Source organism: Carcharodon carcharias, chromosome 4, assembly GCF_017639515.1.
Source record: "Carcharodon carcharias isolate sCarCar2 chromosome 4, sCarCar2.pri, whole genome shotgun sequence".
In the NCBI taxonomy this organism is placed as follows: Eukaryota; Metazoa; Chordata; class Chondrichthyes; order Lamniformes; family Lamnidae; genus Carcharodon; species Carcharodon carcharias.
In genome coordinates, this window is record NC_054470.1 from 17,901,070 (window position 1) to 18,045,248 (window position 144,179).

The 144,179-nt window shown below is 43.2% G+C and overlaps 1 protein-coding gene and 1 long non-coding RNA gene across 7 annotated transcripts; one reads left to right on the top strand and one right to left on the bottom strand.

Moving 5' to 3' along the window:
• The first annotated feature begins 3,571 nt into the window (after positions 1-3,571).
• On the top strand, positions 3,572-103,840 carry znf608 (zinc finger protein 608). Of its 6 annotated transcripts, none has more exons than XM_041186128.1 (10): positions 3,572-3,797; positions 6,139-7,447; positions 33,927-34,179; positions 85,506-85,593; positions 87,374-89,870; positions 94,125-94,542; positions 95,489-95,661; positions 96,411-96,570; positions 97,921-98,002; positions 102,906-103,840. In XM_041186128.1, the coding sequence occupies exons 2-10, from the start codon at positions 6,335-6,337 to the stop codon at positions 102,910-102,912; spliced, it is 4,791 nt and encodes a 1,596-aa protein (XP_041042062.1). In that variant the 5' UTR covers positions 3,572-3,797; positions 6,139-6,334; the 3' UTR covers positions 102,913-103,840. The 6 variants fall into 6 exon arrangements, with proteins under 6 accessions (XP_041042062.1, XP_041042063.1, XP_041042061.1 ...); XM_041186129.1 differs by lacking the exon at positions 3,572-3,797 and adding an exon at positions 5,484-5,542; XM_041186127.1 differs by lacking the exon at positions 3,572-3,797 and having other exon boundaries at positions 6,062-7,447.
• LOC121277110 lies at positions 51,556-86,876 on the bottom strand. The gene is made up of 3 exons (XR_005942810.1): positions 86,791-86,876; positions 77,894-77,965; positions 51,556-51,661 (listed from the first exon to the last, which is right to left on the bottom strand). It is a non-coding gene; the product is annotated as an uncharacterized LOC121277110 (long non-coding RNA).
• Positions 103,841-144,179: the final 40,339 nt, after the last annotated feature.

Below are 144,179 nucleotides of genomic sequence, written 5' to 3' on the forward strand. Positions count from 1 at the left end.
AGCAGACAGGCAAATGGGAGCTGATAACGTGATGTACTACAAGGAAGATTAGAAACTAAATTCTTTGCACAGCGGGTGGTTAGAATGTGGAATTGTCTGGCACAAACTATTGTGGAAACAATATTCACAAATTAAACTGCTTGAGAAGGGAAATAATATTAAATGAAGTGGGGAATGAGTAAATCAGAATTGACATTAGACCTGGTGACTCATATAGAGTAAAATACTGGTGTGGATTTGATGGATGGAATGGCATGTATTACACTACACTATTACCCTCTATGATTCTATTATTTCATAATATTGAAATATACCTTTACATCATATTTCATTTAAGTACATACAGCTACTGAAGTAAAACCACAAAACAACATTTGTGGCGCATAAATTATCCTGCAAAGACATAAAGTAAAGGTCAAATGGAAAACTATTACCTTCCAAGAATCAATACTATTAAGACTCCGTGTGAAAAGTTAAACAAAAAAATCAGTCGTATGTTCCTGTACTTGTATAAAATCGTATTATTTTAAAAGCTATCTATAGACATAATATTTGAAAAATATTGTAATGGCTGATTGGCAAATATCATAGCAAACTGTATCTGTTTTTATTTTGAGGAGAAAATTAAGCTGTGTTGATAAGAATGTTACAAATTCTGATTTATTGTTTTATTTTTGTGTTACAAAGCAGGTCAACGAAAGGGATTTGTGTCTAATTAAACCGTGAGCCTAAACCTTTCCCTTACATCGTTATTGTCTGTTTATAATCTGATAGAAAATAAAGATTTACTACGTATGATAACGTGCCTCCTCAGCATGCTCACGATGTACATCATAGATTGCTATTCATTGGCTAGCCGAATATTAAACTTTCATTTTTATCATTTTTAGAGGGTGAAACCTCTGGAAAGGATTTTGTTGTAGCAAGCAAGGTATATAAACAAATCAGTGCAAACGGGAACGGTTCACTAGCAGAACACTGCCGTGGCCCGGTGTTAAAACATATTTTGGACGTGGCTTTCCAGACGCCAGTGAGGTTATTGTGAGAGCTTTTGCTGTTCCCCATCCCCCACTCAGTCGCCTTTGTCGAAACACTCAGTGGAAGGATGAGGAACTGATCGCTGCTTAATGCATTGCCACGGGCTCAAAATAAAACACGCTCAACATGTCCAAACAGAAACATTGTTATCAACCACACACACACACACACAGACACACAACGAAAAGAAGCTATTGCAAAACAGCGACTACGACCTCTGCAGAATGTGTTTATAGTACAATGTGAGTGAGGCATGAAGGTTGCACTTCAGCTAAACTGGTGTTCGGCTGCAAACATCCAGGGTGATCGCTGCGAATAACGACATCATATTTTAACATCCTGCCCCTGTATATATATATATATAGATAGATAGAGAGAGAGAGAGAGAGAGGACATTGATTGTCGGGCATTCGGATTGAGCAGCTTCTTATTGCATGTTCTGTACTCGAGCAAACGTTTGCTCTGCAAATATTGTCTCTTGATATGTTATCTAACAAATCGAGTGGGGGAGGGCGCACTCAGGGCAAGGGCAAATAGCGAAGAGGAATAAATACACAGGCAGTCAGTCGTCAGAGAAACACCGTTCGCCCATATGCTTCGCTTGCCACACACATTCATGCACACACCGATTCCACAAGGCAGAGGAAGCGTACAACACAAACTGCACAAAACCAGGCACACACACACACAACGCATGGCTCAGCTGATCAAAACTGGGAGTTGCCGAGGCGTACAAACCAGGATAATTCCACATTTGATTTGACTTGATTCCCGGCTTGGCGGAATTCAGTCGGACTGGCCTTTATGCCGTTGAAGAGAGACAGAGAGAGAAAGAAACGCTTAGGCGTGGTATCGAAAGGCGATACATGGATGTGCCCAATGGCAGAAATAAATGGGAAAAATATATATTAAAAAATGAGAAACCGACTTGCATACATCAACAAACGCGTTCACAACAGACACACGTCGATATGAGCGCAAACACCGTGTAGAATAGCAAAGGCTTACAAAGTCACTGTCGAGACCAACGCACATAAACAATGCAAGTCACCCACCAGAGAAAAACAGCAGACACCACATACTACAGTCAAACCATACACCACAGAAACATATGCACCAAGACAATATACACATAGTAATCTAATGCATATATACAACATGCACAGATATAAACGCTGCAAGCACAAGAATAAACACTACACACAGCTCATATATATCACTCAAGAGATAACAGACAGTCATTCTCTGGACATACGAATACACAAGGGACACGTGCAGGAACCTCACCAATGTAAACAGGCATACTCGCTGTGCTTACTTTGGACATAAATACTTGCGCACAAGAAGAAATTAGATATTGAAAAGAGATAGGGGAAAACTTTATTTTAAGAAGTGCTACAAATTGTTTCTAACATTTTTTTTCTCAGCACTGCGGAATATCCACCTCGTTTGGCCTGTGGTAATGAAACAAGAGTCCGTGTACCTTAAACATGGCAATGTTTTCAACCTGTTTTTAATTCAATGTCTCTCCGCTCTTCAATGGTTGGCTAAAAGGACACAGATCAAGGATACTTCCCCGCCCCCCGTAGTTCCCTTGTAATTGTTGCCTTCTCCCAACTAACTGAACAGTTAAAATACATTGGAAGAGTAAAAATTCTTACATATCTAATTTAGGAGCAACACATGCATATAGAGGGAAATGATTCCTTTACAGAGCAAAGTGAATGTTTCCAGTTGTCATGCATTTAAAAATGTTCTGGATAACATCTTTTTCGAAATGTGTTTAGTTATTTACGTGGAATAGTAATCCCCTTTCCGATTTGAATGCTCAATGTAAAATTGTGTGGAGGTATCGTTTTGGTCGAGGTGTTAAACAAAAGGACGGTTAATCTAAATATTGTCTGCAATCAGTATTTCCTGGATGAGCAGGAAAGTAATTTGTGGGTGAAGGATAGGTTACTTTAACTGTAAATAGGCACGATATAAATTATCTGGATGGTGGATGCACTTTATTGTAAATCCAAATCCCATGACCTAAGCGTTCTGGATGAGGGCTGAAGAAAATCTAAATGTGTGCTTTCCGTAGTAAAATGTTCTGGATGAAGTAGAAAGTCAATGGAACCATTTGTTTTAGGCACTGGGTGCTGCGAGCTAAACACTTGGAGCTGGTTCAGTTAGCTGGGTGCTTGGTTCAGGCTGCGACGAGACAAGGGTGAAAGTAGCTGAATTTGCTGGCTATGCTAGCTAAACGCTCCACTGCTGGGAATTGAATGCTCCAGTGCTGGCTCTGCTGGAAGCTCCTTTGACACACAGGAACTGACTTGACTCTTGCGCTGGAAGCTCAGCTCTTCTCTCTCTCTCTCACACACACACACACACACACAGATGGGAAAACGCGCAGCCAATGGTTGGACTGAGTTTCATAAAAGCTGCGTTCTGAGTGGCTGCGGGGCGAATGGCTGTGAAACAAAGGAGAAGAGCCGGGTCTGGAGCAGAGAGAGAGAGAGAGAGAGACAGAGAGAAATGTGCACCCAGCAAAAAACACACACACAACAGTGAGTGAAGACAAGCCAATACAACCAGCAAAACACATCGACACTGAGAACAAGCTAATGCACCCAGCAAAACACACCGATACGTAGGCAGAGAGGTAAAGGACAGGTAGTCACGCTAGCACAAGGTCTGATTTTAAAACAAAGCAAAAAAAAATGCATTTCATATCACAAGAAGACCAGGGCAAAACCGAGCCAGTACTGATCGTAAGTATATTGTGCAATAATCTGAGTGTAAAGTTTTATCAATCACACCAGAGATGGTATCTTTTGGCAAGACAAGTGAGCGCTTTACAAAGTTCCTTTTTTTAAAAAAAAAACTCTACTGCCCGTCCCGAGTTTTGGATAAAATCGGGCTATTATTGAATATGATATAGTTTTGATTCATCTTTCTGATTTGAAAATTGTATCCGGTGCCGTTTCCTTATTTATTTTACTTCCACGAGGTTTTTTTTTAAAAGGAGGCAACAAATTTGGCGATTAGTCCCTCGTGACACTTAGCGTGCTAACTTAAGCTTGTAAATAGCTGCAAGTTTTCGCTGAAGTTGACTTTAATAAGCATTTACCACTGTCGATCACGAACGCTTCCCCTCCCCTGCTTTTACTGCTGATGTGAGAAGGACAAGCAGCGTGTTCTGAAGATTTGCGTGTAAATCTCACCCAGGCGATAGCGGCTCCCTGAGAGATTTCCCTACATTGAAATTGCAGATTTCAAGTTCTTCCCCCCACCCCCCCCCCAACCTATTTTTTTCCCCTCCCTCTCACTGAGGAAAGATCGGTTTTCTGATACGCTTGTCACCGATTTTTTTTTTTGTTCTCACGTCAAGCTACAGGGAATCTTGGATTCACGTGATTGAAGCTCGAAATGTAACAAAATAGCTGCTTTTCGGTGGTTGGTTGTTGCAACCTTCCCCCCCCACCCCCCCCCCCTTCAAATCCATCAACAATTCATTACAGCTTTTAGCTCTAAACGCCAGCTAATTAAACTGTGTAGCTCCTAATCCGAGTACAAGATGACAGGAAAATGGTAAGCAGACAATCGTCAACGTTTGCAACAAACCGGTCCTGGTTGTATAAGATTTCCACCCCTTTCCTCCAACCTCCTCCCCCACACCACCACCCACCCCCCTCCCCCCCCTACTCCTCCCTGCTTCCCCCCCACCCCCCCTTGTCCTTGTCTTGTATTTGAAACTGTCGATTATGAAATTACCACATGATTGACTGGCGTCGTTTCCTCGCTTAATTTGTATGTTTGACACTGTTTTTTGAGAGACGATGGTGCCACGTCCGGACAAAATGTGTAATCCAAGTCCAGGTTTCTGCTGTTATTTATTTATTTTTTTCTTCTTTCCCTTTTTTACTAATTTATCCCAGGGTTAGCACGTTTCTGTCTCCTTTCCACCGGACGCTTGCAGATTTTCTTTCTGTGTCTTTTAACCTCCCCCCTCTCCTCCTCTGGCATAATCATTTACTGATCACGATTTTTTTTTCCAAAAGTGTGCGGTTAAGGCGAAGAACGTGAAGTTTTAAAAACTTTAAATGATTTTTTAAAAAAAAATTTTTTTTGGACCCGTTGTAACAGTTTAAATCCATATATGTTCCCATGCATTTTTTTTGCTGTTGTTGTTGTCGCGAGTGTGGACTTTAAATTATTTTTCGTTTGCTGGGAAAAGGGAAAGAATCCGGTCTGTGTGCCAGGAGCAGCAGCAGGAGGAGGAGGAGGAGGAGGGAGGGAGGGGGATAGAAGTGAAACATTGACTTGAGGTTTAGAATGTTTCTTCCATTCTGTATTACATTGATATTTAGCGCAAGTTGTGCAGGATGCATGATGTGTGGGGGAAGTGTGGCAGGTTTTTATATATATATATATAATATATATATTTGTGTGTGTGTGTGTGGGGTTGTGATGCAGGGAGTGGGGGGGAAGAAGAGATGTTTTGAATGATTTCAAGGTAAGAGTTGCAGCTACCCATGATGCATGCTTTTCAGACTTTGAATGGTTACACTGATCTTTGTCAAACAAACCCTCATCTGCGGTCACTGAGGCCACCTTGGTGCAGAGCTCATGGAGCGCGAACGAGTGCTGGCTGATCCGTTTCCAGCAATGTGTTATTTTTTTAAACGCTTCTCTTTTGTACTGCGATAACTTTTTTCAGATGTTAGTGTCTCCGCAAAACAACAAAAACAAAAAAAAAATCAAGTCCGAGTCGTTTTTTTAAAATATATATTTATATATATATATTTTTTTCATTTCTGTTTTGTGGCTGTTGTTAATCGCCTCTCATTCGGTGTGAAATTACAAAGGTCATCAATGAAAAGGGCGACTGGAAAGACCTATTTTTAAAACCATGTAATCGGATTGCATTTTAATATTGGGAAGTTCACACCAGATCTACATGCAAAAGAAAAAGGGGGAGGAGGTGGTTGTTGGGGGGGGGGGGGGGGGGGGGTGGTGGTGGTGGGAGGGAGGAGGAACGAAAGGAAAGGAAGAAGAAACATGTTGGTCTTAACCCAACAACCGACTTTATTAGTTTTATCTTTTTTGCAGGGAGTAATTTATTCGCGTGTGTGGATCGTGTGATTCGAAAATAAGGGCAATATCTCTCCCTCTCTCCATCTCCCTTGTCTGCCCAAAAAAATAAACACATGAGAGGGTTGAAACACGTGGCGGAGAAGCGAATGTCCTCCCCGATCCAGAGCGGTGAAGTTCATCCAATTTTTATCCGAGCGGTCCCGTCTTCAGGATGTCAGTGAACAGTTGTGTTGCTACGAGTAAAGGTGTCGAGTCGAACGCGGTTGATACTTACGACAGTGGCGATGACTGGGAAATTGGAGTGGGGAATCTGATCATCGATTTGGACGCGGATTTGGAGAAGGACAGGCAGAAACTGGAAATGAATAACTCGAGTGCCAGCAGCAGTACCAGCATTGCGGCCAGTGGCAGCAGCAGCGGCAACAGTAACATTAACAACGGCGGCAACAGTAACAACAACAGCAGCGGCGGCGGCGGCGGCGGCAACAGTAACAACAACAGCGGCAGCGGCAGCGGCAAAGACTGCGGGGCCAATGTAGCAGCGGCTTCAGCCCTCACCGAGAGCCTCAAGTTTACCTCCTCTTCCGTCCAGCCTCCCCCCCCGGGCCATCCCCACAAGGAGACGGGCAAATCCAAAGTGAAAAGAAGCAAAACTTGCAAGGATGCTAATAAATCTCTCTCCTCCTCCTCCTCCTCCTCCTCCTGCTGCTCCTCTGCCTCGCTGTATGGGATGCCTGAAATTAGCAGTGCTGGCAAGAGGCAGGAAGTTCAAGGGCGCCCTGGAGAGGTTTCTGGCATGAATTCAGCCCTGGGTCAAACAGTTAGCAGCAGCAGCAGCGGCGGCGGCAGCAGCAGCAGCAGCAGCAGCGGTGGTTGCAATAATAACAATAATAATAATAATAACAACAATAACAGCAGCGGCAGCGTGATTGGTAACCCCACCATTGGCAATTGCACTAAGGGCAAGGAGGAGAAGGCGGGCAAGGGCTCGGGCAGAGGGGGCTCGAAACGGGATAAGGAGGCTGGCAGGTCCCGCAAGGATGGCCACAAGCAGGAGGTGGGGGTGCCCCCGATGCCGGCGCCCGGGGCGGCCGCCGCTCACCTCTTTGGCTACGGCCCCAAAGGCGGCAGCGGCAGCGGCAGCATCAGCGGCGCCCCGCAGTGCTGCGGGGAGCCCGCCGCCCGCATCCAGGACATTAAAAACGCTCTGGAGTCAGGGATACTAAGCCACCCCGTCGCGCTGAGAAAAGACGAGGAGGGGCAGGACGAGGAGAGTCCCCGGCCCGTCAAGAAATTGAAAACTGAAAAGGTAAACTCCTCCAAGGTGCTGTGTCCTTTTTTTGTTGTTGTTGTTTAAAAATTGTTTGCTGGTTCCTTTCTGTGTGTGTGTGTGTGTGTGTGTGTGTGTTTGTGTTTTTTTTAAAAAAAATGTTTTATTTCATGCAAGACTTATGACTTGAATGGTGCACCTGGAGCTTGAGCAATGTTAACAGGAATGATGATGATGCCCAGCTTAAAGTGACTTTTGCTACATCAGAGGCTGTAGTTTTTGTTGCTTCCATTGCAGCATCCGTCAGTCCTAATCTGGTTGAGGGTAGTGAAAGAATTTGTGGTTGTATTTCTTAACTGCTGACAACTGTCACTAACAACCCAAAATTATAGTTCATTCATTTGTGCAATAATAGATGTGATCTGGCCCTTTTTTTAAATTTATTTATATATATATATAGAGGGTTTGAATCAGTGAGAAAAGTCAACATTTTCACTTTAGTTTTGTTAAGTAACAGGCTGGTGTTATGGTCATACACACAAACAATGGAAACAAACCCCACAGCTGGAGAGAAATTAGGTTATTGTAATCACTACTGTTTGCCTGAAGGGTGGGGGGGGGTGGGGTGGTGGGGGGGGAGGTGCTTTGTAATCAAATACAACACTAAGCGCCTTCATAAAAGCTGCACTGGCCTTGCCTTCTTGGAGTGCAGAGATGGTCGATATGGTGCCTGGCATTTTATTAACATCAGTATGGGCACGATGATCGCTGTTTTGGAGATCCAATGTGAAAAGGAAGTTTGCCCTTGCCTTCCATTGTTAGTGTGCAACAGAGCTTTTTGTATGTTGGTAATTATCCAAAGACTATGGAGTTTCTCAGGAGGCTCTGATCCATTGTTTGCTGGATAATTATGGGGGTCAGTGGAATTGTGCCATTTTACAAAACTTGCCAACTACTGTGGGTGATAGTTTCACAAGCTATGCCCTTACCATTCCGAAAAAAGATCCTGCAAGTATCTTATTTCAAGTGAGAATGTTCAGATCAGTGCTCAGTATTAAAAATTGCTTTGTGTTGAAATGTACAGTGAAAGTTTTGTGATGTACGTTGATTTTAAGTGAAGAAAACTTAAATAAAATTAGTCCTTTCAGAGTAATTACATCCTTTTAATAATAGTTTGTCGGGCACCTTATAATTCACTTTTCAACCTTTCCGTACCCATTCAACTCAATAAATTGATTCCCTGCAATGGAATTGGTCAGTTGAGTCAGAGAGGATTTTGTTCCAGTGCATAATAAAGTGAATTCCCAGCTTGTTGAGGTGGTGACCTTTGCATTTCTGCTGATACTACTGTTGGAAACTTTAGACAGCAGCAAGATTGGTTGGCTTGGAAAACGGTATTTTATTTGATTAATTTTATTGCTGGAGAAACAGTTTCAAGGAGACATTGAGATGTTAATAAAGATTTAAACAGTAAGGTGCAGAGGCTAATGTTCCATAGTCTATTAGTCATGAGAAGGGTAACTAAACAGATTTGGAATGAAGAGGAGATCGGCAAACTGTTTGACATGCTTGACAACTCCCCAATCAAACCATTTTACTTTGGTCTCCAGCAGACTGCAAATTGGGAACCGTTTTAATCTGCTTTAAATATCAAGATAACTTGCTCTAATCTGTTCTTTACAATGGCTGTGGTTAAAGTTTCAAGACCATTTGATTGAATTTGCTGGCTGTGCAGAATGCAGAAAGCATTGCTCACTGCACCCCCGAGCTTTTTTAATCTTTCAGCCAAATGTTCAGATTCAACAGTTTTGTTTAGCAGGCAATCTGTACATTTTCAAATCCTAGAGGCAGGTGTCATGGCAACAGAGATTAGAGTGGTGTGGTTTCACTACTCCTATTTCTTCCTTATTTATACCTCAAATAGTCTCCTGGGGAAAATGTTTTAGTGTGTCTATTCCTCAAAACAATCAAGACTGTGTGTACAAAACCAGTGCTTGCTGATATTCAGTCAGTGAGTCATACAGAAAAATGTCCAGTATCGTACTGCTGCTTGCTTGTCTTGATTCTTCCAAGATATAATTGACAAGCACATTCTATTCATTCTAGCACAGCCCGTTTTCCTTTTGACTGCTCCAGAGATCATTCAGATTTAAACCTGCAGCATTCACAGCATATGGCTTGAAGGAAATGACATGGTATTGATATGGAACCCATGGTCTTAATATATACACTTGTGTATTATACTTGTTATTTATTTGAAAGGTGAAGGCACATTTTGTTAAACCATGTTGTAACAAGCTGTGAAGTATTTATACAGTCGTCTGGTTTAAATGAGGTTGAAGACAAATATGTCCAACTATACTTGTTTGAGTAGCAGGTTGCCAAAGGTACGAGGTAAATCCTTAGGAGTTGTAGTTATTGTTTAATCTCTGCAGTGTGTTTGCAAGTCTGTTCTTGGCCTGTTTATTCTATTTGTTTGCTGCAGTTAGTCATGTAAAACATGATAAATTGGTGCCTATTAAAACTAATTATTTTTGTGACTCTGTTTCTGCCTGCCTTTTATGCAGAAAACCACAAGTATGTTGTAAAATCTGCCACTCCCTACAAGTATTGCTCAAGTAAAAAGCAGCCTATAATTTGAGTTGTTTGAGCTATTTCTATATAGCCCATTTTGTGGTTTAGCTGTTGCTAACATGTCTGACTTAAGAAGACTTGGCAAGACCAGTAACCACTCCTAGGAGTTTGCAAAATCCTTCCAATATAGGATTACCTAATAAAGGCTTGTCAGCACCCAGTCCTTCACCAACTTCATGTATGCAGTCCATGGAATAGAATTATGCATTTGATTGGCTCGAGGTAGGGCCTTAATGACATTTGCAATCATCAACTGGATTAATTGATCTAATTGATAAAGTACAGTACTGGAATATAGAGCATAACTGGCCAAAGCCAGTCCAGTTTTATACACCAAGCTGTAGATTTCTAAGTAGCACAGAGAGTTGACTGTAGAAAGCCTATGCAAGTGCAGGCTTGAGAGTCCTCTTAAGCCCTGCTAATATCTCAGGGAGGAATTTGTCACCTTTTTGAAAGTGGTGCAGTGATACATTTCACAGCTGAGAATTGTGTTCACAAATGACTTGACGTACCATTAATGCTAGCAACTATTTTCCTGTCACATTAGACCAATAAGTAGAAAGGAATAATACTGAAAATAAGTTGCAGCCAGAAACACATTTTTCTGCTGGGTCTTTTGTGCTTGTTTTTGTTCCTGCTGATTAATTGAATGGAAACATACATATACCTTCCTGTTCTTTGTATCCTGCTATTACATGTCTGTTACAGTCTGTAGCAAAGGACTGTAAGTGGCAAGCAGTCATTAATGAAGAAAACAAAGGACAGATTTGTTTGAATGTGAGCGGTTTAAAAAGCTGACTCAAAACTCTGCAAGAAGAGATTTGGCTGGTGAATGGTACCACAACCTAGCACGAGTCCCTGTAGAACAAAAAACTCTTCAGTCTACTTAATGCTTTGTAACTTTGAATAGTGTGACCAGAGCTCTTTCAGAGAGGGTGAATGAGCTGGTGGCCTTTGACTGCTGAGAACTTTCTGGACGAACTTGTAGTGACCTCCCAAGGTCTGTGAGACCAGAGTTGCTATTGAATTTTTTTCCTGTTAATGAGCTGGATTTCTAATTTCCTTTGTAAAATGGTATGTTTGTAAAGGCCACTAAAATTCTTTTTTTTAAATCACATTAATGAACATAACTTCAAAAGGAGACCAGACTAGAACATGTTATTATCAAAATTTATTGCAGTTTCATTTTGTGAGTTTAATATTTGTGCCTTAATATTTATTTCCCTACATTACAGCAGTATCTACACTTCAAATGTACTTAATTGGCTGTGAAATGTTTTGGATCTCCTGAGATCATGAAAGACCCTATACAAATGCAAACTCTTTCATCAACCAATATTGGAGCTACAAATTTTTAGTAACAAATTTCAGAGGACTGTTAGGAGAAAGCAAATCACATGAGTCTCCTTGGAGAGGAATTACGTGTGTGTTCTTTAACTACTGTAGACTTTCTGAAGTATTACAACACAGCCATTGAAATACTATGAATATGGAATCTGAAATGTGCATCTGGTCTTGAAAAAGGGGTTCCTTGTATAAAGTTGAAACAAGGAAAGGGAGGATTAATCTGAAAGCTAGCCAGCACTTAGCAGATTGCTTTGATGTGTGTGTTCTGAACGGGCCTCCTCAATGATTTCTAGGTACCAAAGACACATGACCGCAATTAAATTTGCAGAAGTCATTGAGCTTCATGCATAGGGTTGTTGAACGGGATGTTGCATAACACAAACCTATTTTTACCAAGGTAAACCTTTATTTATATATGCAAGATCTGAAGTGCTATTCAGTCATAGCAAATTTTTTTGTAGAATTGTTAAAATATAGGAACAAGAGTAGGCCTTTGAGCCCCTGCAGCCTGTTCACCATTCAATTACATCACGCCAGATTTGTAACGCAAATTCACAGCTCCATTTCCATGTATACATCTTTGTTCCACATCCCTGATACCCTTACCTACAAAGCTCCATTGATCTTTGTCACGAGAATCTAGTTTAATCAAAAACTAATGAAATTAAACTAATAAAAAAACAACTAAATGGCAGATACTGGAAATCTTAAACAAAAACGGAAAAATGCTGGAAAAACATAACATCTGTGGATAGAACAGACCAACTAATATTTCATGTTTGGACCCTTCATAAAAGGCTGACTGGTTTGTTTTCTCCACCAATGCTGACTGACTTGCTGAGTGTTTCCTACACTTTTTAATTCCAGTTTAAAATTAAATTCTGTTGACTGTTCGTGTTTAATGCTTTACGCGGTTACCTAAATCATCTACAATAATCAACATTCATTAGGGGAGACTTGCTTCTGGTTGGTGAGTGCTCAAATAGCACTTCAATGCAATGTCTCCATGTCCCCTTCCCCCAAAGAAATTAGTTTTTTGGCCGCAGACTCTGAGCAATGGATAACAATCACTGTTCTTTGTTCGAGGTCTTTTTATTGAGGCTAATGACTGGTCTTGTGCCGCTCCAAGATAAATGACATTATCTCTGAGTGGGCTGACAGGAAACAGACATGTTAATAGTGAAGCTGCAGGGAGGATCTTCCCTGTTCCTTGCAAAAGAAAAGGCAGGACCTCTAGTTGTGATCATTAGCGCATAATGCATTCCTGCTTTTCCCATGTGGGTCAAGGTAATTAGAAGCATAATGGTGTGTTTTCATTTGGATGTCAAACCACAGCAATGACATTCTTAATTTCAATTTATCGTAGATCATTTTAGGAAAGATTTTCCTGTGGTAAGCTGCATCACTTTGAAAAAGGGATTGCAGGTCAGTTTGTCATCCACACCCTTGTGTGTTTTTCAAAAAGCAAAAATAATTCTGTTGAGCTGACACCCAGTGTCAGTACAATGACTACATTGTATGCCTGTTAGAAATATTTGATCTGGGAAGATTGGGAGTTTCCTGTGTTGTTTTTTTTTAAATTTCTGTAATGATTTTTCAGAGTAACTAACATTTGTAGACATATTTGTATAAACAATGGGAAATGATTAGAGTTTCACATTTGTTTTTTTCGTATTGTGTATGTTTTCACTCAGTGCAATCTGTTACTTGTCAGCAGCTGAAGATTACCCTGATTGTAGAATTTTCGTTGAACACAGGATCCAAAATGAAGTAGCATGGAAGTGAGATAGGAAATCCATCTGTGTAATCAAATCTTGCAGCCAGCTAAGCATAAAGCTTGTCCTTGAGCTTAGATAAACCCTGTCAAACACGAGCTCTCCAATCCCTATAGAAAGCCAAAGGCTGAGAGTATCTGTATGTACAGAGCTCGCCTCCGTAAGTAAAATAAAAGCTGTCAAGTTTTCAAGTACAAGGATAGTAATCTATTAAAATGTCAAACCCAACTTTTACTATTACTTAAGTTAACATTATATATGATTTACGGTATTTCAGTTTGTCAAACGGACAAGTTCTGTGTTTCCCAAAAACACGATAGAATTGCTCGAAGTCTTTAGAAATGTATGCTGTGGTAGGTTGCACATTTTCTTTCTGTCCCTTTCTTCCACACTGAGACTTTTTTGTGTGGAGAATGAAAACACTAGAATGAAGCACTGTGCAGTGTGTGCTTTTGACCAGCTGAGACTCACAAATCCTATTTTTAAAGGAAACTCAATTTAAGCATTGTGAAAAATGTGCCCAAAAAAACGTATTCAGCAGGTTAAATAGATGCTTGAACTAGCATTTTAATTCAGCAGCTTGGAACATTAACTGGGGCGAGATCTTCAAATTGGATAACCTTTGTTAGTGAAGAACAGAAGATCAGGCCAAGCGATAATTTGCCACTAAAGGGTATTAAAGGAGAAGGACAGCAGTAATACCAAAGGCTGCTTTGTGTCTGTGATGGTTTTTAGTACAGTGTGTCTGTTGCTTTTTTTTCCCTTTAATCCAAACTAAATGGTCTTGGCAAGTTGAACAAAGCCTTTGCATTTGAATGAAAGGTTGTAAAACTATTCAGACATTAATGCATGGATTAAATGTGGATTGGCTGACAATAGGGAGGGCTGTTTGTATCATTTTTTGAGAGCTGAAAGCAAATTCGTGAGGGGAGGGGTGATGCATTTCTCTGGGGTCACATGTCAGGATTGCTGTTCCATTAGTAGGTTTTTTAGCAGGGGATGTGAATTGTATTCTAGGTTTTCACTAAATTGTTCAATTTTTTTGGCACTGCACAATTTTTAAATGCTGTTTTAGAAATGGAATCTTAATTTCACCAGGTAAAAAAGTATAATAAAAATAATAAAATATATTTAAAAACAAACTGAGTTACTGGGAAACAGGATGTAGAATACGCTCTGGATAGGTATTTTGCCATTGTTATACTGTTGTATGCAAAGTAAAATGAGCTCTGCTGCCTTTTAACTTTTTTAAGCTGCTTTGTTCAGTATGGAACAGAATGTTTATTGGCCCCTTGGTAACTGGGTAGGTTGGGACTGTATTACCCGTCTTCCTGCCATTTCGAGTCTGTTTAATCCGTTTTATGTAAGTATGTTGAACTTTGTTACACCTAGAAGTATAGTTAAGAACTCAGCATTTGTTTGTGTTAGCTTCCAAAAGATACTCCATGTAAAAGAACAGCTCTATTCAATTTCTCACACTTCAAGTTCATAGTTTATTCTTTATTAAATAAACTAGAGACGATTAAACCCTTTTAAGTGAAACAACTTTTTGATATCGAGATAAGCTGATTTTGAACAAGTACAGTATATTGGCAGTGATTAAGAGGCCTGCAACATCCCAAAGAGGTGTTTCCTCAAAGAGAACAAGTTTGTCTTGTAAACATCGTGATAACTGTATTTTTTTCTAATCTGAGTCCTCTAATTGAAGCAGATGACTTTGTACTGGTTTAGCTTTATCAATGGGGTGTATTTATTTTTTCAACTTTCTCCTGAAGTTTTCACATATGGTGCATTTAGCGCTGAATATTGACTAAGTGGATTTGCATTGACAGGTGAAGCATTTCATCAAATCCTTATTCAGGCTTCTACAGTCAGTACATAGACAGAGAAGTAATACACCACAGATGCAGTAGTTAAGTCTCTGCACGCTATGTTGCGTATTTAATTGTTATAATCATTGTGCGTTAATGCCCAGATACAAACCCAAACCAGTCAGGACATTCCATTTAAACCTACAACCTTCCATTTCCCAGTGCATCAGAACCCAAACTCTGCTGGAATTTGTTTTCTCATTCTTTCACTATGTTTCTAAAGAGTTCATCCTACTCTTTGTGCACATTTTGCATCCTGCTGTTTGGCTAGTTGTCTGAATTTACATTTGCTGTCGAAATCCTAAACCAACTTTTCCCATGATGCTGTAGCAGATGCCAGACACTGGAGTATAAAGCAAGCAGCTGTTTCCATTACAGCATCGCTATATTATCCTACACAATCTGTTTCCTCTGTCAGAACTCTGCTTGCATTCTCTGCTGGCTCTTTCGGTTTTTGTATCTTGGGGAATGCCTGTGTACTTTTAATCCTGACGGCAACTCTTATTAGATTAATCGCCTTCATACATTCATTTTAAATAAACAAATCTGGCCTCCTCTCCTGACTTGGAAAGTATACTTCTTCTTTGTCCTGCAGTCATTGGTTTTGGACAATCTTGCCTTTGTAAGGCAATGTCAGATGTGCTTAGAAAGACCCATCCCTCTCTTCCATTTTTATCCTTACAGCCATGATCTTTCACTACCCAATCTCCTGTTTTAAAATAATATATTACTAATGCACAAAGGGACCTGTTCTAGTTCCCAGTGAATAAAGTAGTAGCACACCATTGTCGAAAAAGATTAGTTGCAAAGACAGTGAAAGCCAGTAGAGTATTTTAATTTTAGCATGGAAGCCCTTTTATCGAGGAAATTAATTGTTTAGGATAATATTCTGGTGTATTGAGAAGGCCTGTACTCAGTTTTGTTTTGTATAAAAGCACAGTTCAGTAGAGTGAATGCGGTAAATGCAGTAACAGAAATAATTGGTATCTTGTAGATCAGACTGTTATGAAACAATGGCCCAAAGATGCTTGATTGACTGGGAAACTGGGATAGCTATTCAAGTATTTATGCTGTTGGACAAACTTTTTTGAAATTAGTGTTTTTGTTTGCCACTTAAAAATCAGCAAGGTGAATATCCATGTCGCATTTCCAACTATGTAGCAGCGCGCTAAGTTTCTTAGACCAAAATGCTTTTCGCGACTCTAAAATTTCCGCTCCATTCCTAATTTTATAGAAATTAAACTTTAAAGAACAGGATCCTAAACATTGAATAAAATCTTGTCAAAAATTAATTGTGCAGTTGGCGTGCAGCACAGAATGTTGATCCTGGAAGTTTGTGTATAGATGAATGTTGCAAGTATACAGTTTCTGTCATAAAATGTTAGCTGTATTTAAAAGCCAGGGGAGACCTATTTTGGTAAAAAAAAATTAAAGCTAGCCGTGTTCCAAAGATGAAATTGTGTTTTTAAAATTGGAGGTTGGGTAGTGAAAGATCACTTGGTTTCATTAGGAGATAAATGGATGACATATTTCATTTCGCTAAAAATACCCAAAGCAAAAGAAACTGAGTTATTATTATTCTGTAATGGGAGAAGTCATGTGTGATTAGTGCAACATTTTTAATTCCAATCCCAGGGCACTTAAATTGCCTCTGGCTCTTCAAAGCTGCCAGTTTTTGCTTCCCAGTGCCATCTCCTTTACTGTCATTGGCTTTGCTGTTTACAGCTCCTGCAGAATGTATTCATAAAATATGAGTAGTGCAAACATTCAAGGGTCCAGGGCAGCAGAATGCACAATGTATCTCGGGGGTGTTGCCTTGGATCAAGAAATATTTTGTGCAGGATTACCACGACACTGCAGTTTATTTTTCTTTTTGGGATTAGTGTTACGATCGGTCCCCGGGCGAGGTCCCCCCCCCAATACCATTTTGTTATAATCCTGGATGAGATACCCCAAACTGTCAACTTCCCAAACAGAACTCCAATTTTGTTATGCTCCTGGGCTAAGGGGAGATTAGCTGGCTCCCCTCTTTATTCAGCCCGCTTGGTTGGCCGCAACAAGGTTAATTTAAAAGCGATCCCATCCCTCGGAGGTACCCTTTCTCAGTCCAAATGTATTAATGGGGAGAATTATCTATCTCCCTGTCGGGCGGGCTGGTCGGGAGTGGGGGCGGATGGGCACGGAGCCGATCGCCATCCACCATCGGCTCCGTGCTGCCGTTTTACATGGGCGGGTCAATTAAGGCCTGCCCATTGTGAAGCTCAGCCGGTAGCGCTCAGCGCTATCTTTGTAGGCGGGTGGGGGGGGGGGGGGGGGGGGGGCGGGGGGGAAGAGGGAGAGTTGTAGTGAAAGAGCGTAGAAATCTCCCCGAGGCATGGAGCTGTCTCAGGGAGTTTTAGACCATATTGAGAATTTTTAATAAAGAAAGTTTAAAAATTATTGATACATGTCCCCTCATATGACAGTGTCACCTGAATTGAGCAAAATCTTTACTTATTTATTCATTTAATAAAACCTTCAGGAAACCTCATCCCGCCCGTGGATGAGGTTTCCTGAAAAATGCAAAGGCCGCCTGCGCTCTTCATTGATAATGATTTCAGTTTTTAATGGTTTTTAAATGGCCTTAAGAGGCCTTTGACAATTTGGTGGGCACGCAGCCGACTCCGGTGCGTGCCCGCCGAATGAAAGATCTGAACGATGTACGGTGACGTCGGGACCCATGCCTGACATCACCGCGCGTCGTTTTACCTGTCGGCATGTCGCCCCCACCCCCACACACCGAGGTGGAAAATTCTCCCCCTATGTTTTAGAAGGAGCCAATCTAACCAGGCTTTCTTCAGTCAAAGAAAAAGAGTCAGTTTATTAAAGTTACTAAAAAGCCGAGAAAACTCAGCACACATACACACAGATGGGAAATGAGAAGTTGAGTCCAAAAATGAAAGTTAAAGAAGATATACAAACCAGTGTTTGGCTTGTCCGTGGTGCGTAGATGGGAAAATGTTGCGGCCATTAAGTTGGGTGATTCCAGTCGAGCTGACTTTGGCAGTTTAGCAGTTGGTTTGGAGATACTTGGTTCTGCAGGTTAGCTGAAGAAGCTGTCCTATTTCCTTTTTTGATTGTGGCTTTGCTGACTCCCCACCCCCTCCCCCCCACCCCCAGCAACAGAGAGTAGAGAGCCTTTGCCTACAAATTGCAAATGGGTGCCTAGTTGATCATCTTTTTCTGCTGTGACTCTCACTAGCACTACAGAACTAGAAAGCATAGGTCAGGTCTGCAGCAACCTTTTTAACCCCTTTCCTTCTATGTTCCTGGAAGGGAAAAAACAAACATGTCTTTCTCCCAGAGATAAAAACAAAAAAACTGCGGATGCTGGAAATCCAAAACAAAAACAGAATTACCTGGAAAAACTCAGCAGGTCTGGCAGCATCGGCGGAGAAGAAAAGAGTTGACGTTTCGAGTCCTCATGACCCTTCGACAGAACTTGCGTTCGAGTCCAAGAAAGAGTTGAAATATTTCAACTCTTTCTTGGACTCGAACGCAAGTTCTGTCGAAGGGTCATGAGGACTCGAAACGTCAACTCTTTTCTTCTCCGCCGATGCTGCCAGACCTGCTGAGTTTTTCCAGGTAATTCTGTTTTTGTTTTGTTCTTTCTCCCAGAGTCTGTTTTGTTCCAGCTTCGATCATTTCCACATTCTGAGATGTAACTCAACAGGAGATGGTGTCTGCTGAGTTGTGGTAATCTGTCTCCATTGTTTCCGCAACCACAGGAGATTAAAGTTCTGTCTTTTGCATTTAATTTCTTCCTTTCAAGTGTCTCTGTGAAGTAGGCCTTGACACCTTTTGAGGTGTGACATCCATGTTCTCTCTGGACTAGTCAGTCAAGTATAATCCACATAGGAATTTTCCAGAATGTGGTTACTTTAAATTCTCAGCCATCTTTTATTCAGTGTCTTTGCTTGAATGTCTTTTTAAAAAAAAAAAATGTCTTCCTTAAGTTGAATATGCCCACAAATAATTTGGGACTGTAATCCACTGCCGTGACACTTAGTATAATGCTTGCAGCAAGAAGACATTGACCACATTAATGCATTGCGCTGTTTAATAGTTAAGCGAGGGAATTCCTGAGCATGGAATCAAAGTGGTTGAAGGCCTGGTTCCCAATAGTGGGGTGAATGGAGGTAGGTAGTGGTAGGGGTTGCGTGGGGAGAATGTAAATGAACATAGTTTTTGATGGAAGTTGTGCTGATATGGAGAATACCGATGTGTTGGGGGTTGGTGGGGTCAAGGCAGTGGTGGGGTTCAAAAGCAAGGATGCTAATTTTTAATTTGAGGCACCAGAGCTGATGTAGAACAGCAAGATCAGGGATTTTTGGGCGAGTAGGACTTAGATACAAGCAGCAAAGTTTTGGCTCAGTTTAAGTTTGTGGAGGGTGGAGGATCAGAGACCAACCAAAAGAATATTGGAATACTTGAGTCTGGAGGCTACAAAGATATAGAAGCAGGTTTCAGTGGCAGATGGGCTGAGGTTGGGACAGAGGCAGAAAGTGATCTGCAGGTGGAATGAAGCATTCTTGGTGACAGAGAGGTTAAGGATTGCAAGCTCGGCCCAAATTCAGATGGGATGCCAAGTTGATCCTATGTCTGCAGAGAGTGTCATCAAAGGTCAGCATGTGAGGTATTCAGGGATAGATTCTGATGTAATCCCCGGGTTTGGCAGTCCAAGATAAACTTAATTATTTTGGGCTTCAAAATTATAAGACCGGCCACTTACCAAAATATTTTGCTACAAGTATTACCCTGATATTTTATATGCATCATATATTTGAAGCCTAAATTTTCGTTTTAAATATGCAGCAATGTTAGGTTGTTACTGAGCCAACAGATACTAAAAAGCAAACTTGTAAAAGCTGCTGTAGCTAATGTACGTTACACCTGCATATTTGTTAACGGACAGGCTAGAACATTGTGCTGATAATCATATAGATATTTAGAAAAGTGGGTGCCTCAGAATTTTATTCCTTTTGTCTAGCTCTCTTGAGTTGATATTTCTTAGAGAAATGGGAGTCTTGGTCAAAAAGGTGGTTAGAGGGCAAAGGGTTAAGTAATCAACACAATTGCGGTCATTATCCTGTCAGCTTGATTCTGATGATGCTTTTCTTATCACATTGTAGTCAAATGAAGCTGAAATGTGCTTTATTGCCTTTTTAACCACACTAAATTATAATAGAGCCTATGAGCTTGCAGTTGGCCGATGGCCAACAGAAGAAAAATCTATGAATGGTTTAATTGTGGAGCAAATCATTTGTTTATAAAGAGGAGGTCCAATTTGTTAGCCAAATGTTCAAAATGGGGGTGAGAAGGAGAAAGAAATTTGACGTGGTTGAGGTGGAATTGCAGTGGCAGTTCCTTATCCCTGTTAAGCTGCCTCTTCTCCCCGCACCCCAGTCAAAACAGGAGGCAAAATGCATTTTTAACGAGTAAAGGCAGATCGCTGCTGAGCACAGTAAGTGCTTTCAGGAGAACAAAGGGCGGGGGGATGGGCAATGGCAGAGTACCTTCGTAGGCTGACAGAAACTTGACAAGGCAAGCTGCTTCTAGCTATTGGGCACCAGTTGTTGGCAGAGTAGGTTTACATCCACTGTGGACAGGGTGGGGGAGGGGCCTAGAAAAGCACTCCAATAAATCAAAGTAAATCCTTTTGAGTTGTGATTTGAACTTTTTGGAGGGGGGGGAAATTATATGCTGTAAATCTGCCATTGTTTCGGCACCCTAATTAATTAGTGACCCGTGTTAATGGGCAGCTAGAATCTGAAGCGATTTAATTTGCCGTGCTTGACATTTTGTGAATAGCTGTTGGACCAGGCTGTGATGTATGCCATGTGATCAGGTGGACATTTCCTAATATTGGCGATGATACGTGAGGTCATTAAAAATGAACTGTAAATTCTGAAATGGTATAAATGTGCATCAAAATCTTAAATGTACAGGCACATTGAATACTTGAGTTTTACGTCAATGTAATTCCTTTTTATTTACTGATTCAGCGGGGTGGTGGAATCCAAAGACATTTCAGAAGCTGGAATGTAGTAATGCATTTCCTGCTAGGGATTGCTAACATCATTTCTTGCTGTAAGCTTCCTCCTGTTTTATTAGTGCCTCTGAAGCTTTGCATTTTATAATTGGTTGCACTAAGCATACACAGCCATAAATCAGTGGCTTAATTACCATATGCAAGCATTAATTTGTATTGTGAATCACTGCTGAGCATTTTGCAATACTCAAACTACTGGTACATTGCTCTCTCTTTGATGGTTTTATGGTTAATTGGAATGAAATGTTTTTTTCCAGAGGTAAAGCCTCATCAATATTACACTGTACTATTGTTGATGTTGCAAATCAATGTGGTGTCTATCTAAGCTGTATTATACAATTTGAATGCTACATGTGTGAACAATACTCCTTTTGACATGACCTTCAATATTGTGTGGAATTTTATTTGTTGTTCTGTTTTATGTTTGCACCAAGACTGTTGTCAATTCAGCAGAATGACACTAAATTAAACTGTGCAGATGACACTTGATTGTTAGATCTGTTTCTACCATTAAATAGAAAAGCTGAGGTGAATATACAATGAAGCTTTGCACTTTGCATTGAGAAACCCAATCTTATCCATCTTCTTGCCGGCTCTAGTATTCATTAAAAGACCTGGGCCTAGAAAGTCCGGGGCCAGAGAAGGCAGAAGAGCTGATTTTCACGTGGGAGGGTCCCAGGGGTGGAATCCAGCAATGATGAGATGCTGCCCCATTTGATGTGGCCTGTTGAATTTTAGTGAAGGGGATATGGGCAGATTTCCCAACCACATGTTAAGGATGTAGGTTGGGAAGTTCTTAAGCTTTGGTATGCCACAGCTGAGAGCTGATGTGTGTCCCTTTTGAGGTCTTTAAATTGGCCCCTATCCTTTGCTAAAATAAGGTGATTGATCCCAGTGGTGATCGATTGTCTTATTCTGAAGAGACAAAGGCCCCACTGAGAACAAGAATGTTTCTTCTTTTTAGATGTTTGATTTTATTTTGGCCCAGAAGGGTCTGGGAGGCATTTCATGCGGTGCAGCTGTAGGACACATCACCTTTTGGCAGAAGTATTGGGGCAAGATGGTCATTTTAGCTCTGAAAATGACCCCATCCTTGGGAGGTGGATGGAGCCTCCAGTTTTGAGTTAGGCAGAACTGGGGTTTTGCATCACCAGAATTTTACCTATGGTGTTACCCTCAAGAATTGTGAGGCCATGTCTCTGTAAAATAAACTCGTCCACCCTAGGTTTTAGGTGGCTGATGAATTGTACATTTTGTGTCCTTGCTGGTGATAACTGTCATTTACTGAAGCAGTTCAGATGACCCTATGTTTTGTGATTTTTATTTTAGCTTTGGTTATGATCTATACCTAACTACAAACTCGTAGTTTAAAAAAAAACAAACTGAACTGTTGCTTTGCATATCCTGTTTTTTATATCTGCAAATCTTCATCTCCGGACATTTCCAGAGTGAGTTAAATTACTGTTGTTATAACACCTATTAAACACACTAACTGAATGCTATGCATTTTTACATCTGCAAAAACGCATGGCTCTTTAACCTGTTTTTTTATAAACTTATATTCTCCTCCCACACCCCCACCACAAATACCTACTGAGTGGAGTTACACAGGATGGGGCTGAACCTAACACTTACATGAAAAGTCACTTCTATTTTGTGTTTTTGCTGAATGCAGATCTTCACTGCTGCCTGAAGTAAAAGAACTAGGAAGTTATAAGATCAGGAAGAGTGGGTTTAATAGTTTTTCCACCCTTTGAAGCTGAAACAGGATGGCAGCATTTTCTGTATCTAAATTCCCATTGTAGGAGTATGATTCAATTCTAAACAACACTAATCCTCCTGGACCTCCCCACCCCTATCCCGTCAAATACCGTATTGACTCAGCACAACCATTAAGAACAGTATTAAGCAGCATTAGTCACAAAATGGGCTGTGATATGTTGCAAGACCTGTTCTGGAAGACTGTCATGATCAAATATGATAATTAGACGTTTCACTGCACTTAAAATTTCCTCAGCCTATACCAATGATTGATGTTAAGGAATATTTAGTTAAAATTGGGAACAAGAATAAGGTATTTTTTGTTGTTCAAAAGGCAGTGGTGTCATAAGGGGCCATAGTGATTAGATTGTAATATAACAAACAAGGGTTTTTGTTTTTTTACATTATTGAGCTCTGGACCTCTTGTTGGATTTTCTCTGTGTTTTAAGGAAGTGTTAATATTTAAAAAGCTTTGGTTGTTTAAGTGCAAGCATACTTGTGAAATCAGGAAAAATTGCAGATTTGAATAAGAGGAACTCCTTCTAGCCTCAGTGGGGTTTATAGGAGCCTTGTTCTATTCAGCCATATAGATCAAGGAAGTCTCAGGTTCCCTCTCTGGTCTATGGTGAATTAACTGATTTAAGCTGGGATGGTGGTTCAAAGGGCAGGGGTATTTTCACAGTTTCCCTCAAAGTTCCTCGACTAAGGAGCGGGGAAATCACTGAAGGCCCCTGCTTCTGACAGCAATAAATTGATGCTATGCAACTCTACTCCCACTCCCCAAACCCACCAATGAGAATAAGTTTATGGACATCATATGTGGACCAGGTTCAACAGTGGTGCCCTCCTGTTGAAATAGCCTGCTGGTGCTAACTATCTGGAGTTGCAAATGAAGAATGGTACTTGAGAAGCGTAGAACTGTAATCCTGTGTGAGTTTGTTTCCGTGGAGGAGGGGAGAAAATTAGTGTGGGGTAGAGGAACTCCCATTTTCTGCGGACTATCTTTCAGGACAATCACTTTGTTTTTCATCCGGAATAAGCTATATTTACAGTGCGTGTTGGTTTTTAAATGTGCACTTTCGTTCCACACTCTAGTGTTGGGTGACATTTATATTAGTTCCTTTTGTGGCATGAGTGAATCATTTGCTTTGCTGCATCTTCATTGCTTAAAGGAAACATAAAACTCGTTGGACTAATTGTGCTGAGTACAGTTGCCATGAAAGGCATTATTGTTCTGGATTCATTCCTTTCTTGACTGTGAGCATTGCTTAAAGATTTTATGCAGAACCCATGCTCATTTAGGAGACTGAGGAAGAAAAAAAAAATTGGTTTGCACTTACTGGCTGTGCATGCATAATAGGAAGAATTGAGCTTATTGTGTGGTGCTTGTGGTTGTAAATCCTTGTGATGAGCAGCATTTGCTTTCTCAGCTTACCCACAACGTCTGTGACTAATTGAGTGAATGTGAAGATTGCATCCATATGTTAATTACAGATACCAGAACCTTCTACTAGACGAGGACTAAACAACACTGTCGGCCACATTTTTACCCCTATTTGAATATTTGTTTTCTGCAATCCTAATTTAATGCTTCTTTCTATTGAGCAGATTGGATCTATAGACCATAATTTCCCTCTATGGAGGGGGTGGGGAGGAGTTAAAATTTCTCTTTTAATGAAAAATGGTAGATTGCCTATTTTTACGACAATTAATGACCTGCTAATGAAAATTGGGACAGCATTACTTTGTGTATTTTTGAGAATGTGGTTGATAATTACAAAGAAAAATTGTATTGTTTTTCTGTTAAAAGGAAAAAAATCACACCCTTATATGTAAACTGTTCGGGTTTGTTTTTGAAAATGATTCTTTAGCTACATGCCTTGGAAAATAATGCACTCCATTTTTTATTGTCCTTTCCTTTAATCCTCACCCTTTGGTTACAGTTATGCTTTTCTATGTACAACATTCCAGGCCTCTTAAAATCTCTGCATGTCTAATGCTGACTGATGCCATTGACCTTGTAAATCTCCTGCAAAGAATTAAAATCAGGAGGTAACTGTGCAGGGAAAGTGTTGCAGTACAGGTCATTAGAGCTGTATTAGCACTAGGATTTAAGGGAGGGAGAAAACTCACAATAGTGTGTGTCCTGCTGGGAATTACCGCTGGTCTACTCAGTGACAGTAATAGATTTCCAGAGGTTTTGGCGATATTGTATTCAGTAGTTTACATTGGGCCACTTAAAGTGGTCTGGAAGAGCATTGGTAGATTTGGAGGCTATTAATAAAAAATCCATCTGCATTTGAACTGATTGTTCACAGCATGAGGATGGGACAAACATGTAACAAACCACTCTGTCTTTATACCAGTTTGTTGTGTTCTTGAGACTAATAGTGTTTTTATGTATTAGATATGAATACATACCTGAGATAAAATTATCCCAAGCATATTAAATAATAAAACTCTGGAGCTGGAAGGCATCTGAGTTTCTGAATACTCATTGCAGATTCTACTATATTAATATATGAAGGATTGCACCTTGATATGACTCAGATTGTTTTGCAATGTTTTGGGTCAGCACCCTTAACCGCCATGTGCTGAAATTAGCTCCGTAAGGAATTTTTAATTTTGACAGAACTGGGTGCTATTATGAAAGAGGTGTGAAGATGGGAAGAAGTAGGACAGATGTTTTTAAAAGTATCCAGCCCCTAAATGCTTTATAGAATGGCAAGATAAAATTAATTCCAGAGTTCTTAATTTTCTAAATGTTACAGTGATTGCCACAGTGCTTTTGAAAAGGTGGAGGCTATAGACTTTGTAGTTGGTGCCAGTTTCTTTCATGGAATAGTTTCATGGAAAAGGCTGGAGGAAATGCTTTACATCCATGGCTGAATCAGCCTGACAAGCTCTCACACCGCCCCCTCCTCTTATTAATATTCCTTTTGATGTGCGCTTGTAAAACAGAGGATTGCCTGTTAATCTGCTGGATCTCTGGAGCTTTTGGCACTTGCCCATAATTGATGTGTTCACATGACTGCTGTTGGAGTACTAATGATTAGATTGGTGGCAGTACTGTAATGTCCTTTAGTTAAATTAGTGTTGGCTTTTTAAAAAAAAATTATTGTACAGAAGCGTTGCTAGTAGACTGGAGTAATTACAGAATGCCCAAACACTTTTCTAACAATTGGAACAAAAGAAAGAACGCACATTACTCAATCAATAAAGGCATTGGAGGATAGTGTCCATTTTTACTTATCAGGATCACTAAAGCATACAAAAGGATTTGGTTGGAAATAGGTGGCACAATTATTTTTGGAATGCTCCTGCAGTTAGTTTCAAAAGCCTTGCATCTTTTAAAACTCCTATTGTGCAACACAGGTTGGTGATCATTAAAATATTTTATACCACAATGCACCATAAATTGAAAAATCAAGCACTTTGCGTTACAAGCATTATAACTTATGGCTAAGAACCTTTTGAAAAGACTTGGACTCTCTGTAACAGTTGGGTGCAGTTTTAGTTAGGTGTGAATCTCTGCAGAGTGGACAACCTAATCTGTTGGCTCTCACTTTTTCTCTCTCTCCCTTTGCTCTGGTTTCTGTAATGAATTGTCAGAATTTTGATCAGTACACAGTAACACCTGGGAATAATCACTTTAGAGTAACACAGTGGAAAGCAGAAAGTCTGAGTCTGACATTCCTTCCCCTGCTTTAACAGACTGCCACATCCAGCTATTAAGATTTGTGCACCTAGTGCTTTGTATATGGCTGATCCCTGCTTTCAACGTGCTCCTCTGCCACAAGAAAAGACTGCCATGTGCCTTTAATTGCTTTCACAATAGGATGGTTATGAGAGCAATATATGGGAGTGGGGGTAGGAAGGAACACTGTAAATTGATCCTCTCAAAGGAAAATACATTTTAAAATAAAATAGGGATTTTCTTGCATTTAGTGTGCTATGTTATTTTCTGTGAGAGTTTTTAAAGACTGGGGTTGCTCAGTGAAACAGATGGTATCAGAGTGTTGCCTAATGGAAATTGCCTCATCAGTGGCGCATTGTTAGTCTTTTTACACTGAATAAGGTTTTTGTGTCTCTTGTTTTTATTCTCATTCAGTTTGAATTTTGCCCACGCATAGGGTAAAAAAAAAATATACCCTGTAAGGTGCTCTACAGGAGCTACATTTGATAACAGTATTTTGCTTGTGGTAAGATTTGAATTGGGCTTTCAATAAACAACAAGGAAGGTTTCATTTAAAGAATGTGTCTTTCAGTATTAAAATGTTCATTGTCTTTCCCTGGAGCTTTATGGCCAGGTTTATACGGTCCAACTGCGGCATGTCTGCCCACCCACCCGCCAGTGGATGCGGCGAGCCATTTAAAACTCCGTTCAGTTCGGCAGGACTGTAATATTCCACCAGGTGGGAAGGCCTGTAAAATCCTGGCCTATGTGTTCTGGCAGATCTTGCTTTGTTGGGGAGGAAAGACCCTATCCTGATATCAGAGTTTTTTATAATGTACAGGGTTGGTATAATGAGAATGTGATACCTTTGCCGATCAGTAGTTCTATTACTGTGGTCCACACGAATTGGATTGCAGGGGCATGCATGTGCTTTCACTGAGCGGTTACCTGCTACAGCCCCGACTCTCAGAAGCTTCCTTTTTTTAATTTGTTCACGGGATGTGGGCATCACTGGCAAAGCCAGCGTTTATTGCCCATTCCTAATTGCCCTTTGAAGGTGGCGATGAGTGCTTTGAGCTGCTTCTGTCCACATGGTGTAGATACACCCAAAGTACTGTTAGGGAGAGAGTTCCAGGATTTTTGACTCTTTTGCTTTGAAGAAACTGTGATATTGTTCCAAGTCAGGATGGTGTATAGCTTGGAGAGGAACTTGTAGGTGGTGTTCCCATGTACCAGCTGCCCTTGTCCTTCTAGGCGCTGGAGGGTGCGCGTTTGGAAGCTGCTGTTGAAGGAGCCTTGGTGAGTTGCTGCAGTGCGTCTTGTAGATGCACACTGCTCCCAGTATGCATTGGTGTGGAGGCAGGCTGACCAACCATCCCCAATTTCACAGCATAGTCCCGTTGTCATCCTGAGTCGCAGACTGTTTGCTTAGGGGATGTTGTTTGTCCTATATTTTTGACGTTTGGTTTTTGCATATACGTAGTACACACCTGCGGATGCACACTGAGCTCTCCTTCCTGTAGCCTGCTTTCATAGGTTCACCAGCAAACCCTTACCCCAGGCCCCCCTGCCAAAGTGAATGTTTAATGTTGTGGATGGGGTGGCAGTCAAGCGGGCTGCTTTGTCCTGGATGGTGTCAAGCTTCTTGAGTATTGTGGGAGCTGCATTCATCCAGCCAAGTGGAAAGTTTTCCATCGCACTCCTGACTTGTAACTGGTGGACACAAGTTACTCACCGCAGGATTCCTAGGTTCTGACCTGCTCTTGTAGCCACAGTATTTATATGCCGAGTTCAGTTAAGTTTCTGGTCAATGGTAACCTGCAGAATGTTGACAGTGGGGGATTCAGTGATGCTAATGCCATTGAACATTAAGGAGGGGTCGTTAGATTCTCTCTTGTTGGAGATGGTCATTGCCTGGCACTTGTGTGGCACAAATGTTACTTGCCCCTTGTCAGCCCAAACCTGAATGATGTCCAGGTCTTGCTGCATTTGGACATGGACTGCTTCAGTATCTGAGGAGTTGTGAATGGTGCTGAACATTGTGCAATCATCAGCGAACATCCCCACTCCTGACCTTATGATGGAAGGAAGGTCATTGTTGAAGCAGCTGAAGATGGTTGGGCCAAGGACACTACCCTGAGGAACTCCTTTAGTGATGTCCTAGGAATGAGCTGATTGACCTCCAACAGCCATAACCAGCTTCCTTTGCACCAGGTATGACTCTAACCAGTGGAGAGCTTTGCCCCTGATTACTTTGAGATCAGTTTTTCTAGGACTCCTTAATACCACACTTGGTCAATTGCTGCCTGGATGTCGAGGTCAGTCACTGTCACCTCACTTCTTGCTGGTGGGGCACTTCATTTGGAGGAGGAACGCAATTCCGGCGAGTTGGCCTTTTACTCTGCATTCATGACATGCAAATATGGTTCCCGTCATAGATCAGCAGGAAACTCAGCCTGTCCTTAACCCACCATTAAACTTGGGAGAACAAAATTCCCAACCAATTTCCTGCAGGTGGGAAACTGACTTTTTCCACCTTGCCAAATTTAGTAACCCCACCCGTCATGATTCCCATCGCTGGCAGGCTAGGATAATTCCACCTGTTGGCAGATCTTTTAATAGGATGAGACAGTGCTCTTCCTGAGGTGGTATTTCATGATATATCAAAATCTATTATAATCGCATAGGCTTCATTTTTCTTTTGTTTGATGTAAAATGCAATGAATGTGATAGATCAGTGAAAGAGGATCAGAGGCACTGTAGTGTGATTTCCCCAGCAAGTTTTAACAATCTTCACCCAGGTGCAGAAACTTTCCATGTGGCTAATGGTCAAAGCCACGCTGCAGGTTAACTATTGATGCATTGTGATGCCGTCCTTTTAGTTGACTTTTGTAAATCATCTTAAAGCATCAAAATGGTTTGGGGGCATTTAGCGGTGCTTGGCTTCACATCCTGCACAATTTGGTCTCTTTGATGCAACTGGTACCAGCACATCCCAGTAAATTGGTCTTGTCTGCACATTCATCCTCTGGCTTGTTTGGACATATACGGGGAGCCATCAAACTCTCAAATGATCAAGGATCAGAAACAGCTCGTGCTTTAGGAGTTCATTATTACAACATAAGAGTTTTGGTGCAGTCCTCCAGAAGGAAATCAAAGGAGTGCTGCAAATTAAATATGCTGAATATGTTTGTTTAGAATTGTTCAGTGAACTTTCTTTTCCCCTCCAAAGTATAACGTGGGCGAGATTTTAACTCGCCCAAACCCAACCACTTGCACGGTTAAAATCGGCCCTGTGATGTCAACTCCTGATGTGAAATTAATACCCTTCCCCGTGCCGGATTTGGTGCTGGGATGGCATTTAATCAAGTCGGAGGGGTTATTTTCATTCATTCATTCATTCATGGGACGTGGGCTTTGCTGGCTGGGCCAGCATTTATTGCCCATTCCTAACTGCCCTTGCGAAGGTAGTGGTGAGGTTCCTTCTTGAACCGCTGCAGTCCATGTGGTGTAGGCACACCCACAGTGCTGTTAGGGAGGGAGTTCCAGGACTTTGACCCAGCGACAGTGATATATTTCCAAGTCAGCATGATAAGTGGCTTGGAGGGGAACTTGCAGGTGGTGGTGTTCCCATCTATCTGCTGTCATTGTCCTTCTAGATGGTAGCGGTTATGGGTTTGGAAGGTGCTGTCGAAGGAGGCTTGGTGAGTTCCTGTAGTGCACCTTGTAAATGGTACACACTGCTGCCACAGTTCGTCGGTGGTAGAGGGATTGAATGTTTGTGGACTGTGTGCTGATCAAGCGGCTGATTTGTCCTGGACTGTGTCAAGCTTCTTGAGTGTTGTTGAAGCTGTACTCATCCAGGTAAATGGAGAATATTCCGTCACACTCCTGACTTGTGCCTTGTAAGATGGTGGACAGGCTTTGTGGAGTCAGGAGGTGAGCTACTCGCCGCAGGATTCCCAGCCCTGGCCTGCTTTTGTATTCACAGTACTTAAATGGCTAGTCCAGTTCAGTTTCTGGTCAATGGTAACTCCCAAGATGTTGATAGTGGGGGATTCAGTGATGGTAATGCCATTGAACAACAAGGGCGATGGTTGGATCCTCTCTTGTTGGAGATGGTCATTAGCTGGCATTTGTGTGGCGCGAATGTTAATTGCCACTTATCAGCCCAAGCCTGGATATTGTCCAGGTTTTGCTGCATTTGGACATGGGCTGCTTCAGTATCTGAGGAGTCGTGAATAGTGCTGAACATTCTACAATCATCAGTGAATATCCTCACTTCTGACCTTATGATGGAAGGAGGGTCTTTGATAAATCAACTGAAAATGGTTGGGCTGTGATCAATACCCTGAGGAACTCCTGTAGTGATGTCCTGGAGCTGAGATGATTGACCTCCAACCACCACAACCACCTTCCCTTGTGCTAGGTATGACTCCAACTGTGGAGAGTTTTCCCCCAATTCTCATTGACACCAGTTTTGCTAGGGTTCCTTGATGCCACACTCGGTCAGCTGTACTGGAACAGCTTGGCTAGGGACGTGGCAAGTTCTGGGGCACAAGTCTTCAGTACTATTGCTGGTATATTGTCTGGGTTCATAGCCTTTGCAGTATCCAGTGCCTTCAGCCGTTTCTTGATTTCACATGGAGTGAATTGAATTGGCTGGAGACTGTCATCTGTGATGCTGGGGACCGCTAGAGGAGACCGAGATGCATCACCCGCTCAGCACTCCTAGATGAAGATTGTTGCAAATGCTTCAGCCTTGTCTTTTGCACTGCTGTGCTGGGCTCCCCCGTCATTGACTTGTGGAGCTCCTCCTCCAGTGAAGTTGCTTAATTGTCTAGCACCATTCGCGACTGGAGGTGGCAGGACTGCAGAGCTTAGATCTGATCCTTTGGTTGTGGGATTACTTAGCCCTGTCTATCGCTTGCTGCTTATGCTGTTTGACACACAAGTAGTCCTGTGTTATAGATTCACCAGGTTGACACCTCATTTTTATGTATGCCTGGTGCTGCTCCTGACATGCCCTCCTGCACTCTTCATTAAACCAGGGTTGATCCCCTGGCTTGATGGTAATGGTAGAGTGGGGGATATGCCGGGCCATGAGGTTACAGATTATGGTTGAGTACAATCTGCTGCTGCTGATGGTCCACAGAGCCTCATGGTTGCCCGGTCTTGAATTGCTAGATCTGTTCGAAATCTATTCCATTTAGCACTGTGGTAGTGCCACACAACACAATGGAGGGTATCCTCAATGTGAAATCGGGACTTAGTCTCCACAATAACTGTGCAGTGGTCACTCCTACCAATAATGTCGTGGACAGATGCTGCTTTGGCAGGCAGGTTGGTGAGGATGAGGTCAAGTATGGTTTTCCTTCTCAAAAACAGAATTACCTGGAAAAACTCAGCAGGTCTGGCAGCATCGGCGGAGAAGAAAAGAGTTGACGTTTCGAGTCCTCATGACCCTTCGACAGATTTTCCTTCTTGTTGGTTCCTGCCAGACCCAGTCTAGCAGCTATGTCCTTTAGGACTCGGCCAGGTTGGTCTGTAATGGTGCTACCAAGCCACTCCTTGGTGATGGACAAGTCCCCCACTCAGAGTGCATTCTGTGCCTTTGCCACCCTCAGTTTCCTCCAAGTGGTGTTCAACATGGAGGAGCACTGATTCATCAGCTGAGGGGGGATGGTACGTGGTAATCAGCAGAAGGTTTCCTTGCTCATAAAAACATAAAATGCTGGAAAAGCTCAGCAGGTCTGACAGCATCGTTGGTGAGAGAGAGAGTGTTAACGTTTCAAGTCTGGAGCTCTGAAGAAGAGCCATGTGGACTCGGAACATTAACTCTTTTGTTCCTCAATTCACAAACGCTGCCACACCTGCTGAGTTTTTCTGGCATTTTCTATTGATATTTCAGATTTCCAGCCTCTGCAGTATTTTGCTTTTGCTTGCCCATATTTGACCTGACCCATGAGACTACAAAAACAGTCCAGGGTTGATGTTGAGGACGCTCAGGGCAACTCCTTTCCGACTGTATACCACTGTGCTACCATCTCTGCTGGGTCTGCCCTGCCGGTGGGACAGGACATACCCAGGGATGGTGATGGTGGTGTCCGGGACACTACCTGTAAGATATAATTCCGTGAGTATTACTATGTCAGGCTGTTGCTTGACTAGTCTGTGAGACAGACTAGTCCCAATTTTGGCGCAAGCCCCCAAATGTTAATAAGGAGCACTTTGCAGGGTCGATGGGGCTGAGATTGCTGTTGTTGCTTCTGGTATCTAGCTCAATGCCGGGTGGTCTGTCTGGTTTCGTTCTATATTGACTTGGGTGGTGGGTGGTCACCCCACTGCCTGCCTACCTCCACCCTGATTAACTCCAGGAAGTATGCCCACAGGCATTCCCCCTGCCAACTCTGCACCCCCCCCCCTCCAACCCCCCAGCCATTGTAGCCCTTAAGAGAGCAATTAATACCCACTTTTTTGTCTTATCCTGTGGTGGGGCAGTGCTCGCCATGTGGAGAGAACAAGCAAACCTGTGTGGGGTTGCTTGCGGGCTCCTGGGGGTGGGAGAGGGCAGGAGAGGTGTGCAGGTACCTCCGTTCAAAGGCACTCAATGCCTGGTTGAGGGACACTGCATCGGGAAGGGGTGGCCTGTTGAGAGACTGCCCTGTCTCCCCTGCCATCCCCCTGTCCTGGGATCCAGTGATGATACTAGGCCTTGGGTGGGTGTCAGACCAGCAACATCCACTACCCACTGCTTTCCACCACCACCGCCCCCCCCAACTCCTCAGTTCAGCATGGGGTCTTTGATCCTGGGGAAGGCCCACTGCTGCCCAATTAGGTGCCTGAGTGGCACTTAATTTGGTAGCCTTGCCTAAAAGGACTGTTGCTGGCTCACCAGCTGGTGGGTGAGACCCCCTGTTGCCTCCATTACATACTGCCCAATATTAATTTCCACAAGTGCAACCTTCTCTGGGGTGATTAATGTTTTGCACTTGCTCATTAGAGTGTGACGTTTTTATTTCGTACCTTTTTTCTTTTTGAGGAATAGTGGCGTAAGACTGATTATTTCTGATGGTCATATCATTCTTTAATATTTGCACACTTCTAAATACTTTCCAAAGGTATCTTTTAACAGACATTTGCTGTATTTATTTGTGATGACATTATTGAGGGTTTGAAACCACATAATATTTGTAGTGGCAATGAAGACTGAGTGACGCTTTCTGGCTTATTTGTGCACCAAAAATTATTTGATTATGGCATTGATGTTGAGGTGTATTTTACTTCCAGCAAAGAAAAGGATGCAGCAGTCCTAGACTATGTATATTAAATTGTAATTTTATAGATACAGATGGTAATATTCTCCTATTTTTTCCAGGTTGATCCCTTGTTCACTGTGCCTGCACCTCCGCCACCAATCTCTGTGAGCATGCCGCCTCAGATTCTGCCTTCCTACTTTCCTTCTTCATCTGGCATTGCTGCACCAGTTGAGCAACTTTTAGTAAGGACTCGTTCAATGGGTATAAATACATGTGAGGTTGGAGTAGTGACTGAGCCAGAATGCCTTGGACCTTGTGAACCAGGAACTAGTGTAAACCTGGAAGGGATTGTGTGGCATGAAACCGAAGAAGGTAAGAGTTTTAAATCATTTATATGTTTTGTTTGTGATTACCAAGTTTGATTAGTGAGGTCCGGTTCGTGATAGTTTATAAGGTTTCGATTTAAGGGAAAGCTAGATAAACATAAATAGGAACATAAGGCTATGCCAATAGAGTTAGAGCTTGTCCGTTATCCAGGACTGGATGAGTGGAAATTCCCAACTAAATATTGGGAAGACTGAAGCCATTGGTCCTCACCGCAAACCCCATAGCCACTGACTCCATCTTTCTCCCTGATAACTATCTGAGGCTGAATCAGACTGTTCATCACCTTTGTGTCTCATTTGACCCTGAGCTGAAGCACACAAAAGTGCCACCACTAAGACCACCTATTTCCACCTCTCTAACATCAACCGATTCTGCCCCTGCCATAACTCATCCCTAATCATTTACTTGTTTCCTCTAAACCTGATTATTCTAGTGTATTCCTGGCTGGTGCCCCATCTTCCACCTTCCATAAACATAAGGTAATCTAAAACTCTGCTGCCTATGTCCTAATTCATACCAAATCCTGTTCTTCCACCACTCCTGTGCTCGGCGACCTACATTGGCTCCCAGTTAAACCGCATCTTGATTTTAAAATGATCATCCTTGTTTTCAAATTGCTCCACAATCTTGCCCCTCCCTATCTCTAACTTTCTCTAGCCCTGCAACCCTCTGAGATGCCTGTGCTCCTCCAATCTTGGCCTCTTGAACATCCCTATTTTTAATCTTTGCACCAAGCCTGGCTGTGCCTTCAATATCCTCCCTAAACTTACCCACCTTTCTACCTCTCTTTTCTCCTTTAAGACACTCCTTATTTGGCCAAACTTTCCGTTACCTGACCTATCTCCTTATTTGCTCTCAAATTTTTGTTTGATAATTCACCTGTGAAGTGCTTTGGGACATTTTACCATGTTATAGGTGCTACATAAATGCCAGTAGTTGTTGTTGAAGAGGGTTGGGAGGATGCTGATGTAGGACATGAACCGGTTGGTCTGCATGGACTCTTTCTGTGCTGTGATTGCTATGTAATAGTTCAGGGGATTACTTTGAGGTAAGATGCATGAATTGAGTAACCAGGGATAGAATTTATTTTGCCAGTTTTCTTCCTTCTTTCCTCACAACGTTTAAAAGGCATTGATTTTTACTGGGGTACAATTCATACAAACATACCAATTAGGAGCAGGAGTAGGCCCACACATTCCATGTGTACAAAGTAACCTCTTATCTGGGGATTGCTTTATGCGTGATCCTAGGCAAGTGTGTATTGGAAAGCTCTTTGAATTTAGAGGACACCATATCTAAGCCCAATTCTATTTTACCTGACATCCACAAGTGTACTTTCTGACTGGATATTAATTAGGTGCTGGAACCTGAAGTTTATTATTTCTCTTCAATAACCTAAGGTTCTGATGTAAATTGCTCCAACTACTACCCCAGCTGAGCAGCTAACTCAATGCAGGCTGTGATCAAACATGATTGCAAACCCAAACTTATTTCAGTGCATTTCTCAAGTTGCTTTTACATTGTGTGAGACCATATGAATGGCGGTGACACCACAAATATCTTCCTGGCTGTTGCCCTTAGTTAATTCCAGCAAGTTTACATTTAGTTTTCAGGCTATGCCACTAGCTAAGATCTCAGCACAATATTAAAGCAGGTTTAACACTCAAAGCTTGTAGCAAGCAAAGACCTAACCTGTTTAAAATCAATAACTAGGCAAGGCTGTGTCAACTCTTGAAGTTTATAATTCAACTTGTATTTTGGATAGCTTTGAGTTACTGTGAAATTCACCACCTAGGGGGTCTCACACAGTTTAACAGAAAGTTAAAAGTTCAATTTGTTTGAAGAATCTTGTACTCCGCCCTTCTGTAGTTTTGATGTGGGTTTGTGATAGATCAGTGTTTTTCTGCTTCCATTGTGGCGTTGTGTGTGGTGGAGGGCAGCATTGTGCAGTGGGTTTCCTTTTTTGTTTTACCTGAAAAACCGTAATTTTTTTTCGTTATGTGCTACCTTAAATTGGAGAAATGAATGACCAAGGTTTTCATCAATGAATGTCAGTGACAATACAATGCTGGGGGAAAAGGAGCCATCAGTATTGCAGATGTGTAATGATGTGTGTGTCCTGTTTTTTTTATAATCAGTAAGGAAATTGGGACTTAGTGCTCAAACAGTTAATATTAAAAGTTGGAACACATTTGTGGTTAATAGCTCTGGTTTAGTGTTTGACTTTTTACAACATTCATTCTCGGGTTAACTAATAGAAAGAAGCTTTCTTTTTAAATGGCCAATGACTAATGCTAAAAATAGCTGGGGGCTTTTCTAAATTCAATACAAAATGTGGTGTAGTGTGCTCAGAATAACTAGATTCCTGGAAACAACTGCCTTCCAGCACCAGAATGTGTGGCTGTTTGTGGTGCAATAAGAGAGCCTGTGGTGACCTTAATAGAGTTATTCATGGTGAATCAAATGCCCTTCTGACCCACTGAATATTTTATGCTTGATCAGAATTAATAGTTGAGGAGAAAGAGATTCCTGTTTACTACTGTATGCATAATTTTATTTAACATTTTTCTCCTGTTTCTGAAGATCTCTTCAAATATAGTTGAAGTAATAATCTTTTGTCTAAATTTGTTCAGTAACAGTAAAATTACATATAAAAGCTGAGTACCCTCACTTGCTGACCAAATGGTAACAAACTCAAGATGTAATTGAATCATGTAAATTAGTAGCTCAGTGGATGAACAGTAATGATCAAGAATATGCTCCCCATGTTTGTCAAAGGATTAAATTACACACTGGGCTAATTAAACATTGCAAGAATGAGGTCTTTTCTGCTGTCCTTCAAATAGAAATAATAGAGGAAATGTATAAAAAGAAATGCTTTGGATTCAGATGCAAAATAAGCATTGTTTTTATTGTGGAAAATGGGTCAGGGGCTGATGGTAAAATAATATTCCATGGATAAAGCTGTTCAGAAATTGGTGCAAATTTTTGTAGTGCTGTTGTGATTTTCTCTCCATCTTTTGAAATAGAATGGAGTGCTTTGGTGTGATTGGTTGAGGTATTGCTAACCATCTTGATCGTTTTCCAGTGGCCATTCCATCTCTTTTGTGTTACTAGATCTTGGGTATTTTGCTAATAAATAAAAAAGGGTGGTGTAGGCAGATGAGGAGGATGCCAAGTCTTAGCCTGTTAGCAGTAGAAAACAAATAAGTCCTACATTCTATTTGAAAAGATGATTAGTTATTTACTATTACCAGCAAGTAGAGCTTATTATTATGTGAAAGTCCCAATCATCAGAAGTGATAATTTGAAGGTTGGATGGGGCTATTGCCTAAGGCTTGAATTGCTGAGAGAACCTGTACAATGGACATGTAGAAACAGCTCGGATGTCAAACTGAATGAAAGGCAATTCTTTCTCCAGTTCTCTGTTAAACCATTTGCACACAGCAAAAAGGAAACAAATGGGCTACTAAGCTCCAGAAGATGGCTAATACTTGGCATGACAAATTGCCTCAGGAGACCATTACATAAACTGTCAGACCTTCTTATGACTGTGATTATGTAGTGTGAATGGAGAGGAAAGGCAAGATTTTCAAAAGCATCTTTCTTAAATAAAGAACAAAGGTCAGGCTTTAATAATGTTTGTGTATTGCAGTAGGGATGTGAATATTTGTGAAGATATCTGCAGCATAGGGACGTCTAACCACAGCAAAGAATCTTACATACTGAGCTAAGATTTGCAAAGACATTAATGGATTTAATTGGGCTGAAGCAGGGAGCTTCAGTGTATTCATGAAACTGGAAGCTAATGTATGCTTTGCTGTCTGTGCAGCCATTTTAAACTGTAATAAAATAATAGTGCTTTTTAATATATATCATTTTGCTAATGACATTTAAGCTGTTTGCTAAAGACAAATGTAAAACATTAGAAAAAGATTTAAATTGTTAATTCGGAAGGGAGAGGTAAGTAGAATTTTCCCTACAGTGTCAAGGATGTCACATTGTTTCTCGCATTGAATTAACATATTCAATTTTCCTAGCACGAAATTCAATAGAATAAAATGCTTTAGTGTTCAGCAGTGCCTTGAATACTCCACAATGTTTAAATGTAGCCTCCAAACAAGAAATTCTGCTGATGGCCAGACATGACTGGTTGGGTGGATTGTGAACTGGCATCTTGTGGATTTGTATGAAATATGTAACCGGCCCACATTAGTTGCCTCCTGCCAGACACAGAATCTCAACGCAAGGTCCCCTGTGCTGCTTGTACATACACAACAAAATTATTTCATCTTTAAACAAACATTAAAGGAACAAAGAGAGAGAGAGACAGACAGAGTAGTGTGACCATCTCAAGCTGCAAGCCCATGGGTGTGCTGTAGAGTGGGATAATGAGGCTCAGTAGTTGGGGGGGATGGGAGCTGATGGGAGGCTTGAGTAGGTTTGTTCGTAAAAAAAAAAAACACTGATTTAGAATCATAAAGCTAAAAAATTAAATGGTCAATTGAAGGTGTTAAGTGATGAAAGATGAAACTGTTAGTCTGTTGTGAAGAATGTTGCGTGGGTTTAGAACAGGTTAGTAGTTAGAGGGGGGAATCGTGCTACTGAAATTACAGCTTAGGGTTTCTTACTGCTAGTTGAACAAACAGAACCTGCCTTGAATAATTTATGACTGATATCTGAATTGCTTTACAAATACTGTGATATTATTATGGCCCTCAAACCGCAGCAGCATTGGAAACACTGGTGGTGCTGATGGCACAGGAAGTGATGATGTCAAAAGGTGGGGGTCAAAAGCGGAAAAGCTGGTGACTTTATAACAAAACGACAAAAAAAAAATCATCTCGCAGCCTACGTCTTTACAGATACAAGAAGCCCTCCTGGGAAGCCCAGCTAAATTTGCTTTGAAATGTAGATAAAATAACAGGCAGTTAATGGTCTCTGCCTAGGGAAGGCCAGTTAGAAAACGGCAGCATAAGGTCACTGAAAAACTCCAGTGCCATTTACCAGCTTTCCTTCAGACGGAAAATGTGATTGGCTGTTTTGCCATAAGGCAGGTTGGTATTCCTATTACAGGTAAAGAGCAGAACTCTTCAATGTCACCAGTGTGGTGCTTTTAATCATTGCTGTCTAATTTTATTTAAAAATTTGAAATATAAATTATGGCCGGCGGTTTGAAAACTGAAATCGTGCTATTGATCATTGGTGTTCCTTTTTTTTTTGAAATGGGACCACAGCCAGCAGCTGGTTGTTAATGGTTCAGGAAAGGTGTATGTGCCAAGGTCACTGGTTCACTACTTTTGGTAAATGGGCTGTATGGTTAATTATGAAATGTATGGTGGGTGATTACCCAAGCAATGCACAATTATTTTGCCTGTAAAACAATGTTATTTTAATGTTTCTTCATCCCATATAAAAATACTCGGATAGCTTTTAGCTGAGCCACTTCTTTTTTTTTTATTCATTCAGAAGATGAGTGTCGCCAGCAAGCCCAGCATTTTTTGCCCATCCATAATTGCCCACCACCTTTTTATACGCCAAAGATCCTCCCACAGTGTTGTTATGAAGAATGTTCCAGGATTTTGATCCAGTGACAGTGAAGGAATGGCAATATATTTCCAAGTCAGGATACTGTGTGGCTTGGAAGGAGCTTGGGAACTTGGAGGCAGTGGTCTTCCCATGTGTCTGCAACCCTCGTCCTTCTAGGCGATAGAGGTTTGTGTTTAGAAGGTGCGGTTGATGGAACCTTGGCGAGTGGCTGCAGTGCGTCTTGTAGATGGTACACACTGCAGCCACTGTGCATCAGTGGTGGGAGGAGTGAATACTTAAGATGGTGGAAGGGGTGCCAATCAAGCAGGTTGTTTTGTCCTGGATGATGTCGAGCTTCTTGGACTTTGTTGGAGCCACACTCATCCAGGCAAGTGGCGAGTATTTCATCACACTCCTGGCTTGTGCCTTGTGGATGGTGGACAGGCTTTGGGGAGTCAGGAGGTGAGTTACTTGCTGCAGAATTCCCAGCCTCTGACCCACCCTTGTAGTCACTGTGGCCAGAATTTTACGTTCCCATCCACACCAGCGGGTTCTGAGGTGTGGGGGAGCGTGAAATTGCATGAATGGGAAGCCCACATTTGCCCCAATTAAGGCTCTTAAGTGGCCACTTAATGGCCACCTGAGGGCCTTTTTCCACATTGTCTGTGGGGGGGAGGCCAGAAATAAACTGAGTTTGATCTTGGGTGAGGGGGGTGCGTTGTGGGGGTGGGGGGGGGGGGCGTGTGCCTCCATCAGAAGGTCCCATCTGACTGGGGCACCCTTCCCCTAGGGCCTGCTGACCTCCGTGTTTGGAGCAAGGTTAAAGTTCTTGTGCCAAGTGGCCCTGGTGGAATGCCATCTGGGCTAATTAGTAGCACTGTTGACCACCCCTTCCATCACTTGACTGATGATTGAAACTGAAATGGTAGTAATTGGCTGGCCATACCTGGACAATTTTCCATTTTGCTGAGTAGATGCCAGTGCTGTAGCTGTACTTGGACAACTTGGCTTAAGGGCGCAGCTAGTTCTGGAGCACAGGTCTTTAGCATTACAGCTGGGATTTTATCAGGGCTCATAGCTTTCAGGATATTTAGTGCGTTCAGTTATTGCTGGATATCGCATGTAAGGAATTAAGTTGGCTAATGACTGGCTTCCATAATGGTGGGGACCTCAGGAGGAAGCGGAGATGGATCATCCATTCTTCTAGCTGAAGATAGCAGTAAATGGTCAGTCTTGTCTTTTGCACTGATGTTCTGGGCTTCTCCATCATTGAGGATGGGGATGTTCACGGAGCCCTCTCCTTCAGATAGTTGTTTAATTATCCACCACCATTCACGACTGGATGTGGCAGGACTGCAGAGCTTAGATCTGTTCTTGGCTATGGGGCCGCATAGCTTTGTAGTATAATAGTTGTGCTGTTTAGCATGCACTTATCCTATGTTGTAGCTTCATCAGGTGGACACCACATTTTCAGGTGTGCTTGATGTTGCTCCTGGCATGCACTCTTGCACTCTTCATTGAACCAGGATTGGTTCCTTGGCCTGACGGTAATGGTAAAGTGAAGGGAATGCCGGGCCATGTGATTATAGATTATGATGGATTGCATTTTTGCTGTTGAAGATGGCCCACAGCGCCTCATGCATGCCAGTTTTGAGTTGTTGGATCTGTTCTGAATCTGTTCCATTTAGCACAGTAGTAGAGTCACACAACACAATGGTGGATGCCCTCAGTGTGAAGTTAGGATTTCATCTACAGAAGGACTGTGCAGTGGTCACTCCTACCCATACTGTCATGGACAGATACAGCTGCAATAGGTAGATTGGTGAGGATCAGGTCAAGCAGGTTTTCCCCTTTTATTGGCTCCCTCCCACCTGCCAGAGACCTCATTGTCCTTCAGGGCAAGGCCAGCTCAGTAAGTCGAGGTGCTACTGCGCCACTCTTGGTGATGGGTTTTGAAGGCCCCACCCAGAGAACATTTTGTGTCCTTGCTGATTGAAGCAGTAATTCCTGCACAGTGGGATTCCTTGGGTGGGCTAGTGAACTTTGCATTCCTAGGTTCAGTGTGCTCCTTAGCTTCTTTTATATGAGATTTAGTGGGAAGTTCGGGCCCATGGCTCCAAACATGAAGGGCATCAGTCATGTGCATCTGATAACCCCAAAGTAAAAGCACTGAATTTGTAACACGTGCCAGCGGAAAGATCCGATTTAAAAAAAAAACTGGTGTTCCTGGCAGCTGACCATAGCAAATCCATGGGATACAAGAATTAAAGGCTGATTTTATTTTCCTGTTGAGATTGCTGAAGTTTTAAATGCATACACTCGAAAGTTGTGCTACTGGAATGGAGCTGGTCTGCTGTCCAGATTACAAATCAAAGCTGTATCTTTGACAGCGGCTTGTGTGAAAAGTGTAAGTAAACGAGTCTTACTGAAACTGTGAGGCACTATTTGCTTTGGCTTGTGCCTTGCACGAACCAGTTTAGGTCAGGAAAATAACAACTATACTGTTTGGATTAGCCAAAATGTCTCTAAACTTTTGAGGGGTGGTGGGGGGGGGGCAAGCACTTTTCCACAACTTGTTCAGATGGTCTACAGGTATTGTGAATTATAGATAAAAATACATTAAAATTTAGGTTCAGTACTTACACAAACTAGTACTTTGTGTACCATTCAGTTGATACTCTTATATGGTGAAAGCTAACTCTACAAAAAGTCATAAATTACGAAACAAATCATTTGTTGCATTGTATTGATCACTAACTAATGTTTACACTAGGGCTGTGGATTTTGAGAAGCGGCAGCATGTTTAAGTGTAATTCATCCATTGTGCTAGGTAAAATTTCATCAAATAAATCCTGCAGCAAAGAATCAGATGCTGTGAGCCACCTCCAGAGCCAGCAACCACTGAAATCACTGAGAATCTCCAAAAAAATTTACGCTTTGTTCAATCAGATGTAAATGGGCTCTTAACAACAATGTGATTAATAAAATATGATGAACAACAGAACTGACCCTGAAAAAGTAATTTTATACAGTATTCATAAAGTGCTGTTAAATAATTAATTAGCAGATTTTTAGAAGTTATCTTATTGCTTTGCTCCCTGTTTGCGTTTATGAAAATCCTTTAACGTGATTGGCTGCCTGGACATCCTGATGACAGGGAGGAAGCGGGAGAAAGGGGTTGAGCAACTTATCAGCTATGATCGAATGGCGGAGCAGACTCGATGGGCTGAATGGCCTCATTTCTGCTCCTCTGTCTTATGCTGTTATGGACACCGCTTCAACTCTATGCTGTGACTGCCCTGCAAAGAACTCTACAGCCAGTTGCAGTATCACTGCAGGGTGTGATGGAAGTGAAATTCTCAATATTGTGAGACCTCTTAGACCAAGAGTAGTGGCATTTGACACTGAATTTGAAAAAAAAACTGCCTACAAAGGTCTAGCAGTCTCTCTGGCATGGACTCCATCCTTCCTGACGCCAAGGCAAGGTATCTCCAGCGGTGGTGCAGCAGTGATGTCATCAAGCCGGATCGGCTGCCAGTCACGTTGAAGTATTCTCCCAGGCGGCTAATTGGGAAGTTACTTCTAATTTAAAATTTCAGATGGTGGAATAAATTATCGTGCTTGGATTAAGTTAGAAGCTAAGCTAAAATAAAGATAAAGTTTTTTTAAAAAATTTAAAATATGTGGAATGTTTTAGCATATTGGAAAAATTTGACATCCCACAAATAATGAATTAGCTTTTTGGGGCCCCTGTGGGTGTTCAGCAGTAATAATGAACTTAGTCTACAGTTAAAAACCCAGTCACACCTCATTCAACAAGGTGTAAAAGGTTTTACAGTGAGGCTAACAGCATGCAGGTGGAATTTCACATCAGTTCAAAGATTTCCCACTGATTGCATTCTGGGAGGTATTCAGTGGTACTAAAGTGGAAACTTCTGGATTTCCATGTTATTCTGTGCATATGCAGACTCCCAATTGCTGTCAGTTTCAGTGGAATGATCGAGGCAAAGGCTGACCGTTTTGCTGTTGTTACCACTGCAAAGTATAAGCCTTTAACTCTGTTTCTCTCTCCACTGGTGTTGCCTGACCTCTCAGTCCTTCCAGCATATTCCGTTATTTCTGATTTCCAGCATCTGCAGTATTTTCCTTTTTGTATTACTTTCTTAATGTTCATTTTCAAAAATGTGACCAGATGTCAAAGTACAATTAAAGTAGATTTTTTTTTTTGAAACAACTGATTTTCAGGTTAAGCTCATTACTTTATATTATGCTGTCTCTGTCTTCCTGTGGGGCTTCCTTGATATGAACATACGGATTAGGAGCAGGAGTAGACCACTTGCACCTTCGAGTCTGCTCCGCCATTCAGTGAGATCATGACTGATCTGATTGTAATCTCAATTCCACATTCCCACCTACCCCTGATAACCTTTCGCCCCCTTGTTATGAAGAGTCTATCCAGCTCTGCCTTAAAAATATTCAAAGACTCTGCTTCCACCACCTTTTGAGGAAGAGAGTTCCAAAGGCTCACAACCCTCAGAGAAAAAAAATTCTCCTAAATGGGCAACCCCTTATTTTTAAATAAGGCGTCTGGTACTTGATTCTCCCACAAGAGGAACCATCCTCTCCATATCAACCTTGTCAGGCCCCTCAGGATCTTTTATGTTTCAACCAAGTCTCCTCTTTCTCTTCGAAACTCCAGTGGATACAAGCCTAGCCTGTCTAACCTTGCCTCATAAGACAACCTGCCCAACCCAGGTATTAGTTTCATAAACCTTCTCTGAACTGCTTCCAACGCATTTGCACCCTTCCTTAAATAAGGAGACCAATACTGTACACAGTACTCTAGATGTAGACTCACCAATGCCCTGTATAACTGAAACATAACCTCCCTATTTTTGTATTCAGTTCCCCTCGCCATAAATGATAAAATTCTGCTGGCTTGCCTAATTATTTGCTGTACTTGCATACTAGCCTTTTGCGATTCATGCACTAGGACACCCAGATCCCTGTGCGTCCCAGAGCTCTGCAATCTCGCACCATTTAGATAATATGTTTCACTTTTTATTTTTCCTGCCAAAATGGACAATTCCACTTTCACACATTATACTCCATTTGCCAATCACTTAAACCTATCTATATCCTTTTGTAGCCTCCTTGTATGCTCTTCACATCTTACTATCCTACCTATCTTTGTGTCATCAGCAAATTTAGCAACCATACATTCGGTCCCTTCATCCAAGTCATTATATAAATTGTAAAAAGTTGAGGCCCCAGCGCTGATCCCTGTGGCACACCACTCGTTATATCTGCCAACAAGAAAAAGACCCATTTATGTCTACCCTCTATTTACTGTTAGCTAGCCAATTTTCTATCCATGCCAATATGTTAGCCCCTACACCACGAGCTTTTGTTTTTCACAATAACCTTTGATGACCTGTTCAAAAAAAGGTTGTAAGGATAAGCCCAGCAATTAGAAACCAGTCAGTTTAACTTCAGTGGCAGGCGGGATTCTAGAAACAATTATTCGGGATAGAATTAGTATTCACATGGAAAAATTTGGGTTGATAAGGAAGAGGGGGAATCGTGTTTAACTAACTTCCTGGAGTTTTTTGAAGAGGTAACAGAAAAGATTGAGGAGGGTACTGCTGCTGATGTAGTGTACATGGGCTTTCAAAAGGCCACACATACAGTGCCACACAACAGACTTGTGAGAAAAGTTATTGCTCGTGGAATAAAAGTGACAGTAGCAATGTGGATACAAAATTGGCTGAAAAATAGGAAGCAGAGAGTAATGGCCAATGGATATTTTTCGGGCTGGAGGAAAAAGTTTGTAGTGGGGTTCCCCAGGGGTCGGTATTGAGACCCTTGCTTTTCCTGATATATATTAATGACCTAGATCTTGGTGTGTAGGAAACAATTTCAAAGTTTGCGGATGATACAAAACTTAAGCATGTTGTAAACTGTGAGGAGGATGGTGTAAGGACATAGACAAGTTGGTGGAGTGGGTAGGTAGGTGGCAGGTGATGTCCAATGTGGAGAAGTGTGAGGTGATGCATTTTGGTAGGAAGAACATGGACAGACAATATAAAATAATGAATAAAAATTTGAAGGGGGTGCAGGAGCAGAAAGACCTGGGTGTATATGTGCATAAATCATTGAAGGTGGCAGGACAGGTGGAGAGAGCATTTGATAAAGCATATAGTATCCTGGGCTTTATTAATAGGGGCATAGAGTTACAAGAGCAAGGAGGTTATGCTGAATTTACATAAGACACTCGTTAGACCTCAGCTGGAGTATTGTGTACAGTTCTGGGCGCTGCATCATAGGAAAGATGTGAACACATCAGAGAGAGTGCAGAAGAAGTTTACAAGAATGGTTCCAGGGATGAGAAACTTTTGTTACGAAAATAGATTGGAGATGTTGGGACTGTTCTCCTTAGAGAGAAGAAGGCTAAGAGGAGATTTGATAGAGGTGCTCAAAATCATGAGGGGGCTGGACAGAGTAGATAGGGAGAAGCTGTTCCCTCTCGTAAAAGGATTAAGAACCAGAGGACACAGGTTTAAAGTGATTTGCAAAAGAAGCAAATGTGATGTGAGAAAAAACATTTTCACACAGCGAGTGGTTCGGGTCTGGACTGCACTGCCTGAAAATGTGGTGGAGGCAGGTTCAATCGAGGCATTCAAGAGGGCATTAGATGATTATTTGAAGAGAAACAAATGTGCGGGGGTACGGGGAAAATACAGGGCAATGGCACGAGGTCATAATGCTCATTTAGTGAGCTGGTGCAGACAGGATGGGCCAAATGGGCTCCTTCTGTGCTGTTAAAATTTCTGTGATTCTGTGATGTGGCACCTTATCAAATGCCTTCTGGAAATCTAAATACAGTACCATCCACAGGTCCCCCTTTATCCACAGTATATATTACTTCTTCAAAGAACTCCAATAAATTGGTTAAGCATGATGTCCCTTTCACCAAAGCCATGTTGACTCTGCCTGGTTACCCTGAATTTTTCCAAGTGTCCTTCTATAATGTCTTTAATAATAGCTTCTAACATTTTCCCTATGGCAGATGTTGATAAGCTAACTGGCCTGTAATTTCCTGTCTGCCTCCACTTTTGAATAAAGTTACATTCTCTATTTTCCAATCTAATGGAATCTTCCCTGAATCTAGGGAATTTTGGAAATTTAAAATCAGTGCATCAACTATCTCACTCTGTCACTAGAAGGGTTCAAGATTGATAAGGAGGAAGCGTTGAATAGACTGTCGGTACTTGAAGTTGACAAGGCACCGGGACTGGACGAGATGCCCCCAAGAATATTGAAGGAAGTGAGAATAGAAATTGCAGGGGCACTGGCCATAATTTTTCAGTCTTCCCTAGACTCGGAGAAGGTACCAAAGGATTGGAGAATTGCAAATATTACGCCCTTGTTCAAAAAAGGTTGTAAGGATAAGCCCAGCAATTACAGACCAGTCAGTGTAACTTCAATGGTGGGCAGGATTCGAGAAACAATTATTCAGGATAGAATTAGTAGTTACACGGAAAAATACGGCTTGATAAGGAAGAGCTAGCATGGGTTTCTAAAGGGGAAATCATGTTTAACTAACTTGCTGGAGTTTTTGAAGAGGTAACAGAAAAGGTTGATGAGGGTATTGCTGTCGATGTGGTGTACATGGACTTTCAAAAAGGCATTTGATACAGTGGCACTCAATAGACTTGTGAGAAAAGTTGTCACTCATGGAATAAAAAGGGACAATGGCAGCGTGGATGCAAAATTGGATACAAAATACGAAGCAGAGAGTAATGGCCAATGGATATTTTTCAGACTGGGGAAGGTTCGTAACGGAGTTCCCAGGGGTCGGTATTGGGACCCTTGCTTTTCCTGTTATATATTAATCATCTAGATCTTGGTGTGCAGGGGACAATTTCAAAGTTTGCGGATGATACGAAGCTTGGGAGTGTTGTAAACTGCGAGGAGGACAGTGCGGAACTTCAAAAGGACATAGACAAGTTGGTGGAGTGGTTAGTTAGGTGGCAGATGATTTTCAGTGTGGGGAAGTGTGAGGTGGTGCATTTTGGTAGGAAGAACATGGAGAGACAATATAAAATAAAGGATGAAATTTTGAAAGGGGCGCAGGAGCAGAAAGACCTGGGTGTATATGTGCATAGATCGTTGAAGGTGGCAGGCCAGGTGGAGAGATCAGTTAATGAAGCATATAGTATCCTGGGCTTTATTAATAGGGGAATAGAGTACAAGAGCAAGGAGGTTATGCTGCATCTATATAAGACTCATTGGACCTCGGCTAGAATATTGTGTACAGTTCTGGGCACCACATTATAGGAAGGATGCGAACACATTGGAGAGAGTACAGAAGAGATTTACAAAAATGGTTCCAGGGATGAGAAACTTCAGTTATGAAGATAGATAGGAGAGGTCGGGACTGTTCTTGCAGAGAAGAAGGCTAAGAGGAGATTTGATAGAGATGCTCAAAATCATGAGGGGGGCTGGTGGACAGAATAGATAGGGAGAAACTGTTCCTGCTCGTAAAAGGATCAAGAACAAGAGGGCACAGATTTGCAAAAGAAGCAAATGTGACATGAGAAAAAACTTTTTCACACGAGTGGTTCGGGTCTGGAATGCACTGCCTGGAAGTGTGATGGAGGCAGGTTCAATCGAGGCATTCATGAGGACATTAGATGATCATATGAATAGAAACAATGTGCAGGGGTACAGGGAACAGACAGGGCAATGGCATGAGGTCATAATGCTCATTTGGAGACCGGTGCAGACAAGGTGGGCCGAATGGCCTCCTTCTGTACCATTAAAATTCGGTGAGTCTGTGAACCCTGTGAACAGATATCTGTGCTCCTCAATTCTGGTCTGTGTAGTGTCCTGGATTTTAATTGCTCTGCCATTAGTGGCTGTGCCTTCAGTTGTCGAGGCCCCAAGCTCTGAAATTGCCTCCCTATACCTCTCCAACTCCCTAGCTTGCTTTCCTCCTTCAAGACATCTTAAAATCTATCTCTTTGACCAAGTTTTTTGAGCATTAGCCCTAATATCTCCTTTTGTGGCTCAGTGTCATGTTTTTCTAATGCCTATTTAAAGGTGCTAAAAACTACTTGCTGTATCACCTTTGTTTTGTAACTTTATATTTGGGCCATTTTCCCATTCTTTTAAATAGACACCGATAAATCAAGCCTGACCTGAGCTGTTAGGGATGTGGCCTGAACTGGTTTGCGGAATGACATGAACCTCCCTGCCCGTAGAAACACACATGCCCTTTCTTTCTCTCCTCATGCTGTCCTGAAAATAGTGACCTATACTGGGATATGATTGCACGGGTGCCAACAGATTTAACTCAGCCAAGTACCCATCTTCATTCGAGATTAGCCATTGAATAACGGCAGCTGACTCATCAGCGGGGGAAGCACAACCGGATCCTATCTACATGTATACAGTTTCTAGCAGGAGTCACTTGATAGTGATCAGGAAGAGAAACCTTGGCTCATTCCCCATGCAGCCCAGGAATAATGTTTCTAGCTGAGATCGGCACGCTCAGTGTAGACTAGGAGTTGGGTCTTCCTAGTTTGTGTGATTCAGTTCCACGTTTGGTAATGCATTTACCAACCGAAACATATGGGGGTGTTAATAGGGATTTTCTTATGTGGCATATTTTCTAATATCCTTTCTAAAGACACTACTTCGGGATAAAGGAAAAACAGCTATTTAAAAACATGAAGCATTTCAATGTTCAATAAATATTCTGATAGCCAGGGCCGGCTTCGAAAAGCCTGTTAGGCAGTCAGGATACACATTGCTTCCGAATGCCCAGGAGTGGATGTGTCCTGGGGTTCACTAAGAAGATAAGTGCATGATTCTTTGCCTTTTTGGGTCATCTAAGTTTGCTAGGTACAGATGCTTCTATGAAAAAGAGAACGTGGTATGCGTGGCTGAGCTTATTGGACTTTATCCCGTATTAAATGATCTCAGTAACGCAGGGGGAGCACATGAGCATTTTGTTGCTGTGGGGGAGGATAACAATAAGGTTTTGAGGCTGCTGTACCAGTCTAGACAAGAAAGTGACAGGAAATGAGCTACGGAAAATGTTTTGGTATCCCTGAGGCAGATTCTTTGAGAACTGCTGTCTTCTTGCAGTGCGAGTGAAGTCTTTTGTGAAAGCAGGTTCCATCTGCGCAAACAGTTTGAAGCCAGCAAAGCTGATAATTTGTTTTCAGTTTTACAGAGGGCTTTAAAAGGCTTTGCATGATTGGGCTTGGTTATCCTACTGACCATTTTGGAACCCCTTGATCTTGATTCCGTGTGTGGAATATTTCCAACTGCCTGTAAGAGCTGAGTGCGGATTCCTGTACACCCCTTTTTAGTCAAACTCCTTATCAGCTGAATGAGTGTTAACAGGACTGCTTTACAGTCGATGGGATTTCACCCTGGTTGGAAAGAGGGACACCTGATTGACAGGGGCACAGCTCCTGTTGATTAAATGGAGTATTGCAACATTTGAAGTTTATATGCAGAAAACACGGGCCAGATTTTAAGCTCCCCTGCCGGCAGGCACATTAAATCCAGCCTTCACGCTGCCTTGACCTGTCCGAAATTGTACAGGGGTGGGGGGGAGGGGTGGAGTGGGGGAGGTGTAGGCTGCCCATCTGGTCTTCAGCCTATTGAGGCTCTTAAGTGGTCAATTAATGGCCACTTAAGGACCTCACCCCACTGCCACCAGTATTTACCGGCAATGCGTAAGGCAGGGAGGAACACATCCCCTGGGCTAGTTGGAGGCACCACCCCCAAAAGATCATCCCCCCTCCCCTCTCTGTCCCCTCACCGAAACCCCCCCAACCCTGGTCCCCTCGGTGTGGTGGGACTGCCTGTAGTCCCAGCAGTAGCCGTCGCACCCACTGGCGCTGCAGGGACAACAGAGCTGGTGGCCATCTGATGGGCTGGCAGCTCTCTAAGGTGGGACTTCTCCAGAGGTAGGGCAGAAATCTTGCCTTAAAGCAGTTAACGCCGCTCCGTTAAATTATTGTGGAGCAGCTGCCCTGATAGCGGGCGGCCCCCCCCCCACCACCGACCTTTTAGCTGACAGGCTGTGGTGCCCCATAAAATCCAGCTCCACATACCCATTTTTCAACCAGCATAAGCTAAAAGGATATGTGAATGTGAGAGGCTTATAGATAAATATGGTGAAAAGTGAGAAGAATGGTTAATATAAAAACCAAAAACTGTGTTCACAGCAGGGCTGTTGTGAAGAATAATTCACTGAAGACTGAGATTGGTTTCTTTCTTCCATGGATAAAAAGGGCAATTATTTGACTATTAATGAAATGAGCTCATACAAAGGAAGGGCAGCCCTTTTGAGCAACTTGAGTTCTTGCTGTTGTGGCTGGTTTCCCTGAGTGACAGTGACTCCTGTGCTAGATTGTGCCTTTGTCGATTTTACTGCATCTCAGAGCCACAGACGTGTGTGAATAATCTGTTCTAGGGAGTTGCGTGCCGGCTGTCACTGATCATCTTGATTTTTAGTCCAGTACTAGATCTTTCATTCCTGGGTTGCTTTTTGCAGTTGCTGTGTTTGCAAAGCTTTGTTCACAGAAGCAAACAAAAGTACCATGATTATATTGGCTGTTTCTGGCAGAATAGAAGATAGGCTTTACTCTCTTTACAATTTCACTTACGAAACCACAAGATAGATTTTGGCAACTTAGATTATGCTGGCAATGCACATTCAAACTTGTGCCGTTGAGAGTGTACATTTACACATGGGGCACCACCTTGCATTTTAAAGACAATTTGAATCAGCTTACTGACAGGTATATCGAAACAACTTGGTTGTTTGGTTACAATTCAGGAAGAATTCACTGCTCAATCCTGACATCAGGAGCTGGTTTGTAGTCATCGTATTTGAAGCCATGGTGTTTCCTATCTGTTGAATAACCAGGATATGAATGGGTTAGTGTCAGATGATAGTTCGCAATCTTAGAATTGTGGAAACCCTCTGTTGCTGTTAACATGAAGAGAGTTAACATGGGCCTGAGCTGACCTGGGTCCCTGTGTGAATCAAGTCTTGCCCAGCGCGTGCTAATTTTCCTCAGCAGCAGCACGCAGTGAATGGTTCTACAGTAGTCTTGATCTTAATCGACATTGTTTTGAGACTGGGGCACAACAGGGATGATTTTTGGCTTGCGTGCACACCAGGTGGGCTGTTGCTTGCCCAACAGCACCAGCAGAGGCCCAAACCGTTCTTATGACTGAGTTTTATTACAACACTTCCAGCAAGCTGCCATTGTTCAATAAGGTGGTGACCGGCATATTGCTGATTGGAGACGGGAAGCGAGTGGGGGCATTGTGGTTTGGTCAGGCAACTCTGCACTTAAAGCTGGAGCGAGGGGGTGGTGGTGGTGGTGGTGGTGGTGGTGGGGGGGCGGGGGGGGGCGGGTGGTGGGTGCGGGTGGGAACAATAAGTGACTGGGATTGGGGATGGGTGGGGGTAGTGGGGTGGGGGGTAGAATTTTGTGAAATCAGGAGGACCGTTTGGAACAATCTGGAGTGGTTCCTTTATGGATGTACCATTTCACCCACCAGAAGTACAAAACAACACAGATCCTACAATCCGTGCGGGATCCCAGTTTAAATGTTACAGTAAGGGCCATGCCTGCTTCAATTGATAAAGCATAGGCAGCCCATTGCTTGAAGGCAAGTCAGCCAGACTTTGGGTAGCCACTGAGTATTTTTTGAAAAAAAAATCCTTTGACAACCTAATGTCCTGTCTTTTCGGTGTGAGTGGGGTGGTAGGCAGACAAAAAACCCCCCTCACGAGTGTTGACAATATTGCTCAAGGGATCAGTTTGCTCTACACTCTCATCAGCTATAAAAAGGAATGCATCTTGGCGTTTGCCAATTAAGTTGTTAGTTAAACTCTCTTCATAAATGGCGCAGTGACTGCCAGTTTTCAAAGGGGTACCTGTGATTGGCAGAAATGTCTTTTCCAATCGTGTTACTTGCGTGACTGTTTCTAAGAAAAAAACAAGGCATGATGCCCAGCACATGCTTCCACATTGAACAAGCAAATGCTCATTAACTTGAGGATAGATAAAAACATATTCTGAATAAAAACAACATTTTTGACAAGCTCAGCAGTAATTTCAGCAGTAGTTAGAGGCATTAACAAGAAGATGTGGGCTCTTTTTCATTGGTTGCTAGCAGATCTGCCACTGTGCTCATGTGAGTCAGAGGATTCGCTGTCTTATTACAATAGGCATAATGTCAGGGTCACTTGGCAAATGAGTGCATCAAATTCCACAACTCGCATTCTGTGAATGACCTTTTATTTTCTATTTTTCCTTTCCCTATGTATTTCATCATTACCGCCGTAATTTTAAAGCTGAGAACACATAGTAATGTGGTACGCAAATACAGGTTGAAGTTAGAAGACTGATATTTAGCAATACTGGGTGGGTAAGTGAGGCTTGATAACACCAGGATGTGGTCCCGGAGTTTGCCAATACTGAATTAGGTTGCTATGGTTTAGGGAAGGGACCGTGGGTAGGGGAAAGAGAAAATTCGGTGCAGGAGGAACTTGAGGTTGGACAGAAGAGGGTTGGAGGTGGATGCCTGAGACATTAAATTCTGAGTTCCACAGGCCTCCCCTCCATAATTATGGCAGGAGAACAGCAGAACCTTGGGGACTCCTCGAGCTTCATTGGCAGATTAGTATAAGCCCCAAGGAATTTCAGGCCTTGGTGTCTTGTTAGCAATGAGGAGAGGGACAGAGTTTGACTGCACTGCTCACCACCTTCTGAAGGGCAGTTAGGGATGGGCAATAAATGCTGGCTTTGCCAGCGATGCTCACAACCAAGAATGAACGTAAAGGGTAGCGGTGAGGATGTTTCAAGTCTGGCACCAATGTTTTGTAATTTTCTAAGTGGTCTCTGTGAACAGAATAGTTGATATTTTGTACTTAGTACTTGGCAGTACCCCTCTGTTTCTGTCTCTATTACTCATTCTCACAGGTGCCAGTATTTAGAATATTTACATTCTCTAACAACCAACAAAATACAATTGATAATTTGGTGATAATCCAGAAATTTATTTATTATTCATTTTTAAAATTTAGATGTCACTGATAGGGCCAGCACTTAGTACCCACCCTAGTTTACCTTGAGGAAGTTTAGGCTACCTTCTTGAACCGCTGTAGCCTGTGTGGTGAAGGTAACCCCACTATGCTGTTAATTGAAGAGTCCTAGGATTTTGACCCAATGATGGATGGCAAAATATGTCCAAGTCAGGACGGTATGTGATTTGTTTCCTTTACTTCAGCCCACGTATGCTAAAGAAGGATGAGGAAAGATACGCTGTCACTCTGTCTGTATGTCTGTCTTGTTTGCTCTTTGCCTCATATCATTTTCTGACACTTTTATCTCCCTTGTAATCTCTGTTTCATAACTGCAATTCAGTTTTTACCTTTTCCAACTATAAACAAAACAGGCGATATTCAAGTGATTGGCTTTCTGTTTTCTGTTACAGTTTGTGATTTTTTTTTTTAAAAAAGGGACCTTAAGTTTTGATGAGAAAAGATATTCAATGGCCCATGCAGGTGAGAAGAGGAGTGGGCGTGTTTTGAAGACAGGATTACATAGGATAGACAGCATAGAAACAGGCTATTCAGCCCAACCATCCATGTGCTGTTCCTGGGATGTGTTGGAATTTTCAAAGTGAGGGTGGGGGTGTGGAGCCATTAACGTGCCCACCCCCTATTAAGGGCTCATTAAGCTCCTTGAGGAGCTTGTTAACGGGCCAGGAAAAGCAAGAAGACTATTTTCAAATTGCAAATCGTTAAACCCGAACAGTTTGGGGCACATCAGTAGACAGGTATCAGGCTCAATCCTGGGAACTCTCTTACAATGGAAAATTTTTGTGGAGATGGATTCTTGTTCCGTATCAGGTGCGGTACCTTTCATTGGCCGTGTGACCACTTTTTTGTGCGTGGTGAGGTGGCTGGCCCTCCTATTTGCGACATTATGGGCAGAATATTATGCTTGGCGTGTGCCCGACATGCCCGAGGGTAAAATGACGCGTGGTGATATCGGGCGAGTGTCCCGACATCATCACACAGTCCCACGATGTTTCGTTCAGCGGGCGCACACTAGAACCGGCTGCGCGCCCACCGACAATAATAAGGCCTATTAAGGCCATTAAGAAGCAAATTAAATTCAAATTTACGCTGACTGTCCACCCGAACAGTTGACGGGCAGGCGAAAAGGCCAAGCGGCCTTTACATTTTCTGGGAAACCTCATCCACGGGGCAGATGAGGTTTCCTAAAGCAAATAAACAATCCCAATAAAAATTTTATTTTTGAGTTAAAAACATGTCCCAGCTCATGTGACAGAGTCACATGAGGGGACATGCTTTGTGACAATTTTATTTCTATTATTTTTTAAACGGTGCTTCATCTCCCTGAGGCAGCTCTGGGCCTCAGGGAGATTGAAGTGTTCTCTCGCGCGCATGCACAAAGATCACGCTCGGCCCTCTCACCCTCCTCCCCGCCCCCCCCCAAACACACACACAGGCAGCGCTGAGCACTGCCGCTCGCGTTCCACACTGGACGGGCCTTATTTGGCAGTCGCCTTCCCAACCGCCCTCACCTGCCCCTGCCGAGCACCCCCTCCAAGGGCAAAACCCTGCCCTATGCCTCCTGCAAAGCAGTGTAGGCCCCGTCATGGCTGCCACCTGGCTTTGCCATTTGTGCTCTGAAAGCAGCTCTCACCTCCTGGTAACGCCTGGCACCATTACTTGGGTGCCAAGCTTGCCGTCGGCCTAGTTCGGACATCTACATTTGAAAACTTGTTCAAGTGAGACAGACACAGCGCAGGTTTGGGACCCCTGAGTTACCCGGGCGTCGGATCCCGGGTGCCGGATTGAAAATCAAGCCCGTTGTTTGTCTTTTTCAGCTTAATATGCTTTCTGAAATTTTATCGCGTTTATAATTCAAAATTAACAAGAGCTCAGTACGGTCCAACATCTTGTCTTTCTCTCACACATATGGACAGACTTTTTTTCTAAGAAAAAGACTCTTATTGATTTTGGAATGATGCTTTTGAAATTTGTATTAAGGCCTTGCCACTACTAGTTACGAAAACAGCCATATAGACATTGGTAAAGACTGAGGGCAAAGCATTTTGTCTTCTGGCAAGCTGGAAATTTTGTGCATTGCTCATGCTCAGCCTGCAGTTATTTCTCTTCCGATAACAGAGTCGCCATTCTGAGCAAAACATGTCAAATCCAGGTTTTGGTAGACGCCTACAATTAAAGGATTTAATGAGGTTATTAGAAAGCACAAAATGGATACGTTTAATCATGTTATTGTGTAATATATATTTTAAACTTCTTAACAGATTTTTCAAGAAGCATTTTCAGCAATTTAATTGCCCCAACAGTGATTTTGGAATGTTTACATAGGACTTTTCCTTTATAAAATGTGTTCATAGGGGAAAACGGGATTATAATAGAATAATATTACAAATGTTTTTATACAGAACTCCTATTATAAATGTCCTCATAGGAAGTTTCCATCATAAACGTTGCGATGGAAAGTGTTACAGGTAGTAACGTTAATGGATAGGAAATGCATGTCACGTGAATGGATTTTAATATGAATGTATTTTAATATTATTTAAGGGCTATACTAAAGCATTGACTATGTACTGTTCAGTTGAGCTGAATGTGACTTTATTGGTTAAGTGACAAAAGATAAATGTAGAATCGATAATCAGAAAACTCTATATTGTCATTGTGTTCAAATGGTCATTGTTTAACAAATTAATGTGCAGTTTCCCACCGCATTTCTCTTTTCATACACAGGAATATTTGAAGATAAAGTTGCTTAAAAGATTATTTTAGTCACTTTTTTTTCTGAAGAGTGCACTATTTTAAGATAACTTGGATTCCTGACAATGAATGATTATCCTTTTTTTAAAAAAAAAACTAATGTACTGCTGTCTAATGTAAGCCTGAAGTCAATTATGAAAATAAACATTTTAATTGTTCATGGCTCAGTGACTTTCAGCTCTTTGCTGTTAGAGCCGATGCCTTGTCTACTGTTATTGGCAGGAACGGTAACATGAAAAGCTGTACAAACAAACATTGTTTGTAAGAACTTTTAAGAAAGGATGTTCAGTATCTTAGCCTCCCTGTTTAAAAAGGATATTTAGGCCAGGATTTTTCCTATGGCGGGCAGGGGGCAAGCGATCGTTGCCTGCCAATGAAGGCCTGCCCAGTGTAATCTGCGGCACAGGCGCTCAGTGCTACCTGTGCCAGTGAGGGGGGGGTGCGGAAGAGGGAGAGTCGGGGCCAGTGCTCTTTCGCACATGCGCACGATAGAGCGCAGCATTTTCCCTGAGGCATGGAGCTGACGCACGTCAGATGTCATCGCCTGTCATTTTACGTGTCGGTGTGTCAAGCCTGCCCCCACACACTGACCAGAAAATTCTACCCTTGAGAAACTTTATTTTTATTATACAGGTGTAATTAAAAATAAAATGCACGGAGAACCTGCACGTTAATTTTGTTTGAACATCACCCATCAATTCAAAAGGACTTTTCTGAATATCCTATTTCTTGTTGATATTCAATTATTTCATTGTAAACGATTCCTTGCCAAAAAGAACTACAGGACTCCCATTGAACACACCTGAGGAACCCATGCTCAAGGTTGTTTGAAAGGTTAACTCTTGCTCCTTGGCAAAGCCAGCTTGTTTGTGTCAAGTGTCAGATTGTGGAATGGCCAGGGGCTGGATTTTACATTCCTCTGCAGCGGGTTTGGAAGCGGGTGGCGGGGGGGAGGGGGGGGGGTGTGCGGGGGAGAGAGAGAGAGAGAGAAGGCAAGCAAAATCTAGTGGGAGCTGATCTCCAACCTGTCGGGAACTTTACGGGTGGTGGTAAAGATGTCGTGTGACCCACCTGCCTTCAGGCTATTGAGGCCCTTATGTGGTCAAATACTGGCCACATTAGGGGCTGAATTTTGCAGTTGGTGAGCAGGGGGCGGGGCCTGATCGCCGATGCCCAAAATGACGCAGGATGACGGCGGGACCCCCCCACCTCTGAGGTCATCCCGCCCCGTTTTAATCTTCAGGAAGGCGGGGGCACAGTGAAATCAGCTGTCCGCCCGCCGACCTGTCAATGGCCAATTGAGGCCATTGACGGGATAATTAAAACAATTAAAGGCCCTGCTCGTCCAACCTTAAGGTTGGTGGGTCGGCCAGGAGACCCAGCGGGCTTCTGATAATACATGAAACCTCAACCACTGGCGGAATGAGGTTTCACGTAGGGTTTAAAAAAGTGTAATAAAGTTTTTGTGAAATTTATTAACATGTCCCATCTCGTGTGACATTGTTAAGGATTTTTTCTTTTTCTATTTTTAATCTTTGTACAACTTTCAGCGATCTCCCTGAGGCAGCACTTAGCCTCAGGGAGGTCTGCGCTCTTTCGTGTGCATGCGTGAAAGAGCGCGCACTCACATTTTGGGGAACCCCCCCCCCCCCCTTGCACAGGGAGCGCATAGTGCTTCCCGCTGGGCGGGCCTTAATTGACCCGCCCACTTAAAATGGTGGCGGGGATCAGCTCCCCACCCGCCAGAGATTGGATCGGGCCCACCCACACGGCAGGCAAAAAATTCTGCCCTAGGACTTCATTCTGCCCCTGTGCAGATATTTTACCCACGGCAGAGGGAGCCCCATGTCTTGTGGGAAGTCTGCAAGCTTTAGCCGCATGGGGTGGTGTCAGGCAAGGGGTGGTGGGTGGGTGGGGGGTCTTCCTTTGCAGGTTCCCTGTGCCCATTGAAGGCACCGTTCCTCCGACCTCTCAAACCCTGCTTCCCCCCCACCCCGCCCCCGGTCACCTCTCTCGCTGTGATCCTTATCCCGGCGAAATCTCCCCCACTTACTTAGGTGACCACTGGAGCAACAATCTCCATTGGGGACTGACTGTATCCCCAGCAGGGGACATCGCTCCTGCCTAGTGCTGCTGGACCACAGAGCTGCTGGCCATCTGGTTGTCCAGCACCTGTCTGAGGCTGGACTTTCTGTCTCTTAGGGGCAAAAACCCTGCCTCTAACCCATTAACAGACAATTGACTATCAAGTGACAGGAGGGCAGCTGTTCGTCCACTGGGAGGGTTTCCCTCTGCCATTTTCGCCTTGGGACAAGGGACCACAGCATCCCATAAAATCCAGCTCCAAGTTTCCTGGCAGACTTGTCATGCTACTGAAAATCTAGGAAAATGGAGACTTTTTTTTTTGGAAGAATTTGCTTGTAAACTTTCAAAAATGGACCACATTGACTATCGGAATAAGACTTTTTTAATCCTTATATTCCGCATGAAAATAAGGGACGTTTTGAGTAACCAAGTTTTTTTTTTTACTGTTTACAATGTACTTTTGAATTCAGCAGTTGCTCTTGCAGAGTATTCAAAGTATTTAAAAATCAGTCTTACCAACAGACTTGCCCTAGTACCTGGCTTTGTGTTCTAGGGGTATGTAGGGTGGCGTTGACAGCATTTTTGCTGGAATTTATGAGTTTGTCACTTAAAAGTCAATTGTATAAACGACTTTTTCCCTAGCTGCAGACTGTTGTAAATGGCAGGAGGATTCGTAAAACATACATTTCACTGTGTTTACTCAAAGAAAGCTGAACAAGAACAAACATCGTGGAGTGGGTGGTCTAGTGGTTAAAAGGGTCCCTTAACGGGAAATTTCAAGCTGGGAAAAAAGCGACACACAATAAAGACTGCAGTAGGACCCTGATTAGATTAACTGAAGCGTGAGCTTTCCTGATGTCTAGGCAAGTTTATCCAGTCCATAACTGAACCGTGGCAGTCCATGCAGAATAGGAAGGTTCTTTGCTTTGAATTGCCAGGGTGGCATTGGAAGCACTGTACAAGAAACTTCACTGCCCTTGATTTTGAAAGTCATCTAGATGTCCTGCTGCTGTTAATTATGCAATAACAAATGCTGACAGCGAGGATGCATGGATATTGGTAAGCACAAGACCGAGGGATAAATCCTCACTGTTTGGACAATTGTCTTACTGAATGGATCACCCATTCGCTTTTTATTAATTTTATTTCAATGCAGTGAAAATCAGAGGGATTCCACACCGAGTGGGAAATCTGCTTTGCTGGACCACTGCCAAGTCCATGAAGACCAATTTTACCCCAGCTTTCAAAATTAAATAGCTCGCCAGCATTCTCTGTTGGGGCTCAGATATGAATCATGATTACTTGGGCAAAGAATGGAGAACTTTTTTTTAAAAAAAAATAATTGTAGTCTCTGCAAGGCTTCTCATGGAAGATATGTGCATTAATCATAACACACATTGGTTGATCTTTAACTAGTTTTGATCTTGAGCAGGCTCTGCTTTGATGTGGACTTGTATCAATAGCAGTAAAGAGCTTGCATGAGCATGCATTAGGGGTTTGGAATGCATAGATTGACTGCAGCAGAAAATGATTTCAAGTATGAGCCTGGCAGACCACATACAGGACAAGTTGGATAATAAAGTGGCTACTTTACTTCTTAGCACTTTGTGTAACAGTAATGTTCTGTCCTCTTCATATTTGAGTCCATCACAATTGATGCTTCCAGTGTTGCTATTGCCAGTGTTGTCATGGCAGCATCGTGAACAATGTTGTCAAATTGTCATACAGTGTTAACTTGCATATTCAAATACTGCTTTTCCATTGAAAGAGGGCAATAACATTGAATAACTGAGCCTGCAACTGGGGACATTACAACTGTGTGGATATATGTAGCCACTATTCTGAAAATTGTAAGCCATCATAATCATTGTTTATGTATTTAATCAGCAGGAAAGGCAGTCAAAGATATATTAATTTATCAAAGATATTTTCTGACTGCAGCTCTTATTAGATCGCCAGTTAAAGTTAAAAGTGGGAAGTGAGATTCACTCCCTTTTAGCAATGGGAATCTTGGGATGTCTCTAGTAACAACTCAGGAAGAGAAGGAATGGGAGAGGTTTGAGTATTGCTCCCTTGGGAACATTCTCAATAATAAATGTGAGAAAGAGTGGTGGATACTGTGTAAAGAGAAAAGTACTGCAGATGCTGGAAATTGAAACAAACGCAAAATGTTGGCAACAAATACAGCATGTCATCAGCTGTGGGACAACAGACGAGCTTCCTGTGGACTGAAAAATGAGAGGTGGACAGGCATTTTGGCACAATCAGAAAGGGGAGAATCAACAGTGGAGAATGATGTAAAAGACAGTGTGGTGATTAGTGCAACATTCTGAACACACTGAATCTTGCATACAGTGACAGAAAAATGCTTCTTTTCTTTTCACGCAACAGCATTCAAAACCACTTTGCTACATAAACATAGCAATCATCCTTTTATCTTATTGAAACATAAGATCCTGAGGGGACTTGGACGGGGTGGGTGCTGAAAGGAAGTTTCGCTTGTGGGAGAGACTAGAACTATGGGACACAGTTTAAAAAAGGGGGTCTCATATTTAAGAAGGAGCTGAGGAGAAATTTTTTTTTCAGAGGATCAATCGTTACTCTGTGGAATTCTGTTCCACAGCGGGCAGTGGATGCAGGGTCATTGAATATTTTTAAGGCTTGAGTTGGATAAAGTCTTGACTGTCAAGGGAAGTCAAAGGGCAAAGTGGGCAGACAGAAAGTAGGGGCCACAATCAGATCAGTCATGATCTTTTCAAATGGCAGAGCAGGCTCGAGGGGCCGAAAAGCCTACTCTTGCTCCTAATTCCCATGTCCTGTCTTGTGTGCTTAGAAAATTAGTGAAAATCTGTTGTGTAATTAGTGCCGACTTTGTAGAAATAACAGTAAATTAGACTTTGACCAGGTACAGAGGCAAATGCTCACTTCTGTACAAAGACTATGCGGTTCACACAGCCTACATTCATACAAACACTGACAGAAAGTGATGCATTGTTCACATTACAAATAGGAACATGCACTTTTTTTTTCTACTGCTTGTTTCAAACTGAAGCACAAAGAACAATTCGGCAGAACGCCAGTTTCAGGGAGACATCAGGATTTTCTGCTATGCTTGCCCTGGGTCAGTCTGCTTTTGCCATTACTTTGCCCCCATCATTTCTTTGCTGGATGAAAGCAGACTAGCAACTAATCGGGTTAGTAACTAATTGTTTTTTTTTAAAACCACATCCTGCAGCCTGAATTGCTCACTAATAAATAGAACAATGCAAATTAAGTTTTTCAGGTTCAGCTGAAGTGATTTTAATGAGTACAGTACAGAGTCCGTGAGATCTGCTTGTCTCGAAACAGCTTGTGCAGGAGCTGACTGTACCCGACACACCACTTGCTGATGGCGTCAAATAAACGCTTAGCACTTCATTAATCTGCAGAGACTAAAACACGTGAACAAAGGCACACTATTTATATAATGCTTTTATTAACTATACGTTTGCCTCAAGAATTTCTGACGATTTTTTTTTCTCCAAAATTTACCCTTTCTTATCTTGCTGAGAAACGTGCCCAGACCCCAGTGCAGATGGCAAAGGAAAGCTGTATTGTGTTAATTTTAGGCACTCGAGAGCAATTTTATTGTTCGGTACGTACTGTTATTTGTGACCTTTTTTTTTATTGTAGCAAATGATGTCGCTACACCTTGTTGCTTTCACCATAAAGACGCAGGCCCCTAATTTTGCACATCGATTTTTGTGAATAGAACTGGTTGTTTTGCTTATGGTCAGTGAGGTTGATGAATTACAGTTCATCTTTTATAAAAGTTCAAAACATCAAATTAGCTCATATTTAACGAAGGCGCACGTTTCAGGCGGTATTCAATGGAGGGGACAGGGGTCTTGGCGAGAGTCCCACGTTACCTGTTTTCGGGGAGGCCCACCATATTAAGTGCCAATCAGGCATTTAACGGGGCAGCAGCAGCCCTTCCGTGGGATCCAGGACCCACTGGGGGCAGAAGTCCCACCCACCGAGAGCGCCAGACCAATCGGTGGCTGGCAACTCTTCATCGATTGGCAGTGCCACCGGGAGGTAATGGCTGGTACCAGTATTCCACCCATCCCGAAGCCTAGGATTGGCATACGGGCCCAGTTACAGGTGAGTGATGGCAGGGGGTGGGGGGTGTCGGCAGCAAGGACAGGGGGTTTGGCATTCAGCCTGCTTCCCAATTTCCAATGGCAGGTCCATTGCTCAGGCACTGAGCGCCTTTGACTGGGGACTGCCCCCTTCCCCTAACTGTGGACCACAATCGGGCTTCCCATGTGGCAATGGGTGCATGCCAGAAATGGTGGAATGAGCCCCTTGTGTGGGCATGGATTGACCACTTAAGGGCCTCAGTTGGCAGCAGGGCAGGAAGGCCGTCCATGGGCCTACCACCAAGACTTAATTGAGGCAGTGATGGTAAGAGGGCGGGATCTCCATCTGCCACCCTCCCATCCGATTAAATCCCCCCCCCCCCCCCCACCCCCCCATGCCACCAAATTCACCAAAGGGGAGGGTATTTAATTCCACCCATAATTCCCCTGTAGTGGACTCTGTTTTAACGTCCTAAATTTTACTCCTTTTACCCGCTGTCTTTCTGCCCAAGTGTGCATAAAAATCCCATGACATTACTCAAAGAGGAGCAGGGCAGTTCTCTTGGCTTTACCATTCAGTTTTACCTTTCAATCAACACCATCAACGCAAATGACTTAATCATTTATTTCATTGCTATTTATGGTACCTCGCTATGTGTAAACTGACGTGTGTAAAAGGTTTGCCTAGGTAACCACGACTATTCTTGGAAATTTAATGTAATTAGCTGTAAAACATTCTGGGATGTTATGAAAGCTCCCAGGCTGGAGAGTCATATTCTTAGCAGAATTGATGCAACTGGTTGGCAAGCACTGTTTAACATTCTGGACAGCCCATCAGGCAATTGCTGAGGAACCATGTAGATCCACATTTTAATGTGTGGCCTTGCACGTCTCCTGGATCTGCTTTCAATTATTCCATTTCTACTCATGGCTTCTTTCTACTGTAATACGTGTAATTTATAAGCAAATTTGGTGTCTTGGCTCACTTCAGGTCCAAATATGGATGACAAATTAGATATTGTGGTAACAGGGTGAGCAGGGAACTGAGATACTGCAGACAGACTGGATGGTGGACATATGCTGAGATCCTTATCCCAACAACTGCGTTTGATACAGATTGGAAGTTCGACATAAGAGCTTTTTTGGTTTTTTTTTCTCACTTTGGTACGAACTGTTTTTTTTTGGCCAACATGAAAAGTTTTGGACATCAAAATGTTTCTTGTTCCGAAAAACTGCTCCTTCCAGCAAAAGTGGTGTTGCAAACATTCATATGGAAAGAGCATTATCCTGGGGAAGTCTTAATTTTATTGAGACGCATTGAAAGCAGTAACTTTTATAAAGGGTGGAATCTTGTGCCCTTCCCACGGTGGGGGGTAGTTTAATCAGGCGGGAGTTGATGGCTGGGGACAGCACCACCTTCCCGCCTCCACCTCAATTAAGTCTGTGGTGAGAAAGCCCGTGGATAGCCTTCCCGCCCCATTGCCAATTGAGGCGTTCGAGTGGACAACTAATGCCTAAGGGCCTCATCCCACTGCCGCTGGTATTAACCCAGAGGTGGGTGGAGGGGATTGCTAGGGTGTGTTTGCTTGTGGGGTGGGGGTCCTCCTCCATAGACACCCGGAGTCTGATAGAGGGACCTGGCATCAAACCCTCTCCCTCACGACTCCGCGAACCCTTCCCACCATTTGTGCCTGGATTCCTCCCCGATCCTAGACCTCAGCCACCACTTGCCCAGTGCTGAGTATAGAAGAGTTGCCAGCCTCTGATTGGCTGGCAGCTCTCAACCAGTGGGGCTTCCAATCCCGGGGCCCTTGATGTAGAGGAAAGACCCGCCACTGGTCTGTCAAAGCCTCAGTGGCACAAGATGCAGTGGGCTTTCTCATAAATAGGCGATGCCGGGGGTCTCACTGGCTGTCTAACTGGTGGCCAAGACTCCCATCCCCTCTACAAGATCCCATAATGTGTTGCCTGAAGCATGTTGGTGAGTACAGGACTCAGTAATAACTTAAACCGCAATTGTCAATGCCTGATGTTATCCAAATAAAGCAAGTTCAGGATTCAAAGGGTTAGCACAACTCACTCTTGTTCCTAATTGGAGGCACCTTGTTGATATTGAAATGAAATGTACCCAGTTTTATTATGCTAGCATTGAAGATATAGTATGAAAATGTACAATCATTTTCAAGTGAAATTGCCTCAGGGCTCCTACAGTTTTACACCCATTATGGTATAATAGCTTTCCACTCTGTTGGCTTTGTTTTAAGAAGATTCTTTTTATAGCTGTTCCTGTAGAACATCTGCAAATTTATTTAAGAAAAAGTGACAACCCCTGTACCAAAGCTCAGCATCTGAGTGGAACTCATGTACTACTGATGTCAGCCGCCTCTTACTAACAACATCGAACCTAGCTGTTCATTAAATTCACAGCATTCCCAGACAAGATCAACTGTCTGAAACTTGCTGTTGTGACATTAAATCATAAGTTTCACTCAGTGTGGATCAATTATTTTTTTTTGGGGGGGAGGGGGGTGGTGGGGGGGCTACTGATTGCAGCACAGTGCCTTATCATTTCCCTCAGCCTCATGGGCACTCGATGCAATTGGAGCATGTTCAGTGGTAGCTCATCACACATCCCCATAACTCCCACCTTCCCTTTGAAGCACTGTCTTGTATGTGAGTGACGGTTCAAAAGACAGACTGCTCTGTCTGGGGGATTTAACAGATGGAAGCTCCGGTTCTGTGGGCCAGCTGAATTCCACTAATCTGTTTAAATACCCCATCAACCCTGTCCATTCTTCATGGAGGATAATACAGGGTATTATAAAAACCACAAATCAAATTGTATTTTTAATACCAAATACACACTCCAGTAAGTGCTTGAAAATGAACTGAAACAAAAAATGTGGATTACTGAAACCATTCAGCCTTTCTGATGGTAGACAGGAATGAAGAAATCCTACTATTCCACTGAAGCAGAAAGACTTGGGATTAATTTCACTCAAGTACCTGATGGCAAGTTTGAAATTGTAGTCCACTCAATTTAAAAAAAAAAATCATACATGGGATGTGATTGTTGTTGGCTAGGCCAGCATTTATTGCCCATTCCTAACTGCCCTTGAGAAGCTGGAGATGAGCCACTTTCTTGAACCGCTCCATGCAGGGTAAGTAAACCCACACTGCTCCTAGGAAGGGTGCTGCAGGATTCTAACCCAACAACAATAAGGGAACGGACATTCAGTTCCAAATCAGGATGGTGCGTGACTTGGAGGGGAACTTGCAGATAATAAATAGTGTTTTTATGCATCTGTACCCTTGCCCTTCAAGGTGGTAGAGGTTGCGGTGTTTTCAAAGTCTTGAAAATGATCTAAATGACACCAGTGATCAAACAGCACAGAATGTAAAGGTGGTTACTTTTTTGTCCTGATATTTGAGACATTGTACACACGCTAGCTACAGCGCTCACCACAGGGCACAGCTTTTTTGACTTGTGTGCCAAGATAAACAAAAGTTTGCTTGAGTTGAGCAGGAATTGGTACACCATCCTTTATGGATGGCCGTAGCACAGTCAGTTAATGTTTAACAGACTATCTGAAAGCTGGGATCAAATTGGCATGCAGATTCCCTCTTTTGCCTCCCAGTGATTGCATAGATTCAGCAGCTGACAGGTTTGCTGAAATGAGCTGTCATGTCTTATCGGAGGACTCGGTCACAACAAATGGAGCAGGTGTGACAGGCACTGAAACAAGGCAGGATGTGAATCATCAGCTGCCTTCAGTTTATTGCAGGCAGCATCTGTGCCCTATTCAGATACTGATTGCTGTTTTAAAACTGGATGGCTGAATATTTTAAATTTATTTTTGCTTTCGTGCATGGTTCCATAAATTGATTTTTTGTTTTAAAAGGGCTGGAGCAAAATGAGTAAAAGAAATATTAGATGTATTTTTCTTTCAATGCATTTGGGAGTTGTTCGTTGGTACTTTTTCCCCCTCAATTTTCTGCTCTGTCTTGCTTTTCCAAAGACAATTGTCACTGGGTTATGATTCCACAGGTGCCCATGGCCTCTGGTCAAGACAACCATTATTAATGTATGAGCCTTGAGAGTGAATGCTGGGAGACTATCTGACAATTGAGCATGATCCTATCCTTGTTTGCTCACAGGATAGTGTAGCAATCAGGAGCAGGAACACTGGTCAATGTTTCCTTCAAATGCTGAAATGCTATGACCAATTGTACTGCCTCAAGTCAGCTAATTCAACACAGGCTTGAGATTGAACACAAAACATTCCTAATATTTTGTTCTGATCTGTTATGACAGCCACATCCAGTAGTACTTTTATTCTGCTCCTCTACAAACAGATATGTTTTATTGTCAGTACCTGATCCCATCAGTTGACCTCTCAATCTCCTTATTGCTGTACTTCATCGCAGTCCCATTTGGTAAAATTTTGTGTCCGTAAGGCTGTAAACCGGATTGAATTTCCTATTGCTTTTGAAAACAATTTATTGTCAGCTTTTTAGATTTCCTTGTTAATTAGCTTTGTTGGGAATTGATGCTTGCTTGTCTCTCAGCACTATTGTTCAAATGTTCCTCTCACTCTCAAACTGTTAATCCACCTGGCTTAGATGTTAAAGTGAACATATTGCATTGCAAGTTTTTTTTTAAATTACTGATGTTTGTTTGTGCAAAAGAAATTTGAGAGAAGAATCTAAAATAAAACATTTCAAAGTGATTTTTTAAAATTTCAAAACAGTTTAAATTTTACCATGATATTATCTAATCATACAGTTTGTGGTACTTGGTAATACCACTTTGGACCCAGTCTTTATACTGATACTCATATAACGTAAAGATTTCTCCCATTTTCAATTGTGCTGTGTCTCTCAAAATCCATGGTTAATCAGTGTGGGGAAGAATAGAAAGGGAAAGAATGAACAAAAGAAGCTTACAGGCCAAATTGGCCTGTATAAAGAGGCTGTAAAAGCTGTCACAAGGCTGATTGATCGGCTCTCACACTGCAGTCCCTAGTGCAAGGCAATAATGTTCTTGCCTCTTCTGTAAGGGCTTGATGTGCCATCAGGGTTTAGCTTATCAGCTGTAGGGCCAATGTTTGAGATGAGGGCAAAGCGTAATCAATAATTTATACAGAAATCTTGCTTTGCTCTTGGATGGTGTTCACATGGTTGAGTTTTATCTAAAAATTACTGTTGCCAGTAGGAATGCAACCTGTCCGGCAGTTAAGTGTCTCTATGCAGATGCTGTTTATTAGATGATGGAATTGCCTGTGTTGCTAGGTGGTCATTTTAAACAAAAAATACGGGGGAGAATTTTCTGGTCGGCGAGTGGGGGCAGGACCCGCTCGCCGATGCGTAAGATGACGCGAGGTGACATCGGGCGGGTGTCCCGCATCATTTAGATTTTCAGTTTGGCGGGCGCGCAGCTGTGTCGGCTGCGTGCTCGCCGAACTGTCAAAGGCCTATTAAGGCCTGTTTAAAACTAATTAAATCAATTAAATGAGCTGCACGTCCAACCTTTAAGGTTGGTGGGCAGTCAACGAGCCCAGGCGGCCTTCATATTTTTCATGGAACTTGATCCACGGGCGGGATGAGGTTTCATGAAGTGTTTATAAATTAAATGAACTTTTTTAAAATTAATGTTCCTTGACATGTCCCAGCTCGTGTGACGCTGTCACATGAGGGTCATGTCTTAAAATATTTTCAGTTCTTTATATATGTTTGAACCTTATACAAACCTCCCTGAGGCACATGTGTGAAAGAACACAGGCCCGGAAGGAATCCCCCATCGCCCGCACAGGGAGCGCTCAGCGTTTCCGAGCGAGCGGCGCACTGGCCGGGCCTTAATTGGCCTGCCCACGTAAAATGGCGGCATGGACCCGATCGGGGGTGGGGGGGCACCAATCGGAGGCGCGCCCACTCCCGCACTCCACACCCCCCCCCCCCACCGTTGAGGGGAAAATTCAGCCCATGAACTCTGTGAAGCCCCGACAAGATGACTTTACCCTCTAGTTACCAGCACTGGGGAACACCAGAGAAACAGAAAATACCATAAACTTCTGTGGTCCTGTAGTGCACACAATGCACAGGGAGAGATTGTTGTGGCAGTTTATTCCGTCATCGTTGTCAGGACCATCTTGTTTGATGCCACCCAACTTCTCAGTTTCACCCTGGTGAGTTTCCACTACTGGTGCCCATTTGCAGCCCTTCAAGGAGGATCTTAAAAGTGAGCTTTTTTTAAAAGGTGCAGGCGCCTAAATGGGCACTTGTTTTTAAAAAAAAAGTTTTAAATTTTAAAAATACTCAAAATTATTCCCTTACACCAGTGAAGCTAGTAAATGGTTCTGTCAGTCATTTTCAGTTATTTAAAAATCGTGTCACGGCTGAGGGACTAGACCCATTTATTAAAAATGCTTACTTTTTCAGATAAACCCAGCTTCAGCTACATTAATGAAACTTCACTCGGTTGCCACTCTGAAGGATATCAGTTTTTTAAAAATTATATTCTAAATTATTCTGGTTCTTGGGAGATTTTATATTCAGTGAAATGCAAATGAGATGGAATGTTAAGCGAAAAAGAATCCCTTGCAAGCTAGCGCAACATCGGGTGTAATTTGCACCTGGACTGAACTCTTGGCCAACGCCAAAGCATTGGGTAGCCTCTTCCGGTCGGCAAGCGGGGGTGGAATAACACGGGGTGACGTTGGGTGTCTATCCCGATGTTACCGCGCGTCATTTGGACACTCAGTTCGGCGGGTGCACAGCAAATTGGCTGCACTCCCACCAACCTGTCAACGGCCTATTGAGGCCATTAAAAAAGTAACTGAAATGATTAATGGACCCGCCCGTCCAACCTTAAGGTTGGCCTACCAGGCGAAGAGCGCGGGCGGCCTTCTGAAAAAGCATGAAACCTCATCCACGGGCGGGATGAGGTTTCATGAGGGATTTAAAATTTTTGGAATAATTTTAAGTAAAGTGATGGACTTGTCAGGAAAATATTTTTCTCGACTTTTTTAAAAAAAAAAAAAAAAATTTTTTTATAACTTCAACCGAACTCCCTGAGGCAGCACTTTCCCTCAGAGAGACCTGTGCACTCTTTAACGCGCATGCATACTCCCAGCTCAGGGAATCCCACCCGCCCGCCCGATCAGGGTGTGCACAGCACTGCTGAGTGGATGCCAGGCTGGGTGGGCCTTAATTGAAGCAACCCCCAACAGGGGTGGGAGGGAGGGGGGCAACGATCGGGAACCCGCCCGCCCGTGCCCACTCCTGCACAACCCCCCTGACGGAGGGAAAATGCCACCCACTATTTACTTAATGCAAGGTTATTGCAGTGACTAGCGACAAAAGAGCCACAACTATTCTTTTTTTTTAGGATTTTAATTGATTGCCCACATGATCTTTATTTGACCTATAACATAAGTTGAATTTGCAGAGATTGAACCTTTTCTGGCCTGGATTTGGCAGATGATTTGAAGAGCCAAAAGGGCCAACAGAGGTCAATAAACACTTAAACTATCTGTCCAAGTTGGCCTTTATACTAAACAATGAATATTGGCAATGAGGAACCACAAGGTCCAACTGCTTTGGTTTTAATCGGAGTCATCTTGAAGAGGTAGAAAATGTTGCTTGGCTGAATGAAAATTTATTAAATACCGATGAGCTTTTGGAGCTAAAACTGACTTATTTCCTGATATAATAATGATAAAACTGATATATTTCCTGACTTGGAAATATATCGGCCGTTCCTTCACTGTCGCTGGGTCAAAATCCTGGAAATCCCTCCCTAACAGCGCTGTGGGTGGACCTACACCACACGGACTGCAGCATTTCAAGAGGCACCTCACCACCACCTTTTCAAGGGCGGCTAGGAATGGGCATTAAATGCTGGCCCAGCCAGCGAAGCCCACATCCTGTGAATGAATTTTTAAAAATCTAGACAGCAGAAGAAAAGAGTAAACATATCTTTCCAAGAACTGCAGAGCGTATGGAATCAAAGGGAATGTGGATTAAATACTTTAACTACACATTTTACAGAAATCCGAGTTGTTTCGCCAAGGCACCAAATATGGACAAGAATCTTTGGCCCATAATGCAAGGTCCAGAGACCTTCCATTGTCTGTGCTGTTTCAAGAATATGATGGTAAATTCAAATTGAAAACCAAGGTGCAAGGTGCAACCCAAACTCAACATTACCTGGAAGATGTGTACTGATGAGAAGAGCTTCTTTTGAGAAAGTGCTACAGTGGGCATCAGATGAAACCAGAGGTGACATTACAAGTGATGGATTGATCAAGACTTGTCCCAAGTGGCAGCAAGTGTGCTAATTTAGTTAGCACACAGAGAGAAATGGGAAAGATCTGGTAGCACCCTGATACACTGAGAAGTATGATACTGATCAATCTTACTTGTCCAAGTGTCTCTAGCCCTTGCTTGATTCCCTGTTTTGCTACAGCTAGGATCAGGTTTCAGGGGCTGGCTGTTTTTGCTTTGCAAAAAAATAATTTTGCCCAATTGCTTTGTAAAGAGATAAAGGGTCAATTAACACTATAGAATTGTATTGTACTGTCTGTGAACTTGAGGGACGCCACGGTAAACAGAGCTGGGCTTTTGAATTGTACATGTGCTCTGTGAGGAAGATAAGGTGTTGATTGTATAATGCTGACACATATATTCAGGCAAGTCAATCTGTAACCAGCAAAGTGAAGGCTTTTCTGGGAATGGTGCTTTTTCTACTATCCAAGCAAAAGGCGACTTTGCTTCAGTGACTGCTGACAAAGACCCTGTTAACTAACCATGCTCCTGGAGAAGTCTATTAGTTGCACTCCATTAGTCTTGTTTACAGAAAAGCTCTGGTCTCTAAGCACATGATTGAAGCACTTGTAGTTTAATTTTATGCTTAGGATAAAGAACTTTGGAATGTAAGGCAGGAGAGAGACAGAGGGATGGAAAAGCAGTGCTTACCATATACATAACTTAGGTTTTTATTTAAAGAAACGCATGCAGGAAAGAGCATAGTGTACCATTTGAAGTAAATTGTTCTTGACATTGCCTTGCAATCCAGTGCATTGTGAGCAAAATAAGACATGTACAGTAGCCGTTTTCACTTTAAACCCTTACTGAAATAGTAAACACAGCTGTTAGTGGCTTTCATCTAATAGTATAATTATGATTGAAAGCTGTGGATTAAGGAGAGATTAGTGAACAAAATGTACATGACAATCTCCTTACTATTTTAGAAATGTCCATAACCTTTCAATATAAGCCTACTAAAACCTATTGATTAGTCTGTCATTACCCGCTCTGCTATCTGGACAAAATCTTTCACATAGAAATTAAGGTTTGTGTTCTAAGCATTATTCACAAATTGTCTGAAAGACTATTTAATAGACGGCAGAGCAGAGACTGTTTCTAAGAGAATATACTAAAGCATGCAGGCGATAGAAAGAAAGAAGTTGAATACAGTATACACAGCCTTTCACACCCTCTTATATCTCAAATACAGTTTACACAGCCTTTCACACCCTCATATATCTCAAATACAGTACACACAGCCTTTCACACCCTCAAATACAGTACACACAGCCTTTCACACCCTCATATATCTCAAATACAGTATACACAGCCTTTCACACCCTCTTATATCTCAAATACAGTATACACAGCCTTTCACACCCTCAAATACAGTGCACACAGCCTTTCACACCCTCATATATCTCAAATACAGTACACACAGCCTTTCACACCCTCTTATATCTCAAATACAGTATACACAGCCTTTCACACCCTCAAATACAGTACACACAGCCTTTCACACCCTCATATATCTCAAATACAGTACACACAGCCTTTCACACTCTCATATATCTCAAATACAGTACACACAGCCTTTCACACCCTTATATCTCAAATACAGTACACACAGCCTTTCACACTCTCATATATCTCAAATACAGTACACACAGCCTTTCACACCCTTATATCTCAAATACAGTACACACAGCCTTTCACACCCTTATATCTCAAATACAGTACACACAGCCTTTCACACCCTTATATCTCAAATACAGTACACACAGCCTTTCACACCCTCCTATCTCAAATACAGTACACACAGCCTTTCACACTCTCATATATCTCAAATACAGTACACACAGCCTTTCACACCCTTATATCTCAAATACAGTATACACAGCCTTTCACACCCTCAAATACAGTACACACAGCCTTTCACACCCTCCTATCTCAAATACAGTACACACAGCCTTTCACACCCTCCTATCTCAAATACAGTACACACAGCCTTTCACACTCTCATATATCTCAAATACAGTACACACAGCCTTTCACACCCTTATATCTCAAATACAGTATACACAGCCTTTCACACCCTCAAATACAGTACACACAGCCTTTCACACCCTCATATATCTCAAATACAGTTCACACAGCCTTTCACACCCTCATATATCTCAAATACAGTATACACAGCCTTTCACACTCTCATATATCTCAAATACAGTACACACAGCCTTTCACACCCTCATATATCTCAAATACAGTACACACAGCCTTTTACACCCTCCTATCTCAAATACAGTACACACAGCCTTTCACACCCTCATATATCTCAAATACAGTACACACAGCCTTTCACACCCTCATATATCTCAAATACAGTATACACAGCCTTTCACACCCTCATATATCTCAAATACAGTACACACAGCCTTTCACACCCTCCTATCTCAAATACAGTACACACAACCTTTCACACCCTCATATCTCAAATACAGTACACACAGCCTTTCACAGCCTCATATATCTCAAATACAGTTTACACAGCCTTTCACACCCTCAAATACAGTACACACAACCTTTCACACCCTCATATATCTCAAATACAGTATACACAGCCTTTCACACCCTCATATATCTCAAATACAGTATACACAGCCTTTCACACCCTCCTATCTCAAATACAGTACACACAGCTTTTCACACCCTCATATATCTCAAATACAGTATACACAGCCTTTCTCACCCTCCTATCTCAAAGCAATCGTAACAACCAATGAGGTGCTGTCTCTGTTGTTATGTGGGCAAATACGGCAGACGACTTGTACACCAGGTCCAGTAAACAGCACTGGGATAAATGAGCAGGTAATCTGCACGTCCTTCGCCTGGTTGTGTTGGTGAGGGATAAATGTTGGCCAGGGCAATGGGAAAATTTCCCTGCTGGGATCTTTTACATCCACTTGAACAGCCCAGACAAGGCCTCAGTTTAAACATCGCAATACAGTGGGCTTTACAGTACAAGTAGCATGTGTAAGGCTTTCTGAAATATAAAAGGCTTCTATTTTTTATTCTGTTTGGTTTTGCAGCGTTAAAGGTAAATATGATTTAAAGCCTGTGGTCAGCGAGGCATTGCATTTTAAAAGAAGTTATTTCTTTGACCATGTTAATGAAGAGCTGGTTAAGAGAGTGCTGATTTAGGAAGACAGCAGCTGGGTGCCAAGAGGGCTTATGAATGCTTTTTGTTTTACTTGGAACTGATTGTAAAAGAGCCTGGGGCTGGCACAAATTGTACAGCATTTTTAAAAAGACATTAATGGGCTTTCAGGCATGTTGGAAGCTATGAACCCTTGTAGCTTTGGAACTATAAACAGTTTAGTGTTCCAGAATTTTTTTTTGTTAAATAAGGCTTTCAAAAGAAGTTTTATTTGGGGGGAAAAAAAAACAAATGTCAAAATATTAAGATTGTTGAAGCAATTTGTCTGACTTGTTGGTTTTGTAAGGTTCTTGTGAAGATGCAGTAATGGGGAAGGCATTTATACAAGTGGTTGAAGGGTTAGATATCTTGTTGTGTTTTGATAAATGACTTAACATCAGAAAAAAGATTAAATTCACCACACAATGACACGCAGGGTTTAAAAATATTAACGTATTAAGAGCTCTGCAATAAAAAAGATCAGATTGACAAGTTAGGAAACAGTTAAGGAAAACAATTAGAAAATATGAGTTGTTTTTGTCATTTGGAACTATAATACTTCAATCACTGGGTAGAAAACAACAAGAAATCTGAACTTTTTCAAAAAATTGCTAAATCCCCTTGCAAACAGCCTTTTCAGGTGCGATATGTGTTTGTGCATATGTCTATTGTTGTGTTTGGAAGGTATTAAGGTAACAGCAGATCTGAGTTTGGTGTAAGGGAGAGAAAGGATTCAGCTCTTTAGCGGCCTTGGTTTGGTGGATAATGGCACCAAAATCTTTTGCAGTAAACAGTTGCGGCAACAGATCCTATAATTAATGAAGCTGCAGGAAACAACCGTGACAGAGGAGATGAAAGGCCTGCATGTGAGTGTTCATGATAATTGATGTGCAGCCGTGTAGAAGGATAGCAGTAAGGGACGGCTGTAAGAAAGGGCAGTTGTGGCTTTTATGCTGCAGTGGGAATGGAGGAGGGGGCAGCTTCAGCCATGCTACCAGTTCCCACTCATCCATGGAGCACAATGAGGCTTATTAATATGGATAGGATATTGATATTTAATTGTGTGTGTGATTTACAGAGAGTGGAAGTCCTTGAAGAAAAGTTTAAAGGTCAGCTCATGGGATTAATCAAAAGGCTTTTTGAGTTTGAAATGAAAGAAAGTGACTGTGGGTAAAAGGCCTTGAACTGTAGAGGGGACAAACCAAAGTTCCCTTCACAGGCAGAAAGGTTCATTTCAGAGTGGCATTTAGCACAAGTTTTGAGCAAAACAAAAATACCATTGTGTTTTGTTGTTGCAGTGTAACTGTTTTCGGAGAACAATTTTTTGCATTTTATCTTAACTTTAAATTTACAGGGCCTCTTTTAATTTATTATTTATTTGCTGAAGCAGTTCCTAGTCCAAAGTCTTATTCCGGAATCCATGGTTTGGGTGTCCATGTTTGTGTCCTTTTCAAGGATGTACTCATTTCTGGACAGTGTGTAATTTGGACAACGTTTTCCGGTTTTGTTTGCCAAAAGGGGAGTCAATATGCAGAATAAAATTTAAGATAGCACAAGCATTCTTAAGTTGCATCTTTATTTTGCACTTGGCCTTTTACACTGCATTAAAATTAAATACATTTGCTAAGTTAAGAATCGGATATGTTTGCAGTCTATGATAGGACATCCAAACGTATGTCTTAATGGGCTTTTATAATTGTGCACCCATGGAGCTTCAATGGCCAGACATGAAGTTCAAATCCATGTACCTATTAACTTGCATATATCTCACATTTCTGGCACTAGCAGTTCTTGATTTCGGGCATTATCCACCAGCTTAACTGGTCATTAGTGTCATTTTGTGTTTGTGGGTTCTCAGTGTGGGACAACCATGCTAGCCAACAAAATAACTGTGATTGCATTACAAAAAAATGTAATCCTTTGGTTGTGAAGTACTTCAGAACATCTTGAAGACATGAAAAACACTGTATAAATATAAGTTTTTATGTTTCATTAAAGCAAATCCTTTTGCATGATATGGTGATGATTCTTAACCATGGTGCTTACTACCCAGTTTTTGTATGGCTTCTCCCAAATACGCTTTTATTATACTTACTAAGGATCTGAATTTAATTTGGAGGTCTGAGAGACAAATCAAACATTTTCTACTTGTAGGTAAATTGGAGCTGTGATTGTGGGTTTGTCTAGATAAGGCAACCTGGTGATTAGGAAATGTTGATCTTGTAGCTGCAAGGAATAATTTAACTTGAGGAGTATCTCAACCTGCAGTAAATTTCAGTATCTTGTTTCCAGTTCTCAATCCCTTCCATAAAAAAATAGTAGCTGCAAGTGGACATGTATTGGAGAGTGGTAGGGGTTACCTGTTTCTGAGGCCTTTTGAATCATAAAGCCAGATGTTAGCTAATCACTCAGAAACGCATCTGTGCTTAATCAGTGAATGAGCTTGAATGCAGTTTTCTTAGAACTGCAGTGATTTTTTTTTTTGGAGATCAATATTACACATCAAGCAGCAGAACAAAGGCTGCAGAGAAATGACAGTGATGAAAATCTCATTGCATTGGAACACAGTCCCCAATGGCAAACATTCTCTTTTTGTGTGCTGGAGTTTTGTTTCGGTGAATACAATGTTCTCTGCAATTGAGAACAAGTTTCACTTGAAAATTGCAGATAAAGATGGGAAGAGTTGACATTTAACAAACGTTGCTTTGGTGGCTGGTGGTAATTTTTCAGTTGTTCATACCATACAATTATGCAAGCGGAGGTGGGTGAATGCAGCCTTTTTCAAATAGATTGCCTCAGTGACTTTGAGGGCTGTAAGTATAGTCCAGTTTCAGAATTTTTTAAGGATAACAGGAAATATTAGTGAAAGAAATAGCCTGTACTAACCAACCAGAGTGAGGTGATGCTACTTTGGGTTTTTGAGTATTCATTAAGACTTGAACCTTTTTTTGCTGCTTTTCCCTGATGTTGACTCTTTGCAGGGATACAATTAGCCTCTATTATTGAGCCCAAGTAAACATTATTCAACTGTGCTTGACAGCAGCTAACTCCATGTCCACGTATGTGTACTTTAAGGCAAGACCAGTAGATATCCATGAGGACTGGAAAACCTGGCCAATAATTTTTCCCTCTCTAACTCAAAGGTACTGAGGCCAATTGTAGGTAGCCCAAGGATTTCACCGCAAATCTCACTGGTTGTAGGGCTCAGCTGGATAAGTTCACTGAGCTACTGGGGAAGCTGTCTCGTTGTGAAACCCTGGCCCTGCTCCGTATATGTGGCTGTTGTATGGCTTTCATTGTTGGTTCTGTAACAACCACAAGAGTTTTCCAACAAGAGTGCACTGTTCCCTAAATGTCGATGTGCTACACAATTTCCGAAGCTTTAAACCTGAGAAATTTCTATCGCCGGATAAGTTTATTTTAAAACATACACTCATGCCTTACAGCTTTCATAGCCTGAAAAACGGTGACAGCAAATGTAACATATACTTCTGTTTGCTGAACCTTGGTGTGTGTTCCAATTATAACTAAAATATTTACTGTATTAGATTTTTCTCAAACCTTCCTCTTCCATTTTTGGTACAGGAGCAGATGTATTCATGAGACGATCAGCAATAATCTAGGAGCGTTCATCTGTCCTTTCACAAAAGACAAATGACAGAGTCAGTCCTACAATTTATGGCATAATGTGCTCCAGAACATAAAGTGTTTCATTCTATTTCTCCTTGTGCTGTTGCCCTCCACTGTACTGCAACACGTTATTTGTTCAGATAAGCTTGGTCCTTAGCATTACAAGGGGTTACTAATCACCACTTTGTACTCAAGATAGTTTGACGCTGAGCAAGAATTGACATTTCTTTGACTTGAAGGTTCAGAACTGTGCAGCACAATTATACCTAGGAATGTTGTACTTTTATAAGGAACTTCTGCAGTTCCTACTGAACCATTAGTTGTTCAGGACATAAGGCAGCCACATGTACCAACGCTAGCCTTTTACGATCTCTAACTAGCTGCACGGGGACAGATTTTCCTCTTGTACACTTGGCCGGGGGTAACTTCATTCCGCACGTGCAATAGATGTTCCTTCATGAGCTCTACCCCGACAGTTATTTAACACCCAAGTGCAAAAAAAGCAATATCTGCACTGTTGTAAGCTACTTAGTATATAAGTAGCTGTATGAAATAATAGAAAATTACACTTAGGGCAGTGTGGTATCATATCACGTAAGGTGCTTCTTGTATGATGTTTTCAATCTGTCACTTCAAATTACTCCCTGTTGCTACCATCACCATTGACAGATCTGTAACCACCAATACAACACCTTTTAGTCAGGGATAGTACAAAATGCAGGTCCCAGAAATCCACAGCAATTATAGCATACGGCTGCAAGCAGAACAGCCACAAACTAGCTAGCTGACACAATGGGTCCTGGTTTTGTTATAAACCTTCTGTTCTGTCAGGTGTATATTGGGCAGGATGGAGATTCCCTATGTTAAAGGTTCCCATGCCCAGACCTTCAGTGGAACCTAGGGAAATATTTTCCCCCCCGTTAGGGGGGCGGGGAGGCAAGTGCAGGAGCGGGCGGGTGTACCTCTGATTGACTTCCCTGTTTGGGGGCGCGCTGCCATTTTACTTGACGTCCGTTCGGAAGTGCTTTGTGGGCCAGGGGGGAGGGGGGATTCCCTCAGCTAGGAGTGTGCTCTTTCGTGCATGCGCACAGATCTCCCTGAGGCTAAGTGCTGCCTCAGGGAGATCAGCTCCGATTTAAAACTTTTAATAAACGTGTTTAAAAATTTTCCCTGCCATGTCCACTCATGTGACACTGTCACCTGAGTTGGGACATGTCCAAGTTTTATTGAAACCTTTCTTAAAAGTTTAAATATCCTGATGAAACCTCATTTTCCCCCACCCCCCGTGGATGAGATTTTGTGCTTTCTCCGAAGCCTGCCAGGGGTCCCAGCCTCACCGCCAACCTTAAGGTTGGACGGGCGGGTCCATTAACGACCTTAATTCATTTTTCAATGGCCCCAATAGGCCGTTGACAGGTCGGTGGGCACACAGCTGACTCGGCTGCGTCCCCCGCCGACCTGAAAATGGAAATGACGCAGGGTGATGTCAGGAGTTCCGCTCAACGTCACCCTGCGTCATTTTATGCATCAGCGAGCAGGCCCATCCCACGTTCACTGACTGGAAGATCCTGCCCCTAGTGTTTGGTGAGTCTGCTCACCTGGGGATCTAGGCTATGATTGTGGCTTGGACCCCAAAGGAATTTGTTTTTTAACTCCATAAATGGAGCCTCCTTACCAAAAGGGTTATGTTTGGGGGAGGAGATGGTGGGGATGCAATAACTTGTTTCTATAGAGACTCTACCGTGGCCTAAATACTTAATGTTAATTGCTCGTAGATTTAAAGAGTTTCCAGACATTCACACTTTTCACCTCTTGTCGCACTCCAGTATATTATGAGCTTTCAGTTAATGCTTTAAAAACGACAAAATTCTACAAAAAAGATGGCCGCCCGAGGAACACCCACCATCTCCTGTGGATTGAAACACCCCCATCTCATGATGGAATAAAGGGAATTTTTCAGACTGACGTTGACTCAGTGCCCTTCCCCTGAAACTAATTCGAAAGGGTAAAATCAAATTCATTGTTCATTCAGGCACTAAGACAAACTCTGCCTCAAACTCTCAAGGTGTGAAAGCCACCACCCGGGTTGTATAATTGACCTAGCCACCCAGCTTATTTGGAAAAGAACGTTGGACTTGTATCAGGTCACATGCTGAGACAGCCATGTTTGTTGCCTGCTTTAAAAACAGCAAGAAACTGTTCTGGAGATGGATTCCACTGAAGGCCATCTGCCCGTCACAAACAGCCAAGGTAATAAACAGCAATACCTTGAAAATGGAAGATTCCTAACAAAGAAAAGGACTTCTCCCCAACCTGTTCCAACTTTTTGAGTTCAACTGAGAACTGGCCTCCTGGAAATTCAACCACAAGAAATCTCGCAGCTTACTGAGAACCCTTCGCCTTCAATTAAAGCATCAACCTTCATCGAAGAAACTACAGCCCTGCTACAAAAGAGATCGAGGGAATTGTAAATTGTAATTGCGTTATTTTTTTTCCCTCATCCATATCTAACCTTTGTGTAATAATTCCAGCAGCAAGCTTTTAAATTGGGACAATCGCTGTGAGGGTTAGAAAGCATACACCTCTCACATGCAAAACACACTGATCCCAGGCTGTGAGAAAACACATAAAATAATTCCGTGACACATGGTTTGACATTGCATTAGATTTACACTCCATGCAGTGTCAAAACTCAGGGTGAATTTTATGCCCTAATGGCTTGTTTGGAGGCAGGGACAGCATTTAATCAGGCAGGACGTGGCCTGCAAGCATCCCACCACCTCCCCCAAAATTAAATCGGGAGCAAGAAGGCCTGTGGTCTGATTTCTTGCCCAGTGGCCAATTATTAACCACTTAAGGGCCTCATCCCTTGGCATTATCCTGATGAGCAGTCCTGTCGCATCTCGGGGAGCACGACAAGTAAACCTGTGGGCTGCTTGTGGTCTCTTGGTGGGGGGTTGGCAATGGGTAGGGGGGGCGGGGGGGGGGGGGGGGGTACTGAGAGTCGCCCCCCCCCCCCACCACCACCACCACCAACGCCCTTGCTGCCTAACCCCCTCCCTTCCCCTCCTCTGTGACCTCCACCTCGGGAAACCCCCTCCCGCCTTGACTTACCTCCAGCCTGGGTTGCTCCTCGACCCTGGGCCTTGGGTGGCTGTCGTTCCCACGGCAACTACCACCTCCCCATTGACGCTGGTGAGCAGAAGAGCTGTTTGCTTCTGATTGGCCAAAAGCTCTTGTGGGGTGGGGTGGGGGGAGGGGCTGCAGTGCCAGGATTTCGTCCCCCGGGATCCTTGATCCCAGGGAAGGCCCACCAGTGGACACTTAAAGGCACTTAATACCAGAGGGACTCCTGCTAGCTGGAAGACATTGACACCTCCATAAAATCCCCCCCGCAAAGAGTTTGCAACTACCTGCGTCAAGAAGTCACATTCCTCACCTCTCTAGAGTTAGGTTGGTCCCTGCGTCCAGATTTACACTGGGGCATCACTTCCATCTATAGGTTGATTTACAGAAACCTCAATTTTCCTTTATTTAGGAGCAGATCTTCCTTTTCATCTCCTGTGTCAACAAAGTACAGGCCCTTGTTGGTTTTTTTTAGACACAAGGGGTAGAATTTTGTGGTCTTAGTCTCTGCTGAAACAGTATGACCATTTGCAGGTCAGGGAACTTAATGGTGAGGGAGTTGGCTTTTCCATTGCTTTCACTTCCTAATACCACCCCCACCCCCCCAACCCCACCTCACTTGCTGCTTCCTCTCGCTCTACGTTGCACGTCCCCACTCCCTGAAGGACACAGGGAGCAGACACACAAAAATGACATTGTGGTAGGAGAAACCCCCGCCTGTGCTGGCGGACAGAATGTGTGCCGAGTTCCTATTCCTGCTGGCAGCAGAAATTAAAATGTTCAAATTAACACGTGTGAAACTTCATACACCTGTTTCTTCTCCCAGATAGGTAAGGTCTATTGTAGGCGCAGATGGAAATGCCTGATTAACCTGAATCTTCTGAAGCAGGTTTATTTTAATATACACTAAGTGGTGGGAAATAAATTGTTTATTTGTGCTCATGTAATTTTTCCAGATCTTCTTGTCATCCCTTATGGCTACCAGGCTAAGCATATAAGACGTTGCACCCTTGTTAGTTGCCTTTAGCTGCACCTTGTTGTACCGCTTAAATAAAAAGCCATCTGGTTATTGAATAGAAAAGAAAAAGTGGAGTAGGATTCTGCATGCTCTTAATTCCATTGCTTTTACACAGCATTTAACTGGGAGTGTTTGGCATGCCCACCCACTACCGGTTTACATGTAGAAATTTATTACTGTGCAATTTGGACACGGAGCCCCATTGTTCATCCAGCACAGACAGCCCTCAGCCAAAAACACTTCTGTCTATAAATAGAATGTTAATGTATGTGAAATTGGTGCTTTTTTCCACGTATGCAAAAAGTTGTAAATTTTCATCACCTTGTGCAGTCTGTCACTGAAGGAAAAAAACATGTTTTTGTAGTCAGTCCCTATTTGCCTTTCTGAAAGCCGGACAGACTTGCCAGTCTGAATTTTTCCATAAAGCTTTATTTGTCTTGACATTATCTAAATACTGAGAAGCATTTACAGTTGTTTGGTCTGCGAGCTACGAAGGGTTCCTTGCTGCACTCCGCTACTAAATTTGTCAAGAGTGAACAGATTGTAAGTGTTGAGTGGAGCTCTGACAGGGCTTCAGTGTACACCGGTGTTCATGGCTGTAATTTAACAGTGTAATTTTTTTATGAGTCCTGTGGTTAAAAGGGCATGGTGGCATGTGGCATGCTTCAGTAAACCCCTAGAAGTTTTTTTTTAAAAAAAAAAGGGTCAGAGGCTGTTTATGTGAAGATGTTTGGAATTCCGGAGCTGGCATGGTTCCTCCAACAATAAAGCTGCAGGTCTGCTGGCCTCTCTGGAAAATCTTCGATTTGGATAAGGTGCGGGTTTGTGAGCAGGGCGTTGATTTATCGTTAGCTGTGTCCGTGAGAGAAAAGGTTAATTTGATGCATGGGTTTTGGCAGCAAGCTCCACTTGATCAAGCCTTTTTTTTTCTCTCTCTCTCTCTCTCTCTCCCTCTCGCCTTCTCTGGTCGATTGAACTATCAGCCATAAGATTCATGTTTGATGTGATTCCAAAAGGGACAGGGCAGCCTTTTAAGTCAGGCATGAACATTGCCAGGTTTTTCTTTAAATTGATTTCTTTGCACAAACTCATTTGGATTCTTTAGAGCCACTGGAAACAGTTTTTTTTTTGCTTATAGTGCTGCAGTGTTTTCTCTCAGGTACCCATCTCTTTTGCTAAAGCTTCTTTCTTTGTGCTCTGTGCTGCAGAGCTGAGGAAGAACCAATCAGCTTGCAGTGCTCACAGCAGGAGCGAGCCAATAAAGTGGCTCCTTTTGGTTTGGCAGCGCAAAACCCTGAAGGGAAACGCTTAAACAAAGGCTTTCACTGCAGACAAATGTTAAGTGTCTTCACTGGTCTTTCGTCTTCCATAATTTTATTGCAGCAGCTCTGAAAGGACTTGCTTGTCCCTTTCTCATTAAAATTCTAAAGCCCTTTTTAGGCATTTTTAATTATACATTTGTGTTTCGTTCCCCCCCCCCCCGCCCTCTCTCTCTCTCTCTCTGTTGCCACAGCTGCACTGCTGCAGTCAGTTGTGACTGGAACAAGCAATCTCTGGGATGGGTCTAGGGAGAGAGAGAGAGAGAGACAAAAAAAAACCCTCTGGCGATACAAATGCATTAGTGTTGTAAATATTGTTGACATGTTCAAGAATTTAACGCAGCTGAGAGGTCTGCGATACCATAGCTAGTTTTGTGAAAGGAGGAGAAAGGCCAAGTAGTTTGAGATGCCCTAATTTCATAGATTTTCTGGATGGGGGATTTTTTTTTATTGGGGGAGGGACAGTTATAGAAAAGTTGATTACAGACACATAACCGTTGTACGGTGCTATCGTCCATAGTCAGCCTGTGTTGTTTCCTCACCTCGTAAAATGCAGCAGTGTTACTTAGAGATAAGAACACTAGTATGTTTAGGTTCTTCCCCCCCACAGTAGCATTTTGTCAGTTCTTTGGGGAATTAAATTGCAGGATTGTTCTGTTTACAGGCCCTTGGGGACCTGAGCTGCTTCTTTCTATGTGACTGCAGTGTAGGTGAGGTATTTTGTGGTTTTATTCCGTATGGATGAAACACTTGATAACTGAAGGTTATGAAGGTAAACAGTCTGGACTTTGACGTCATGTCCTGATAAGATACAGATTTTCTGCAGATCAGGTTCAAAATATCTCTGCTTTCAAATCAAACGGACAAAAAACATTTAGAGTAAAATTTAAATTAGTTCACATTTCCTTACTGTGTGAGGAGAAATGCTGTACATTGGGTTGTCAGTATTTTGAGTTTATTTTTTAAATGTATTTTCACTCTAAGTGTGAAGGTTTGAAAATACTGATACAAATTCAGTTGATTCTTGAAAGAAATGGAGTTTTTTTCTTCTTTGAAGTGACGCACCTCTCCACCTAAGTTCCTAAGAGAAGAAACCCACAGAGTGGTGAAGGAAATGTGAGAAATAAAGCATAATAAATGATGATGTATAATTCTAATTGAGTAGGCAAATAAAAAAAACCCAGTTACTTGCAGCTTGGTGACAATTGCACATGTAGTGCACCACAATTAAAAATGGCAGGAGGAGGGTAAGGGATTTAATCACCAGCAAACCAACATCACATGTCATTCAGACAATGAAGGCAAGCCAATTCATAGAGAAATAGTTCTAATGGTGGAGCTTATGTTGGGTGCCATATAATCACTCTCTCAGAATTGTGTGTTATGGCGCTCACCACATTCAATTTTAAATTCTTAGTTTGAAAGGGGAGTTATTTTGTTTTGAGTAATGGGCAGCAGTAATTTGTGCAGAAGACGATATCAAATCATTTTACAACTGAGATAATTGCATTGATTGTGGGTGTGAAGAAAACAAACTTTGACAAAAATTCAGACGCGAGGCAGGGAAATGTGAATGAGTGCTTTGAGAAGGAGTTTGACTGACGTAAATCCTTCTGCTAGGGAAAGATTGTGTTGTTGATCCTCCTTCCACCCCCCCCCCCACCCCTTCACCCCACCTCTCAATTCACCAAGCAACCAAAAAGGAAAAGTTCACAGGTTGCTCATGGTCATTTCAGAAAGACCTTTTTAGTTCTGCATACTGGCTCAGTGTGTGCTGGCAGCTTGCCAAGCAAAAGCAATTACGTGTAATAATAGCAAAAATTAAGAGGTGAGTGTTGCCGTTTTACAGCAGGACGTGGCAAGAACCATTTCCTTCTGTCAGCCATATCTCGATTACACACGAAAAAAAACAATTTCCTGTCGGTCTTGACTTGAGGTCAGTGAAGCCAGAAAGAGGAAGAATGCAAAACCACAGTTGCAGAAAACATATGTGTATTAAGTGCATGACAGAAAAGTTAAAAGGACTCCAAATGTATAGGTGATTTATTTGTTATCTCTTTTTTTTTCTTATCTCCTGTAGGTGTTCTGGTGGTAAATGTGACCTGGCGAAATAAAACATACGTTGGGACGCTTTTGGACTGCACAAAACATGACTGGGCGCCTCCAAGGTAACCCCACTTTGGATGCATTTGAAATCCTCCTGTAGACCAGGATAATTGCAGAAAGACTTTTGACTTCTATGTGTAGAATTTTAAATTGTATCAACTTGGAAGAGTTATGTTACAGAAAATACACTAAACAGAAAAACATGCTGGTTGCACCTAGTTGGTATTAGTTTCTGTGGCTTCAATAGAGCATGATACCAAGCATGTGCTTCTGGGGTCACAATAATAAATGCAGATCAGAGAGGCCATTCAGCCCATCTAGCTCATTCTTCCATAGAAACCTGTTGTCAGAACTTGGGTAAAAAGGTGGTGAACAGTAGGATACTGGTGCCTGGTCTTTAAATAAAATCTTGTAAGTGAATACAGTGACACACATTGCATACTGAGTGCCTCCAACAAAAAAAGCTCTTTCAAATATAAAAACACTAATGAGTCTCCAATTAATGTCTCCCACCTGAATACAATTAACACCCAATTGATTTACAATTAACACTGAAAACCACCCCATCACACTACTTTAACTGCTTGCTTGGCCTAAATAGCCAAGTGGTTATGGTACTGGGTTTGGAACCCCAAAATCAAGAGTTCAAATCTCACAATGGCCAACTATGAAACAATGAAACTTCATCTGAAACAGATGGAAACAGGTTTACTCAAAAGAGTATCAAGCGTTCAAATCTCACAATGATAAACAATGTAACTTCATCTGAAACAGATGGAAACGGGTTTGTACTCGAAAGAGTTACTTTAACTGCTTTTTGAGCAATGTGAGAGTTTTGATTTCACTGCCCTACCTGGAAGATCGTTTACAAAGGAGTTCTCCCTGACATCAGTCTTGAACTTGCCATTTCCTAGTCTGTACTTTTGTGTCTCTGCTCTGCAATCCTTCAATTCCTTCAAATTGTGCTCAGGACTCAGGTTTTCTAATCCATTGAGAAAAGGATCTGTAAAAGCCTCTCAATGGTCTTCTCCCACTTTTTCCCATTGAAGGTTGATGAATTCAAGCTGTTCTAAGTTGGCCACATAGCTTATCCCTCTGAGACTGTAGCTTAGCTTTGTGACTCTTCCATTTGAGCCTTAGTGACCAAAAACTAAGTGTGATACTCAGGGTGCAGCCTGACCAAAGTACAATACAGTTCAGCGCGACAGCTTTTGTCTCTGGCTTATACTCTATGAGTTTTGGCTGAACATTCTACTTACATTGTTGTTGTCTGTGGCCCAATCCAAGGTTTCTTACAGTCCCTTCCTTGGCTAGTTCTGCACCATTAATTAAGCATGTATGGCTGCCAGTTTCACAGCAGTTACCAAAGTGTATAATAATTTTTATGTTGTAAGGCAGTCCCGATGTTGAAATTAGACAGGCTCATTTGACATAAGAACTTTACAGATAAGGGGGATCATTGGTCTCTTCAGCCTGGACTGGCTCTGAACCCAGTTCCCAGATTTAAAGAGCTAGAGTGTAGTCCACCACTATTTAGTCTCCCTACCAGGGTTTGACAGAAATTGGTAACCCTTTCGATGGAGGCATTACATTTTTTTAAAAAGCTATAGCGTTATTACAGACCAGCAGTCACAAGATGTGTTTTGCAAGCTATTATGGAAACTTATCTCAAAAATATATGGCATCTTGCTGTCATTTTACGTGGTACTTCTGAGCTCCTTGGTTTAAAATTCTGTCAAAAGTAGCCTTTCTATTTTTTAATAGTCTTCATTTACTGCTGACTGATGCACGCCGTGTACAGTTCAGGCTAATACTAATCTGAATGTTCTTTACGTTCCACAGGTTTTGTGAATCGCCCACAAGTGACGTTGAGATGCGAGCAAGCCGAGGTCGAGGCAAAAGGGCACGGTCTGTTGCTAATGCCCCAATGAACGAAGCCAGTTTTACGGAGTCCAGGGGCGTGCAAAGCAAGAACAGAGGCGGTGCCAATGGAAAAGGGCGCAGAGGAAGTCTTAACTCGAGTGGACGTAGGACGCCCCCTAACTGTACCATGGAGGATGTGAAAACAAGCCCCTCGCCCATCAACAAAAGGAAGAACAAGCCTCCCATGGAGCTGGACCTAAACTCCAGTTCTGAGGACACCAAGTCTGGGAAGAGAGTCCGCACAAATTCTAGAAGCACTCCAACCACCCCGCAGGGGAAGCCTGAGGCTACTTTTGTGGATCAAGGCTGCTCTTCTCCAGTCTTAATTGACTGTCCCCATCCAAACTGTAGTAAGAAGTACAAGCACATCAATGGTTTGCGTTATCACCAGGCTCACGCACACTTGGACCCTGAGAATAAATTGGAATTTGAACCAGACATTGAAGACAAAATGTCAGATTGTGAAGAGGCTTTGAGTAATGTGGCAATTGGTGTTGAGCCTGCTGAAGCAGGAAATGGCACGTTGCTTTCTGGTGGTGGATTGAGTTACGATCAGATAAAAGCACCTCCATCACCTGTTCCTAGCACTCCGGGGACACCAAAGGGCCGCAAAGAGTTGGCTAATAGTACTCAAAGCCCACTAGTCAACTCTAAACCTGGGAAGAATGCTAGTAAAAGGAAAGGTCTTAACAATGACCTGAATAACCTTCCTGTGATATCCAATATGACTGCTGCTTTGGAAAGTTGCTCGGTTCCTGATGGTAGCTCTGCTTCGGAAATGCCCAAACTTGAAGTAGAAGGAGTCATAGATAAGAAAAGCATGGGTGAGAAAGAAAAGGGGAAAAAGAACGGCAATGGAAAAGTAGATAAAACATTATCAAAGCCGAAGACAACAAGACCAATTGCCCCAGCCCCTCCCCCACCACAGTTGATCGCTATTCCCACAGCCACATTCACAACCACTACTGCAGGAACAATACCAGGGCTACCTTCTCTTACTACAACAGTTGTCCAGGCAACACCAAAGAGTCCACCACTGAAACCTATTCAACCAAAGCCAACAATTATGGGAGAGCCTAGTGCGGTAAACCCAGCCCTGTCCTCACTCAAGGATAAAAAGAAGAAAGAGAAGCGAAAGCTGAAAGACAAAGAGGGCAAAGAGACAGTAAGCCCAAAGATGGACTCTAAACTAGGGAAACCTGAGGATTTAAAAGCTTCTGCAAAAGAGCTGACTGCACATTTTTTAAAAGAGCATCTCAATAAGAATGAAGTGCTTGTGAATGGTTTATGTGACTCTCAGGAGAGCAGAATGGCCAGCATAAAAGCTGAGGCTGATAAGGTTTACACGTTCACAGACAATGCACCCAGCCCTTCTATCGGGAGTGCCTGTAGGTTGGAATGCAGCAGTCTGGTTAATGGACAATCTCCCATGACACCATTGCACGTTTTAACACAAAATGGTGGCGATGGGACTGCTACCAAAACAAACAGCCCGGCTTACTCGGACATTTCTGATGCTGCTGACGATGGAGGTTCTGACAGCAGGTCAGAGGGCACAAGGTCAAAGACTAATTCTCCTGCAGATACAATTTCCTCCAAGGAGACTATTGTAAAAGCTCACTCCTCGGCCTCTTCTCAGCCAACACAAAGCAAAGAGACTCATTCACCTTTTTACCATGGTTATGAGCCTTACTATTCCCCTAATTACATGCACCCTAGTCAGGTCAGTAGCACCACAACCGGGAACACTTTTTCATCCCAAAGCATCAAAGTGAAAAAAGAGACAGAGGAAGAGACTGAGAAAAAGGACAAGGTGGAGGTCTTGGATGTCAAAAAAAGTGACACAAATACAGTAAACGTTCAAGCTCAGCACCAATCTGTCATTACACAGAGACACCCAGCACTTGCCCAGTCACTCTATTATGGACAATATGCATACGGTCTATGCTACGTTGACCAGAAGTCAATAATGACAAATCCTTCTTACAGGCAGCAGTATGAAAAATTTTACGAGGAGCAGCGGTTTGCAGAGCAGAAGCTGCAACAGATGGGGAGAGATAGTGAAAGGAAAAATGAAGGGCAGCCAAAGGAATTGGGGAAAGATGAACTAAAGCAGAAAAATATTCCGACTGCTACAATTTCAAAAGCCCCCTCTACCCCGGAGCCAAACAAAAGTAGCACAAAAGCGAAGGATTCTTTCTTGCTGTCAGAATCCTCAAAGCCCGGGACCATGAACAAACCAGATGAGCTTGTAAAATCACACATTCAACCTGTGCAGCAGCAACACATGACAATTGATGGGTTTAAAGCCAAGCAAATGGAAAACCACCAGCTCATCAAGGAGGCAGTGGAAATGAAGTCTGTTATGGACTCTATGAAACAAACAGGAGTAGATCCCACCATACGCTTTAAACAGGTAACTAGATTTTCATTGCTCGTGGGTGGGTGATGATACTGAAGTGCAGCGTGATAATCAATGCCTATGTCACCAATTCTATATTTTCATACTTTTATTAAAAATATATATTACTCTCCCAGTGGCTGGTCGCTAAATGCAATCAGGTTTGAGGTTCTGAGCCCAGCAACAACATTTTATATTAGATTTTATAATGTTTATAAAGTGCCTTTATTGTAGAAAATGCTCCATGACACTTCACAGCGTGATAAGAGAAAATAAACGAAGGAACGGATGTCAAGCCACGATGTGAGGGTTCGGAGAGGTGGCAGAAAGTTTGTTAAGGCAGTTTTTAAAAGGTAGATAGTTAAATGGAGACGCAGAGGGGTTTAAGGAGGAAGTCCTGCAACAAGGGGCGGAAGTTTACCGCCCGCGGGCGAGTGGAGGTGTACCCGACCCGATCGGGCCTCAAGTGCGCGATGTTATCAGGCGAGCGCCCAGACATCATTGCGCACTCGCGCGATATTTCGGTCAGCAGGCACCCCCGAGAATCGGCAGCGGGCCCGCTGACAATTAGGAGGCCGATTTAAGGCCATTCATTAATTGATTAAGAGTGATTTCTCGCTGCCCATCCAAGGTTACAGTTGGCGGGCAGGCAAATCAGCCTGCGCATTTTTGAGGAAACCTCGTCCGTGGGTGGGATGAGGTTTCCAACAGTAATTTTTAAAAAAAAAAACATTTTGAAAGAATTTTTACAATCTGTATGTTCAGAATTTCAAAATCTTTACTTTTGTATTTAAAATTCTTCAGCTCCTTGAGGCAGCTCTCTGCCTTCCTTCAGGGAGCGTTCATCGCGCCCTCCCCCCACAGACTTCATCGCTCGCCCCCTCACCCCGTCAGCGCTGAGCCTCTCGGCGCGGGTTTCACGCTGGCCGGCCGGCCGGCCGTTAATTGGCCAGCCAGCGTGAAATCACGGGCGGCTGACCATTTCCCAGCTGCGCCCGGGCCCACTTTACCACGCCTGCCCGATGACCCGAAAATCCAGCCCACGGGACCAAGGAATCTGAAACCTTTTATCTCAGTGGTGGGGGATGGGTTTATAGGGAAGGGCAGAAGGTTACAGTCCCAATCCGCGTACTGTGCCGTTAACTGAGTTCAGCTTTGATAAGAGGTACTGCAACTGGTATCAACATGTTGAGGAGGAGGAGGAAAAGGACGAGGAAGATGCTCTTTCCGGTCCCGGTTGCTGTGCCGCAACCTCTACTGGAAAGCATGGGCGGAATTTTACAGCACCTCCTGCCGGCGGGATTTTCCAGTCCCGCTGAAGTGAATGGAGTTAAACGGCTCGCTGCATTTTACTGCCCCTCCCCCCCCCCCCCGACTCCTTCCGCGATGTGTGTGACTGGTAGCTAAAAAGAGGTTCAGGCTTGTCCTCAACACCTCCCCCACTGAAGTAAACTACCAACGTTAGAGGCTCTCTAACATTTGATACTTCTGTGGTCTCTCAATTCCACCATCTAAATAATCAAAAAGGCTAATGGAATACTGGCCTTTCTATTCAGAGGGACTAGAAAACCAGGAGGTGAAAGTTATCTCACAGTTATACAGTGCCCTGGTTAGACCAAACCTGGAGGACTGGGAGCAGTTCTGGCACCACACTGTAGAGGTGGAATTTAATGTGGATGACAGGTGCCTCATCCACAACCAGCGAGAGCCACACGTCACCTTTTTTCAGGAAGGCCCGTCACGTTAAGTGCCAGCCAGGCGCTTGACAGGTTAGAGGCGGGCCTTCCCTGGGACCAAGGACCCCAGGGGCAGAAGTCCTGCCCACTGAGAGCTGCCGGCCAATCAGAAGCCAGCAGCTCTCCATTGCTGGGCAGTGTCATCGGGGGAGGCAGCAGCCGCTCTTGCCGGTAACGTACCCCCCACTCAAGGCTGAGGATCACTGAGGAACCCAGGTTTCGGTCGGGTGATGGCAGGAGGGGGTTTTATGGGGAGGAGGGTTATGGCAACCCCGCCCACCACTTCCCAATGCCAGGTTCCCCGTTTGGGCACTGAGTGCCTTTAAATGAGGAACTCCATGGAAAACCGCAGACCCAAAAGGGTTTGCTTTCTGGGCTTTCGGCATGGCGAGTCCCCCACTTGCTGCTGGGTGAATACCAGTGGCAGTGGATGAGGCCTTTAAGTGGGCATTAATTGCCCACTTAAGGGCCTTAATATGCTGGCAGAGAGGGAAGGCCCTCCAGAAGCCTTCCTGCCACAGACTTAATAGGGGCAGAGGTGGGATGGCAGTGTGGTCCCCACCCATCACCCTCCCACCCCACCAACAACCTCGCCCTGGGGGGGGAGGACATTAAATTCCTCCCGAGGATATTTTGGCCTTTGCGGGAGCATAGCGTGGATTTACCAGAATGGACTCCAAGGGTTAAATTGCCCAGAGTGATTATGCAAATTAAGGTTGGATTCCCTGAAATTTAGACGGTTAAGCCGTGATTTGACTGATGTTTTCAAGATTTTTAAGGGGAACAAGATAGGATAGATCAAGAGGAACTGTTTCTGCTGGCGAGGAATTCTAGGACCAGGGGATATGGTGTGAAAATTGGAGCCAGAGCTTTCAGGAGTGAAGTTAGGAAACACATTTGTGATGAAGCTTGGAACTCTCTTTCTGCAAACGACAATTGGTTCTGGATCAATTGCTTTTTTTAAAATATGAGATTGAGAGGTTGTTGTTAACCAAAGTTATGAAGGGATATGGGTACAGGGGTATGGAGTTAGATCAGCCATGATCTCACTGAATGGTGGAACAGGCTCAGCAGGATCAATGGCCAACTCCTGGAAGACCACCTGCATCAGTTGCATTCCAGAATGAATCAGGAAGTTGGGGGTGGGAATATTCTTTGGCGATACTTTTTGGAATGATTGAAAATTTTGTACAAAAGTGTAAAAGTAACGCTAAACAAGTGACAATATATGAAAAACTTTATTGAAGTGCTCATTTTAAACAGCCACCTCACTTTCTAGTCAAAGTAGATCACTTTGAGCTGATAATTGATAATGATTGGATCACCCTTTAGATGTAAAAGAACGTGTAAACTCACACCTTTCATTGCACTTTATGTAGTTTGCAGTTTCAAGATACTTGCAGAAAGTTTATATTTCGTATAAAATTATGTCCATGGCACCTTTAAGGTATACATTGAGCAGAGGAGCTAGTTATTAAGACTGAAATTGGATTGTCCTTGATTCTATTTTGCATAGAAGAAAAAAATTATAATTGGAAAAAATCTTTTCAGATTCCATTTTGCATAGAGATCTTTGAGAGATTAGTTCGAAGTGTATCCCCTGATAATTCCTATGAGGTGCAAAGTCCTCGGGCAGAATCTTGTTGAGGCGCTGGGGGCCTTGCTCCCTGGAGAGCTGGCGAGAGACCGTCACTGCCTCTTTTCGGTAAGGCCCACCAAACCACAAGTCATTCAGGCAGTGGCGAGACCAACTGTGGGCCTTCGCCTGGGGTCAAGGCCCTAGAGGTGGAAGTCTCGCCCGCTGAGAGCTGCCGACCAGTCAGAGGCCATGGCTGCTGCTGGAAGGCGGGCCATTGGAATCTCAGGCTTGTGGAGCAACCCAGGCCACAGGAAAGTAATGGGAGAGGGAGGTTCTGGTGGGGTGGGAGTCTCCAGGCAGAGGGGTGCATTGGGGAGGGGGCAGCAATGGTGGGGGCTGGCTCTCAGTGGCCTCCCCGCACCCCCCGGGACTTCCTGATGCCCAGGCTGAGTGTGGCTTTGATTTTGGGATTCCCCTGTAGGAGGTGACAAGTGGTCCTCACAATTTTAGCTGTCGTGCACACCGCATGGCAAAAAGCTCGCCTGCACCAGGGTTAATACTAACAGTGGCAGGATGAGGACCTTAAGTGGTCATTCATTGACCACTTAAGGCCTCAATTAGTAGCGGGGCGGGAAGGTCGGCCTGTGGCCTTCCCTTAATTCTGGTAGAGATAGGAAGCTGGCGGGGTTCAGTTATGCCACCGATTTGCCTAATTAACGCTCTTCCAAGCTCACTACCAGAGTGCAAAAGATTCATACCTTTTGATTGCATCATACTTAGAAATGAATACAAACACTGCACAATTGCAAGACAATTGTATCAAAAAATCCGTTTAATATATTAATATATGTGTGTGTGTGTGTGAGAGAGAATTAATAGCACATAATTTTACTGCACGCATTTTGAGGTGCTGGAATACGAAATCTAAGTAACTTGTTCTATGGTCTCCCACAGGAGCCAGATACCCGGGCGTGGCACCATTATGTTTACCAGCCAAAGTATATGGAACAGCAAAAGATGGACGATTTTGAACGAGAGAAAAAGCAGAAGGAAGACAGTCCAATGAAGGCATCCAGCAAAGAGGGAAATGTATCTAATATTCCCATGGCAGTAACTAATATAAAAGAAGAGCCCAAAGATGCCAAACGGGCTGAGTCCCAGTCTCTGTCGGTGGAGGACCATAAAAGTAAAGCTGATGATCGTAAGACTCCTGTCATTGCGAAGGAATCGCGAGGAGCTCGTGTTGCTGTCTCATCACCAATGAATCAGCATCAATCTTACATTCAGTACCTGCACGCTTATAATCCTTATTCACAAATGTATGACCCAGCCTACCGAGCAGTGTCTCCAGTGCTAATGCATAGCTACCCAGGTAGGTCATTCTGATGTGTGGGTGTGTGTGTGTGGGTGTGTGTGTGTGGGTGTGGTGTGTGGGTGTGTGTGTGGGTGTGTGTAGGTGCATAAGAGAGCAATCAAAGATACTAAAAGAAGTTTTGAGCTACAATAGTTGAGGTCATGCGACATTCGTTTTGAATGTGGAAAGACTGGTATGGAGGTAGAGAAGAGAGAAAAAAGATTCAGTAGCTTTTTCGCTCTCTGGTGTAAAGTATTCTGTTTCTAGGTATTAAATAGAGAAACATGGATGACTGAAATTGTATGATTATTGTCTGTCCTGATTTTAAAGAAAAACCCTAAACAGTCTGATGGTTAGATGATAATTGCATTGTACTGTGTATAAATGAGAAATTCAAACCAGGAAGATCCTGTGCCGGGTCCCAGTCAGCACTGAGCTAGGCAGATCTCAGCCAGGTAAAAGTGGGGGTGCTGCAACTAGCCTTGCTCTTCCTGGACTGGGGAGAGGAAAACTTAGTGATGACTGAGGCTACCAGACACTGTCCATTGACTCCGGCTGGCAAGGGTGCAGGTATGGATTTTGAGTGTAGACAGGATTGCACTGTGCTTTGACGCCTTCACAGTCAACAGCCAGCTGATGCTTGCTCTCATGGCTCGTTTGATGGTCATTTGGCCAAAGCACTGGTGGGCTGCCAGATCCTGGGGTCATGTACATTAAGATGAGACAGCAGCTTCAGCAGAGATCAGTTGAAAAAGAAACAGTCTAGAAATGAGAGAGTGTTGCATACAAATGCAAAATATAGCCCTGGATTTCATAAAGAAAGACCCAGTAAAGTCTCCGGACAATTCATTGATTTATATGCATGACACATGACATGAAATCTTCTTGTTGGTAGCATCCAGAACAGGAAGTTCTTGGAAACTTAAAAAGGACTTCAACCATGTTTTTTTTAATCAATCCATAGGAGCATATCTCTCTCCAGGGTTTCACTACCCTGTCTATGGGAAGATGTCCAGCCGAGAGGAGACGGAGAAATCAAGCACAAGTCCCAATGTAAACACTAAACCAGCGGCTGAATCCAAGGCACTCGACCTGCTTCAGCAGCATGCCAATCAGTACCGCAGCAAGTCTCCTGGGGTGAGTATGGTGACCGTAGCTCTGCCAAGATTATTCAAGCTTGGGAAGCAGCGCAGTCCAAAGGCTTGCAGCATCATAAAAAATCAGCAGTGCAATAAACCTTGATATAAATCTAGTAATTTATGATTTGCTTTGACAATGTGTCCTGCGTGATGTACCACGTTTGTAAAAACTTGCAGATAAAGAGATGTCCATAGTGAGCACGTGAAATGAAATCTGAACTAGCCACTATAAATTATCGACACGTGGCTTTTCTTTTTGTTCCTAATTTGTTTTTGGCATGTTTACCCACACTTTTGGGCAGTGGTTGTTGATGAATATATTTTCAAATGTTGAAGAAACGTCCATATTGGCAGATAACTGAGCCGCAAATTGATTGGTTTCCTCGGTTCATTTCTGTTTCAGGTTTTAGCATTGCTAAGCGATTTTGAAATATCGGGGATCCCCTACTGGGAACACCAACCTTTTGTACAGTAAATCATTGCCACATGCTCCATAAATAAATGCCTCCTTTTATCTCTTTATGGTTTTGTTAAGAGAAAAAAAAACACGGTTTTCTGTTTCCTTTTCAAGTTCGTTCCTGCTGTATTGGTACATGTGTAGAATATTAAGTGGTGCATCTTAATTGATGCATATGAGCTAAATATTTGGTGCAATGAGTCGGAGACGGTAATTTATATTGTAATTAGTCTAATTCTGCAGAACTACACTTTTTCTGAAACGTTGCAATTTTTTTTTTTCATCTGTAGCCCGCTGACAAGGCACCACCTGAACGTGAAAGAGAAGCTGAGCGAGAGCGAGAAAGAGAACGTCATTCACCTTTTGCACAGCGGCATGTACACACCCACCACCACACGCATGTTGGGATGGGCTATCCACTAATACCTGGCCAATATGACCCATATCAAGGTACTAACCTGATTGAGCTGTTGTGTTTGTTTTTTCCATTTGTTAGGGATGAGCGTTGCACAGGAAAAGTTGAAACGCGCTGTTAATTAACGTACCCCTTTCACTTCCACCTCCATTTTGTACCCGTCGACTATCAGTTTTTCTGTTACCTTGATAATAATAAGAAATAATTAACATCTATTCCTCCCAACAATTTTTTTTCTGTAGCGTTTTGGTGCACGTTGTACTTATGGGACAGAGGGGGAGAGACGTGGGTTTCGGTGCCGAACTGCACCGAGTTTCTGTTCTCCGCTGTCCTATTTTCTGAAGCACCAGGGAGGGGGAGGGCAAGCTCACTCCAGGGCACTTAGAAAACATTTAAAATTGCACTTTTAGTATTTTACATCTTGGGTATTTGATAGTTTAAACTTCCAGTGAGCCAAATTGGCGAGTGAAAACACTTGGTTTACTTTCAGTTTGGCTTAGACTTCAAAATAATTCAAAAGGTGTTATGCTCCCTGATGATTCAGTGCATTTCTGCCTCTCTTAGCTGAGCCACATGAACATGGGCCTAGGTTGGATTTCTGATCTGTGCTGAGTTAGCAGTACTTAGCTGGCTTGGCAGTTGGCGTGCTATAGTTAGTCTCAAGTCCCCACGTTTATAAAGAGGAAAATCTCTAAAACACAGCCCACACTGGAACGGTACCTGTCTGGTGAATAGAGAATTAGAACATGACAACGTGCTGTACTGTTAAATGGGCTGCTGCCTTTCACTGTCTAGGCTAATATATGAATAGTGACATTGTACTGGGGAATGACCAGTAGCAATGATAAAGTACTCCAGAAAGGAGTCATCCTCTTCAGGAGACAAAGTACAGGGGAGAAATTGATGAGATAAAGTATGAAAGATGAGCAACAATATAACTTGGAACTGGTGTAACATAGACACTGCAGCCATGACTTTAAAACCTGGAGCATGTCACTTAAAGGCACATTTTCCCAATGCGGTCAGCTAATTTGGAATCTCATTTGCCAAGACCACGTGTCATGAAACCTTGTGAATAAATTGTCACTTTCCATCTGTGGCTATCGACTCATGGTGAATCTACGTCGGACGCAAAATGGAAAATGTACCTTTTTTATGATCCCAAGTAATAGAAGTCAGTGACACCACACCCGCTTTTCCTTTAACAGATGCAATTAAACACCGTGGTTCAATCCCAGCAAATCCTCAAACAGAACTCCATTTTTTTAGGCTTTTAAGTTTTTTTCAGTTCCTGTCATTTCTAGCTGTAATATTTGGGATATGTTGGCTACGTGTTGCACTAATTGTAAATCGTGCCCTTCTGCTTGTGTTACATCCTTTTTTAGGGCTGGCATCTGCTGCCATTGCTGCCGGTCAGCAGGTAGCTGCACAGGCTTCTGCATCTGCCATTTTCCCTGCTCAGAGGAGGTGAGGTACAGCTTTAAAAAAAAAAATATTGCGTGTGAAATTATTAGAAGTACTGGTGTGGGAATGTGGATGTTGCGAATATTTGTGGCGGGGTCCACGTTTCTGCACCCCGTTGCCATGTTGCTGGCTGCTGAGGTTTTACGGGCTGGATTTTGCCGTCGGCGAGCGGGGGGTTGGGGGGGGGGGGTCCACCCGCCGACGGCAAAATGACGCGGGGCGAGGCCATTGACGTGCGGATCGTTAAAACAGTTAAAGGACCTGCCCGTCCGCGGACAGGCCAGGACCCCTGGCGAGCTTCTGATAATACAGGGGGCTGGATTTTCTGGGTGACGTGCGGGTGACGGAGCCCACACATGGGGCGAGCGTCCCCGCGCGGCATCACGATATTTAGGTGGGCGGGCGCGCTATGAAACGCGATGCGCGCCCGACATTAATGGAAAGGCCTTGTTAAGGCCCTTAACTCGCCAATCGATGCCGATTTTGAGGGGCCCATGTGATCTTCGGCTCGGCGCATTGGCCCATCGTGCAGGCGGGTAACTGATTTTTTAACAAAACTCATCCACGGGCGGGATATATGGGCTCTGAGGGGTTGTTCATGTTTTTTCTGTAGTATTTAATGCAGAAAGTGTTTTAAACTTGCCTGTGTGATTGTTAGTAGTTCACATCGAATTCCAGCAGCTTTCTCTGTACTTTGAACCTTCAGGTCAGCACTCTGCAGCCAGTAATCTTTATCGGGCCTGCAGCTTTCCAGAGGCCTCCATTTAGCCTGGGGGGTATGGGTTCTGACATCTCCACTGGAGGCAGCTCCTCTGAGGAGGAAGGGAGGGATAGAATGAGGAGGAGGCCAGGACTGGACAATCAGCCTTCAGGGGAGCCATCTTTGGGAGGCCAGGTGCAGGCACAAGGGTCTCAGGGCCAAGAGGTTGTCCAAGGTGGAAAGGGCCACAGAAGATGCCACTATCCTGCTGCTAGGGTATACAGGCGGCAAAGCAGCTACCTCAATATGACTGAGGTGCAGTGCCGAAGGAGGCTCCGACTGTCAAGGGAGACAGTGAACTATATCTGTCAGATGATCGGCCCTGAGATCTCCCCTAACTGTGTGGGTGGACACCCCATGCCAGCGGCTCTGAAGCTCACAGTTGCCCTCCACTTCTATGCATCTGGCTCCTTCCAGGGCTCAGTGGGTGATCTTTGCTGTGTCTCCCAATCAACTGTCCACACTTGTGTCAAGCAGGTGATAGACGCTCTGTTCAGACGGGCATTGACCTTCATCCACTTCCGCTGCGACCAGGCAAGCCAGACACAGTGAGCCAGAGACTTTGCGGCTAGTGCTGGCTTCCCCCATGTCCAGGGTGCTATAGACTGTACACATGTGGCCATCAAGGCACCAGCAGGTGAGCCCGGTGCGTTTGTCAACAGGAAGTGATTCCACTCCATGAACATGCAGATAGTGTGTGATCACAGAAGCCAGATTCTACAAGTCTGTGCAAGGTACCCAGGCAGGTCCCACGACGCCTACATCCTCAGAAACTCCCAGGTGCTGGGGCTCTTCAGTGCTCTGGCTCGGCTGGATGGATGGCTGCTGGGTGACAAGGGCTATCCCCTCAGAAGGTGGCTCATGACGCCTCTCCGCCATCCAATATCAGAAGCTGAGGAGAACTACAGTAGGAGACACGGCACCACAAGGGCTGTGGTGGAGAGAGCCATCGGTCTTCTCAAGATGCGCTTCTGTTGCCTGGACTGCTCAGGGGGCGCACTCCAGTACCCCCCAGATCGTGTGTCTGTGATAGTGGTAGCATGCTGCACTCTCCACAATCTTGCGCTGGAAAGGGGGGATGCAGTTGATGATGAAGACCTTGATGTCCTGGATGAGGCTGCACATGATGAATCCAGCAGTGGCTCAGAGGATGAGGAAGCACAGGGTGATGATGAGGGGCAGCACGCTGACCCACTACTACACCAAGGAGGCAGAGACATCCGGGACACTTTATTCCAATGAACCTTCAGCTAGCTCCGCACACATTGATCAGCAGGACCAGCATTGCCTGGCGCTTCCACACGTGGCACTTAGGTGCTACATCTTCCACCTCATCAGCTGCAACTAAGGGCTCAGTACAGAAACATCAATGTCCACTCAAACACTCATGAGTTGTCTGTGAAACATACAAATGAAGCACAAAGGAAACACCCTCAGCCATGGTCAGAAAGGTGGACTTTATTCCGACCAAAATAAAGCACAAACTTTGCTCTGACATACATATGTATATTTTCCCTAATCTAAGGCCAACACAAAATCACCAGTGACTTATCCGTGGAGTGCCCAATGTGCCTTATGCTTACATTTGTGGGTGCTATGTCTAAGTGCCGCCCCATCGGTTGGAGTGGCTTGAGAGACAGCTGCTGACTCTGCTGTCCTGTTGGCCTCAATGACCTTGGCGGGCATCCTCTGGCCCATGGAGCCTGTGATGGCCCCGCCTGGGAGGGAGTGGCCAGTTCCCGAACTGGCACCTCCCCAGTTGTCGCAACCTCAACGGATGCAACAGTCACTGGCAGAGGGGCGGAGGAGCTGCTGCCCTCATCCGGAGCGCCCTGAGAGGAGCTCGCAGCGAGGACAGGTAGCTGCTGCGCTGACATGAGATCACATTGGATTTCCCTGCTCACCACAGATGGATGGGCACCGAGCTGCAACACTTGGTGCCCAGAACATCTCCCACATTGTGAATGACCTCCTGTGGCCATTAGCACTGTGAGGGCTTGCAGGTCAGAGCGTAACCCAATCGGAAGAGTCTCAACCTGACTGAAGCCCCTCTCCATGAGAATCGGCAATCTCTCAGTGGAGGAAGCCTGAAGCTCTGTCCTGAGGTTCATGCCTTCACTGACACTCTGCCTGGATTCCTCCACCACAGAGACCAAGTGAAGCACACTCTCATGCAACCTTGCCAAATGCTCCTGTGCACCCTGCCGCTTGTCCTGCAGCTGCTGCATTGGTGACATCTCCAGAGGCACATCATCACTGCCGGACTCAGCATGTGCCTGGTCCCCTGCAGTCCTCCGGCTGCTGGCGCCATCGGCACTCTCTGTCCGTACCATCTCCTCCAGCGATTGTGAAGTGCCCTCTCCACTGTGTCCCGGAACACTAGCCGGCGTTATATTCCCCACCGCTGTGTTTATCACCGTGCTGGTGCCTGGCTGGCTGAAATGATGTGCCGCAAGTTGCAAGTCTTGGCCGTCAGGTGTGGAGGGGTGGGGCTCTGGTGGGGCAGCCGTGCGGTGGTGATGCTGAAATTAACAACAAGGACAGCGCATCAGTTAGCATTGAGTCAGTAACACCATTCATCCCTTTCCCTCCCAGCCTCATAAGTCACTCACCCTTCAGAACCTAAGGAGACGAACATTGGTGGGGTGGTAAATAGTCAAGAGGAGGCCCAAACATTACACAGGGCAACATTTACCCTTGGCGCAGGGATGACTAACGTGGGTGGCATTTATTTTAAGTTGAGCGCCGTGAGGTTGACAGGTGAGGTGCTGAGGACCTTTTGGACAGCGTAATGTGGGACGCACTGGCTGAAAGGGTGGTGGAGGTACAAACCTTCCTAAGATGCAAAAAGTCTTTGGATGTGCAGCAGCGATGCCCTGGTAGGCCATGGGGATAGTGGTCACAAATGGGATAAGGGTGGGGTGTGCTCAGAGGCTAAGGCTACCTGCTGGGTCAAATGGCCAAGGCCAACATGGTTCGATTTTCCCGTTGTAAACGGGAGTCGCAAACCCGCTGGGCGGGCCCTAATTGGCTGAGTCGGTCAGGCCCGCCCACCCGTTAAGGGCAAAATTCAGCCCATGAAACCTCCTCCACAGGTGGGATGAGGTTTCATGCAGGGTTTTTAAAAAAAAAACTTCAATAAAGATTTAGTGAAATTTATTAACATGTCCCATCTCGTGTGACATTGTCACGTGAGGGGGACATGTTAAGGATTTTTTAATTTTTCTATTTTTAATTTTTGCACAAGTGCAGGCAATCTCCCCGAGGCAGCACTTAGCCTCAGGAAGCTGTGCGCTGTTTCATACGCATGCACGAAAGAGCGCACTCTCGCGTTAGGGGAATCCCCGCCAGCACAGGGAGCGCATTAGCGCTTCCCGCCGGATGTCACTCTGGGTGGGCCTTAATTGGCCCGCCCACTTAAAATGGCGGCGGGACCCGCTTCTCTGGCGGGGATTGCGTCACGCCCGCCTGCCTGGTAAGCAGAAAATTCTGCCCCCGAGAAAGAATTGGGTTCGGGTGCGGTTTCCATTTCACCTCATCTTCAGATGTTCATAAATAAAAATCAATCAGTTGGTCAGGAAACCAGAGAGGGGCCAGTTCCTGTGATCAGGTCATTCGTTGCTTTTTATGAAAGCTTGCTGTGCCAACTTCGAATTTGATAGAAAAAGCACTTTATAAAATAGTTTTTATTGGTCTTTTTAAAAGAAAATAACTCTTTTACCACTTTTCACTCCCCTGCGACTCCTTTTTCCTAAAGACTCCCTGATGGCCCACAGTTCCTTGACCACAAAAAATCCTCCATTGTCTTAGTCAAGTGGCCATTATTCACTTACAAACGTGAATAGCTGTTTAACCACAGCTGGACCTCAGCCTGTCCTTGTGCATTATCTACACGTGTGTTATTTTGGCAGGGTTCACTGGGCAACGATTACGACCCACAATCCTGGCTGACTCTTCTTTCCTTAACCCAGGGGTAGTGAGGCTGATTAGCACCTCTGTGGCTACTTTTGCCAAGGACAGCTATTGGCACAGACTGGGAAAGTGAACCTGGGATTTGTGTAGCTTTGTTAGTTACTGGATAAACATGCTGTCACATCCCCAGAAGCTATGTAATCCTTTCTAACATCTTGTTTTGTTTTATTGCAGGGAGTGATGGCATCATGAGTGTATATTGAATCATAGTCATGTGACTGGATCACATGAAGAAGAGGTTTATACAGACATCAGTTCCATGGTGTTGATTTCAAATGCCTTGATGTCAGGCAAAACCAGTCATTTCATATTTGTAAATTGCAAATTTTATAACTGAGTTACAAATGTTGCTGTAATTAAACTTTTGTTGAAATATATTCTTTTTGTTTATTGATTTTTTTTGTATTGGTAACCAGGCTCACAAAAGCAGGGTCGATTATTGTTGGCAGTGTCACAGTACTTTGCCATTTCCTGAAAGTGTCAGCAACAAAAGAAGACAATTGCTTGGTTTTGTAGAGCATACTGTTCTGGGTAGATGTTCCCTTGAACCGAGTGTGGCATTTAGACCCTTGGAGAGGCTGACTGTGGCAGTGTTTACGTGTACTTGGTGGCTCCTTGAAAACACTTAGACACTATTTAAATGCATCTGTGTGCTAACTGTATTCACATGTCCACTGCATTGTTGTTTATTGTGAAGATTATACATGCAGAGGACTCTGAGGGTTGTAAGAACGCCCATTGTGATTGTGTGTGTGTGTGTGTGTGTGTGTGTGTGTGTATATAATGTACAGGTTTGAAATGGAAAATAATGAGCATCTGTGAATATAAAATGTCTTTATGATATTGAATGGCTGATTACCCCATAGCCTACATAACCCCTTCCACCCACCCATACAACAAGACATCTGTGATTGTTTATTACTTGAACTAGTTCAGCAGTTTTAAATGTTTACAATTATCCAGATTTAGGAAGAACTTGTGCAGTTGCCTGGTTACTTGTTTTATGCTGTAATCTAGTTTATTTTATGTAAAATGTATATTGAATGCTTTCATTTTTTATACTTGCCTTAAATAATTCGGCAATCAGAATAAAAAAAAATGTTTTTGTATTTGTGTTGTCGAGTCTTTTATTATGCTATATTTTGATGTTATAGTAGCATTATTGTTGGCTTTTGCAGAATGCAAATCTTTGTTTGCACTTGCAGCTGGAGTGACCCTGATAGTTGGTGTTCAGTTTCATGTCCATAATTTGCAGCATTTCTTTAATGCTATTGCAAGCTAATATGCTGGAGACATTCCAATGCAGCCAGCACGTTGCTCAGGTTAGTCAGCAGCACCATGAAGTTGCCCTGTCACATCACTGTCGCCTTGTTGCCTAGAGGTGAATTGTGTGAGGCATCAAAGGTGAAATCCAGTGTTATCCTAGGTCTTGTTTGCACAGCAGTGATGTTAATACCACACCCATGAGTGAAGTTGATGAGAATTGTATCAAAGCAAGACCAGTGGTGGGGGGGGGTTACCAGCTGAATACCATGGAAACAGGCACTGTAGACCAAGCCTGTCTCATCTTTGGTATTATATAAAATTGTAGTCTTTGTTTAATCTGTGGCCAAAGAATTTTAAACTAATTGTATTTACAGAAATCAATGCAATATTATTTTCTAAACCCTGCATGTGTTCAAATGTGCCTTCTGATGTATCATGTAGATTGGAAAAAACTGTGACAAGAACCCTCACTATTGATTTTTGTTAATTATCTTTGCTGGGTTAAACCTTGAGTTGTTGTGTTACTTATATATGCAGAACTGAAGCCACAGTTAAATACATCATCAGTTATCCTTGCCTGGAACTGCTGACAATAACAGTACTGTTCATTTTAAATTAAGACTTTGGTGAAGCTTTCAGCATTCCATCAAGTCGACACCTAATTCTTCATGTAAGACTTACTGACAGATTAAATTAACTGAACAATGGCCACAGCCTCATTGATGCCCACGTACCATAAAAGCCATTTTGTTTTCTTTATAGTCTGGTATTTCTGAATATTTAAAAAAGCAACCAATTGCTCATTGTTATAACAGATTTCAATTTCGCTGTGCGATGACTGTTCCTGCCACATATCTTGTGCAGTTTAACTAGAGTAGAAATAACCAGAAGTATGTTTACTAGCTGGCGGTTGATAACTGTAACATAGGGCAGAATGTAATCCATCCATCGCAGCGGGAAAAATGGCAGCTGGGCCCTTTTACTCGCAGGAGAAGCCATGCATCAGTCTGCCACAAGTGGGAAAACCTTCCATGATTAAGTTGAAGGCGGGGAAGGGTCCGGTGCAAGAAACTCGCTTGCTGGTGGGCGGGTTGTGAATTAAGCTCATTAGCGAGCCAATTGACACCATTTATTCCCGAGCCCACTGGAATTTAGTGGTGTCTCAGGGATTAAACGGGAGTCACGCAGCTTTCCCATGCCTCCCCGAAGTTTGCCCAGCAAACCCTGCAGGGTTTGCCAATAGCCTACCCAGGGGTGTGGAGAGGTGCTTTCATTGCCCGGCACTCGAAGCCCGACTGAGAGACCTCACTTTGGGATTGGGGGAGCTGCTGAAAGCCACACACCCCCTGCCCTCGCCTCCAACATCACTGCCGGTGCTAGCCAGCTAAGTGCCTGACAGGTGCTTAATTTGGTCAGGCCTCCCCCACTGAAGCAACACAAGTTTCCCACTGGCTCTCCAATTGATGGGTGAGACCCACATCAGGAACATTAAATCCTGATTACAGGACAAATTGACTGCTATTAGTAAACTTTTATTTTTAATTGTCCCATTAAAAACCTCCTCTGTTGGCTAAGCTCATAAAGCAATCGGTGGCTGAGTCATTCAGAAAGAAAAAGACTTACATTCATATAACAAATTTCAAAACATCAGGACACCTTTTGGTCAATGAAGTACTTTTGAAGTGTAGTCGCAATTATAATGTAGAAATTGCAGCAGCCAATTTGCACATAGCACTGCCCCAAAGTCAGCCACGTGATAATGACCAGTTTTTCTTTAGTAATATTAGTTGAAGTACAAATATTGGCAAGAACATCCCTGGTCGTCTTCAAAATATTGCCATGGAATCTTCTGCTTTCACCTGCGACAGGGCCTTGGTTTAACATTTTATCCATCCTAAGGACAGCACTTGTAAAAGTACAGCATTGCACTGGGGTGTTAGCCTAGATTTTGTGCTCACATCTGTGGAGTGAGATTTGAACCCAAAGGGCAGAATATTAAGCTCAGTGGTCGGGCGCCCCCCCCCCGCCCCCAACCCAACCAAGCGTAAACTGAACACATGATGACGTTGGGCGAGCGTCCCAAGGTCATCGCGTAGTCCTGCATTATTTCATTCAGTGGGGCTGCGCCGGAGTTGGCAGCACGCCCGCCGACAATTAAAAGGCCTATTAAGGCCATTAAAAAGATAATTAAATTCAAATTTACGCTGCCCATCCAAACTAACGGTTGGTGGGGCAGGCGAAAAGGCCAAGCGGCCTTTGCACTTTTAGGAAGCCTCATCCGTAGGTGGGATGAGCTTTTCCTAAAGCAAATAAAAATCAAATAAAAATTTTGCACTTTGAGTTAAAAACATGTCCCTGCCAATGTGACAGAGCCACATGAGGGGACATGTTTTATGACATTTTTATTTTCTTTATTTTTTTTTAACCAGCGCTTCATCTCCCTGAGGCAGCTCTGTGCCGCAGGGAGTTTATGAAGCGCTGACTCACGTGAATGCGTGAAGTTCACGCTAGGCCCACTTGCCCACACAGGTGGCGCTGAGCGCTGCTGCTTGTGTTTCACGCTGGGGGCGGGCTTTTATTGGCCCGCCAGCGTGAAATCGCGGTGCGGTGCCAATCGTGGGCGGCGGTCAGCTTCCCGACTGCCCCTGCCGAGCCCGCACCCAGGGGCAAACTTCTGCCCAAAGTTTCTGATTCAACCAGGAATGCTACCAACTGAGCCACAGTAGACACTTTAAGACTGTATGGCTACTGATGGCGTTCAGTGCTCCTGTTTGTTATCCAGTGACTGCTGCAAAAGTGCATGTGGGGCCTGGATGTTAGGATAAGATTCAGCTGTGACATCCTTCTCCATGGGAATTGCTGGGCAATACTTGCTGTTTCAATACAAAGAATGTCCACTTTGGTCAGGGACCAGTGGGTGACTATCTATGGAACCATTACCTCTGTAAGAAGTAAACACCTGCCGGAAGGCAGAAAAGGAGGAAGAATAAAGATCCCAAGTCAGCGCTAAATTAGCCGATCTCATCCAGGAACAATAGGAATGCTACAATTGGCCTCAATAATTCTGGGTGGGAAATCAGCCAGAATTCACTGTCCAGTGACCTTGGAAAAGTGCATGTTTTTTGACATTGAATGACGAAAGGACTGGCTGGGCTACGATATCTACCACTTCTCACTCATTAGACCTTAACATGAAAAACAATGCAGGAAGACTGCTACCAATTATGAGATTGTAACCCTTCGTGGGTTACCAGCTTCAGGACACAGATGGGGAAAATCAGATAGCTCAATTTTCTAAGTCACTATCCAGTTGAGTTGTGTACTTAAACTGAGCAGAAGAGCATGTCAGTAAACTCCATGGCGCATTTCCTGATGGTCTACAATATGGAATCTTGTAAAAACGGTGTAAATGGTCTTTTTATCAATTTAATTAATGAACCATCTGGTAACTTAATTAACTTTAGAAGCTTTATACAAGGCCTTTCTAGCCTACTTGTATTGAATACTGGTATAAACAAAAGCTGCTCCACTGCATTGAGTAATTTAAGTGTGGGGGAGGGTGACAGTTGTTACAATTAGCTACACCCTGCAACTCCTACCATTAGTTATTAATAAAGAAAGATTTAAAATGGTGCGATTGTTCCCCCAAAGGTATTTATTTTGTAGTTTTGGTGAACATATAAAATATTATACACTATTTTGATGCATTCCTCAGGAGCAAGGATTTCTCACATTTGGCAATTTTCATTAACCAACCCCCTAGGCTTCCTCCAGTTGCTCTGACCGAGTGCTGCAAAATGCAATTCCGTTGGTAATTCGCCCTCTAATTTTCCTTTAACTTTGTAAGGAGGCCAGACCTTTTCTCTGCACTTGCCTCCCTCAACACCTCCTGCAATAGCATAGCTGAGGCGAACAAGTCAGCATAAGGAAGGAGGAGGGTGTTTATGTTCCTCTGGTGTCATGACCCCTGCATTACAACCCTCAAATATGATTATACTGTATCTCCTAACCATGCTGCTGAGCTGTCTTAACATTGCAGCTTTTTATATCACATAGAGTCTGGAAAGCGTGGAGAGTTTTTTTTCCCACCCCAGTTCCACATTTACAATCTTTTTTTGATAAGATCTCTTAAACGTGTGGTATAAATAGAATTTGTAGTGGCCACCACATGGTGATAAATATCTTCACTTGTGATGTTGGCCATGACGCACACAAATTATTCAGTCAGGTTCACTTCTAAAGATACTTTGAACTCTCTGGTGGTCGTGACACAATATCTATAAATTGTGTTGATGTAGAGTTGCTCATGGTGTTGAAGTAGAGCTTTCCTTCGTGTCCAGTTCTACAGATGTTGATCATTTTTTTTCTTATCCTCATGGAGCTATTTTTGGCAATCACTGGAGGGGAGTGAAATCATGCCAATGAATGTCTTTTCTACCTTGTAATTAATGGTCTACTAACTAAACCATGTTCTCACAAATCACACGCTCCCATAATTTCCTTACAGGGTCAGTAATTAGGTGGAAGAAAGAGACATATTGCTCTTTATTAGGAGAATTTTCAAACATTGTAGAATCAGTTCTGAGATTTTTAAAAGTGCTGTAGGAATTAAAGTTGCATACTTTCATGTCCAGAGGACATGCCGGAAGACACGAAGATCTGTACATTGAATTATCTCACTTATGAAGATATAACAGATGTGAATAAGCTAATATTGGTCATCTGCACAGAATGTTTTGTCATGGTAAAAGCAGTCTGACTAGTGAGCATCTACCGCTAGCTCCAAGGATAAATGTGCGGATGGTGTAATACTGCACTGTCAGCTAAAGTAATTGGCTGAGTTCAGTCTGTTCACTCCACATAAGATTGGATGTCAAATCTGAAACCTTCCTGGTCTTAATAGCTCAGTAACAAGTGCTGCACTTATCCATGAAGCCCTCAATGTTGAATGGTCATTGTTTAATTTTCATGCTCGTAACATACTTTATAAGCACTCCAAAAAATTAGCATTAATGAAAATATGTATGAAAATGTAAAGACAGAAAGTCATAATAATGGATTTTAAAACTTGAAGACAATGTTGTTTGACTGTGAGATTTCATGGTTTCTCTAATGAAATGCTATCAGGAAAGCTGAACTATATTGCTATTTTATAACTGGCATTAACAAATTTCCCCAATTACAGAGTCCATTCTGTAAGCAATGAATGTGTAGCTACCAATTAATCTAGTGCACCTCCAGGCAAAGGTCTAAATCAGCTGGATACAGCTAAAGCAATTTGTGCACAGCTAAAAGCAAATTGGCGAATAAGTGTTCCATGCCACTGCCTAGATTTCTGAAGCTAATATGCAATCGGTATTCCAGCAGTGGATTCAAGCCATGTTATTTGCAGATATCAATTTTAATTATTCCAATTATTGATTACTTTGAAAAGTGAATAATCTAATGTTCACACTTGCCTCATCAACTTCTAGAATGAAGTTGTTTGTTAGCCAATTCTCAAGATTAGATGAGTTCTGAGATCAGTTAGCTAAACTTTTTGCTTTTTTTAAAAAAAAATTAGTTTTAATGTGATTGTTTAGTGTTTCTGTTCGTTAACCGGCCTTAAACATGCCAATTTGAGCAGAGTCCAAGTGAACACTTTGTATTTTTGTGTGAACAACAACAAATATCAGGCATTCAATATATTTTCATCCACAATATGTATCTGTAGTTACTCTTACTCTGATTACGTTGCTGTCTGAGACATGATGAATAACCCAGGCCTAGTTTAGCACTGACTTTTATTATATCATTTGTTTATTGATTAATTTTTTAAAAAGAGCAATATAATAGAATAAGGGAAAATCATTGAATCCAAAAGCAAAATGAAAAAAATATAGATGTCGAAATCTAAGAAAGGATATTTCTTTGCCGGAACCACTGAGTAAAATACCAGACACAAGAGTATTGTACAATAGAGGATCACATTTGCCAAGCGGGTTGCTTGTGTAAACATAATATTATAATAACAAACTTTTAGCATAAATGTCATCAATTGTTTCATAATGACTTTCACAAATGCACTCCAGCTCAATTATTAATTATAATGTAAGTGTGATGACATCCTTTGAGATTGTGACAATGGTAAAGTTTCCCTCATTGTCCTTCTCGACCTGTCTGTAGCCTTGGGCATGGTTGACCACACCATCCTCCTCCAACGCCTCGCTACTGTTATCCAGCTGGGTGGTACTGCAGTCACCTGGTTCTATTCTTGCCTATCTAATCTTATCCAGCACATCACTTGCAATAGTTTCTCTTCACCCTTCCAAACCATTCCTTCTGGTGTCACTCAAGGATCTTTCCTTGCCCCACCGCCATTTCTCATCAACATGCTGTTTCTCGGCAACATCGCCTGAAAACACAACATTAATTGTCACATGTATGTTGCCAATACCCACTACCTTGCCATCAATTCTCGCAACTCCTCCACTATTGCTAAATTTTCAGATTATTTATCCAAAAACCAGTACTGGAGGAGCAGAAATTTCCTCCAATTAAATATTGGGAAGATTGAAGCCATTGTTTTTGGCACTCCCTACTCCCAGCTACTGACTCCACCCCTCTCCCTGGCAACAGCCTGACACAAAACCATCTCTTTGCAACCTTCGTGTTGTATTTGATCCTGAGATGACCTTCCACCAGGGGCTGAAGTTAGAGCCTATTATCAAGATTTGAGGAATGCAGATGCCACAGTGAAGGGATTTAGGGAGCAAATTCCAAAGACCAGGGACACGGCAGCTGAAAGAGCAGAGGTTACCCGTGGGTACGTAAGGCATGAGGAATAAACAAGTTGGGGGTAAGGCTATGGGATTTGAAAGTAACACTAAGAATCTTGAATTGCTGAGGCATGGAGGGCCAGTGCAACTTGGAGACGACGAGGCTGCTGGGAGTACAGGGTGGTTGAGGGTGTACCCATCGTGTTTCAGATGTGCTGGAGTTTGCGGAAAGTGAGGAGAATATTAGACAAGCCAATTCTTAGGGCGATTGGAGGTTGAGGACCTTGGATGGGCTGCAGTTTTTATTTTTGCGGGCCCACATGCATGGGTTGTCGTATGAATAGCCTCCAGTAGGCCCCTAAGGAACATCAGTTAAGCTGCTCAATACCTGCTGCGACTGGGTGGATCCTCCGCAGCATGTGCTCCACAGATTCTTACGGGGAAATTACAGTTGGGTTCCTACAGCCCTTTCAGTTAAGCAGCCTTCTGTTTTCTTCAGATGAGTGGGCAGCTCGCAATTTACAGGTCTGCGTTAGAATTGACTCAACCAGGTCTTAGGAATTAATGGGATGGCTGAAATACTACCTTCCCTCCTCTGCATTTTCAATTGCTGGCCAGCTGTGCTTCAGGTAAGAAACTGTTCTGGTGCCTGGAACTGTCATCCGGCAAGGAATCAGTGCCTTCGGAAGAGCTGGGAAGAAAATTTGTAGAAGTTGGATGCCTTCTTTGCAATGTTGGTTACTGATGGTAGCCTCTCTGTTTTAATTGCTGTGTACTGCACAGCAGGAAATAGTCCTGTTGGAACAAAGTAATAACTGATAACTAAACAGATTAACTAAAACAAATAATAATTGTGGCAAAAATATAATTAAGAAAATAATTAACCATTATTAGTAGCTACTGTGAAGCAGTCAGTTGTTTTTTTCAGTCAGCAGTAGGTTGATAATGTGGACTTTATTCTGTACCCCGTTGCCTCTATCAATTAGATATAATCCCTGTATGTTTATGTTTAAATATAACAGCAAAACAATTATTTATTTATTCTAATATCCCCTTTGCTCCATCCTTACCCATGGCTGAATCTTTTTTTTTTGTTTCTCTTTATCAATCTGTAATGTGCTTTTACAGCATCCTTCCACTTATGAAAGGTGATGGACACCAAGGAAACAATCCATTTCAGATGGGGTGTCTCTATGTAGCACACCCTTGCTGATGGCTCTAGAGGCCAATCTTTCAGAGGCTGGTTCTGCCTCAAGTGGCGTACATGACGCTTCCAAGTGTTGTTATGGTTGTTGTTTTTGGCCTTGGCGTTTGTTGCCAAGCTGCTGTAGCCACTGGTCATCGTGGTGGTGCATGCCAGTCCACAGGTAGTGTCACCATTTTCTTCTGTTGTCAGCTAGTGACTCCCAGGTGCAATAATCAATATTAAGGATCTTCATGTCACACTTTCAACCAACCTTGAAGCAGAGATTTGGACATCCTACTGGTTATCTAGTTCTGGCTACCTCATCATACAGAAAGTCCTTGGGTATGTGACCCGCCTTCCATCCTGTGGATATGCCCGAGCCAACAAAGCCATCTCTGTTTGATGAGTGCTAACAAGTTTGTGAGCTCTGCCTTTGAGAGGACTGTTGCATTTGTGATTTTGTCCTGCCTGGATATACCGATAATGTGCCACAGACAGTGAAGATGGAAATTGTTGAGCTTTCTTTCTTGATAGCTGTAAGTCATACATGTTTCACAGCCATACAACAAGGTGCTGAGAACACAGGCCTTATAAAACATTAGCTTGCTCCTAAGGTTCAGTTTGATGTTATTTCATGCACGTTTTGTGAGTTGGCCAAAGATGGTAACTGCATTTCTCATGTGTGTACCAAGTTCTGTATCAAGGAACAGATTGTCTGTCACTGTGGACCCAAGGTAGCAGAACTTGCTAACCACTTTCAGCAGGGTGTTATTTAATGTGATCAGGGGGGGAAATGCAACACCTTGTCCCATGACCATGGTTTTTTTTAATGTTTATAGTCAGGGAGAACAAGTTACAGCATGGGAGATACAGTCCTGTAACTGTACTGAGTTTCTGTGTGGGTGACTAGTGCAACATCTTCAGCGTAGAGGAGTTCTCAGATCAGGACATGATGTGTTTTTGTCTTCAATTTCAGTCTTGTGTTATGGACGTGAGGGGGGTTAACTTAAGCAGCGCTAATTTCTCCTCTCATCATCCATCCATAAACAGAAAGGTGCTTTAGTTTGCTTCTCCCTTTATAAGCGATGGTGTATTTCCCAACCACTCAGTTTTGGTGTGATCCAGTTTCTAATAATAACCCCACAGTAAATCAAGACACGATGAACTCAAAGGGCTAGTTTATTTGCACAAACTCAAACGCAGGAGGGGGGGGGGGGGGTCGCAATGTTGCCCCCTTTGCAACCACACAGTTAAAGAGGGATAGTGAAACGAAAGATTCACAGTACAGAGACCACAGAGAAAATAAATAGTGTTTCACATGGGTTCCAGAGTCTACAATTAAAGCCTAGTGAGGTATTCCTTCATGGAGGTTGGCAGGCTGAAAACTGATGCTACATAGGGCAGGTTTTTGCCCTTGGTGGGGTTGCTCAGCAGGGGTGGGTGGGGGGTGTTGGGAAGCCGACCGCCGTCCGTGATCAGCTCTGCACCGTGAATTCACGCGGGCAGGCCAATTAAGGCCCACCCTGCGTGGATCGCAAGCGGCAGCGCCGATCACTGCCTGTGTGGGAGGTGGGGAGGAGGGAGAGCGGGCCCAGTGCACAGTTCACACATGCATGAGAAAGAGCACTTCAATCTCCCTGAGGCAAATCTGTGCCTCAGGGAGATTGAAGCACTGTTTAAAAAAGATAATGAGAATAAAAATTTAATAAAACGCGTCTCTTCATATGGCTCTGTAACATGACTGGGGGATGTTTTTAATTCAAAAATAAAATTCTTATTTAATGTTTATTTGCTTTAGGAAACCTCACCCCACTGGTGGATGAGGTTTCCTAAAAATGTAAAGGCCGCTTGACCTTTTCGCCTGCCCATCAACCGTTAAGTTGGATGGGCAGCGTAAATTTGAATTTAATTAACTTCTTAATGGCCTTAATAGGCCTTTTAATTACCGACAGGTGTGCAGCCGACTCTGGCGCATGCCCATCAAACAAAATATCGCGAGATTGCGCGATGATGTCAGGACGCACGCCCAACGTCAGCGCACGTCATTTTAAGCTTGGGCGTGTTGGGTCCACACCCACACACTGAGCGCAATATTCTGAGCATAACTCACTTTTTCCAGTGGTGTTAACTTCACACAATGAGATGGGAATGCAGAGATGAATCAGCCTTGTAGGCGATGGTACAGAATTCAGCTTGCAGTTCCACAAAGCAATATTACTGGTTTCACAAACGCGAGGTCCATGTCACATGACTCCTACCTCTCCACATTGTCTTTGACAAGGGATGTGTATACCTCATCTGGGTTCCTGAGATTGTTCAATTCCCCAACCATTAAGAATTGAAAGGAAGGTTGCAGGAACTTTTGTCCTGGCGAACGAGTAAGCTCCAGTTGGCCAGCCTGAGTTCTGAAATGTAGATAACCTTTGCGTAGTTCTCTTTGAATGTGGTATTTGCAGCCCACAGGGGGTTTGTTCGTGACTCTTCAGAGATAACGAGGTGTAAGTTTCTTCAATATGTAAAGGTAGCTCCCTTTGTTCGAGTGTCACAGGCTGATGTAGTTTCAACCATTTTATAAGGTTTTTGTCCAGTTTTTAAACTTTTTAAAATAGCCATGAGGATATCTTTATCTATTTTATAAAAAATATACAAGACGAGGTCTTATTCCATCACCCTTGATAGATTGTAGAGCTTATCATCTGACCTAGTGTACAGGTAAACTCTTTCCATATCTGCAGGGAAGGGAAGGTCAGGACCACAGAGAAGAAGATGTCAAACAAAATGGGCGCTAGGACACAGAGCTGTTTCACTCCATCCTTCATTCTGAAACTGTCAGAAGTGGAGCCATTAAATTGTACAGTGCAATACATGTTGTCATGGAAGGATCAAATGAGGCTGAGGAGCTTTGGTGGACAGCCAATTTTCCCTGAAATCTTGTAGAGTTCTGCCCTGCTGATAGTGTAGAATGCTGTAGTGAGATCGACAAAAGTAACTCGTGTCCTGTAGATAGTGGACAGGATTTGGGGAGTCAGGAGGTGAGTTACTTGCAGCAGGATTCCAAGCCTCTGACCTACTCTTGTAGCCTCAGCATTTATATGGCTAATCCAGTTCAGTTTCTGGTCAATGGTAACCCCCCAGGATCTTGATAGTGGGGGTTTCAGTGATGATAATGCCATTGAGTGTTAGGGGGTGATGGTTAGATTCTCTCTTCACGGAGATGGTCATTGCCTGACACTTGTGTGCGCGAATGTTACTTGCCGTTTGTCAGCTCAAGCCTGGATATTGTCCAGGTCTTGCTGCATTTGGACATGGACTGTTTCAATACCTGAGGAGTTGTGAATGATGCTGAACATTGTCCAATCATCAGCGAACATCCCCAGATTTGACCTTAATATGGAAGGAAGGTCGTTGACTAAGATGGTTAGGCCTAGGACACTACCCTGAGGAACTCCTGCAGTGATGTCCTGGAACTGAGATGATTGACTTCCGACAACCACAACTATCTTTCTTTGTGCTAGGTATGAATCCAACCAGTGGAGAGTTTTCCCCCTGATTCCCATTGACTCCAGTTTTGCCAGGGCTCCTTGATGCCACACTCAGTCAAATGCTGCCTTGATGTCAAGGGCAGTCACTCTCACCTCACCTTGGGATTTCAGCTCTTTTATCCATGTTTGAACCAAGGCCATAATGAAGTCAGGAGCTGAGTGACCCTGGCAGAACCCAAACTGAGCATCAGTGAGCAGGTTATTACTAAGCAAGTGCTGCTTGATAACACTGTTGATGACCACTTCTATCACTTTACTGAGGATCAAGAGCAGGCTGATGGGGTGGTAATTGGCTGGGTTGGATTTGTCCTGTTTTTTGTGTAGTAGACATATCTGGGCAATTTTCCACATTGCCAGCTAGATGCCAGTGTTGCACTGTACTGGAACAGCTTGGCTCAGGGCGTGGTAAGCCCTGAGTTTTCAGTACTATTGCCAGAATATTGTCAGGGCCCATAGCCTTTGCAGTATCCAGTGCCTTCAGCCGTTTCTTGATATCACATGGAGTGAATCAAATCGGCTGAAGACTGGCATCTGTGATGCTGGGGACCTCTGCAGGAGGCCAAGATGGATCATCCACTTGACACTTCTGGATGAAGATTGTTGTAAATCCTTCAGTCTTATCTTTTGCTCCCCCATCATTGAAGATGGGGATATTTATGGAGCCTCCTCCTCCAGTGAGTTGTTTAATTGTCCACCACCATTCACGACTGGTTGTGGCAGGATTGCAGAGCTTAGATCTGATCCGTTGGTTGTGGGATTGCTTAGCTCTATCTATCACTTGCTGCTTATGCTATTTGAGACTCAAGTGTTTCTGTGTTACAGTTTTATCAGGTTGACACCTCATTTTTAGGTATGCTAGTGCTGTTCCTGGCATGCCTCCTGCACTCTTCATTGAACCAGGGTTGATCCCCTGACTTGGTGGTAATGGTGGAGTATGCCAGGTCGTGAGGTTACAGGTTGTGTTCGAGTACAATTCTGCTGCTGATGGCCCACAGCGTCTCATGGTTACTCAGTCTTGAGTTGTTAGATCTGTTCAAAATCTATCCCATTTAGGACGATGGTAGTGCCACAAAACACAATGGCGGGTATCCTCAACATGAAGACAGGATTTTCCAGCCCGGTTGCAGCCGGGCAGGACCCACTGCGGGCGAGTTGGTGCCCCAGCCAGAAGCCCATTGACTTGCGTCAGGACTGGAAGATCACAGTGGCGGGGGGGTGCAGAAGATCCCACCCCTTGTCTCCACAATGACTGTTGATGCGTCTGCAGCAGGCAGGTTGATGAAGATGAGGTTTATTCCCTCTAATTGGTTTCCTCACCACCTGCCACAAACTCAGTCTAGCAGCTATGTCCTTCAGGACTTGGCCAGCCTGCTCTGTAGTGGTGCTACAGACCGGTCTGTCATGAGGCAGTATGTGGTAATCAGCAGGAGATTTCCTTTTCTATGTTTGATCTGATGCTATGAGACATCATGGAGCCCAGAGTTATGTTCAGGGCATCTCCCTCTCAGACTGTATACCGCTGTGCTGCCACCTCTGCTCACTCTTATCCTGCTGGTTGTGTCTGGGACATTGTCTGTAAGGTATGATTCCATGACTATGACTATGTCAGGCTGCTGCTGTGAGACAGCTCACCCAATTTTGGCACAAGCCCTCAGATGTTAGTGAGGAGGATGTTGCAGCTTCAACAGAGCTGAGTTTGCCATTGTCCTTTCCAATAACTGTGTCAATACTTGGTGGTCTGTTTGGTTTCATTCCTCATCCAATTTTCTGTAGCAGTTTATTAACTGATTGGCTTGTTAGGCTATTTCAGAGTCTACCACATTGCTGTGTAGACTAGACCAGGTAAGGACAGCAGATTTCCTTCTCTAAAGGGGCATTAGTGAACAAAATGGGTTGGGTTTATTTTTTTTAACAAATAGATCACCTTTTAATTCCAGAGTTTTATTGAATCTACCACTGCCTACCATAGTGGGATTTGAACCCAGGTTTCTCAAACAGTACTCTGGGTCCCTGGATCACTATTTCAGTGACAATACCCCTACACCAGTGCCTCCTCTGCCTCCTTTTGCTAAGAGAAGGAGAAAGTCATATAGGTGTGGCAATAAGTGGGACTTCCCATGCCTGAGCAGTTTGGCTGGATTTCCATCCTTGCCCGGTGTCTTTTCGCTGGCTAGCAGAATATGGCCTTCTTGAACCCAAATGATGAGGATTCTTCATCTTACTCATCCATGACAGGGAGAGCATTAAGGGTGAACTGGGATATGTCCATCTCACAGGTATGTAGCTCATAGTAGTGTTCAGCCCAGCATGACATCTGTTTACTTCTGTTCATGAGCATTTCACCATCTGCCCATTCCAGGAGTGCAAATTTAGTGATGGTAAGACTAAGCACCCTCTTGATTTCCACTCATAGATTTCTATTGTCACAGGCAGTTTGGATTTCTTGACATAAGTTGATCCAGTGTTTATTTGCGAGGTTCTCCCTATCTTTTGCACAGCTGTCTTGGCTACTTTCAGGTCATGCAGTGTTTTCGCTGTTGGGTTTATGTTGCGCATCATGTAGACATTGTATTTTGCATCAATGGCAGATGTCATCTCCGCTGAGCAGGTCTCAAACCTGTCCTTATTGTACCTTCCACCTTTACCAATTGATGCTTCCACTGTTTCCTAGATGTTTGAGCTCAGCGAATTCCAAGCTTCATCGATACCAGCATCAGTGCTTCCTCGTAAACCTTTGGTGGGTGGCACTCATTCTACTGACAGCGCAAAGGAATATTTGGCATTGTTCCTTTCACAATGGATGTTGATGTGTGGCGGGCCGTCGTGTTTGGAGCTGTGACACTTTCGGCGTGCACCCTCACGCTGCTGCTGACAAGACAGTGACTGGTGTTGCAGACTGCACTGCAGTAGGTGTGGCTGTGGAGAACACTGGACAGAGAGCACCTTCTTGTAATAACCAGGTCGAGTTGGTACCAATGTCCAACCCTTGTGTGATGCCATGATACCTAGTGGCAGTGCCTTCCCTGGAGGGTGTTGATGACGCATGGTTCAGAATGCTCATAATGCATTGTCCACTATTTTTGATCTTGCCCAGTCCATGATGGCCAAGGCACATTGGACATAAATCACCATCTGCCCCAACACCTGCACTGAAGTCAGTCAGCCAGGATGAATAGCCTCACACCGTTTAGAATGGTCCTCAGGACATCACCCAGGGAGTTGTAGAAATACTCCTTGTTTAAGATGTTGACATACAGAGTTGGTGTGTAGGTGCATAAGATATTGTCTGCACCTCCATCAGATGATATCTGCAGGGAGATGAGACACTCCGAGTTTGCTACTGTGACTCAATTGACTGCTTTAGTTGGTTGCTCACAGTGGCCTTTTCACAGCTGTAGAAGGTATAATTAGCCCAACGAATAAAACTTGTGTTGACCAAGCTGCTTTCTTGTACAGCAGCAATATTGGCACCAACTTTTGCAGCTCAAGGCCGATCAGGGTTATCTTGTGTACACTTGCTGTGGAACGTGGGTCATTGTTCATGCCAGGGCACATGGTCCGCATGTTCTAGCTTCCAAGCCAAAAGGTTACCTCTCTTTGCTGAGCATGCCTAGACATAGTTTTAGGAGGTGCAGACTTGCCTAGCATCTGTATCCTCTCTGCCTCTCGACCTTGAAGGCTGGTGTCCAGAGAAAAGACAAAAGCATATAAGTCTGAGGCCTAGTCAGTTGCAGGAGTTGAGGGAAACACTGACCGCCTAATGGGACTCCACTCCAGATTTCATTTGAGTTTACCTTTAGCCATTGACTCTTGATGTTGTTATTAATGTTGAAGGGCACCGACTGGCAGGGTCTAGATCACCACAGACGTAGATGTGATCTTGTACTCCACGGGCAGGATTTTCAGCCCGACGTATGGTTGCACGCCCGACACGCACAAGCGTGAAACAGTGCACAACGACGTCGGGTGAGCGTCCTGACATCATCGCGCACTCGTGCGATATTTCGGTGGGCAGGCGCGTGCGGGAGTAGGCAGCGCGCCCGCCAACAATTAAGAGGGCTGTTAAGCTCATTAGTAAATTAATTAAAGTGAAATTTTCCCTGCCCATCCAACCTTACGGTTGGCAGGCGGGCAAATATGCCAAACGGCTTTTGCATTTTTTTGCGAAACCTCTTCCACGGGTGGGATGAAGTTTCGAACAGTCATTAAAAAAAATAAAAATCTCTGAAACTCATTTTTAACATATCCCTGGAGGGTCACATGAGGGGGTGTTTTCCTTATTTTTGAAATCTTTATTTTTAATGTTAAAAATCTTCAGCTCCCTGAGGCAGCCCTGTGCGTGCTCTTCAGCGCTTGCGCTCCTCCCAACCCCCCACCCAGGCAGCGCTGAGGTTATCAGTGCGTGTTTCACGCTGGCTGACCAATTAACGGCATGAAATTGCAGTTGGGGCCCATATCGTGGGTGGTGGACCATCGCGCAGCCGCTCCCAGGCCCGCCCTCCGCGCCTGCCAGATGAGGTAAAAATTAAGCCCGAGGTGTGCCATTCCCTGTCCCCCTCACGGCGGCCAGCACCCCCCCATTCTCTGGTGCCTGTCGGTGAAGCCCAGCCTAGCCATTGATTCCCCCCTGATAGACTCTCCACCTCAGCAAATTAATAGTTGTTTGGTAGTACAGAACTGATTGGTAGAGGCGTTGGGATCCACTTGCCAGCCAATCAGCACTTTCTTCTCATATATCATAAAGTTGTTGCTTCACCTGACATTGGTATTATTGCGATTGTCCTGATGAGTGCAAGATGAAAAGCTTCGACAAAGTGCCTTTTTTCAGCAATACCCAAGTTCTGTGCTACCAAATGACTATAAATTAAATTAAGTTAAATTAGATCCCCTTGCCAGCTCACCATCTCAGTAATTTAATCCCTTCAGTAAAACCCACATCTCAATGCTAACCCACCTCAGTCCATCAAACTACCCTGTCACAGCACTAAAACCTCCCAAAAGGCCTCACCACAGCGCTAACTCTCCCCAACAGCCCCTCTTCAAAGTACTAAATTCCCCAATAAACCTCTGACCACAACATTAAAACCCTTCAAATAAACCCCTCACCTCAGGAATCAATCCCCACAAAAAAACCCTCAACCCTAAATCTCCAAAAAATAATTCCTCCCCAAAGCAAAACCCCCCCCCAAAATATAGCAATGACCCCCTCACTACGATGCTAGGTACTCCCAATTAGCCCCTCAATCTGCTAAAACCAGGCAACATGAGGCCTCAGCGCAGCTCCTGTTGGACCCTTGGCATCTGGAGAGCAGCTCCTCTGCATCGCTGGAGTGCTGGAGGGAAAGCCCCCCCCCCACCCCCCCACACTCCCTGAGTCTACAGAGCAGCTCCCAGGGCCATTCCAACTCTCCACACCCTGTGGCTTCCAGCCATTCTGCAATCTGGCCTCACACTGCGCCAGGCCCCAGCTCCCCCCACCAAAAAAAATCTCAGTTAAAAACAGTCATTGCCAACCCCGCCTGAATTGATGGCCTGGAGGGGTAGAAGCACAGTGATCCCCCCGAGCCACAGTGGGCAATCATGGCCCATTAATGCCGAGCACCGCAGCATGTTGTTGGGGTGGTCCACCATGGTTCTTCAGCTGTCTGCCATCTTGGGCTCTCTCAATCTGATTGCGACTACATTACATGACCATTTTACAGTTGACTTTCCCTATATTTTGCAGTACTAAATTGGACAGCTGAAGTCATTGCATGAGAATTTAAATGCATACATGGTAACAGGATATTTTTGTTTTACATATTACGATATACAGCTGATAAGACAATTTGGAAGGTACGTATTCCACCATAAGCTGAAGCTAAGGAATTAATCAATCACAAAAAAACAACTTCTGTTATAATGCATATTTTATACAGCTGTTCCAGCTATGCTGTGCCCAGCTGGCTGCAGAACGCGCTGTTTTGGGAATTTGCCAGGAAACTGGAAATACTTGTTTTTCTATATTCAGACTGCAAAGAATTCCCCAGTAGCTAGACTACAATGCAGAGCAAAATATGTTTTCATAGTAGAATTGAGTGATGGTGCAGATTTAGGAAATACCTCCAATTCTATGCCATTGCGTGATTGGATAGCTAGTTGGAATTCTCTAAGCTGCATTCAAAGTTGGTTCCTTGTGTGAATTGGAGTTCAATCTGAATCTTTATTTTTCCTCAATCATCCACTTCTCTTTCATTTTTGTGCACTGAGCCACCTGTCAAGAACATTCAAGTCCCTTATGGGCTTTCCCAGTGGCTCAGAGGGTTAGACAGTGTAAAGCTGAATTATATGGACCAGAAAAATCCCAGGTTCAATCCCCACTCAGACTATGTTTGTCAATCACATTAGGGCTGTTTATTTGGCCTCTTAACCTGGGGGTTAGGGAAGGAAAATTAGTTAAGCTTCTTATTCCTTATCACTAAGCAACAATCACTCACAAGTAGTTCTGTCGAAGGGTCATGAGGACTCGAAACGTCAACTCTTTTCTTCTCCGCCGATGCTGCCAGACCTGCTGAGTTTTTCCAGGTAATTCTGTTTTTGTTTTGGATTTCCAGCATCTGCAGTTTTTTTGTTTTTATTTTTTTGTTTTTATCACTCACAAGTGCCTGCTGTGGAACTTGAGTAGGAATAGGATTGGAATTTAGCTGGGATCACCACTCTGCCTCCCCCTCAACCACCCCCTCAGTTAGAGGGGCCGAGCTTCTGCAGGGGCTCTTGTACTCATTTGATGAGGGAGCTGAGGAAACTCTGGAAACAAGGTGTAAATTCCTTTTCTCCAAGGTTGCCTCAGCTCTTCTGCCTAAGCTAACTGCACTTCCTGTCTAGACTCAATTTACACATGAATGAGGATAACGTGGATGAAGTCCCCATAGATGCACAAGGATCTGTGGAATTATACTCCTGCAATTAGCCAAAACCTCCAGGAGAGACAAAAATTATTGACATTAATTAATAAAAAAACAAAGGTTATTATTGCAACCATCAAATATGTGAGATACATAAGCAACACAAAATACACTTTTTAGCCAGGGAAAGTAAATATAATAAAAAAAACTTGTATTCTGAAGCAATAGCATAAAACAGATTTTGCAGTTGCAACATCTCATAAGTCTCCACTTATGAGTATAATTTTCATGTTCCAGTGTTGAAGAAATTTGAAACTAATACCTGCCTAGTGAGTAAGAAGTGGGGGTTGTGAAATGTGCCCTGTTCACATTACATTTAGGTTTGCAATGTCCTTCGGGTCACAAGGCAGTTTGACCCTAAATCATCAGGAAAACAGTTTCCAATGTAAGTGGGATTTTAACTGAAGAGGTCAGGCAAAAATTCTTTAAATTTTACAGAGGTCAGTTCCTGTTGGAAAACTTCAGTATAACTTTATCCACAACAGGAATCTGTAATTTGAATACCAGATGTTTGATTAGAAAAATCCATGACATCAGCGCATTAAAGCATGCCTGCAAGCATTTACCATTCTCTTGACATTTGCCTGACATCAAAATTTGTCAATGTAAACAGCCCAGTGTCAGGCTTAGTCACTTAGAGTTTATAGATATCCATTTTGCAAATATTTTACTGGACTTAAGATTGTTGCAATGAGATTGGGGCTCTTGGGTCTTAAAAAGCCATTATGTTCCATAAATACTTTGAGGCAATCATAAAACATACATTCAAAGTATGTGCCATACTAATGGCCCAGTTGCGAAATATTCTGTCCTATGTGGAACAGATCAAATGCAGGCAGGGCAGATTCAACGTTCAAGCTGCATTTTGTGCCTGTGGAACTGTACCCCATCAGGTGAACACAGAACAGGAGGAGAGCAAATTCAGGAAAGGCACGCCCTTATTTAAACCCAAGCGAATAAAGCCACCAATCCTATCGTAGCCGCAGTTCAGCATTCTATCAATTACAGCAAACGTTTTTGCTATGTTTCCTTATTTTTTAATATTAGTTCATGGGATGTGGGCACGGATAGCGTTCACTGGCAAGACCACCATTTATTGCCTAGAGAAGATAGTGTTCTGTCTTCTTGAAAAGCTAGTCTATGTGGTGCATGGTCAGCGAGGAGAGACGTCAGCCTGAGTGAGACAGAGATTAAGTGAGTGTATTTGGGAATTTGGTTCAAAGTAGGAATTCGGTGCACAGGGGGAAAGAGGTGCTTTAGCTAATTTTTACTGCAAGAAGTGTGCTGAGTGGGGAGTTCAGTGAAGGGCAGGGAGGGGGTGTTATTTTCTTCGACTCTTCTTCGGCCTCCAGTATTTTATTTCCACTTGCTGCAACAGAAGGAGCAGGTAAACCAATAATTTGTATCACTTGTTTTATCAGTATGAAAGTACAGAATTGTTTTTGTAACGTTTACTGGCAGTGTCAAAACCTATTGGGAGGTGCAGGCTTTATTAATTACAATTAATTAAATAGCAATTATTAATTAATTAACACATATTAGAGATAGGGCAAGTGATGTGCTGCGATTGCAGGATGTGGGAGCTTCTGGATACCAGTGTGATCTAGGGCAAACACATCTGCAGTGTTTGCAGCTGCAGGAACTTTGGCTCCAAGCTATTGAGCTGGAGGCTGAGCTGCAGACACTGCGGACACTTTATTCCAGGAAGTGGTCACACCCCTTAGGATAGAATCTTCTGATTTGACCAGTGGTCAGGGGCAGGAGGGTGTGACTACAAGTGAGGCAGGTAAGGGGACCCAGAGGGCTGGAGAGCAGGAACCTCGGCCCTTATAATTATCCAACAGGTCTGAGGTTTTTTCAGCTTGTTTGGATGAGAGTGGGGACTGCAGAGTGGATGAGCTAACTGGCCATGGCACCATGGTACAGGAAACCATTCAAGAGGGGGCAGTTACAAGGAATGTAGTGGTAGCAGGGAACAGTATAGTCAGGGGGATTAACACAGTTCTCTGCAGCAAAGAGCATGAGTCCAGACAGCTGTGTTGCCCGCCCGGTGCTAGGGCTCAGGAACAACTTCTCGGGGATGGAGAGGAACTTGCTATGGGAGGGGGAGGACCCAGTTGTCATGGTCCATATTGGTACCAACGACATAGACAAAGCAAAGAAGGAGGTTCTGCACAGCCAGTATGAGGAGCATGGCACCAGATTAAGAAGCAGAACCTCAAAGGTCATAATCTCTGGATTATTAATTGATCCACGTGCAAATTGGCATAGGACAAATCAGATTAGGGAGATGAATGTGTGGTTTAAAGACTGGTGTGGGGGGAATGGGTTCCAGTTTGTGGGGCACTGGTACCAATACTGGAGAAAGTGGGATCTGTACCATTGGGACGGTCTACACCTACACTGTGCTGGGACCAGGGTTCTTGCAAGCCGCATAACTAGGGAAGTAGAGACGGTTTTAAGTTAAGTCATGGGGGCAAGGAATCAAATTTGGGAAGATGTGATAAATCAAAGAATAGAGCCAATGCAAAAGAAAAAGATATTATTACGGGAAATGAAAAACTGACTGTGACAGGGAGGGATAGAGAGTTCAAATCTAACAGTAAATCAATGGATGAGACTAGACATTATGAAAAGAATAAAAGGATAAAAATAAAGGCTCTGTATCTGAATGCACGAAGCATCCAAAACAAAACAGATGAACTGAGAGCACATGTAGAAATAAATAATTACGATTTGATAGCCATTAAGGAGGACATGGTTTGGGAGCTGAAGATTGAAGGGTACAGAGTATTTAGGAAGGACAGGAAGTGGGGAAAAGGTGGAGGGGTGGCTCTGTTAGTTAATGGTAATATTAGCACAATACAGAGGGGTGACCTACGTTCAGGAAGCCAGGATGTGGCGGAGATGAGAAATTGTAAAGGCAATAAGTCATTTGTGGGAGTTGTGTTCAGGCCTGGTAATAGTAACCACATGGTAGAATGGAGCACAGAGGAAGAAATAATGTGAGTTTATCAGAAAGGCACGGCGATAATCATGGGAGAATTTAATCTACAGGTAGACTGGAAAAGTTAAATGGACAAAGTAGCCTAGGTGAAAAGTTCATAGAATGTTTCTGGGATAGCTTCTTAGAACAGCATGCTATGGAGCCAACCAGAGAGCAGGCTATACTAGACCTGGCATTGTGCAACAAAATGGGATTAATTAATGATCTCATAGTGAAGGCGCCCCTAGGTAGCAATGACCATAATACAATTGAATTTTACATTCAGTTTGAGGGAGAGAGGAGCGGGTCCGAGACCATGTTTTTAAACTTAAATAAGGGCAATTATGAGGACGTGAAAGCAGAGCTGGCTGAAGTGAATTGGCAAATTAGGGTAAGGGATAGGTCAATAGAGATGCATTGGCAAACATTTAAGGGGATATTTCAGAATACACAGTATAGAAACATGCCAACAAGTAAGAAAAAGTCCAAGGGACGAACACACCATCCGTGGTTAATTAGAAAGGTTAAAGGTAGTATCAAACTTAAAGAAAAGGTGCATAATTGTGCAAGGATAGGTGGAAGTCCAGAAGATTGGACAGAAAGTAAGGAACAGCAAAGGATAACTAAAAGATTAATAAGGAAGGAAAACTTAGAGTACGAGAGAAAGCCAGGCAGAAATATAAAAACAGATGAATATTTAAAAATAAAATGAGTTAACAAAACCAGCATGAGTCCTACAGAAAATAAGTCTGGAGAATTGATAATGGGAAAAAAAAGAAATGGGCGATGAATTGAAAAGGTATTTTGTATGAGTTTTCACTATAGACGATACAAGTAACGTCCCAGAAGCAGCTATAAATCAGGAAATGGAAGGGAGAGAGGAACTCAGGAAAATTACAATCACCAGAGAAGTGGTAATGAATAAATTGTTGGAGCTGCGGGCTGACAAGTGCCTGGCTCCTGATAAACTTCATCCTAGGGTCTTAAAAGAAGTGTCTAGTGAGATAGTTGACACATTGGTTTTAATTTTCTAAAATTCCCTAGATTCGGGAAAGGTCCCATTAGATTAGAAGGTAGAAAATGTAACTCCGTTATTCAAAAAAGGAGGCAGACAGAAAGTGGGAAACTACAGGCCAGTTAGCTTAACATCTGTCATAGGGAAAATGTTAGAAGCTATTAATAAAGAAGCTATAGCAGAGCACTTGGATAAGTTCAAGGTAATCAGGCAGAGTCAACGTAGTTTTGTGAAAGGGAAATCATGCTTAACCAACTTATTGGAATTCTATGAGGAAGTAACATGTGCTGTGGATAAAGAGAAACTGTACTTAGATTTCCAGAAGGCATTTGATAAAGTGTTACATTAAAGGTTATTGTGGAAAATAAAAACTCATGATATAGGGGGTAACATATTAGAATGGATAGAAGATTGGTTGGCTAACAGGAAGCAGAGGATAGGCATAAATGGGTCTTTTTCAGGATGTAACGAGTGGTGTGCCACAGGGATCAGTGCTGGGACCTCAACTGTTTACAATTTATATAAACGACTTGGATGAAGGGATGGATGGGATGGTTGCCAAGTTTGCTGATGACACAAAGATGGGTAGGAAAGTAAGTTGTGAAGAGGACATAAGGAGGTGACAAAATACATAGATAGGTTAAGTGAGTGGGCAAAGATCTGGCAAATGAAGTATAATGTGGGAAAATGTGAAATTGCCCATTTTGGCAGGAAGAATAAAACAGAAGCATATTATCAAAATGGTGAGAGATTGCAGAACTCTGAGATGCAGAGTGATCTGGGTGTCTTAGTGCATGAATCGCAAAAGGCTAGTATGCAGGTGCAGCAAGTAATTAGGAAAGCTAATAGAATGTTATCATTTATTGTGAGGGAAATTGATTACTAAAGTAGAAAAGTTATGCTTCGGTTATACAGAGACCAGTGAGACCATATTTGAAGTATTGTGCACAGTATTGGTCCCCTTATTTAAGGAAGGGTGTAAATGTGTTGGAAGTGGTTCAGGGAAGGTTTACCAGACTAAAACCTGGAATGGTTGGGTTGTCTTATGAGGAAAGGTTGGACAGGCCAGGCTTGTATCCGCTGGAGTTTAGAAGAGTAAGAGGCAAACTGTTTGAAACATATAAGATCCTGAGGAGTATTGACAGGGTGGACGTGGAGAGGACGTTTCCTGTTATGGGAGAATCTAGAACGAGGGGTCACTGTTTAAAAATAAGAGGTTGCCCACTTAAACAGAGATGAGGCAAAATTTTTTCTCCCAGAGGTTCATGAGTTGTTGGAACTCTATTCCTGATAAGGCAGTGCAAGCTGAGTCTTTGAATGTTTTTAAGGCATAAATGGATAATTCTTGGTAAGTATGGGGGTGATAGGTTATCGGGTGTAGGGGATGCAGATTTGAGGTTACAATCAGTTAAGCCATCACCTTATTAAATGGCAGAGCAGGCTCGAGGGGCTAAAGGACCTACTCTTGCTCCTTGTTCGTATGTTTGTATGTGGTGAAATTATATCCAGAGTCAAGATAGTATGTGACTTGGAGGGGAACTTGCAGATGGTGGTGTTCCCATGTGCCTGCTGCCTTTGTTCTTCTACATACTAGGGGTCACGGGTTTTGGAGGTTCTGTCGAAGAAACCTTGGTGAATTGCTGCAGTGCATATTCTAGTTTGTACACTCTGCAGTTTCTGTGCACCAGTGGTGGAAGAGTGAATGTTTAAGCTGGTGGATGGGTGCTGATCAAGTGGGTTACTTTGTCCTAGATGGCGTTGAGCTTCTTGAGTGTTGTTGGAGACATTTATCCAGGCAAGTGGAGACTATTCCTTCACACTCCTGGCTTGTGTCTTGTAGATGATGGAATAGCTTCGGAAGTCAGGAAGTGAATAACTCACTGTAAAATTCCCAGCCTCTAACCTGCTGCTGTAGCCGCAGTATTAATGTGGCTGGTCCGGTTAAGTTTCTGATCAATGATAACACTCAGGATATTGATGCTGGGGTATACAGTCATGGTAATGCCATTGAATGTCAAGGGGAGATGGTTAAATTCTCTTGTTGGAAACACTCATTGCCTGGCACATGTGTGGAGTGAATGTTTTTAACCATTTATCAGCCCAAGCCTGAATGTTGTCCACATCTTGCTGCATGTGGACATGGATTTCATTATCTGAGGATTGCAAATGGAGCTGAACACTGAAGGAAGATCACTGATGCAGCAGCTGACGATGGTTCAGCCTAGACCACCTCCCTGACGAAATCCTGCAGGGGTGATCTTGGGGTGTTGTTATTGGCCTCCAATAACCACAAAGATCTTATTTTGTGCTAGGTATGACTGAAGCAAGTAAAATGATTACTACTGACTTCAATTTTACTAGGGCTTCATGATGTCACACTCACATCACATCTGGAATTTAGCTCTTTTCTCCATGTTTTGTCCATTTTCAAGGCTGTATTGATGTCTCAAACATGGAATCAAGATCCTTGTGCAATTATATTTTATTCTTTCATGGGATGTGGGTGTCGTGTAATTGCCCTTGAGAATCCAAACTGAGCATCGGTGAGCAGATTATTGCAGAGTAAGTGCTACTTGAAAGCACTGTCAACAACACCTTCCACCACTTTGCTGTTGATTGAGAGTATAGACTGATGTGGCGGTAATTGGCCAGAGTGGATTTGTCCTATTTTTTGTGGAAACGACATGCGTGGGCAATTTTCTATATTGTCAAGTAGATGTCAGTGCTATAGATGTACTGGAGCTGCTTGCCTAGGGGCATGGATCATTCTGGAGTACAAATCTTCAGCACTACACCTGTGTTGTTTTCAAGGCCCATAGCCTTTGCTATATCCAGAGGACTCAGCCACTTTTTTTTTGATATTACATAGAATGAATTAAATTATCTGATGGCTGGCATCTATGATGAAGGAGATGTCAAGAGGAGGCCGAGATGGATCATCCACTTGGCACTTCTGGCTGAAAGTAGTTGAAAACACTTCAAACTTGTCTTTTGCACTGATGCACTGGGCTCTACCATCAATAGCTTTGGGGATCAGTGTGGAGTCTCCTCCTCCTGGTCATTGTTTAATTGTCCACCACCATTCACGAATGGATGTGACAGGGCTTTGATTTGATGTGTTGTAGCATCACATTTTTAGGTATGCCCGATGCTGCACCTGACATGCTCTTTTATGCTCCTCATTGATTTAGGGATGGTCTCCTGGCTTGATAGTTCTAGTGAGGGATATGCTGGTCCACGAGCTTACAGATTGAGGTGGAATACAGTTCTGCTGCTACTAATGGCCTATAGAGCCTCATGGATGCGCTGTTTTGAGCTACAAGACTTGTTCTGAATTCACTGATTTAGCACAGTGGTAGTGCCACACAACATGATGGAGGGTATTCTCAGTGTGAAAACGGCATTATGTTCACAAGGACTGTGCGGTGGTCACTACTATCAATACTGTAATGGACACATACATCTTTGACAGATAGCTTGATGAGGATGAGATCAAGAAAGTTTTTCCTACGTGTTGACGTGTTAGTTATTTCATGACCTGCCACAAGCCCATTCAGGCAGCTAAGTCCTCAAGGCTCCCTGTGTCCACATATGTATGGGCTGCCCAAGACACACAAAAGTGATGTCCCTCTATACCCCATCTTATCTATGACTGGTTCTGCACAGCATGAATTGGCCAAATGTCTGGGCGAATTGTTACAACCAGTTTTGACCAAGTTTTACACATACACGGTGAAGGACCCCTTCACATTTGCAAAGACCACACAGGACTTGCATATCGATAGCAATGCTGTGTCCATGTGCTCATTTGACATTGCTAGTCTATTCACCAGTGTCCCAGTTAAAGAAGCCATAGATATTTGCGCTGCTGCACTATATCATGGCGATCTAGACCTGTCACCATTGCGTCAATCAATATTAGTTGAACTTATGAACTCGGCAACTTGCCCAGTTGAATTCAGTTTTAATGATACCATGTATGCCCAAATAGATGGTGTTGCCATGGGATCCCCTCTAGGCTCAGCACTTGTAAACACCTTTGTTGGGTTCCATGACAAACATGCTATCGATGGAGTGACACTTGACCTCTTACCTCTTGCATAATTCCGATTCATGTTGATGCGTTTGCTATATTTAAATCTGCAGCTGCATGTAACAATTTCCTTACATGTCTTAATGGTCTCCATTCTGCTCTCAAGTTCACCTATGAAATGGAGCAGTCAAATGAACTCCCCTTCCTTGACATGCTAGTTGAGAACTCTGCAAGGGGATTCTCTATCACGGTCTACTGCAAGCCTACCTTCACTGGTCAAGATATGCTTTGGGATTTTTACAGTTCTAATCGCTATAAGATTGGTCTTATTGGCAACCTTGTAAATAGGGCCCAAGCCATTTGCTCACCACGCAAGCTTGATGCTAAAATAGGGCACATCAAAGGCACACTGCAGGGTAATAGCTACCCTGATCAGATCATTTCTCGCTGTATATCACGCAAGCTCATGAACTGGCCCAAAGCCATCACTTTCAGCCCTGAAAAGTGCCCAGTCTATCTCAGATTACCCTGGAGGGGCAAGATATTTCAAAAAATTTGAGCAACAGGTGAAGTTAGATGTTTCACGTTGCTACTATGCAGTAGCAACACGAGTGGCGTTCGTCACTAACAGGATGCTGCCATCAAACCAATAAGATGCTCTGCCTTTCACACAAGCGAGTGATGTGGTGTATGAATTTTAGTGCCAGTGTGATGCTAGGTATGTAGGCCGTACATCCCAAAGACTGGTGGATCATATAAAACAGCATGTCCTAGCCGCTGCTCGCAATGGGCAGGGTACAGACTGTATCCAACCGATCGGTGTTTGCAAAACTCAAAATAGTGTACAAAATTAGATGTGATTCTGTGATTGGACAATATTTTCTGAATGATCCTCAATGTGCTGAGAATTCGGCTGATAACTAGTCGTCTTTAAGGTTGTCAGTCAGGCTCGTCATGTGGCACAATTGTATGTGCTGGAAGCTACATAAAAATAACATACAGGGCTCTGTTCTTTGCGGGCAGAAAGAACATGTACATACATTGTGCCTGTTTCAGTTAAACAAAATAAGCCATTTGCTGACTCATTCCACAGGGCAATGCCTCAACCAATCAAGCTGCCTGGTTTAAATTTCAAACAATGCTTGGCAGTTAACTGTCAGTCACCATCAATGGTGCATTCTCCATGGCAATGCAGCTTGCCAACCAATCAGCACTCTCTTCACATACAGTATAAATTGTTGTCTTCCCATTATATTGGTATTCTTGCAAGTATCCCGAAGATTGCAAGGCGAAAAGCTTAGACATGTCTCTTTTTTCAGCAATCCTTCTAAACTTGGCCAGCTTGGCCAGTAATAATGCTGCCAAGCCATTCTTGGCGATGGGCATTGAAATCCTACACCCAATGTGCATTCTATGCTCATGCTACCCTCAGTGCTTCTTCCAAGTAGTGTTCAACATGATGCCCCTGTGGAAAAATGTTGGCTATTGTTGGTGTGCCCTGGTGATCTCTGCTACTAGGTCTGATATTTAGTTATTTCAAAATAGTCACAGTGGCAAAGAAGCACTGTCTCCCAACCCCCTAATTCATGGTATCATGCTTCATCTTCTCCTTCCCAACAAGCACTCTTCTTCCCTTCTAATTCACAGAAGCATTCTTCTCTGATTCACACTCTTTCGTAGTGGCTCTGCTAATCTATGATTCCTCCCTCATTGCTACTTGAATTGCTGCTCAGAGAGATTAAGCTCTATTGTATACTATCAGTGGAAGCTCCTAATGTTACAAAGCCATTGCAAGATGAGAAAATTTTACCTTCACCTTATCAAAGAATTTTGATCTTCCAAAGTATTAGCTTCACGTTGGGATGAAGGGAGAATCAGGGAGCAGTGCTGATGTCAGTCAGTATTACATGAGCTCTAAAGCCCATTTTCTCTGCAATTTCACTCCCATCTCCCTCTTGGCCTCTCCATGCTCATCTTATTCATGACAACCATCCATTCCTGTTCCCTCGATCCCCTTCACAGTCAGCTCCTGACCACATAGCTTTCCTTCAGGTCATCATGTTGGCTGACATTCAAATTCCCCCAGTCCAGCTCTTGCCTTTCTCATAGAAACAACTCTAACTAAAGTTCTCTATGACTGCAAAAGTAGCATATGAAGCCTCCTCATTTTCCTTGACCTCTTCATGACATTCAGCACAATTGACTATACCATTCATCTCCAAAATGTTTCCTGATTTGCAAATTTTGTGGGATTATTCTTACACAATTCCATTCCAACTATCCAAATGTAGCCAACATTTCTCCAACAATAAGTTCTCATTTTCCTCCTGCACTGTCACTTCCATAATCTCTCAAGGAACTTTCTTTGGCTTCTCCTGTTATCATTTACATGCTCTATTTGCTGTGCTTCAGTAGCATCAGTCATAGGCATGTGGTCAGGCCTCCCCTCAATCACTATTAAATTTAAATGGTGGCACCAGTTATGTTATCAGTTCATGACTCTGGTATGTTAACTAGGCTCCCACCTGCCTTTCATGGGAGCCTCATCTGTGACCAAATTACTGCACTTCAAAATTTAACCGGGTGGGAATAGGGTCAGGTTGGGATCAGGTTGCATGATCCTGATATTTTAACAATTCTCACCAATCTTCTCCTGCCTGGCATGGGTTAAAATTGAGGCCAGAGTTCCATCTTTCCTTCACTCTGTGTTGTATGACTGCTTGTCCAATATCCAGTCTTGGTTGATTCATAGCTTCATCCAGTTCATCAGAATGAATACCAAAGCCATTGTTACTGGGGCCTGCCACGTAATTTGTACCTTTCCTTCTTATTTCATCCCCTTGCCTGACCGCTGTTGCAAGCTGAACCACAATGTTGGGACATTGCAAACTAGGCAATATGTTCTCCTCTTTTTCTGCATTCTTCCCCCATTATCCTTGTCCTAATCTAGAATTCGAATCTTTCTCTGGTTTCTCTCCTATCTACCTCATGTCCCCTCAGCGCTCATTTTGTCAATAAGAACAGCCTCTTGCTCCCTATTTCTGCTAAACTGCTGGCCGATCATCTTCCCATCCGATTCTTACGTTAGCTGATATTGTTAACAGTTCTCTCTCCTCAGGCGCTGTAACCCTTCATCAAACCTACTTCGTTATCGCTCTCCTCAAAAAAAAACAACACTTGACCCCTCCATCCTTGCTGGTGAGCTGCACGTACCAAATAGCTGGCCCACTGCAACTCACCGGTTGTACTACGGCTCAGCTAGTGATCCTCTTAACTAGCTGCCAGGAGGTGAGTCAAGTAGAGATAATGGTAATCACTAGAAGAAACAGTCTGCACCTTTCTCTCAAAAGATTATTCAATGTAAGTTCACAACAGGGCTACATTCAGAAGATAATGCTGTTTCTTATTTGCCACGTACCTTCCCAGTTTTTATAATGATGGTAGTGACATAAAGCATTAACCTTTTTGGCTCTGTTAATTAAAACATGCTCCCTCTGTTAAATCCTGGAGCAGTAGAAAAAATATATTCTACTTTATTGCCACTTGTAATGTGAAAGAGTTCCAATTACCCATCTTTAAAATTCATAGATTTTTTTCCAATTTTCTGGCCTGCTTTTCTAAAGGCTGTGGCTCTTGTAGGTTTGCAGGAGCATTGGTATTCTGCTGTACTTCACCCAAGTGGCAGCTTCTTCAACTTTGGATGGAAAATAGAGTGAGGTGAGAAGGGGGTATATCACAGCCATGCCCAGTTGTGCCTTTATCCAATGTCCATACATCTGCACTGGCGGGTGGGATAACTGATTTGCACTCTGGAATGGAAATTTGGCTAATTTCTCCTCCCAACTACATTGTGAGGATATAGTAAAGCTTATTGTAACAGGCTGATTGCCAGCTGGCTCATCAGGGAGTGGCCTAGGTGCCTTCCTGGTCTGTACATAACTTTTCTACGGTTCTATGGGATGCTGATGTATACTGGTTCCTGTTCTCACAATATCTCAAATTTAAAATTTTCATTCTCGTGTTCAAATCCCTTCCTTCTGTAAACTCCCCCAGCACTGAAACTTCCACTCCCGTCCCCTTCTGTCCAAACTCCATTCTACTGACTCTGTGCTTTTGTGCATCGCCATCTCCTTTCCCCCCACCATTGGCAGCAGTGCCTTCAGTCCCTATGTTATGGAGTTTCTTCCCCAAATGCCTCTGGCTCTCAGCCTCATTCTGACCTTTTAAGGATCTTTTTAAAACCAACGTCTTTTTGGCAAAACTTTTGATCACCCCTCCTAATAGCTTCTTCTTTGTTTTGGTGTCTATTTTTGCCTAGTTTGTGCTCCTGTGAAGTACAATAGAAAGTTTTCAACCTCCTAATGTCTCATTTACTGGTATGTAAAAGGTATGTCGGCAAAGCAGACACCAGCCACAGTAGTTCTTCATCAAAGCTTGGGAAAACTTTGGGTCTCTTATTTGATCAGTTAGTGATATCATTATTATACGAGTTCAATTTGTATTCTCTCAACAAATGCGTTCTGATTGGGCGGGACAAAAATATGGTAGTAAAGACATTTGCACCATATGCTTTAGGCATAGGCTCAAGTTACTTTTCCAAGAATCTGTCAGACACCCCTTTGATAACTGTCTGGGATTCTTTCTCCCTTTCTGTAGCAGTGTCTGCTTACAGCAAGAAGAACTTGAAACGTTCGTTACAAGCCTTCTGGATGATCAAGCAACAAAATTGTAAAAGCTGGTGATTTTTCATCTCTTATCCTATCATTGAAGGAGCTTGGAAGCAATTGGGCTTCAGGTATACTTCTTGATACTGTCAGCTATATAGCTCAATGGTAACACTGATCGGGGGTCTTGGGGGATAGGCTAGCGGTGTGGGGTAGGGAGGCCCAGTCTGACTGGGGGAGGGTGCCCCCAGTCAAAAGGCGGCTTCTGACTGAGGCGTCCTCCCACCCTTCCCGCCCGAGACCTAACTTATTTTATTTTTGCCTCCCCCACCACCCCACCCCCCCACCTTGGCTGTCATCCACCTGCCATTGGGCTGGGTGGAAAAAGTCCCTTAAGTGGCCATAAAGTGGCCATATAAGGGCCTTAATTGGGGCGAGGCGTAGGCTTCCTGTCCGAGGCTCTTCCCGCCCTAGTGTAAAATCGCTACTAGGTCGGGATGGGTGGAAACCCGATGGGATCCCATCCATGCAATTTCATGCTCCCCCCACCTCAAAACCCGCCAGTGGTGGTTGTAGGAGGTGGTGGGGGCGGTGGGGTGGGGGCGGTGGGGGGTGTAAAATTCTGGCCTTGGTCCTTTTTCTGTGAGATAACCATCGCACAACTCAATGTTTAGCACAATTAAATATATATTCCTCTACAGTCCTCTGAAACAGTAAGTACACAACAGACTCTCGTTTTAAGCATGTATCTTTAAACAGCAGCTGACTTACTCACTCACCACATGGACTGCAGCGGCTCAAGAAGGCAGCTTACCACCACCTTCTCAAGGGCAACTTAGGGATGGGCAACAAATGTCAATCTAGACAATGATGCCCACATCCTGTGAAAGGATAATTTAAAAATACTGGAATCACGCTCCAGCTTACCTCGCTAGCTGGACTGGAAAATTGTCTTGTAATCCTTGGCTGCAAGATACACTATCTAAACCTTAACTGAAGACTACACATTAATACAAATCTGTAACTGGAAGTCTCTGACTCCTAAACTGTCACTCACAGGGGCTCCAACCAACCAACCAACGACAGCTTATTTTCAAATGGTCTGAGGCATAGTTGTCAATCAAAAACACTACTGACAGACGGAGTTCTAACCTTTGATCTGTCACCAGTTGGCTTGTGAACACCACTGTAGATCCTGAAAAAAAGTGGCATACGACAGACCTCATAGGATTTAGTGCAAACAAACAGCCATTCATAAATATCGAATGATAGCAATCTCTGACAATGGCCTAGATGTTTGTCAGTGAATGCGAATACTCTAGCCATTTAACATCAAGGATTGACCATTGTCTTCAGTCTTTTCAAATTTCATATATGAGAATATCATCATCTGGAACCAAACTGAAGCTTTTTTGCCTTTGGGAAATACCCTGTAGGATCTTGCTTCAACTCCTGAAATGCTGATTCTAGCAATTCAAAACTCATATTTCAACTCTTTCTTGGACTCGAACGCAAGTTCTGTCGAAGGGTCATGAGGACTCGAAACGTCAACTCTTTTCTTCTCCGCCGATGCTGCCAGACCTGCTGAGTTTTTCCAGGTAATTCTGTTTTTGTCAAGGAAGACCTGCACTACCTGTCTACTCCTTCTTGATTGCCATTCCCTCTCTCCCTGCATATTCTTAAACTGCAGCGTGACCATATCTATAAACGTGCTGTCCACAATACTCTTAACCTTGCAGATATGCTGCAGTGACACTAGCTGCTGCTCATGCTCCGAAATGCAGAGTTTAAGCTGCTGCGGTTGATGACACAGGAAATGTCCTGGAATTCGCACATGGAACAGGATGTGTATTCCAGGGGTCAGAGCTACCCAGCCATTTCTCTACCTTAATACTTACTACTTAAAAATAAAGACTCACCAGCTACTCATTTCTCTTCTGTTGTAGCTTAAATGCAGGGAGGTTAATTGAAGTACTTTACTTAACCCTTATTATCAAAAAATTTGAAATTTGTAAATTTCTCAGTTCCTTAGACCAAATTCCTAAATTTGGAGAAAGGGAAACAAGTCTACAATTCTCACTAACCAATCAATTCATGGCATTCCTCTGATGTCTTAGTTTTATTGTTTTTCTTCAATGATCCTGCTCTGCTTCACTGTCATCCCAGTCTGTTTCTCAGTGATCCTGCTCTGCTTCTCATTGATCCCAATCTGTTTCTCATTGATCCTGCTCTGCTTTTCAGTGATCCCAGTCTGCTTCTCAGTGATCCTGCTCTGCTTCACAATGATCTCAGTCTGCTTCACAGTTATCCCAGTCTGCTTCTCAGTGATCCCAGTCTGCTTCACAGTGATCCCAGTCTGCTTCTCAGTGATCCCAGTCTGCTTCTCAGTGATCCCAGTCTGCTTCACACTTATCCCAGTCTGCTTCTCAGTGATCCCAGTCTGCTTCTCAGTGATCTCAGTCTGCTTCTCAGTGATCCCAGTCTGCTTCTCAGTGATCCCAGTCAGCTTCTCAGTGATCCCAGTCTGTTTCTCAGTGATCCCAGTCTGCTTCTCAGTGATCCCAGTCTGTTTCTCAGTGATCCCAGTCTGCTTCTCAGTGATCCCAGTCTGCTTCACAGTTATCCCAGTCTGCTTCTCAGTGATCCCAGTCTGCTTCTCAGTGATCCTGCTCTGCTTCTCAGTGATCCCAGTCTGCTTCACAGTGATCCCAGTCTGCTTCACAATGATCTCAGTCTGCTTCACAGTGATCCCAGTCTGCTTCTCAGTGATCCCAGTCTGCTTCTCAGTGATCCCAGTCTGCTTCACAGTGATCCTGCTCTGCTTCACTGTCATCCTAGTCTGCTTCTCAGTGATCCCAGTCTGCTTCTCAGTGATTCCAGTCTGCCTCTCAGTGATCCTGCTCTGCTTCTCAGTGATCCCAGTCTGCTTCTCAGTGATTCCAGTCTGCCTCTCGGTGATCCTGCTCTGCTTCTCAGTGATCCCAGTCTGCTTCTCTGTGATTCCAGTCTGCCTCTCAGTGATCCTGCTCTGCTTTTCAGTGATCCCAGTCTGCTTCACAGTGATCCCAGTCTGCTTCTCAGTGATCCCAGTCTGCTTCACAGTGATCCCAGTCTGCTTCACAGTGATCCCAGTCAGCTTCTCAGTGATACCAGTCAGCTTCACCGTCATCCCAGTCTGCTTCTCAGTGATCCCAGTTTGCTTCACAGTCATCCCAATCTGTTTCAACTCCGCCCAGTCTCCTTCAAAGTGATTCCAGTCTGCTCCACAGCCATCCCAGTATGCTTCTCAGTGATCCCAGTCTGCTTCACAGTCATCCGATCTGTTTCACACTCCTCACAGTCTCCTTCAAAATGATCGCAGTCTGCCTCTCAGAGATCCCAGTCTGCTTCACACTCCTCCCCGTCTGCTTCACAGCGATCCTGGCCTGCTTCATATTGATCTTAATCTCCTTCACACTCCTCCCAGTCTGCTTCACAGTGACTCAATCAGTTCCAATATCACTGTACGAAAAATCTTAATAGAGTAGGGAAAGTACTTGGGAAGCAGATGCTCAAAGAAGCCTTAAGATGCTGAAGAAGCTGCTCAGAGGTCTCTTCACATGGTCATAACTTGGAATCAAATGAGAAAAGAACAATTTAAAATGTTGCAGAGGACATGTTATCTTCCATACAGATTACATAAATATATCATTCTCCAATGATTCCTGGAGTGTCTGTGAAGAGATGGATACTCTGTAGTACATAGACTGGAGATGTCCTCACATACACCCCACTGGGATTCTGGAGTATCAGAGATGACAAATGCATTCACTATTATTATCCCCTGTGATGCCTCAATCTGTATACTCAGGTTAGTAGGAAAAGCACTCCTGGATATAAATAAAAATTGACTGTTTTTCTGCAAGCTATACAATATTCTTAGCTCAGCATTAGCACTACGGATTTTCAAATTATTGGGACTAAAATCTTGGGCAAAGAGAGATACATAAATATTTGGAAACCCCTTTTGTATATGTAGAATAAATTTAAATTAATTTCCCATCAAACTCAAACATTAAATGTTAGTGATGAATAGGTGTGAGAAGAGGGTCATGTAGAACATAATTGCCATAGACCAGTTGGGCTCAACGGATATATATATATAAAACGTTCAGCAAGAGAGGGAAAAAAATCTTGTTTTTCCCTTTCATACTGAAGCCAATACATCCATGAATTCTGTAAAGTCTGGAAGAATCGTTGTCTCTTATTCACATTGTAACCTTTCTTAATAACTGAATGAAATTTACAAATGTTTCCAACTTACCCTTGGTTTTGGAAAGATTCTAGGACAAGAGTTAACAACATTTTTTAACCTAAAAAGCCTTTTAAAAAAATACTCTGAAAAAACTATAGGGAGCTGCAAGGCAAATTTGGCATTTCTAAACAGGCCAAATCGCCAAGTGTCTGTGGTGGACTGAATACTTTGCATACATAATAAATAAAATACATGCATTGAGTTTATGTATCAATAGAAAAAAAGCAAAATTAAAATAGATCTAGCTCTGAATTATCATTTTTGAAATCTTTTTTAAACTATACTTTTGTGAGTAAAGTCACCTTTAAAACAAACTTCAACTTATGATGCATAGAGTTTAGACAATGTTTTCGGCTAATCATTCTTGTGATAAAAAAGTAGCCTCTGATAGCATATTCAGAATAATGTGCTATCATTTCAGTTATATTAGAAACAATAATGGTCTTAATAAAAAAGCCTGTTCCTCGAAGGCATTTTCTAGAACCGTGGTGTAGCTATACCACTCAAACAGGTTTATTTAGGGCACGACAATCTTTTCTGTTAAAATTATCATTTGAAACCATAAAGTACAGCATAATGATTAGCCTTTTATTCCCACAATAAAAACACAGCTCCTACTTTTCGTGACTTAATCATTTTTTAGGCTTTTATCACGATAATGCGAACTGACTGGAAAAGGTTGGGAGCCACAAATGAAATGTTAAAAAAGACGGACGTGGCTCCAAAGCCATAAGTTGTAGAGCCCTGTTCTAGGAGATAGTTATCATATTAATGTCACATCCATGGCAAACTTACCTTGTCTTAGGAAGCACAGTAAAATCAATATCTTTATTTGGTTCCTTCTCCATCTAATTCATTATCTGTGATTTTTGTCTTTCTATCCTTTCAGTTATGATAAAACTAAGGCGCAGTCAGTCAGTGAATAGCACCTGCAGTACCTAACCCAGTGACCATCCATCATATGTGGGCATAGACAATGGACAGCCCAGCACCATTCCTCTATTTTCCATGAATGGTGAAGGTGTGCTACAGATCACTGAGGGGGTCTGAGTTGCTGTGGCAACATGCACTTTTACATGCACGTTGCAGTCTGGAACCATGGATTGTGAAGGTAGAGGCTCCAACTTTCTTTCCATCACAAGGATGACCAGGAATTTCACCGGCTTTTGCAGTCTACTATTGACATACATGTGTTGGAAGGATTTGGAGGTTCATAATCAACCCGTTTGGCCACGTTATGAACGCATCTTCCTTGGCTATGAAGTCCTGGGGTGGGACTTAAACCCAGAGATACTGGTTCAGAGGCAGGGACCTGTTCACTGCACCACGAGACCTCCACCCATATGTGAGTACTTTCACTGAATAACACCTTGCAGCAAGAAACCTGCTTACTCTACCTTCCCCAAGCCCATAGAAGATCCCATGGTACTATTTCGAAAAAGTGCAATGGAGTTATGGGCCTGGCCCGTATTTATCTCTTAATCAACATCATGAAAAACAGATTATCTGGTCATTATCACGTTGCTGTTTGTGGGAGTTTGCTGTGAGCAAATTGGCTGCCACATTTCTTACATGACAAAACTTAATATGCTTCAAAAGTACTTCATCGGATGTGAAGCACTTTGGGACATCCTGTGGTTATGAAAGGCGCTGTACGAATGAAGTGTTTCTACTTTGCCATCAACTTCAATGCAAAATAAAATCAAGGACGGTGTAAAATGGCTACCGATTTCTGCTGCTGGTGGAGACCAATTTCATCCCCCTGTTCTGAATTCACGGTACGCTGGGAACAATTAAAATAATTGTAAGTACTGTACCAGATTATTGCTTCAGGAAAGTAAAGCCCATGGCACAAGTCAATTTTCCAGGCTGCAGCCATCACCGTTTTATTGTGTGTGGAATTTTGTAATGTATTTGATAGGACTGATTGTATTTCTTGTGTTGAGTACTACCATATGGGGCTTATTGCTACAGTGAATGACTTTGCCAAGATACTCCAGGAAACAAGAGATGCACAGTTGTGGTTATACGGAGCCTCAGATCTTTATCCTTCTTATCCTTCCAATTCCCAAAGGAAATCTCCATCTGCTTCACTCTGCGGTGAAAGAAAAGAAATAACAAATTTCATCTGTACCTATCATTTCCTATGAACTACCATATATCTAATAATAATATGAAACCTCGAGTATTCTTTTGTGAATTAAGACTCTTAACTGTGTGATTCATTCTTCTAAAGGAACACAGCTGGCAGCACTCAGGCAGTGATGTATCTGATTTCAGGTTTCACATAAAAAAAACCAAATCTGAACCACACTGAAGTGCTGAGTGACTCCAAACATAGGAGGTTACTAAAATCGAACAATAAGAGGCATTTTTTTTTCTTTTTCAAGCCAAATATCTCACTATTTTCTTTCCTGCCGCCTGATGTTGTTCAGACAGCACAAGGGATCTTTTCTCGATGTGTAGTGTATAATCAACACGAGCTAGGACAAGAACAGGACTTTAGCAATGAGGGGGAAGCAGGTCAATAAATTAATGTCACATACAGGATTTGGGAGGAAGCGTGTTCATCTCGGTTAGGAGACCCTTGCCTAATTCCATCCTCGCCAGCCCCCCCACCCACCCACCCAACTCAGGCTGTGCCCCTGCTTTTGATCTTGCACCCACTTGCAATAAGGCAATGCCTTCTTCTGGATGAAAGACATGCAAACCTTATGTTTGAATAATTTGATTTTCACTGTGTTTGCAGTTTAGTTTAAGTGAACTCCTTGAGATCATGTGATTTACCAAATAGGAAATAAGACCATAAGATGTAGGAGCAGAAGTAGGCCATTCGGCCCATCGAGTTTGCTCCGCTATTCAATGAGATCACAGCTGATCTGATAATGCTCAACTCTACTTCCCTGTCTTTTCCCATAACCCTTGATTCCCTTACTGATTAAAAATCTGTCTACTTCAGCCTTGAATATACTTAACTATCCAGCCTCTACAGCTCTCTGTGGTAAAGAATTCCACAGATCCACTATCTTTTGAGAGAAGAAATTCCTCCTCATCCTTGTCTTAAATGGGTGCCCCCTTACTCTAAGATTATGCCCTCTGGTCCTAGACTCTCCCACTAGGGGAAACAACCTCTCAGCAACTAACCGGTCAAGCCCCCTAAGAATCTTATATGTTTCAATAAGGTCGCCTCTCATTCTTCTAAACTCTAATGAGTACAGGTCCAACCTACTCAACCTCTCCTCATAAGACAAACCCTTCATACCTGGGATCAACCTAGTGAACCTTATATATCACCAATATCACCACCTTCAACACCTCTTTGCTCTTTTGTTTCTGACATCTTTTGGTTATCTCCTCCTATCACTGCTTGCTTGTCCCAATAACCATCCCCTCCTCCCCCCTCCCCCACCTTAAACCAGCTTATATTTCACCCCTCTCCTATTTTTACTCAGTTCTGTTGAAGGGTCGTGAGGACTCGAAACGTCAACTGTGCTCTTCTCCGCCGATGCTGCCGGACTTGCTGAGTTTTTCCAGGTATTTCTGTTTTTGTTTTAGATTTTCAGCATCCACAGTTTTTTGTTTTTATCTCTGTGTTTATTTGACTGCCACTCCTCTTCAAGAAATGCCTACCTTGAAGAAGTTTTGTTCTACTCTCCATCAGGATTTTCAAATCTCTCTTTTGCCTTGTTCGCTTTCATTGCTTTCCATTTCTCTCCTGGTGTTTGACAAGATGGTTACCAAAACCCGCATTCACAGCTATATTTCCTTTCTCTGTGACTGTCTCCATCTCCGACTTACCCCATGTGGATTTCAACTGAAATTCCATCCCTCATGTTTCGAACCCACCCAGGATTACAAGTATCTCCGGGACGTAAAACGTTTCTCGGATTGCTGTTCCTGTTGCACCCTGAGATCCTCACTCAGTGCCATGCGCCACCATATGAACACACTCGACCTCTCCCTCCAGCAGCACCGTCACACCCTTTTTCAAAGCTGCGCGTGCCCCCAATTTCATTTTATTCTTCGTCTCATCCGACGCCTCAACAAGAAACTTTTTCTCTTTCTCTCAAGTGCTAAGGAACGCAAACTCCAACAACTCATTGACACCAACACCCATCTAGGACCCTCCACCCCTGCCTGTCCGTCCGTCCCCACCCCATCTTCCAATCCCAACCCCGGCCGTGTATTCACTATACCCCCTGACCTTCCCCTCTCTGACGCTGAACGTTCAGTGCTCAGCAAAGGTCTCAGTTTCATACCCTTACGCCCTCATCTCAATGAATTTTGGGCTCGGCATGATGCTGAGCTCTTCTTCCGCTGCCTTCGTCTCTGTGTCCACTTCTTTGGGCAGGAGTCCTCTCCCAGTTCAACGGATCCTTTTACTCACATCCAATATTCTCCCTCCACCTCGACCTCTCCCTTGATCTTTTCACTAACGTTAGTCATCTCAATTTCTCTGCTCCTCTCACCCATTCTAACTTGTCTCTCTCTGAACTTACTGTACTCCGTTCTCTCAGGTCCAACTCTAACATTGTCATCAAACCCGCTGACAAGGGTGGTGCTGTTGTTGTCTGGCGCACTGACCTCTACCTCGCGGAGGCTGAGCGTCAACTCGCAGACACTTCCTCCTACCTCTCCCTGGACCATGACCCCACCACTGAACATCAAGCCATTGTTTCCAGGACTGTCACTGACCTCATCTCCTCTGGAGATCTTCCTCCCACAGCTTCCAACCTGATAGTCGCCCAACCTCGGACGGC

Coding starts and splice junctions, on each gene's coding strand:
- znf608 (XM_041186128.1), top strand. CDS start 6,335: ATGTCAGTGAACAGTTGTGTTGCTACGAGTAAAGGTGTCGAGTCGAAC. Junction 85,594..87,373: donor CATGACTGGGCGCCTCCAAG/GTAACCCCACTT, acceptor TACGTTCCACAG/GTTTTGTGAATCGCCCACAA. Junction 89,871..94,124: donor CCACCATACGCTTTAAACAG/GTAACTAGATTT, acceptor GGTCTCCCACAG/GAGCCAGATACCCGGGCGTG.